At 44.8% G+C, this 113,564-nt stretch overlaps 3 protein-coding genes across 5 annotated transcripts; all 3 read left to right on the top strand.

The window, feature by feature from the left end:
- Positions 1–7,367: 7,367 nt before the first annotated feature.
- On the top strand, positions 7,368–108,009 carry LOC143956186 (uncharacterized). Of its 3 annotated transcripts, XM_077466340.1 has the most exons (7): positions 7,368–7,750; positions 8,852–8,980; positions 9,176–9,428; positions 98,540–98,637; positions 98,751–98,900; positions 99,027–99,156; positions 102,945–108,008. In XM_077466340.1, exons 2-7 carry the CDS (start codon positions 8,864–8,866, stop codon positions 105,008–105,010), a joined length of 2,814 nt encoding a protein of 937 aa, XP_077322466.1. In that variant the 5' UTR covers positions 7,368–7,750; positions 8,852–8,863; the 3' UTR covers positions 105,011–108,008. The 3 variants fall into 3 exon arrangements, with proteins under 3 accessions (XP_077322466.1, XP_077322468.1, XP_077322467.1); XM_077466342.1 differs by lacking the exons at positions 7,368–7,750; positions 8,852–8,980; positions 9,176–9,428; ... (1 more) ...; positions 98,751–98,900; positions 99,027–99,156 and adding exons at positions 74,051–74,512; positions 74,629–74,726; positions 74,842–74,991; positions 75,119–75,257; positions 80,458–81,597 and having other exon boundaries at positions 103,245–108,008; XM_077466341.1 differs by lacking the exons at positions 7,368–7,750; positions 8,852–8,980; positions 9,176–9,428 and adding exons at positions 97,705–97,806; positions 98,300–98,423 and having other exon boundaries at positions 102,945–108,009.
- On the top strand, positions 44,552–59,917 carry LOC143955409 (uncharacterized). The gene is made up of 4 exons (XM_077465461.1): positions 44,552–44,878; positions 59,233–59,367; positions 59,492–59,641; positions 59,768–59,917. The coding sequence occupies exons 1-4, from the start codon at positions 44,552–44,554 to the stop codon at positions 59,915–59,917; spliced, it is 762 nt and encodes a 253-aa protein (XP_077321587.1).
- LOC143956350 (uncharacterized) lies at positions 64,831–68,574 on the top strand. Its single transcript, XM_077466565.1, has one exon. The coding sequence runs from the start codon at positions 64,875–64,877 to the stop codon at positions 65,991–65,993; it is 1,119 nt and encodes a 372-aa protein (XP_077322691.1). The 5' UTR covers positions 64,831–64,874; the 3' UTR covers positions 65,994–68,574.
- Positions 108,010–113,564: the final 5,555 nt, after the last annotated feature.

The following is a 113,564-nucleotide window of genomic DNA, read 5'->3' as shown; positions in this document are numbered from 1 at the left end:
ATGATCTTAGAAATGGTGTTGAGGCTTGTAATTGGCCTACGGTTGTTTGGATCCTGAGGGTCCAGGTTTGGTTTCTTGAGTAGAGGTTTGACGATGCCTTGTTTGAGGATGCTGGGAACAATCCCTTCGTGGAATGATCGGTTTATGAGGTGGGTTATGGTTGGAGCCACGATGTCGGAGCATTCTTTCAGTAGTTTTGTGGGGATGATGTCAATAGGTGAGGTACTGTCACGCAGTTTATTAATGATGTTTTTTGCGGTGTCTACGGTAATTGGGGATAGTGAAAATTTTGGCGGTTGCGGTATGTTGGTGCGGACATCCTCTTTATGTATTTGCTGGCTGAGGTTGGATGTTTTCTTCTGACAAATTGTTTCCCTGATGGTTTTGACTTTATCGATGAAAAAATCCGACAGTTTGTCACAGTAATCCTGGGATTCGCTTTCTGGGGGTTCTAGGCACACCGGATTCATTGATTGATTAACCAGTTTAAACAATTCCCGTGGTTGGTTTGCGGCCGTTGAGATTGTATATGAGAAGTGGTCCTTTTTGGCTTTGAAGATTGCTTTCCGATAATTCTCTGTCAGACCTTTGTAGTTAAATAGGTTTTCCTCGGTGGGATTTCTTCTCCATGTTCTTTCCGGGATGGTGGGAGCCCCTCATAATAAGCAGCCCCAGGAGGATGTCAGCACAGCACAGGAATGGTGTGAGCCCCTCATAATAAGTAGCCCCAGTAGAAATATGACCAACCCCTGTATACCACCCCTGCGGAGGGCCTGCCTCTTCCTCTGCCTGTCATTTTTTAAATGACCCTGTGACAAAACTCTCAGTCCCTATACCGATGAAGGACTGCTGCAGTATAGGGCAGCGGTCAGCAGTAGTGCACCTCAACCCTATGTATTGTGGACCTATACCAGTCCTTATAGAATAGCAGACTGTACCTCACTCAACCCTATGTACTGTAGCACCCTAGACAGACCAAGTTACCAGTCCTGATAAAGAGCTTTGTGGAACAAGTGAGTTGTGAATGATTAGCAGACTGCAGCAGAAGGGCAGCAGTCAAGTATAATATTCTTTCTATATTTGGAAGAAAGAATATTATGCGTGTACAAGCCTATTACCATACCACTGATACCAGTCCTGAAAAGAACCTTTGTGGAACTAATAGTAACAGCTACTGTTTAAACTGACCCTCCCGACAGCAACACACACCACCCTGTCCCTTTCTCTAAACTGACAAAAGACACTCAGGCTGCTGCAACAATCACTAGCACTGCACTGCCTATCCTGAACTACACCTAACACCTATACCAGTCCTGAAAAGAACTTTTGTGTACCAAATAGCTAGCGATTTATCTCTCCCTACTCCACACAGCAACCTTTCCCTATAGCAGTGATGGCGAACCTTGGCACCCCAGATGTTTTGGAACTACATTTCCCATGATGCTCCACTACATTGGAGAGTGCCAGAGCATCATGGGAAATGTAGTTCCAAAACATCTGGGGTGCCAAGGTTCGCCATCACTGCCCTATAGTGACAGAAGAAAGAATGTAAAATGGCCGCCGGATCGGGTGTATTTATAAGTTAGGGGGAATGTCCAAGTGTCCATGTGCTGTAATGTCTCAATTGGCTGTCCTGTACCTCATGATGGATGTGTCATCAGGTCAAAGCTCTTTTACACAGTAAAAACACGGAAGTCCGCCAGGCGAAAGGCGCCAATAGTCCGCCGAACGGGCGGACCGCGAACAGCCGAAATTCGCAGCGAAACGACCGCCGGGCGAACTGTTCGGCCATCACTATTGGTAAGCAAGTTTTTCTGTTCTACTCTATTATGTTTTATTCTATTCTTTTATTTTCTATTCTGTTCTGTTTTAGTCTATTCTACAGTTTTATTTTATTCTGTTCTATTCTGTTTTATTATATTCGGTTCTATTATTTTCTTATTTATTCTATTCTAATCTGCTGTATTCTGTTTCCAGGTGAGTATTTACTGCATAGCACCGTTGTGAAAAAGTTGGCAGGGTTAGGGGATAGCCAACATCGGGATATCAATTTTCTGGCATAAGAACAAGGCGTGGGTGAGCAAAATTCTCTAACCCCGTTAGAAGATATGTAGAAGATGGCCAATCATCCGGGAGTATGCCCAGAAGAGCTCATTCGGGGTCAGGGGTTATTTGGATCAAGCAAAGACCTGAAAGTGTTTAAAAGACCGCTGTCCAGTATCAAAATAATTTGGGACATCTCTTATGTGCAATAAACTATTTTAACCCTTGTGTGTTGTGTTTTTTTTTTACATTTTTTTCACAGGTGAATGGGTAGGGGTACATTGTACCCCATACTCATTCACATAGGGTGGGGGGGCGGGATCCGGGGGACCCCTTATTAAAGGGGGCTCACAGATTCCGATAAGCCCCCCACCCGCAGACCCTGACAACCAACGGCCGGGTAGCGTGCTCGGATAAGGGTCTGATATGGACCTAGGGGGCGACCCCCAAGCCGTTTTCCATACCAGGTGACGGGGCCTCCTTCGCTGGTCCCGGCTACCTGGAGACATGCTCAAAATGAGCGGACTTTTCTCCGGGCGGGAAAAAGTCCGTTCATTTCAAAAGTACAGCGGACTGGCACACACACGGCTGTACTGTCTGCCGAAATGCGAGTCCAGTGGACAGATTGGTGTGCAAAACTCCAATCTTAGTCCACCGGACTTTTGGGTAAAAAAGGTCCGCCGGAGCCTACACACGGGCGGATTGTCCGGCGGACTCAAGTCTTTTCTACCGGTTTGTTTGATCATGTGTACGCGCCATTAGAGTTCCCGTAACCAGGGCTGCTGACCCTCCTGTACAGAACCCGGACCCATAAGTTCAACAGGGGGACCTCAGTAGCTGACCAGCAGGGTGATGGGGATCCTGGGTAGGTGGAAGGGGCTATAGGTGCTGTTGGGAGGGTTGGCATTTACTGGAACCAATTCCCTGTAGTTCTCCATTAAAGCAACTGAAAGCCAACTTCTCCTTCTCGCCCTCCATCAAGCTTTCACCTGCTCCAGGTGGGAATTGGTAATTTTCGGGTGAGCAAAATTTTCTGTGAAGAAGATGGCCAATCATCCGGGAGTATGCCCAGAAGAGCTTATTTGGGGTCAGGGGCTAATTGGATCAAGCAAAGATCAGAAAGAGTTTGAAAGACAACTGTCCAGTATGAAAATAATTTAGGACGTCTCCATAACCTATGCACTAGACTAACATTTGTATCTGTATTCAGATCTGTTGATAAGGGGGGTAACGCTGGCCTTGCTGTATGGGGCCCAGACCCCATCAGTTCTACAGGTGGACCTGGGCAGCTGACCAGCAGAGTGATTGGGATCCTGGGTAGGTGGAAGGGGATATAGGTGCGGTTGGGAGGGTTGGCAGTTACTGGAATTAATCCCCTGTAGATCTCGATTAAAGCAGCTGAAAGCCAACTTCTCCTCCGCGCCCTCTTGCAAGCTTTCAGCTGCTGCAGGTGGGAACTACAGGGAATCGGTTCCAGTAAATGTCACCATTGTGGAAAAGTTGGAAGTTAGGGAATAGTTTTCTGGGATAAGAAGAAGAACCGGGTGAGCAAAAGGGGATGGGGCTATAGGTACGATTGGGGAGGGGGTTACTGGAACCAATCCCCTGTAATTTTCCCCTGAAGCAGCTGAAAGCTAACGTCTCCTCCTTGCCCTCTTGCCAGCTTTCAGCTACAAATTTAAGACATCTCCATTATACGTGTACTAGAGTACTCATATTCAGGGCTGCTGCTGATAAGGGGGTACAGCCCCCCGTACGTGGCCCAGGCCCCATCAGTTTAACAGGGGGAACTAGGAAGCTGGCCAGCAGGGTAAAAGGGATCCTGGGTGTAAGAGAATGTATAAAACAATTCTTTCTAGATTTCCCTATGTTTTGTTTTATGTTATGCTAAATATGTATATATGAGTTTGTAGCAAGACCCATCTCTATTTTACATAGAATTAAGAGTTTGACTGTTTTTTTGTGGTTAAGCCACAGGCTACAGTATATCTTTATCTGTAGGCAAACATCTGTTTCTCACCTACAAGAGACTTTATCTTGTGGTTTTTGGTTTAAGACATAGCCTAAGAATAAGTTTCCTGTCCTAACTGTAAAATACGCTATTGAGAATATGTATTTTCAGAATGGAAGCAGATGTTTGCTAGAGATGACTTGTGTCTTATTCTAATAACATACAGGAAGTCCCTCCTGGCACCTACCTTTTTCCTTTTGTATCTGCATAAATACAGTGTATTTTGTGCTCAATAAACCAGACAACTGTTGAAACAATTAGCAACTGTTTACGTGTGTTTGGTGTCTCTCAGATCTGAATGGGTCATTGAAGGTTATCCTACATTACCTAAGAGTACACCTGGGTGGTTATATTACCTGTTCCCACTACACTGGGTAGGAAAAAGGGGCTATAAGTCCGATTGGGAACGGGGAGGGGGGAGTTACTGGAACCAATCCCCTGTAGTTCTTCATTGAAGCAGCTGAAAGACAACTTTTCCTCGTCACCCTCCTTGCCAGCTTTCAGCTGCTGCAGGTGGGAACTACAGGGGATCAGTTCCAGTAAATGCCCCCTCGCTGAACCAATCTCCCCCTATCCCTCTGCTGTCCAGGTATCGCAGTACTGATCACTCACTGTGTTCATTTATAACTGAAGCATAGTAAACTGTGTTTGCTATGTATCCGTTTGTGAATGAACGGGAAGCCTCTGTACAGAGGGCCTCCTGTTCATTCATCTGCAGATAAAGGATTCTGGATTTCAATTGCTTTCTCTATCTCAAAAGTTGGACATCGGGAGTCTGTTTTGACCCCTGAGAATTCACCATTTAATTATTAAACTTAACATTTGTACAGCCGCTACATCCCCACAGTGTAACATAGGCTGCCTACAAAGAGCATCAGTCACATAAAAAAAAATAAAAATAAATGCTGATCTGAGCTATACAGGCCATGATGCCCATGTGAATGGACCCCAAGACCTCATTCACACACACAGCTTTATTTATGAACTTTAAGCTTTTAGACCGAGCAGGAATTTTGTTGTCGTGTTGTGTTTGTGTCCGCTAATAATAATGATTTTAGTGTATTTTTTGTTAAAATAAATTTTTGGGGGATTGAGGCCCTGTCAGGTAAGCTGTACAGGACCCTGTGATTTCTGACAGCAGCCCTGCCCGTATTTTCAACACATCAGGGACAATTTGGCGGCATCAAGAGAATCGTTTTTGGGGAGTATAATGCACCCTATGGAAGATAAACAGTTTGGGTTCGTTTTTGAGAAGGAGAGAGGGATACATCTGTAGCGCCAGCTCCTGAAGAGCACGCGCTATGTGTTTTTCTCTATTTAAAGTTCCTAGAACCACAGTTTGGTTTTGGGTTTAATTATACTAAATTATGGTTTCAATACCAGTCTAACTGGATTGCACTGTGTTCTGCATGGCCACAGGTGGCGCTGTCATCACTGGCAAGTGTGAGAACGCAGTTCAGCTGGGCGCATTGAGTGGCACTTTTCTCGGAACCAGCCCAGTGGGAGTGTCGTCCTGCTGTGCACTCTGGGAGAGGGTACTTAAGGTACTGATATCACGTGCTTCTGGGTTCCGGTCCAGAAGATGTTTCTGTCTGTTTGGTCCTGTACTCCTGACCAGCCCCCATGGCCCTCATGGCCTGGGGTGCAGATCCATCCAATCCCGAGTCTCGGGGCTGGCTAGTCCGAGGCAAGGTAACTGGAGGGAGGATTCGGAGGTGTTCCAGTGCCATCTCATCTGTGGAGAGGCCCAGCAACTGAGGAAGCAACCAGGGGAGGAATCTTCAGGAGAGGGCCACGCTGAAGGTTGGCTTCTCAGAAAGAGCCTGGAGGCTTAGTTGAAAGACCCCAAGTGAATCTACACTCGTATGGTATCGCCAGACCGGCTGCAAGACTGGTACCATATGAGGGCTCTCTAAATGTATCTACATCCTTCAGTTTACTACAAGTGTTCTACAACAAGTCTGTGGCAGAGGCTTCGATCTGAACACTCTACCCGCTGCTAGGCCTAGTGAGAGGAGATCTACCCGGTAGCTGTGAGAATCCAGTTGTGAGTGGCTATGCTCTGGATTTCTATCGCCAGAGACTTCCTATTTTGAGTAGTTCTAATGCCGCCTACACACGGTCGAACTGTTTGACGTACTTAGTCCGTCATACAATCCGACAGACAATCCGGCGTACTTTCCACTGAACAGACTTGACCACACACGGATACACAAACAGTCCGACGAAAGCTTGCGCGATGACGTACAGCACGTACGACGGGACTAGAAATAGGAAGTCCAAGACACAGCAAAGCCCTGTAAATCCTTTCTGGGCATGCGCCATTCTTAGTCCGTCGAACTAGCATACTGACGACCGTATTGTCCGCTGAAACCAAAGTACGACGGACAGATTTTTGGAAAAACCGAAATTCTTAGTACTCCGGACTGCACGCTGAAAAAGTCCGCTGAAGCCCACACACGAGCGGATTGTCCGCTGAAATGTGTTTCAACGGACTAAGTACATCAAACAGTTCGACCGTGTGTACGCGGCATAAGAGTACCTGAGCTTTCTACCTAAACCCTCTAATCCTCATTAAGAGACTGTGTTTTGTCTACTGTTTTTTTGCAAATAAAAATTCCAAAAGTGTATCCAGTGACAGTTTCTACAATTCTTTGGGCCATCTACCTCAGGAAACCCCTAGACGTACACGAGGTCAAGAAGGTAACGGTAAGCCCAGCAATTCAGCCGCTCCTTCGGGGGTCAGTGCTACACATCAACCATTCCTTTGGTTTAATGTATAGAATAAATTAACGAACGCACCAACAAGTGGCTATAAGAGTATGAAAAAAAAAAAAAAACCCCAATGTATTCTGTCGTTTTTATATTCTCCACAAGGGGGCAATCTTACTTCTTGTCAGTGGAACGTAACAGACAGGAAGTGATAGGAGGGGTAAGCAGGTGTAGGAAGTGATGTCACATATAAACAGGAAGTTCCAGGTTAGAGGTGAGGCGGCCCTGCCCGTATTTCCAACACATCTGGGACAATTTGGCGGCACCAAGAGAATCGTTTTTGGGGAGTATAATGCACCCCATGGAAGATAAACAGTTTGGGTTTATTTTTGAGAAGGAAAGAGGGATACATCAACCATTCCTTTGGTTTAATGTATACAAGAAATTAACGAATGCACCAAGAAGTGGCTATAAGAGTATGAAAAAGATCCCCCATTGTATTCTGTAGTTTTTATATTCTCCACGAGGGGGCAATCTTACTTCTTGTCAGTGGAACGCAACAGACGGGAAGTGATAGGAGAGGTAAGCAGGTGTTCCTGTCAAATTAGGCGACCCGTCAAAACTTGTAATGGAAATGAGGTTCTGTCATGGCAAAACAGTGTCCCGGATTTCTAATTACTCTATTTCATGATTTAAGCTCAATTTAGTGGTAAAAATAAGTGTGAAATGCAAGATTTCGGTGGGTGTAAAAAGATGTCCACTTGGCGACTTCAGACTGCAGGCTTAGAGTGGGCAAGTGTGGGGTGTACCAAGATGGCTGTGACGGAACGTCACTTCTGTTGCAAAATCTGACGGGTCGCCTAGTCTGACAGAACACAGGAAGTAAAACAGGAAGTGATGTCACATATAAACAGGAAGTTCCGGGTTAGAGGTGAGTCGGGAGGAAGTAGAGAGGAGTTGTGACTGGAACTGGCAGTAGAGGAGGTAATAAGATATTATTTTATATTTACACCCAGTAATCCTCCCCGTCATGTCCGTCCTCTTCCTCCATAGTCACTTTGACATCTTTTATCTCCAACAGATGATGATACACACTTATTGTAAAACATTAATAAATAAAACAATTGTATTCCTGTATATAACTCTGACTGATACCGTAGTGCTGTACAGAGAACACTGAGCCAGTCACATCACTCTTATCTCTATTAATAAAACAAAGACCTGACCGGAGAGGTGAGAAGGATTCTGGGAGGTCACATGACATCACTCTTATCTCTATTAATAAAACACAGACCTGACCGGAGAGGTGAAGAGGATTCTGGGAGGTCACATGACATCACTCTTATCTCTATTAATAAAACACAGACCTGACCGGAGAGGTGAGGAGGATTCTGGGAGGTCACATGATGTCTTATCTCAATTCATAAATTATTATTATTATACATGATTTATATAGCGCCAACAGTTTACGCAGCACTTTACAATGTATAGGGGGGGGGGGGGAAACAATCACCCACCTACCTTTTTAAATATTAAACTATGTGTATTAGCCCATACCAGAAGGGGAACCGGTGTTAGAGCTCGGATATTAATAATTATACAATATTTGGCAGCACCTGGTTTTAGCTCCCCAATTCTGGGACATTATCCAGTAACAGACAAGGGATGTGTCTGGATGGTGACTGTATCATTGTGTGTGTCAGGTTCCTATAAGGTGTCAGGATATCACTGTCTATTTCTCCAAAGGTAATAACTGTGGGGGTGAGCCGATGGAGAAAATGAAAATACAGTTGTTAGGTGTGGGTAGGGTAGGCTTCTCTGAAGAGAAGCCTTGAAGCCGGAGACAATTCTGACAATTATCCTGATTAGCAAGTCAAAAAAAAAGGATGGTATTTATCATTCCTTGTCTGCAGGTCTAAAGCTAAACAAAACCAGTTCAGAAACTAAACAAACTCAAACAGAGAGAAGGGAATTTCAGAAGGCCAAAATGGTCCAGGAACCTGGAAAATGCAGCAAATTATAGTGTGATCTATTAGTTCTTAAATGTACAACAACCCTTCTAATGCATACTTTCTTTGGCCAAAGTTATCTGTCAAGATGGAGACCTGTATAGATCAAATAACGACACAAATGAAGATGGAGGAGGACCGGAGTAACATGACTGAGAAAATTCTAAACCTCACCCTGAAGATCATCTACCTGCTGACCGGAGAGGTGAGGAGGATTCTGGGAGGTCACATGACATCACTCTTATCTCTATTAATAAAACACAGACCTGACCGGAGAGGTGAGGAGGATTCTGGGAGGTCACATGACATCACTCTTATCTCTATTAATAAAACACAGACCTGACCAGAGAGGTGTGGAGGATTCTGGGAGGATCTCATAACATTACCCTTGTTCTTTCAGAGTTTTCCTCCTGTAAAGTCTGGTGACAAGGTGACCATCACTATCTCTCTATTTCACAACCTAAAACCTGAGAGACACAACATGCAGAAGATTCTAGAAGTCACCAAGAAGATGATGGAGCTGCTGACAGGAGATGTGAGCCATGCTGGGAATTCTGGGACATTATCCATGGAGGAGTGGGAGTATTTAGAAGAACACAAGGATCTCTACAAGGACGTCATAATGGACAATCAGCCGCCCCTCACATCACCGGGTAAGAGGAGACTTTATTGTAAAGGAGAGAGCAGTACGGAGGCTCCACCTAGATCCCCCATCATCTGATAAACACATAGAAACAATGTATTCAGTCAGTGTGTGTGTTTCCTACAGATGGGTCCAGTAATGGGAACCCACCAGAGAGATGTCCCCGTCCTCTGTATTCCCGGGATTCCACACAGGAAGATCACACCATCCCTCATCCTCATCAGGTAGGTGGGACTAAGAAACCTGCTAAAAAGGTATTCTAACTAAAAAAAAAGAAAAACATTCCTCAATGTAATCTCCTTTCACTTTTTCATACATGTTTGCTATTCACTTTGGGGTTTAGGGTGAAGAATTAAAAGACACAAAAGTTGAAGTTAAAGTAGAAGAGGACGAGACATTGATAAATGGAGATCAGCAGTCTATGGAGGAGGGAGGTCCTCTGTATTCCCGGGATTCCACACAGGAAAGTCACACCATCCCCCACCATCATCAGGTAGGTGGGACTGAGCAACTACAACTCAAAATGTTTCTAAACTATGATAGGATATTCTTCTATGTAATCTCTTGTTATTTGCAGTAATATTTCCAGATGTTATATTTTATCATCTTTGGGGTTTAGGGTGAAGAACTGAAAGACATCAAAGTTGAGACTAAAGAGGAAGAAGAAGAAGAAGAAGAAGAGAGGTTGGTGAGTGGAGATCAGCAGTCTATGGAGGAGGGGGAGATGATTATGGAAAGTAAACAGGAGGAATCTTCTCTACATATAGACACAAGTAAGTAATAAACACTAAATGCAGAGAGAATTCATATTTTCATTTTACTTTGTCATATAGTATATAACGTCATGTTCCCAACAAATGAGGAGGAGATACTGTACACCATATGAAAGGTCCATCTCCATTCCTCAATATAATGTCATGTTCCCAACAAATGAGGAGGAGATACTGTACACCATATGAAAGGTCCATCTCCATTCCTCAATATAACGTCATGTTCCCAACAAATGAGGAGAAGATACTGTACACCATATGAAAGGTCCATCTCCATTCCTCAATATAACGTCATGTTCCCAACAAATGAGGAGGAGATACTGTACACCATATGAAAGGTCCATCTCCATTCCTCAATATAACATCATGTTCCCAACAAATGAGGAGGAGATACTGTACACCATATGAAAGGTCCATCTCCATTCCTGTAACATCACATTGTCATGTTTACAATAAATGAGTTGCCGGAAGGTCCATTTCTTAATCCTACAGTACAGGACACGGGACTTTAGTTTTAACTGGGTTATATGCAGCTACCTTCAGGTAACAGGACACTGGGAGAAAAAAAAAAAACTTCTCCCAGCAAGCCTCAGTTTTTGCAAATGTCTTCAGGTGATGGCTGTCTTCTACTGAGTGAAACCTACATCTCTCTTTGGGTAAAGATGTTCTTAAAGTTTCTTCTATGAAGCTCTAGCTGCTCCATAGCCACTTTGGTTCCCTCCTGCACCTTCCAGGATTGATTGACTCCTCGGCTGAGGCTTGGTGGACTTTGCTCAGGCCCCACCCAGACGAAGCAAAATATATCAGTAAGCGGCCAAGTCAGGGCACCCCAGTGTACTGCAGTCCTAACGCTATAATTCTTCCATTCAGAAACCTGAATGAATTGGAGCACATATACACTATATTGCCAAAAGTATTGGGACACCTGCCTTAACACGCACATGAACTTTAATGGCATCCCAGTCTTAGTCTAAAGGTTCAGTACTGAGTTGGCCCACCCTTTGCAGCTATAACAGCTTCAACTCTTCTGGGAAGGCCGTCCACACGTTCTAGGAGTGTGTCTATGGGAATGTTTGACCATTCTTCCAGAAGTGCATTTGTGAGGTCAGGCACTGATGTTGGACGAAAAGGCTTGGCTCACAATGCTCTAATTCATCCCAAAGGTGTTCTATCAGGTTGAGGTCAAGACGCAGGCCAGTCAAGTTCCTCCACCTAAAATGGGCTCATCTATGTCTTTATGGACCTTGCTTTGTGCACTGTTGCGCAGTCATGTTGGAACAAGAAGGGACCATCCCCAAACTGTTCCCACAAAGCTGGGAGCATGAAATCCATAACATCCAAAATGTCTTGTGTGAGGGGTTAGCTCGGCAGCGGGTGTGTGTGACCCCCTGGATGGGTTCACAACACAAAATCAGGCACAGCAGACAGCGTTGTAGGTGCAAAAAAAACAAAAGATGCGGTTTATTTATGCTCCATGCAGTGAAACATATAACAGCCAAACAAAAATAAAACATGAAAATAAATCCTGGTCAGCTTGACCTCTAATTACACACTTAGATTCCCTATCTAACAACTGAGTGCAGCCTTGTGCTGCACCAGTCCCTGTCTCTGTTGTAGAGGTTTGCCACACAGGCGTTAACTCACCGCACAGAACAAGTGTCACACTCCCCAGTCTATACAAACACAAAACTGGTTCCAGGATGGAGCATCTCCCTAAGCATGCTGGGGTATTTTGTAGAGGTCTTAATGAGCCCACTTACTTCAGCTGGGCTCATTAACTCTTCCCCTCTAGTTGTACAAGTCTGCGTAAAGCCTGAATCTAGGGCACACATATTTCCCATCCTGGATACAACCAGGTGACTTTACCTGCGTGCTGCCACATACCCCCCCCTCTTGTTTCAACCTTGGGGTTGTAACAAAAGCAGTCAGACACGCATGTATCCGAGACAAAGCATCCACATTCCCCATTTTAACACCAGGGCGATGCTTAACTGTAAAGTTAAATTCCTGTAGGGCCAGGAACCACCTATTTACCCTTCTATTGGTCTCCTTGTTTTGAGCCATCCACTTTAAAGGAGCGTGATCAGTCACCAGGTCAAAGTGCCTACCTAGCAGATAGTACCGAAGGGAATCTAGAGCCCACTTCACTGCTAAACATTCCTTCTCAATCGTGGAGTAATTTACCTCATGGGACTTCAACTTCCTGCTGAGGTAAATGACTGGGTGCTCTTCCCCGTTCCAGACCTGGGATAACACTGCCCCTAACCCAACGTCTGATGCATCAGTTTGTACCACGAAGTCTTTAGAGAAGTCTGGTGAGTACAACACTGGCTGGCTACATAAGGCTGTTTTTAAGGACTGAAATGCTTCTTCAGCCTCTGGGGACCATTTAACCATGACCGACTCTTTCCCTTTCGTCAGGTTGGTGAGGGGCACAGCCTGAGAAGCAAAATGGGGAATGAATCGTCGATAATAGCCAGCGATTCCCAGAAAGGCTCGTACCTGTTTCTTGCTGTTGGGACGTGGCCAACTCTGTATGGCCTCGACTTTATTGACTTGGGGTTTTATCACCCCCCTCCCAATAGTGTACCCAAGATATTTGGCCTCCTCCTGTCCAATGGTACACTTCTTTGGATTGGCCGTAAACCCAGCTTCCCGGATAGAGTCTAGGACTGCTTGTACTTTTGGCAAATGTGAGACCCAGTCTGTGCTATGGATAATCACATCATCCAGGTAAGCTGCAGCATATTTCTGATGGGGCCTCAGAATCTTATCCATTTTCCGCTGGAATGTTGCCGGTGCATTCTGTAACCCAAACGGCATTCTCTTATATTGGAGTGCCCCATCTGGGGTTACAAACGCAGTTTTCTCCTTGGCCGACTCGGCTAGGGGAATTTGCCAATACCCTTTGGTGAGATCAAGAGTTGTCATATATATCGGGCTGTTCCCAGCCGATCAATCAACTCATCTATACGCGGCATGGGGTAGGTGTCAAATTTTGTAACTTTATTCAATTGTCGAAAATCGTTACAAAACCGCCAGCTCCCATCAGGTTTGGGCACTAGTACGATAGGACTGGACCAGTCACTCTGGGACTCCTCTATTACACCCAATTCCAGCATCCTTTGTACCTCCCCACGTATTGCCTCCCGTCGGGCCTCTGGTATTCTATAAGGTTTTAGTTTTACCCTTTCTCCTGGCGGGGTGATAATGTCATGCTCTACGTCAGATGTTTGTCCCGGAAGCTCAGAGAAAATCTCTTTGTTACGAAGTACAAACTCTTTAACCTCCTGTTGTTGGGGTTTCGATAAGGTGTCTGCTATTCCAACCTCAGGAACTAAGCAATCAGGCTGTACTTGTGACAAAGTCTCTGCGACTAGGGATTCCCTATCCCTCCAGGCTTTCAGCAGATTGACGTGATAGATCTGCTCCGGCTTTCGCCTTCCTGGCTGTCTAACCCTGTAGTTCACCTCACTAATTTTTTCAATTACTTCATATGGACCTTGCCATTTGGCCAGAAATTTGCTTTCAACCGTTGGGACTAGCACCAAGACCCTATCCCCCGGGGAAAAAGTACGGGTCTTGGTCCCACGGTTGTACACTCTCTGCTGTGCTAACTGCGCTTGGGTTAAATGTTCCTTTACAATTGGCATTACCTGTGCAATTCTATCTTGCATCAGGGCGACATGCTCAATCACGCTCCTGTGAGGAGAACTCTCATTTTCCCAAGTTTCCTTGGCGATATCCAGCAGCCCTCTTGGGTGTCTCCCATAGAGCAACTCGAAGGGTGAGAAACCCGTAGAGGATTGGGGTACCTCCCTAATGGCAAACATTAGATAGGGTATTAGACAGTCCCAATTCTTTCCATCTCTATCCACCACCTTCTTTAACATTTGTTTTAGGGTTTTGTTGAATCTTTCAACCAACCCATCTGTTTGGGGGTGATACACAGATGTACGCAATTGCGTCACTTTGTACAACTTGCATAATTCTTTCATAACCCGGGACATAAAGGGTGTACCTTGGTCCGTAAGCAGTTCCTTACAAATACCCACGCGGCTAAAAACAAGGGATAGCTCTTTGGCTATGGTTTTGGCCGAGTTATTTCGGAGAGGAATTGCTTCCGGATAACGGGTGGCATAGTCCAATATAACCAAAATGTACTGATGCCCCCTAGCAGACTTCATTATCGGACCTACCAAATCCATTGCGATCCTCTCAAAGGGGACCTCAATGATAGGAAGAGGTACCAGCGGGTTACGGAAATGTGGCATAGGTGCCGACTTCTGACACACAGGGCAGGAGGAACAATAATTTTCTGTTTCCTTCATGACCCCAGGCCAATAGAATCTCTGCAGTACCCTCTCTCTGGTTTTCTCGGTCCCCAGATGACCTCCCAGAATGTGCCCATGGGCCAATTCTAACACCAACTTCCTGTAAGGTTTGGGCACTACAAGTTGCTCAATGGTTTCTTCTGCCCTTTGAGCCACTCGATATAGCAGGTCCCTTTCCATAGTGAAGTACGTATAAGGGCAAGTCTTATCTGGGTTCACTAACTCGCCATCTATTTTCACCACATTTTCCCGTGCCTTTATTAGGGCGGGGTCTTTTAACTGTTCTGTGGCAAAATTTTCCCTGTGAACCTCAAGATCCGAAAACTCCACAGACGGCATGTTTTCATCTGAGGATATTGGCTCCTCCCCAGTTTCTCGAGTTCCCCCCGCCAATACCGACAAGGGAAATTCAGGAGAGTCCTCACCACTCCCAGAGGAATTCTGGTCATCTTCCTGGTTTATAGGGGCACCAGTGGGGGGCTCAGGACAATCCCAGAGTTCCCAGAATTTTGGAAAATCCCTTCCCACAATAGCATCATGTGGTAAGTGAGACACTAACCCCACCTGATGAGAGAGGTTACCTTTGGGGGTCTCAAAAAACACTGAAGTTACAGGATACTCTCGGGTGTCCCCATGCACACAAATAACAGCCACCCTGTTCTTCCCAGAGACCTCTGTAGTAACTAATTCAGCTTTTATCAATGTTACCAGGCTACCTGAATCCAGCAACAAATCAACATTTCTACCATTAATACACATTTTACATAAATGTTTCTCAGGTCCCTGAATGGCAGTGCATGCAACTGTCGCAAACAGCGACTGACGTCTCTCCCTTATAAAGTCACATTGCATAGGCTCATCCACAACGGGGCAATTGGCTGCAATATGTCCCTCTTGCCGGCAGCGGTAGCAAATAATCTTTTTCGCTGCCTCTTGCAGCATGGGCTTCCCGGGCTGCTCCCGCCAGACCTTAGGTAGAACTCCCACCCTCGCACTCTCTCCACCCTCACCCCTTGGAGTCATCTTACCCGCCACTGGGGATGATCTGGTCTTAGGGTGGAAAGTCTGTGAGTCCCTGGAAGAGGTGGTCAGGTTCTCTGTAGCCAAGTACCTCTCAACCAGATCCACAAGTTTATCTGCATTTTCTGGGTCTCCATGGCTTACCCATTTTTGGATGGCAGTAGGAAGAGCTCTCAGGAAACGATCCATAACAACACGTTCCACAATGTTTGGTGCGGTCAAAATCTCTGGCTGCAACCACTTCCTGCTCAGGTGAATGAGATCATACATTTGAGATCTGGGGGGTTTTCCAACCTGAAAAGTCCAATTATGCACACGCTGAGCCCGGACGGCCAGGGTAACACCCAGCCGTGCCAATATTTCTGTTTTTAGCACCACATAGTATTTTTCTTGGTCAGGCTCTAAGTCATAATAAGCTTTCTGCGATTCCCCAGTTAACAGAGGGGCCACCAGTCCAGCCCATTGCTCCTTAGGCCACTTTTCCCTTTCAGCAGTCCTTTCAAATGTGGTCAAAAACACCTCCGGATCATCCTCTCCAGTCATTTTTGTCAGTAAACGGCTCACACCAAAGGATGCGGTATTATTGTAACCACTTGCTTCATTGGTCTGCGGACGTTGCTGTATTAATGTCTCTATTTTCTGTTGAAAACTCTGCTCTTGCTTCTGCAACAGGTCTATGAAGCGGGCTTCAGATCGCTGCTGGGCTTGTTGCTGAGCTTCCAGACTCTGCAGGTGAGCTTTCTGCTGAGCTTCCAGACTCTGCAGGTGAGCTTTCTGCTGGGCTGCAAGGCTCTTTTGTAAAGCCGCATTTGTTTGCTGCTGATTTGCATTTGCTTGCTGCTGATTTGCATTTGCTAGAGCCAGCTGTCTCAGTATCTCCTCCATGCTGGCCTTTAAAAAAATTGAAAAAGAAACTGCCAAAATTCTCCACCAACTGTGAGGGGTTAGCTCGGCAGCGGGTGTGTGTGACCCCCTGGATGGGTTCACAACACAAAATCAGGCACAGCAGACAGCGTTGTAGGTGCAAAAAACAAAAGATGCGGTTTATTTATGCTACATATAACAGCCAAACAAAAATAAAACATGAAAATAAATCCTGGTCAGCTTGACCTCTAACTACACACTTAGATTCCCTGTCTAACAACTGAGTGCAGCCTTGTGCTGTACCAGTCCTTGCCTCTGTTGTAGAGGTTTGCCACACAGGCGTTAACTCACCGCACAGAACAGATATCCCCCCAGTCTATACAACACAAAACTGGTTCCAGGATGGAGCATCTCCCTATGCATGCTGGGGTTTTTTGTAGAGGTCTTAATGAGCCCACTTACTTCAGCTGGGCTCATTAACTCTTCCCCTCTAATTGTAAAAGTCTGCATAAAGCCTGAATCTAGGGCACACATATTTCCCATCCTGGATACAACCAGGTGACTTTACCTGAGTGCTGCCACAATATATATATATATATATATATATATATGTGATCTGGTGCACAGGTGCCACCCTGAAGTGCAGTTAAATAGCCTGCCTGGTGCGGATGTACACTCGTGCTTGTGCATGTGCGCACGCACCTGTTGCACAGCCATAAGCAGCGGTTCTTAGGCTTATGCACCTGTATGTATGCAACTGGCTTTCCTGACATTGGTACGATAGGAAAATAGGGCCTTTGACCTTGTCCGACCGTGTGTACGCTCCATCGAACATTTCTGTCGGAATTTCCGGCCACAAATGTTTGAGAGCAGGTTCTCAAATTTTCCTCCAACTTCACTTGTTGTCGGAAAGTCCGATTCCCGTGTACACAAGTCCGTGGCACAAAAGCTCACGCATGGTCGGAAGCAAGCAGAAGGAGCCGCTCCGGCTATTGATCTTCCTTTTTCTCGGCTCGTCGTGCATCTTGGATGTCACTGCGTTCCCACCTTCGGAATATCTGACAACCTTTGTGTGACCGTATGTATGCAAGGCAAGTTTGAGCCAACGTCCTTCAGAAAAGAAATCAACGTTTTTTGTTGTCGGAAATTCCGATCGTGTGTACGGGGCATTGGTGTTTGCTATAAACTGAGGCTTGTTGGGAGTTGGAGGGTTTTGTAGGGCTGTGGTTCTCAGCCTCAGTCCTCAAGTACCCCCAACAGGCCATGTTTGCAGGTTTTCCTTTATCTTGCACAAGTACAAGTCAATGGTTTGGTATTTTGGCAGCTATTTTGTCTTAGAGAAATCCCCAAAACAAGGCCTGTTGGGGGTACTTGAGGATGGAGGTTGAGGACCACTGATGTAGGGGATGTCTCGGCATCTCAAACCAACAAATGGGACTTTGAATTCAAAACATCAAGAAAATGTGAAACATTTTAATATTGTTTTCCACCACTTGGGGGCGATGTGTGGAAGACCTCTGATGGACATTTGATTTCCTCTCTCTACAGATCATAGTGCAGAAGATGATGACATCATGAAATGTTCTCCAGGAGGAAATCCTGTTACTCCAAATATACACCCCAGACCTTCCCAATTGGGGGGATCAATGGATCCCTCTAATCCTGAGGAATCTTCTGATGGACCACAAACTGTTACTCCAGATATAAATCTAAGATCTCAGAGTATGGAGAGATCAGCAGATCCATCTAATCCCATGGAATCTTTGTTTAGCAATGAAGGAGAGCATTCATCTTCATCGTGTGGGAAATCCTTCAATGAAAACAGAGAACTTCTTCCACATGAGAAACCCCATCCCTATTCATGTTCAGAGTGCGGGAAAGGTTTCATTCATAAAGGAAACTTTCTGAAACACCAGAGATGTCACACAGGTGAGCGTCCCTATTCATGTTCAGAGTGCAGGAAATGCTTCAGTCGGAAAGAGCACTTTCTAATGCACCAGAGAAGTCACACAGGAGAACGTCCTTATTCGTGTTCAGAGTGCGGGAAATGTTTCAGTCAGAAATCAAACCTTCATAAGCACAGGAGAATTCACACGGGTGAGCGACCCTGTTCATGTTCAGAGTGCGGGAAATGTTTTATTGAGAAACAAGGCCTTCTGAGACATCAGAGAATACACACCGGTGAACGTCCCTTTTCCTGTTCAGAGTGTGGGAAATGTTTTACTCAGAAAAAAGTACTTCTTACACACCAGAGAAGTCACACAGGTGAGCGTCCCTATTCATGTTCAGAGTGCGGGAAATGTTTCATTCAGAAAGGAGACCTTCTTAAACACCAGAGAAGTCACACAGGGGAGCATCCCTATGAATGTTCAGAGTGCGGGAAAAGTTTCATTCAGAAAGGAGAACTTCTTAAACACCAGAGAAGTCACACAGGGGAGCATCCCTATGAATGTTCAGAGTGCGGGAAATGTTTCATTCAGAAAGGAGACCTTCATACACACCAGAGATGTCACACAGGAGAGCATCCTTATTCGTGTTCAGAGTGCGGGAAATGTTTCAATCATAGAGCAAACCTTCATAAGCACAAGAGAATTCACACGGAGGAGCGTCCCTATTCATGTTCAGAGTGCGGGAAATGTTTTATCCTAAGAAGCAGACTTGTTACACACCAGAAAACTCACACAGGTGAACGTCCTTATTCCTGTTCAGAGTGCGGGAAATGTTTCCTTCTGAAAGGAGACCTTCATAGACACCAGAGAATTCACACAGGTGAGCGTCCTTATTCGTGTTCAGAGTGCGGGAAAAGTTTTGGGTACAAGAATTCACTTGTTGCTCACCAGAAAATTCACACGGGCTCATAACTGTTTTCATGTTCAGACTGATGTGTTGGGGGCGGGGCAAAAATATTTTATTCTATTTTATCTAATTCGGCTCCAGAGCAATTTTTTTATTTATTTTTTTCGCACACATGTAAAAATCTTAATTTTTGGCAATAAAATGACTTGAATCCCCACCAGAACATTATATATTTTCTGAAAGCAGAGGCCCTGTAGAATAAAAAGGTAATAATTGCAAATTTTGGTGTCATGTGATATTTGCGCAACTGCTTATTAAACTCAAATTTTCCAGAAAAAAGTATACATTTTAGTGCAAAACCACGTCCTATAATTCCCGTTTTTTGATTAAAATATAAAAGATGAGGTTGCACTCATAAAATAGATTAAAGGGGGCGTGGCTTCGGCATGAAGGAGTGAGGACGCACATTTTTAGAGCTCCCTGTCCGTGACCCCCTCCGCAGCAGTCTGGCTGCATATTTTGGCATTGCCGACATCGCTACGCACCAGCGGAACACAGCCAGCCCGGCGGGGATCGTTGTTACCGGCATGGACAAGTACCTGGTCCCGCTGCAGCCTCCGGCCTCCACGCCGGATCCAGCCAAGATGGCGCCCGCGGCCTCCGGCGCTTCCGGACTAGCAACGCCAAGGGAAGGTGAGCAGACCGCTGTACAGGGGCACGACATGCCCCCCGTTCTCCCCGCCTAGTGACTTGTCCCCATGTCTCCCCCGCTCGCTGTCCATGGCCTCGCTGGGCAGCCCAGACCATAGCGGCCTGCCACCCTGGTTCCCCCACAGCTCCCAACTATCCCAGAGGCCCTCCCGCGGTGTAACCCTCACCCCAGAGCCACACAGCCAGGCTGCATTTGCCTCGGGCACCCAGAGGGACCCACCACCACCAGCAACAGCGTTGTTGGGAGACAAGACCATATGGACTTTACTCCAAAACCTTCCTACTAAGGAAGACTTTAGCTGCATGGCGGCCAGGATTGAGACGACCCTCAGACATGAAATCGCAGGGGTCAAACGTGAAGTGTTGGCCACGAATGAATGGGTGGCTACCCTAGCATCGGATGTGACTTCCCTGACCACTGATGTTACGGTTTTAGTGGATGACCTTGAGAATCGCAACCGCAGACGCAATATAAGGATCAGAGATTTGCCCGAAGCCACCGGTCAGGCCGACCTCAAGGCCACAGTCACGGCCATATATAACGCCTGTCTGGACCGCGCTGCTGACACAGAATAGCCATTGATAGAGTCCACAGGACCCTGGGTCCCAGGAGCCCCACTGAGAACCGGCCACGTGACGTTTTATGCTGTCTCCACAATTACTCAGTGAAGGAGGACATCTTGCAAGCAACATGGTGCAAAGGTAGCATTGACTTTGACGGGGCCCAGGTCACCCTACTGCCAGATGTCTCCCGGAAGACCCTTCAAATGAGACGCTGTCTGCGGCCCCTTCTGGAACAACTAATCGAACGGAGGATCGCCTACAAGTGGGTTCACCCGTTTCACCTCATAGTGCGCAAAAATGGCAGGCCCCTTGCGCTACGACACCCTTCGGAGGTTCCGTACTTTTTGGAAGCCATGGGCCTACCCCCGGTTCAGGTCCCCGACTGGTTGGCTCTTGTTATCCCCCAGGGAGCTGTGGCCCCCGCGAACAACCCACCGACCAGGCCACAGAGAGTGAGGCGAAACTGTCGATCTCAACGTCAGAGGTTGCACGCCCCTTAAGATCACGAACCCTGAGAGAGAACAGTATTTTTTTGTTTTTTTTTTGTTTTACCAGCTTTGACAACTGGAGTATACAGCCTTTTGTTACTTGTTATGCCCAGGGCCATCGACCCCACCATCCCCGCCTCGGGGGAGAGAGGACATAGGGAGAGAAGGCTTGGACTTTGCACCCCCTGGAAAGGGCTCTGAGCTGCTGACAGTGCTATATGACCTGCTAATTACTGTTTATCTACAGGCGTCTTAGTAGACTCAATGCTATTTTTTTTTTTGTTTTTTGGACTGACTGGTTGTACTCCCCGAGTGCCCCCATGCGGCGTTCCTGCTCCCTCCCCCCTCTTTTTTTTGGGGGGGGAGGGGGGCGGGTGCCTGGGTAATATAAAGTTATATTTACTCTGTGTGGAAAGGTTTAATATGTTTTGTCTATTTTTACATTGTTATACTGTTGTTAACTGTCCGATACTGGCTGAAGTGATGTTTTATGCTGCGTTTGATGCCACAGCTGAGATGCCAAAGAAGTTCCGTGCACGCCCGGTTGAGGCGGCATGGACCATGGGCTGCTGGAGGGGTACTGCACTGGCGAGTTCCTCCCTCTGCAGTGCCCTACCTCTTCCCCCACTAGGCCCCTCTGCCCTAACCGGCAGGTTCTCTCCGATAGGAGCATTAGAAATTCCCCGACCCATCCTCACCCCTCCTGCCCTCCCCCTCCCAACTAGCCTGAGACCTTCTCCACTTCTTTACTACTTTTCTTTTCTTACCTGCCCTTCCTTTGTGCTTGGACTCTATTTTTACCCCTGACTCTGGTGGGGACCGTCAGACGGGTACGATGGCCGTCATGGCCCTGAAACTGGTTTCCTGGAATGTGAAAGGGCTGAATGTACCTGAAAAAAGGTCCAGCTGCCTAACAGAGTTGTGGCGGATGAGGTCCCAAATAGTTTTCCTCCAGGAGACCCATTTCAGGACAGATCAAATACCGCGGCTTTACAGTAAGCACTTCCCCCTGGCCTACCACAGCACATCCCCTACTTCCAAATCGAGAAGAGTGTGTATCCTTCTTGCTAAAAACTTGCTGTGGTGCCTGTTAGCTGTCCAAACCGATAGTGAAGGGAGATATCTCTTCCTTAAGGGAACTCTCCACTCGCAAACATTTACTCTTGCTAACTTATACATGCCGAATGTGGACCAGCTGCCGGCCCTAGAAGCATGCTTGGATGCCCTGGCTGCATTCTCGGAGGGTACCTTGATCGTTGGAGGGGACTTTAACCTCACCTTGGACCCCCGCAGAGACTCATCAGTGGGCACCTCCGCGGTATCTGCGAGAACACGTTCACACATAAGAGAACTGTTACACTCTCACCGATTGATAGACGTGTGGCGTACGCTTCACTCACAGGAAAGGGACTATACGTTCTTTTCCACCGCTCATGGTTCCTACTCACGTATAGACATGTTTTTAGTCGCCCATAATGCTATACTGGCGGTCACTGACGCTCAGATAGGACATATAGCCCTGTCCGACCATGCCCCGATTTCCTTTATACTGAAGCTACAACAGGAATCGCGTGGACAGTCCTGGTGGAGGCTGAATGAGTCTCTCCTGAAGGATCCTGAGACCCACTCAGACCTACTTAGGGAACTAGAAAGCTACTTTGATAACAACCGTGATTCGGTCTCCAACCCCCTCATGATATGGGCAGCTCATAAATGCTACATTAGGGGCATTCTTATTAAACATGGTCATAGACTCAAAGTTGCCAAAACTGAGACTCTCTCCCAACTTATCGCCAAATTACATGCGTGTGAACAACGACACAAATCCCAGCCGACTGATGCTCTGGAGGTGGAGGTGAGGGATCTTAGAGAGCAAATCAGAGATTTCTCTCTCTTTCAGGCAAAGAACAGACTTATGTGGGTTCGCAGAACATACTATGAATACGGGGACAAATGCAGTAGGTCTCTAGCGAACTCCCCACATAGCCAACGCAACGCGTCCTTTATTCCAACCATTACCTCCCCTTCGGGAGCCAAACTTCACCATTCGTGAGAGATAGCGGAGTGCTTCCGATCTTTCTATGAAGCCCTCTATAACTTGCACCCCCAGGACTCGGGAGACGCCCTCCAGGCCGGCTCAGCGGCCATCGACGCATATCTAGCTTCGGCAAACCTCCCTTCGCTGACATCGGAGGAGATTGAGCTGCTCTCGCAGCCAATCTCCCCGGAGGAATTGGCGGCGGCGTTAGTGGACTCACCCAAAGGCAAAGCACCTGGCCCAGATGGGTTTACAGTCCCTTACTATAAGGCCTTCCTCTCCCTGTTGTCCACGCCGTTTGTGTCGGCCTTCAACACCCTATTGGAGGGTCAGACCTTTCCGCCAGAGGTCTTACAGGCAAGCATTTCAGTCATACCCAAGCCGGAGAAGGACCCGCTTCTCTGTACTAGCTACAGGCCCATCTCCTTATTGAATTGCAACCTTAAACTCTTTACCAAAATACTGGCGGAACGGATGGCGCCCATTCTCCAATGCCTGATACCCTTGGATCAGGTGGGATTTATTCGTAGCAGGGAAGCCCGAGACAACACTACCAGGACAGTCGATGTCATAGAACGCGCTAGGCGCATTAAATTAACGATTATGTTGCTATCTGTAGACGCAGAAAAATCGTTTGACAGGGTGAGCTGGCCTTTTTTACTAGCCACCCTGCGACGCCTGGGAATACCCCCCCCCCCATGCTTTCATGGATTACAGCTCTTTATTCATCACCGACGGCGATGGTTAGGGTCAATGGGTTCGCCTCGTCACGTTTCACTATTGGCAATGGAACGAGGCAGGGATGCCCATTGTCCCCCCTTCTGTTTGTGCTATCGCTCGAACCCTTGCTACACCACATCAGACAGAACATAGACATTAAGGGGCTGGACACCCCCTCACACCACCACAAAGTCGCTGCCTTTGCAGATGACCTCTTGTTCTATGTCTCGGAGCCACACATTACGTTGCCGAATCTCTTAGCGGAAATAAGAGGTTATGGAATTCTATCAGATTTTAAAATTAACTTGCAGAAATCGGAGGCACTTAACGTCTCCCTGTCTACCAACGCTCAGAGGAGTCTGCGCACTAATTTTCCCTTTCGCTGGGCAACTAGTGCTATACAATATCTGGGAACCAAGATTCCCCCAGACCCGCATCTTGTTTTCCAACTGAATTTCCAGCCCCTCCTGAAAAACTTTACCGTGGATCTGGAAAGATGGTCAAAGTTTGCAACCTCTTGGTTTGGGCGATGCAATGTGCTCAAAATGAAGGTAATGCCAAGGCTCTTATACCTTTTGCAAGCCTTACCGATAAAAATCCCCCAATCGTTTTTTAAAGCCCTGCGCTCCGTCTTTATTTGAAATGTGTGGCAGGGCAAACCTTCCAGACTCAGCCGAGCCTTACTGCTCAGACCGAAGGACAGGGGGGGGATTGGCCTCCCAGACCCGGCATGGTACTATACAGCGGTACACATGAAAAGGGTAGTGGACTGGTGCAGGAACCTGGAGGATAAGCTGTGGGTATGTCTGGAACGTGAATCCATACCATTCCCACTTGAAGGTTTGCCCTGGAGTGGACCGGGCTGGTCAGGAGTAATACGGGCACACCCTCTCATTGAACCAACATTGCAAGAGCTAGACAGATATTTCACACTGATGGGCGTGCCCAGTTTCCCTTCGCCCATGACCCCTATTATTGGACACCCGCGCTTTGAACCTGGCATGACAGACAAGTCTTTTCGCCTTGATCCCGACCGGGACCTGGTGCGAGCCTCTTCTTTCCTTGGCCCAAGGACTTGGAAGACTGTCTCCACTATGTATGAGACGTTAGAAACCACGGCCCTGGGCAAGTGGAAGCTTACCCAACTCTCCCACTTCCTAAAATCTTTACCAAATAGTGGCAGACCTCTAACGTCGTTTGAAGAGTTGTGCTCAGGAGAGGGACCGACCCGGGGGTCTCTTTCCCTTTTCGTATCGCATCCTATTGGACCATCTATCCCAAGGTGATCTGTTGTTCATGGAAAAATGGGAGCGGGACCTGAACGTCAAGCTCTCGTCAAACCAGAAGAATCGCGCACTTCTTTTTGCACACAAGTCATCCTTATGTAGTAAATACCAGGAAATCGCTTATAAAATTTTGACCCGCTGGTACAGGATTCCCTTTTCGTATCGCATCCTATTGGACCATCTATCCCAAGGTGATCTGTTGTTCATGGAAAAATGGGAGCGGGACCTGAACGTCAAGCTCTCGTCAAACCAGAAGAATCGCGCACTTCTTTTTGCACACAAGTCATCCTTATGTAGTAAATACCAGGAAATCGCTTATAAAATTTTGACCCGCTGGTACAGGACTCCCACTGTCCTGGCAGCTATGTTTCCCGGTCACAGCCCATTGTGCTGGAGATGCGGTGAACAGACCGGTACGTTACTACATATCTTCTGGGAGTGCCCTCAACTGACCCATTTCTGGAGACAAGTTCTCAATATCATTTACGACCTCACAGCTATCGATCTTCGGAACAACCCGGCGGTGATCTTTCTCAATCTGACCCCGCTGTCGAGCAAGAAGTACCATAAATCTCTATTAAAACACCTTCTGAGTGCGGCCAGGGCATGTATACCTAGCATGTGGAAGCAGCAGGCCGCTCCGACAGTGTCTCACTGGTTTGCAAGAGTTTGCGACATCTACCACATGGAACAGCTCACATCGGCGTTGGGCGACAGGGAGGAGGAACACACTACTCGATGGTTGCCTTGGAGCCTATTCAGGTTTTCCGACGCATACAGAACCTATATGTAAGCTCTGGCAAGAGAGCGGAGAGAAGTACTCGGCCATAGGAAACCACCAGAGTCTTCTTCCTTTCTCTCCCTTCTCATGGACCGCTCTGGCCCACTCTCACCCCCTTGACCCCCTCCTGCCTCTTGGCACTGTTAACCCGCTCTTTCTTTCTTTCTTTCTACCCCTATCCCCTTCTCCTGCCCATTTGCTCCCCCCCTCTTTTTTCCTTTCCCCTAACCCCCAAGTATAATTAAAATAATTGGTGATTGCCAGGACTTTACCATTCTGTTCTCTCAGTTTCCCAGCCAGGGATTGGCGGCCCTTGAGGTGATCCCGGTTGGGCTCTATAATCTATAGAATGAAGGCGACCGATGATGGAGGCCCCCCAGATTGGGCCTGGAGGGGGATCGCCCCGGGGACTGCCCTGGCTAATAAGTGGTCACTGGAGAGACGGATCATTGACGTGAGATAATGTTGTGGCCTAGACATGTTTGGGGCCACTGCTGTCATAATGTAATGGGTTTCCACCGGTCCCCCACGAAGTACTAACTGTGTATTTTTGATATATTGGAAAACTGAGTGATTTGTGTCTTCTACAGTTTGTCTCTGTCTTACCTGCAATCCGTAAATAAAGAATAATAAAAAAAAAAAAATAGATTACAGACCTTTCATGCTTTAAAATTGCGTGCGCCGGCAATATCGCCTAAAACGATGTTGTCCAAAAAACCACCACGGGTGACGTTTTATAAAGCTTTTACAGCTCATCAATTTAGAGTTACAGTGCCTGGAAAAAGTATTCACACCCCTTGAAATGTTCCACATTTTGAGATGTTACAACAGGGCCAGACTGGCCTACCGGGATACCGGGTCATTTGCCGGTAGGCTGCCGGCCCAGGGGCCGCTTTGAGCTATGCCGTGGCTGCAGCGTAGCTCAAAGCAGAGTCCCACTGTGTCACGGAGCTCAGTGTGAAAGGTTCAGTCGCACTGTGACAAAAGTCCCGCCCTCCTCCTAGACCCGCTCGTGTGATGGGTGCAGTGTTCTGTCTATCACATGAGCTGGTTTAAGATGGAGGCGGGACTTTTGTCACAGCGCGACTGAACCTTTCACACTGAGCTCCGTGACACAGCGTGCGATGCACACTGTGCCTGTACATAATCCACTGGCACTAACTGGTAAGACAGCAATGATTGGCACGGTAAGACAGCAATGATGGGCACGGTAAGGCTGCAATGATTGGCATGGTAAGGCGGCAATGATTGGCATGGTGAGGCTACATTGATTGGCACGGTAAGGCGGCAATGATGGGCACAGTGAGGCTACATTGATTGGCACGGTGAGGCTACATTGATTGGCACGGTGAGGCGGCAATGATTGGCATGGTGAGGTGGCAATGATAGGCACAGTAAAGCTGCAATGATGGGCATGGTGAGGTGGCAATGATGGGCACAGTAAGGCTGCAATGATGGGCACAGTCGTGTGGCAATGATGGGCACAGTAAGGTTGCAATGGTTGGCATAGTGAGGCGGCAATGAGGGGCACAGTAAGGCTGCAATGATAGGCATGCTGAGGCAGCAATGATGGGCACAGTAAGGCTGCAGTGATGGGCATGCTGAGGCGGCAATGATGGGCACAGTAAGGCTGCAATGATGGGCACAGTAAGGACGCAATGATGGGCATAGCGAGGTGGCAATGATGGGCACAGTAAGGCTGCAATGATGGGCACGGTGATACTACATTGATTGGCACAGTGAGGCGGCAATGATTGGCAAAGTATGGCTTCAATGATGGGCACAGTGAGGCTACATTGATTGGCACGGTAAGGTGGCAATGATGAGCACAGTGAGGCTGCATTGATGGACACTGGTGAGGCTGCATTGATTTCTTTTACCATGTCTGCAGTCTCTGACCATCTCCTGTATCATGTCTGCATTCTCTCAGAATCTTTAGTATCATGTTCTCAGTCTCTAATCATCTCCTGTACTATGCCCTCAGCCTCCAACCATCTCTTGTATCACATCCGCAACCTCTGACCTTCTCTTGTCTTATATCATGTCTGTAGTCTCTGAAAGAGTCTGGACAGGAGCCAAGAGTGGGAGCACCGCCAGGATGGGGTTCATGGGATTAGTAAGATGTGTGTGAACTGTGGAGAGGGGACTATAGGAAAACCAGAGCCACCAAGCTGTAGCCGACTGACTGAGCCCTGCATGGTGCACCTGAGAGGAGGTCAGTGACAGCACCAGCAGGTCAGTCTGAGGGGGGTCACTGATGTAACAAGGGAGTGAATACAGTAATGTAAAGGGGCACTGATATAAAGGTTTCCCCCTTATATCAGTACCCCCTCTTACCTTACCTTAGTGTATTCTTTCTGTGGAAGGTCGTCTCTGGTCACCAGACTGGGGCGGAGGTTCACCTTCCAGCAGGACAACGACCATAAACATAATACAGCCAGAGCTACAATGGAATGGTTTAGGTCAAAGCATATTCATGTCTTAGAATGGCCCAGTCACAGTCCAGACCTAAATCGCATTGAGAATCTGTGGCAAGACTTAAAAATTGCTCTCCATCCTATCTGACAGAGCTTGGACAATTTTGCAGAGAAGAATGGGCAAAAATGTCACTCTCTAGATGCAAAGCTGGTAGAGACATCCCCCAAAAAGACTCGCAGCTGTAATTGCAGAGAAAGGCGGTTCTACAAAGTATTGACTCAGGGGGGCGCCATACACATGTACCCCAAACTTTTCAAATATTTATTTGTAAAAAATTTTGAAAACCATTTATCATTTTCCTTCCACTTCACAATTATGTGCCACTTTGTGTTGGTCTATCACATAAAATCCCAATAAAATACATTTATGTTTTTGGTTGTAACATGACAAAATGTGGAAAATGACTAGGGGTATGAATACTTTTTCAAGGCACTGTACCTAGGAGCCCTTGTGCTAGAATTATTGTTTCCACTCTGACATTTGCGGCGATATGTCACATGTATGGTGCGACCGCGGTTGACATACACGTGCGCACCCTGGGCTTGTGTGTGAGGAGCAATGGGGGTTTCGGCTATATTTCATTCTTATTATTTTTATATATATATATATTTATATACAGTATATATATATATATATATATATATATATATATATTTTTTTTTTTTTGCCATCACAAGGTGGTAATAAACCCCTATGTGATAGCATTGGGCAAGTGTCAGGTATGGAGACATTAGGGTCCAATTTCTTTCCTGCCCTTCACACCATCTAACCAAGCACAGAACCCTTATTCCAGCAAACCCTGTGATTTTATGCTAACGGGTTCCCTTATATGGATACTGTTCACATGTGATCCTGATGAAGATGTTTGACGACTCGAAACGCGCTGAGATGAATGTTGAAATGAAAAAAAAAAATCTGTAAACCCTACCTCAGAAATATTGGATATGGTGCTATTCATGTTTTGTTTTACATTTGTATAATAAACTTTATGATTTTATAAATCTATTTTTGTGTGGTGCTATTTACTATATGCCTCAAAAAAAATAAGTCCACTGCTACAAAAATTATTTTGTTCCATATGTACCATTCAGGATGTGGGCATATAGGACAGAGAACCTCTATCCAAGTTGTATGGAGACCATTATTATTAAAAAAAAAAAATGTTGACATCCAGTGTTGGTAAGCAAGTTTTTTCTGTTCTACTCTATTATGTTTTATTCTATTCTTTTATTTTCTATTCTGTTCTGTTTTAGTCTATTCTACAGTTTTATTTTATTCTGTTCTATTCTGTTTTATTATATTCGGTTCTATTATTTTCTTTTTTATTCTATTCTAATCTGCTGTATTCTGTTTCCAGGTGAGCATTTACTGCATAGCACCATTGTGCAAAAGTTGGCAGGGTTAGGGGATAGCCAACATCGGGATATCAATTTTATGGCATAAGAACAAGGCGTGGGTGAGCAAAATTCTCTAACCCCGTTAGAAGATATGTAGAAGATGGCCAATCATCCGGGAGTATGCCCAGAAGAGCTCATTCGGGGTCAGGGGTTATTTGGATCAAGCAAAGACCTGAAAGTGTTTAAAAGACCGCTGTCCAGTATCAAAATAATTTGGGACATCTCCATAATGTATGCATAATGCCGCGTACACACGTATCACACTATCCGGCTGACTTAGTCTGGCAGACAGTCCGTCGGACTTTCCGAACGAGCTACCTACCCACACACAGTACTTTTGCGGCAGACTAGGTACGGCGGCATAATTCAGCCGGACTATCCGCCGTACTTTTGAAATGAATGGACTCGCCCACACACGCGAAGGAAAGTCCGCTCATTTTGAGCGCGGCTCCAGGAAGCCGGGACCAGCGAAGGAAGCGTCGCTGGCCCCGTTAACTGGTATGGACTTAAAGGGGAATCCCTACGCCGAAAAAACGGCGTGGGGATCCCCCCCCCAGGTCCATATCAGACCCTTATCTGAGCACGCTACCCGGCCGGCCAGGAAAGGGGGTGGGGACGAGAGAGCCCCCCCCTTCTGAGCCATACCAGGCTGCGTGCCCTCAACATGGGGGGTGCCTTGGGGAAGGGGGGGCCGCGCGGCCCCCACACCCCAAAACACCTTGTCCCCATGTTGATGAGGACAAGGGCCTCTTCCCACAATCCTCTGGAACTGTGAAATCATAATGGGCGGGGACATCATCCGGTGATGTCCCTATATAAGTCGCCGCACGCCGCGTGTCCTGTCATTGTGACCAGAGACAGCGACGAGGCAACATCTCCAGAAGAGAAGAACGGAAGACGGCGACAGAAGACCGGGCCACCGCTTGTAAAAGAACTAGAAGAAGGCGCGGTGGCCCGGCAAGAAGAACCGAAGAGGGGGACAAGACCCCCGAAGTCGGAAGAAGAGGGCGGCGGCGAAGAAGAAAGCCGGGCTCCTCCGTTAGTAAAAGAGCTAGCAGAAGATAACGGAGGAGTCCGGCGAGAAGACCCCCGAAGACGGAAGAATACCCCCCGGTGCTGTGCAATAAACTATTTTAACCCTTGTGTGTTGTGTTTTTTAACATTTTTTTCACAGGTGAATAGGTAGCGGTACATTGTACCCCATACCCATTCACATAGGGTGGGGGGGCCGGGATCCGGGGGCCCCCTTATTAAAGGGGGCTCACGGATTCCGATAAGCCCCCCCGCCCGCAGACCCCGACAACCAACGGCCAGGGTTGTCGGGAAGAGGCCCTTGTCCTCATCAACATGGGGACAAGGTGCTTTGGGGTGGGGGGGCGCGGGGGCACGTTGAGGGCACGTGGCCTGGTACAGCTCAGGAGGGGGGCCGCTTGCTTGTCCCCACCCCCTTTCCTGGCTGGCCGGGTAGCGTGCTCGGATAAGGGTCTGATATGGCCCTGGGGGGGACCCCTACGAAGTTTTTTTGACGTAGGGATTCCTCTTTAATTTCATACCAGGTGACAGGGCCAGCGACGCCTCCTTCGCTGGTCCCGGCTACCTGGAGACGCGCTCAAAATGAGCGGACTTTTTTCCGGGCGGGAAGAGTCCGTTTATTTCAAAAGTACGGCGGACTGGCACACACACGGCCGTACTGTCCGCCGAAAATGCGAGTCCGGCGGACAGATTGGTGTGCAAAACTCCAATCTTAGTCCGCCGGACTTTTGGGTAAAAAAAGTCCGCCGGAGCCTACACACGGGCGGATTGTCCGCCGGACTTTTCCACCAGATTGTTTGTGTGTACGCGCCATTATAGTTCCCGTAATCAGGGCTGCTGACCCTCCTGTACAGAACCTGGACCCATAAGTTCAACAGGGGGACCTGAGTAGCTGACCAGCAGGGTGATGGGGATCCTAGGTAGGTGGAAGGGGCTATAGGTGCTGTTGGGAGGGTTGGTGTTTACTGGAACCAATTCCCTGTAGTTCTCCATTAAAACAACTGAAAGCCAACTTCTTCTCGCCCTCCATCAAGCTTCCACCTGTTCCAGGTGGGAACTACAAGGGGTCAGTTCCAGTAAATGCCACCATTGTGGAAAAGTTGGGGGTTAGGGGATAGTCAACGTTGGGAAGATCAATTTTCTGTGAAGAAGATGGCCAATCATCCAGGAGTATGCCCAGAAGAGCTTATTTGGGGTCAAGGGCTATTTGGATCGAGCAAAGATCAGAAAGAGTTTGAAAGACAACTGTCCAGTATGAAAATAATTTAGGACGTCTCCATAACCTATGCACTAGACTAACATTTGTATCCGTATTCAGATCTGTTGATAAGGGGGTAACGCTGGCCTTGCTGTATGGGGCCCAGACCCCATCAGTTCTACAGGTGGACCTGGGCAGCTGACCAGCAGAGTGATTGGGATCCTCGGTAGGTGGAAGGGGATATATGTGCGGTTGGGAGGGTTGGCAGTTACTGCAATTAATCCCCTGTAGATCTCAATTAAAGCAGCTGAAAGCCAACTTCTCCTCCCCGCCCTCTTGCAAGCTTTCAGCTGCTGCAGGTGGGAACTACAGGGGATCAGTTCCAGTAAATGGCACCATTGTGGAAAAGTTGGAGGTTAGGGGATAGTTTTCTGGGATAAGAAGAAGAACCGGGTGAGCAAAAAGGGAAGGGGCTATAGGTACGATTGGGGGGGGGGGGGAGTTACTGGAACCAATCCCCTGTAATTTTCCCCTGAAGTAGTCTCCTCCTCGCCCTCTTGCCAGCTTTCAGCTACAAATTTAAGACATCTCCATTACACGTGTACTAGAGTACTCATACTCAGGGCTGCTGCTGATAAGGGGGTACAGCTGGACTTCCCATACGTGGCCCAGGCCCCATCAGTTTAACAGGGGGACCTGGGAAGCTGGCCAGCAGGGTAAAAAGGGATCCTGGGTGTAAGAGAATGTATAAAACAATTCTTCCTAGATTTTCCTATGTTTTGTTTTATGTTATGCAAGACCCATCTCTATTTTACAATTAAGAGTTTAACTGTTTTTTGTGGTTAAGCCACAGGCTACAGTATATCTTTATCTGTAGGCAAACATCTGTTTCTCACCTACAAGAGACTTTATCTTGTGGTTTGTGGTTTAAGACATAGCCTAAGAATAAGTTTCCTGTCCTAACTGTAAAATACGCTGTTGAGAATATGTATTTTCAGAATGGAAGCAGATGTTTGCTAGAGATGAGTGGTGTCTTATTCTGATAACATACAGGAAGTCCCTCCTGGCACCTACCTTTTTCCTTTTGTATCTGCATAAATACCGTGTATTTTGTGCTCAATAAACCAGACAACTGTTGAAACAATTAGCAACTGTTTACGTGTGTTTTCAATGGGTGTCTCTCAGATCTGAATGGGTCATTGAAGGTTATCCTACATTACCTAAGAGTACACCTGGGTGGTTATATTACCTGTTCCCACTACACTGGGTAGCAGAAAGGGGCTATAAGTCCGGTTGGGAGGGGGGGGGGGGGGAGTTACTGGAACCAATCCCCGGTAGTTCTTCATTGAAGCAGCTGAAAGACAACTTTTTCTCCTCACCCTCCTTGCCAGCTTTCAGCTGCTGCAGGTGGGAACTACAGGGGATCAGTTCCAGTAAATGCCCCCTTGCTGAACCAATCTCCCCCTATCCCTCTGCTGTCCAGGTATCGCAGTACTGATCACTCACTGTGTTCATTTATAACTGAAGCATAGTAAACTATGTTCGCTGGGTATCCGTTTGTGAATGAACAGGAAGCCTCTGTACAGAGGGCCTCCTGTTCATTCATCTGCAGATAAAGGATTCTGGATCTCAAATGCTTTCTCTATCTCAAAAGTTGGACATCGGGAGTCTGTTTAGACCCCTGATAATTCACCAGTTAATTATTAAACTTAACATTTGTACAGCCGCTGCATCCCCACAGCTGTCTACAAAGAGCATCAGTCACATAAAAAAAAAATGCTGATCTGAGCTATACAGGCCATGATGCCCATGTGAATGGACCCCAAGACCTCATTCACACACACAGCTTTATTTATGAACTTTAAGCTTTTAGACCAAGCAGGAATTTTGTTGTTGTGTTTGTGTTCACTAATAATAATGATTTTAGTGTATTTTTTGTTAAAATACATTTTTGGGGATTGAGGCCCTGTCAGGTGAGCTGTACAGGACCCTGTGATTTCTGGCAGAAGCCCTGCCCGTATTTCCAACACATAGGGGACAATTTGGTGGCACCAAGAGAATCGTTTTTGGGGAGTATAATGCACCCTATGGAAGAGAAACAGTTTGGGTTTATTTTTGGAAGGAAAGAGGGACATATCAACCATTCCTTTGGTTTAATGTATACAAGAAATTAACGAACGCACCAAGAAGTGGCTATAAGAGTATGAAAAAGATCCCCCATTGTATTCTGTAGTTTTTATATTCTCCATGAGGGGGCAATGACGTTCTGTCACGGGCAAAACAGTGTCCCGGATTTCTAAATACTCTATTTCATGATTTAAGCTCAGGTTAGTGGTAAAAATAAGTGTGAAATGCAAGATTTCAGTGGGTGTAAAAATATGTCCACTTGGCGACTTCAAACTGCAGGCTTAGAGTGGGCAAGTGCGGGGTGTACCAAGATGGCTGTGACGGAACGTCACTTCTGTTACGAAATCTGATGGGTCACCTAGTCTCACGGAACACAGGAAGTAAAATAGGAAGTGATGTCACATATAAACAGGAAGTTCCGGGTTAGAGGTGAGTCGGGAGGAAGTAGAGAGGAAACATTACTGGGACTGGCAGCAGAGGAGGTGATAAGATATTATTATCTATTTACACCCAGTACCCCCCCCCCCCCCCCCGTCATCTTCCTCCATAGTCACTGTGATGTCTTTTATCTCCAGCAGATGATAATGCACACTTATTGTAAAACATTAATAAACAAAACAATTGTATTCCTGTATATAACTCTGACCGATACTGTAGTGTTGTACAGAGAACACTGAGCCAGTCACATCACTCTTATCTCTATTCATAAATCACCCACCTACTTTTTTAAATATTAAACTATGTGTATTAGCCCATATCCCAGAAGGGGAACCGGTGTTAGAGCTCGGATATTAATAATTATACGATATTTGGCAACACCAGGTTTTAGCTCCCCAATTCTGGGATATTATCCAGTAACAGACAAGGGATGTGTCTGGATGGTGACTGTATCATTGTGTGTGTCAGGTTCCTATAAGGTGTCAGGATGTCACTGTCTATTTCTCCATGGAGGAGTGGGAGTATTTAGAAGGACACAAGGATCTCTACAAGGACGTCATGATGGAGAATCAGCCGCCCCTCACATCACCGGGTAAGAGGAGACTTTATTGTAAAGGAGAGAGCAGTACGGAGGCTCCACCTAGATCCCCCATCATCTGATAAACACATAGAAACAATGTATTCAGTCAGTGTGTGTGTTTCCTACAGATGGATCCAGTAATGGGAACCCACCAGAGAGATGTCCCCGTCCTCTGTATTCCCGGGATTCCACACAGGAAGATCAGGAGATCCCCCACCATCATCAGGTAGGTGGGACTAAGAAACCTGGTAAAAAGGTATTCTAACTAAAAAAAAAAAAAAAATCCTCAATGTAATCTCCTTTCACTTTTTCATAAATGTTTGCTCTTCACTTTGGGGTTTAGGGTGAAGAATTGAAAGACATAAAAGTTGAAGTTAAAGTAGAAGAGGACAAGACATTGGTAAGTGTAGATCAGCAGTCTATGAAGGAGGGAGGTCCTCTGTATTCCCGGGATTCCACACAGGAAAGTCACACCATCCCCCACCATCATCAGGTAGGTGGGACTGAGCAACTAGAACTCAAAATGTTTCTAAACTATGATAGGATATTCTTCTATGTAATCTCTTGTTATTTGCAGTAATATTTCCAGATGTTATATTTTATCATCTTTGGGGTTTAGGATGAAGAACTGAAAGACATCAAAGTTGAGACTAAAGAAGAAGAAGAAGAGAGGTTGGTGAGTGGAGATCAGCAGTCTATGGAGGAGGGGGAGATGATTATGAAAAGTAAACAGGAGGAATCTTCTCTACATATGGACACAAGTAAGTAATAAACATTAAATGCAGAGAGTATTTATATTTTCACTTCTTCATATAGTATATAATGTCATGTTCCCAACAAATGAGGAGGAGATACTGTACACCATATGAAAGGTCCATCTCCATTCCTCAATATAACGTCATGTTCCCAACAAATGAGGAGGAGATACTGTACACCATATGAAAGGTCCATCTCCATTCCTCAATATAACGTCATGTTCCCAACAAATGAGGAGGAGATACTGTACACCATATGAAAGGTCCATCTCCATTCCTCAATATAATGTCATGTTCCCAACAAATGAGGAGGAGATACTGTACACCATATGAAAGGTCCATCTCCATTCCTCAATATAATATCATGTTCCCAACAAATGAGGAGGAGATACTGTACATCATATGAAAGGTCCATCTCCGTTCCTCAATATAACGTCATGTTCCCAACAAATGAGGAGGAGATACTGTACACCATATGAAAGGTCCATCTCCATTCCTCAATATAACGTCATGTTCCCAACAAATGAGGAGGAGATACTGTACACCATATGAAAGGTCCATCTCCATTCCTCAATATAACGTCATGTTCCCAACAAATGAGGAGGAGATACTGTACACCATATGAAAGGTTCATCTCCATTCCTGTAACATCACATTGTCATGTTTCCAATAAATGAGTTGCAGGAAGGTCCATTTCTTAATCTTACAGTACAGGACACGGGACTTAGTTTTATCCATGGGTTATATGCAGCTTCAGGTTACAGGATACTGGGAAAAAAAACCTTCTCATAGCAAGCCTCGGTTTTTGGAAATGTCTTCAGGTGATGGTTGTCTTCTACTGAGTGAAATCTTGGAGGTCCTTTTCCTCAATTTAGCTCCTAAGTCCCTAAAATCGTTCTTTAGGACACTCCATCTGTCTCTGACTTTGTCATTGGTGCCAACGTGCACCATGACAGCTGGGTCTTCCCCAGCCCCTCCCAGTAATCTGTCCACCAGATCCATGATGTGCCGAACCCGAGCGCCCGGTAGACAACATACAGTTTCGACACTTCAGGTCTTTCTTACAGATTTCCCTCTCTGTCCTTCTAAGAATTGAGTCCCCTACCACCAGAATCTGTCTTTCCTTTCCCTTCACTTCCCCCTCTTCTCACTGGAGGAGTTCTTCCCTCGGCAGCTAGGAGAGTCGCTCATCTCCAGCAGTGCTGGTCCCTGACTGGTTTCACCAATGTCACTCAATGCAGCGTACTTATTGGGATGCTCCAGCCCTGGATTGGCCTCCCTGGCACTTCCCCCTCAACCCTTCCTGACGGTCACCCATCTACTCTTTCCTAGTGCCTGCACCTCTTTGTCTCCACCCGCCTTTGTGCTGGCCCCTTCCGGCACCTTCCGCGTACGTTCCTGGCTCTCCTTTAGTATGGAGGGACTTCTCAGTGCTGACAGTTGCTTCCCCAGATTCAGATCCTGGGCTTCCAGGGAAACAATGTGCTTACATTTTACACAGCAGTATTCACTCTCGATCGGATGATCAAGGAACGCATACATGCCGCAAGATGTACAATGAGTCGCCTCGCAACACCCGCCGGGCATCGTACCTATTAAATTTAATGAGGATTGTGGATTACACCCTGTCCAAATGACCTAACAACTAGCTTCCTGACACATCTATGTCTTTATGGACCTTGCTTTGTGCACTGGTGCACAGTCATGTTGGAACAGGAAGGGGCCGTCCCCAAACTATTCCCACAAAGTTGGGAGCATGAAATGGTCCAAAAGGTCTTGGTATGCTGACGTCTTAAGAGTTCCCTTCACTGAAACTAAGGGGCCAAGCCCAACCCCTGAAAAACAACCCCCACACCATAATCCCCCCCCTCCCCCAAACTTTATACTTGGCACAATGCAGTCAGACAAGTGCCATTCTCCTGACAACTGCCAAAACCCAGACATGTCCATCGGATTGCCAGACGGAGAAGTGTGATTCGTCACTCCACAGAACACATCTCCACTGCTCTAGAGTCCAGTGGCGGTGTGCTTTACACCACTGCATCCGACTCTTTGCATTGTACTTGGTGATGTAAGGCTTGGGTGCAGCTGCTCCGCCATGGAAACCCATTCCATGTAGCTCTCTACACACGGATGTTGTGCTGATCTGAAGGCCACACAAAGATTGGAGGTCTGTAGCTATTGACTCGGCAGACAGTTGGCAATTTCTGCACACAGTGAGTTTCAGCAATGCGCTGACCCCGCTCTGTCATTTTACGTGGCCTACCACTTTCATGGCAGAGTCGCTGTTGTTCCCAGTTGCTTCTACTTTGTTATAACAGTTGACCATGGAATTTTTAGTAACCAGGAACTTTCACGGAGGGACTTAGGTGGCAACCTATCACGGTACCACGCTTGAATTCACTGAGTTCCTAAAAGCAGTTTGCATGTCTAGGTGCGTGATTTTATACACCCGTGGCCATGAAGGTGATTAGAATACCTGAACCCAATGATTTGGAGGGGCGTCCAATACCTTTGGCAATATAGTGTATATATATTTATATATATATGTGATCTGGTGCACAGGTGCCACCCTGTAGTGCAGTTAAATAGCCTGCCTGGTGCCGATGCACACTCGCGCTTGTGCATGTGCGCGCGCACCTGTTGCACAGCCATAAGCAGCGGTTCTTAGGCTTATGCATCCGCATGTGTCCAACCGGCTTTCCTGACATCGGTACAATTAGGAAAATAGGGCCTTTGACCTTCCAAGCTCTTTTCTTGGAGTACAGTACGGCACGCGGGTTCCCCTCGCTGTTCCTTACGCCGGGTACACGCGGTCGGAATTTCCGATGGGAAACATTCGATGTCAGCTTGTTATTGGAAAGTCCGACCGTGCGTACGCTCCATCGAACATTTGCTGTCGTAATTCCCAGCCACAAATGTTTGAGAGCAGGTTCTCAAATTTTCCACCAACTTCACTTGTTGTCGGAAAGTCCGATTCCCGTGTACACAAGTCCGTGGCACAAAAGCTCACGCATGCTCGGAAGCAAGCAGAAGGAGCCTCTCCGGCTATTAATCTTTCTTTTTCTCGGCTCGTCGTGCATCTTGGACGTCACTGCGTTCCCACGTTCGGAATATCCGACAACCTTTGTGTGACCGTGTGTATGCAAGGCAAGTTTGAGCCAACATCCTTCGGAAAAAAAATCAACGGTTTTTGTTGTCGGAAATTACGATTGTGTGTACGGGGCATTAGTGTTTGCTAAAAACTGAGGCTTGTTGGGAGTTGGAGGGTTTTGTACGGCTGTGATTCTCAACCTCAGTTCTCAAGAAAATGTGAAACATTTTAATATTGTTTTCCACCACTTGGGGGCGATGTGTGGAAGACCTCTGATGGACATTTGATTTCCTCTCTCTACAGATCATAGTGCAGAAGATGATGACATCATGAAATGTTCTCCAGGAGGAAATCCCGTTACTCCAAATATACACCCCAGACCTTCCCAATTGGGGGGATCAATGGATCCCTCTAATCCTGAGGAATCTTCTGATGGACCACAAACTGTTACTCCAGATATAAATCTAAGATCTCAGAGTATGGAGAGATCAGCGGATCCATCTAATCCCATGGAATCTTTGTTTAGTAATGAAGGAGAGCATTCATCTTCATCGTGTGGGAAATCCTTCAATGAAAACAGAGAACTTCTTCCACATGAGAAACCCCATCCCTATTCATGTTCAGAGTGCGGGAAAGGTTTCATTCATAAAGGAAACTTTCTGAAACACCAGAGATGTCACACAGGTGAGCGTCCCTATTCATGTTCAGAGTGCAGGAAATGCTTCAGTCGGAAAGAGCACTTTCTAATGCACCAGAGAAGTCACACAGGAGAACGTCCTTATTCGTGTTCAGAGTGCGGGAAATGTTTCAGTCAGAAATCAAACCTTCGTAAGCACAGGAGAATTCACACGGGTGAGCGTCCCTGTTCATGTTCAGAGTGCGGGAAATGTTTTATTGAGAAACAAGGCCTTCTGAGACATCAGAGAATACACACCGGTGAACGTCCTTTTTCCTGTTCAGAGTGTGGGAAATGTTTTACTCAGAAAAAAGTACTTCTTACACACCAGAGAAGTCACACAGGTGAGCGTCCCTATTCATGTTCAGAGTGCGGGAAATGTTTCATTCAGAAAGGAGACCTTCTTAAACACCAGAGAAGTCACACAGGGGAGCGTCCCTATGAATGTTCAGAGTGCAGGAAATGTTTCATTCAGAAAGGAGACCTTCATACACACCAGAGATGTCACACAGGAGAGAATCCTTATTCGTGTTCAGAGTGCGGGAAATGTTTCAATCATAGAGCAAACCTTCATAAGCACAAGAGAATTCACACGGGGGAGCGTCCCTATTTATGTTCAGAGTGCGGGAAATGTTTTATCCTAAGAAGTAGACTTGTTAGACACCAGAAAACTCACACAGGTGAACGTCCCTATTCCTGTTCAGAGTGCGGGAAATGTTTCCTTCAGAAAGGAGACCTTCATAGACACCAGAGAATTCACACAGGTGAGCGTTCTTATTCATGTTTAGAGTGCGGGAAATGTTTCCTTCAGAAAGGAGACCTTGTCAACCACGAAAGAAGTCACACGGGTGAGCATCCTTATTCGTGTTCAGAGTGCGGGAAAAGTTTTGGTTACAAGAATTCACTTGTTGCTCACCAGAAAATTCACACGGGCTCATAACTGTTATCATGTTGTGGATATGTGGTGTTGATGGGAGACCTGAATTTCTGTTTGAACCCTGAAATGGACAGTACGTCCCATGCACGGGGAGGGAGCAAGGTCCAATTGAAAAAGATTATTCAAGATTTGAATAAGAATCAACTAGTTGATGTTTGGAGAGCACAACATCCTAAAAAATTGGATTATACGTTCTTTTCTCCTGTGCATGGGACGTACTCCAGGATTGATTATATCCTGGTGGAACATCGAGTCCTTGAAACAGTTTTGGAAACAAGCATAGAAATAATAACACAATCAGACCACGCTCCAATAAAAATGAAGATACAGATCCCTGGGTATAGTAAACCAGCCACCAGGTGGCGGTTAAATGACGAATTAATCCGAGATAAAGAAGGTGGTGAAGTAGTAGGAAGAGAATTAGTAAAGTATTTTTCCATAAACGATACCGAGGGCATCTCAGGGCAAGTCCTCTGGGATGCCCACAAGGCTTATATCCGTGGGATCCTGATCGCTAGAGGCACACAGAAAAAAAAAGAACGGGCTGAAAGAACCAATAAACTAAGTGAGGAAATTCGCAAGATAGAACAACAACACAAACTCGGGATCGCGGATAAGAAGGTATACCAAAAATTACTAACTAAAAGGGAAGAACTACAAGGGCTAAGAGAACAAGAAACAAAAAAATACTTTAATCAACTAAGGCCGCGTACACACGGGCGGACTGTTCGCTTGTGTGTGGGCTTTCAGCGGACAGTTTCAGCGGACAGTTGGACGGACAAAGTCTTTCGGAAATTCCGAAAAACTGTCCGCTGAAACTGTGTTTGAGCGAACAGTCCGCCCGTGTGTGGGCCTGTCCGCTGTACTTTCGAAATGAGCGGACTGTTCCCGCTCGGAAAGTCCGCCCATTTCGAGCGCGTGTACAGGTAGGCGGGGCCCGCGAGGGAGACGTCGCGGGCTCCGCCGCCTGGAATGGGCTTAAAGGGGAACCCCAACGCCGAAAAAAATCGGCGTGGGGGTTCCCCCAAAGTCCACACCAGACCCTTGTCCGAGCACGCTACCCGGCCGGCCAGGAAAGGGGGGCGAGCGAGCGCGCCCCCCCTCCTGAGCCGTACCAGGCCGCGTGCCCTCAACATGGGGGGGTGCCTTGGGGAAGGGGGGGCCGCGCGGCCCCCCCACCCCAAAGCACCTTGTCCCCATGTTGATGAGGACAAGGGCCTCTTCCCGACAACCCTGGCCGTTGGTTGTCGGGGTCTGCGGGCGGGGGGCTTATCGGAATCCGGGAGCCCCCTTTAAGAAGGGGGCCCCCGGATACCGGCCCCCCACCCTATGTGAATGAGTATGGGGTACAATGTACCCCTACCCATTCACCTGTGAAATAAAGTACAAAAAAAAACACAACACAGGGGAAAAAATATTTTATTGCACAGCTCCGGGGGTCTTCCGTCTTCGGGGGTCTTCTCGCCGGACTCCTCCGCTATGTGTGTGTAGCTCTTTTACTAGCGGAGGAGTCCGGCTTTCTTCCTCCCCGCCGCCGGCCTCTTCTCCCGACTTCGGGGGTCTTGTCCCCCTCTTCGGTTCTTCTGCCGGGCCACCGCGCCTTCTTGTAGCTCTTTTACAGGCGGTGGCCCGGTCTTCTGTCGCCGCTGCCTTCCGTTCTTCTGTCGCCGCCTTCGGTTCTTCTGCCGGGCCACCGTGCCTTCTTGTAGCTCTTTTACAGGCGGTGGCCCGGTCTTCTGTCGCCGCTGTCGCTGTCGCCGCCTTCCGTTCTTGTTCTTCTTCTTGTTCTTCTTCTTCTTCTCCAGGCGATGTTGACACGTCGCTCCCTCCGGCCGGAATGCCAGAGCCGCGCTGTGCGGTCACTTATATAGTGACAATGGGGCGGGGTCACATGGTATATGTCACATGGGTTGGTCACATGGTGACCCCGCCCCCTTACGATGTCATAGTCCCCATGTGACATCAACCCATGTGACCAACCCATGTGACATATACCATGTGACCCCGCCCCATTGTCACTATATAAGTGACCGCACAGCGCGGCTCTGGCATTCCGGCCGGAGGGAGCGACGTGTCAACATCGCCTGGAGAAGAAGAAGAAGAACAAGAAGAAGAACAAGAACGGAAGGCGGCGACAGCGACAGCGGCGACAGAAGACCGGGCCACCGCCTGTAAAAGAGCTACAAGAAGGCGCGGTGGCCCGGCAGAAGAACCGAAGAGGGGGACAAGACCCCCGAAGTCGGGAGAAGAGGCCGGCGGCGGGGAGGAAGAAAGCCGGACTCCTCCGCTAGTAAAAGAGCTACACACACATAGCGGAGGAGTCCGGCGAGAAGACCCCCGAAGACGGAAGACCCCCGGAGCTGTGCAATAAAATATTTTTTCCCCTGTGTTGTGTTTTTTTTTGTACTTTATTTCACAGGTGAATGGGTAGGGGTACATTGTACCCCATACTCATTCACATAGGGTGGGGGGCCGGTATCCGGGGGCCCCCTTATTAAAGGGGGCTCCCGGATTCCGATAAGCCCCCCGCCCGCAGACCCCGACAACCAACGGCCAGGGTTGTCGGGAAGAGGCCCTTGTCCTCATCAACATGGGGACAAGGTGCTTTGGGGTGGGGGGGGCCGCGCGGCCCCCCTTCCCCAATCACCCCCCATGTTGAGGGCACGCGGCCTGGTACGGCTCAGGAGGGGGGGCGCGCTCGCTCGCCCCCCTTTCCTGGCCGGCCGGGTAGCGTGCTCGGACAAGGGTCTGGTGTGGACTTTGGGGGAACCCCCACGCCGATTTTTTTCGGCGTTGGGGTTCCCCTTTAAGCCCATTCCAGGCGGCGGAGCCCGCGACGTCTCCTTCGCGGGCCCCGCCTACCTGTACACGCGCTCGAAATGGGCGGATTTGCCTCCGCCTTACGTGGGCGAGTCCGTTCATTTCAAAAGTTGAGCGGACTGTTTGGCAAACAGTTCGTTGAAACAGTCCGCTCGTGTGTGGGCAAGTCCGCTCATGCAAATTTTGAGCGGACTGTTTGCCGAAACTGTTTGACGAACAAGGTTGGGCAAACAGTCCGCGCGTGTGTACGCGGCCTAAGGAAAATAAGTTACCAAGACGGGAACAAACCCACAAAATACCTGGCTAATAGACTCCAAAAGAAAAAAGCTATTAACTATATCGAGAAAATTCAAACAGAGCATGGGGACTTGGTGCATACGTCAAAGGAGGTCGGAGAAACATTCAAAAAATACTATGCGAGATTATACGCTATAAAAAATAAGAAGCCCGAAAAAGGGGGGGATATAAACAAAATAGACAGATACCTTAATAACGCGAGACTCCCCCAGATAGGGGAAATAGATCAAGAGAAGCTAGAAAGTCCCATAACGGTTTCTGAAATAAATAACGCACTGGCAGAGTCAGCATTAGGGAAGAGCCCAGGACCTGACGGATTAACAATCTACTATTATAAAAGGTTCAAGGAAATTCTGGTGCCGGAACTTTGTCGGTATATGAATGGAATTGGAGAAAAATATGATATAAGTAGAGAGGCATTGTTTGCTTCTATTACTGTCATATTAAAGGAAGGGAAAGACAAGACTAAGTGTGCCAGTTTTAGACCAATCTCACTCTTAAATGTAGATACTAAACTATTTGCAAAGGTACTAGCAAATAGAATGAAGACAGTAATGAACTTCCTGGTACACCCTGACCAGGTGGGGTTTGTGCCCGGCCGCGAGGGAAAAGATAATGGGGTTAGAACCTTATTATTGCTATCTCAAAGGGAGAAGACGGAACCCCCGGCTTTACTATTGTCAACAGATGCCCAAAAAGCTTTCGATAGGGTGGACTGGGGATTTATGTTTCAGACAATAGGAAAAATGGGTATTGGCCCAAGGATGTATCAACATCCCACTGCGACTGTAAACATCAATGGGTTGCCCTCCCCTCCCTTTGAGATGGAAAATGGAACTAGACAGGGCTGTCCGCTCTCGCCCCTTCTTTTCGTGCTCTCATTGGAACCTCTACTCTCGACGATCAGAAATAACCCAGAAATAACGGGAATTATGGCGGGACAGGAGGAGCACAAACTTGCTGCATATGCAGATGATGTGCTATTTTACATCAGCAACCCTCAAAGTTCATTAATAAAAGTTATAGAGGCCCTTGACGAATATGGTAAAATATCAAATTTTAAGATAAATCAAACAAAATCGGAAATCCTTAATATAAACGTTAGCAAACAGGAAGAACAAATAATTCAGGGAAAATGTAGATTTAAGTGGGCAAAAGAACTGAAATACTTAGGAATAAAACTAGCACGAACGCTGGATAAGATGTTCCACTTGAATTACATCCCATTATTAAATGAAATTAAAGCGGAACTTAGGAAGGTAGCTAATGGATCCATTTCCTGGCTTGGCCGAATAAATGTATTTAAAATGTTCATCCTCCCCAAAATATTATATAAATTTCAGATGTTGCCAATCAATATACCCTCCAGTTATTTTTTAAGATTAAATTGGCTAATGAGCAAATATATATGGAATAATAAAAAACCTAGGATCTCCCACAGGGTATTAAAACAGGAGAAAAGGAAAGGGGGGCTGGCAGTTCCGGATTTGTACCACTATTACCAAGCAATCTTATTGTCTAGAATAGTCGAATGGGTAAGGGGAAAAAGGTATGAAAAAAGGTGGGTGAATCTTGAATGTATATATAGCAAGGCACGACTCGGGGAGATAGTGTGGAGTCCCCCAAAATATAGGGCACTGGATATAGCTACAAATGAGTTGACACGGATGGCACTTAAGACGTGGGATGGGGCATATAAAAGATTAAATGGACACTATAACTCACCGATGATAGTTTTAAGGGAGAATGAGTATTTTCCCCCAGGTAAAAGAGAGATAGCGGGGAACTGGATAAAAAAAGAAGGGGCACTATTAAATGATATAATCAGAAACGGGAAATTAATTTCACTTGAAGAATTAGTACGCACCGGATTTATGGTGAATGATAGATGGCGATATCTCCAACTGGCTCACTTTATACAAAGATTGCCCCAGCCACCTAGAGTGGAAAATGAATTTACGGGGTTAGAGAAACTCTGTAAGGCAGCTCAGAGTAAAGGTATAATATCAAGGCTATACAAACTGTTGATATTGGCCAGCCAGAGGGAGATACCGCCTTACATAAAAAAATGGGAGCACGAATTAGGGTCACAAATAAATCAAGAGATGATAAATAAAATACTGAAAATAACACATAGCTCGGCAATAGACAACAAGACCGCCAAGATGAATTACAAACTCATCTCGCGGTGGTACAACACACCAGATAAAATGGTGAAATACCAACAAGGAAGAACGGCGGAGTGCTGGCGGGGGTGTAAAGCCATAGGAACAATGACACACATATGGTGGGGTTGCGCAAAAATTAAGACATATTGGGAGGAGATCCTTCAAAGGATAAAGGAAATAACCCAAACAACTATAAAACTGGACCCCTGGATAGTGCTTTTTCACGGGACTGAGGGGGGAGTTAAACAATATCGGGATACAATTATTCCACATCTTCTAAATGCCGCAAAAAAACTGATTCCCAGGAAATGGTATGAGGTCGAATGCCCAACGATATGGGAATGGGTAGACGCGGTGGAGGGAATATTTAATTGTGAAAGTATAGGCATGAATGATGAAGATGAAAGAATAGCATTTGCAAAAAAATGGAAAGGATGGAAAAAGTTTAAACAGAACTGGAGCTACGCAGTACAGCTAAGACCAAAAAGATAGGATTTAGAGGAGGATGCTTAGAAGAGGAATACTACTGACATCACGGGGCGGGAGGGGGAGGGGCGAGTTGGGTAGAGGGTAGATTATTAGAAAATAGGAGGGGTGACGTAATATATGTTATATTTTAAACGATAAAGAAATAAAGTTATAAAAGAGATTTATCCCAACTTACAAAAAAAAAAAAAAAAAAAAAAGTGGGAGTAAAGAAACCTGCTACAATGATGTGAAAATAAATAAGAGACAGCGATGAACGTAAAGTTGATTCTAGTCTCCTTGAGGATTCGCTGATGTGGCAAAAAAAAAAAAAAAAAAAAAAAAATAACTGTTATCATGTGTCAGACTGGTGTGTTGGGGGCGGGGCAAAAATATTTTATTCTATTTTATTTTATCCAATTCGGCTCCAGAGCAATTGTTTTTTTTTTTTTTTTCGCACACATGTAAAAATCTTAATTTTTGGCAATAAAATGACTTGAATCCCCCCAGAACATTATATATTTTCTGAAAGCAGAGGCCCTGTAGAATAAAAAGGTGATAATTGCAAATTTTGGTGTCATAGGATATTTGCGCAACTGTTTATTAAACGCAAATTTTCCAGAAAAAGGTATAAATTTTAGTGCAAAACCGCGTCCTATAATTCCCGTTTTTTGATTAAAATATAAAAGATGAGGTTGCACTCATTAAATAGATTACAGACCTTTCACACTTTAAAATTGCGTGCGCCGGCAATATCGCCAAAAACTATGGTGTCCAAAAAAACACCACGGGTGATGTTTTATAAAGCTTTTACAGCTCATCAATTTAGAGTTACAGTGCCTGGAAAAAGTATTCACACCCCTTGAAATGTTCCACATTTTGAGATGTTACAACAGGGCCAGACTGGCCTACCGGGATACCGGGTCCTTTGCCGGTAGGCTGCCGGCCCTGGGGCCGCTTTGAGCTACGCAGTGGCTGCAGCGTAGCTCAAAGCGGAGCCCCGCTGTGTCACGGAGCTCAGTGTGAAAGGTTCAGTCGCACTGTGAGAAAAGTCCCGCCCTCCTCCTAGACCAGCTCGTGTGATAGGTGCAGTGTTCTGTCTATCACATGAGCTGGTCTAAGATGGGGGGGCAGGACTTTTGTCACAACGCAACTGAACCTTTCACACAGCAATGAGGGGCACAGTAAGGCTGCAATGATGGGCATGGAGAGGTGGCAATGATGGGCACAGTAACGCTGCAATGATGGGAATGGTGAGGCAGCAATGATGGGCACAGTAAGGCTGCAATGATGGGCATGCTGAGGTGGCAATGCTGGGTACAGTAAGGCTGCAATGATAGGCATGCTGAGGCAGCAATGATGGGCACAGTAAGGCTGCAATGATGGGCATGGTGAGGTGAAATGATGGGCATGCTGAGGCGGCAATGATGGGCACAGTAAGGACTCAATGATGGGCATGGTGAGGTGGCAATGATGGGCACAGTAAGGCTGTAATGGTGGGCACGGTGATGCTACATTGATTGGCACAGTGAGGCGGCAATGATTGGCAAAGTACGGCTTCAATGATGGGCACAGTGAGGCTACATTGATTGGCACGGTAAGGTGGCAATGATGAGCACAGTGAGGCTGCATTGATTTCTTGTACCATGTCTGCAATCTCTGACCATCTCCTGTATCATGTCTGCATTCTCTTACCATCTTTAGTATCATGTCCTCAGTCTCTAATCATCTCCTGTACCATGCCCACAGCCTCTGACCATCTCCTGTACTATGCCCTCAGCCTCCAACCATCTCTTGTAGCATGTCCGCAACTTCTGACCTTCTCTTGTCTTATATCATGTCTGTAGTCTCTGAGGGAGCCTGGAGAGGAGCCAAGAGTGGGAGCACCGCCAGGATGGGGTTCATGGGATTAGTCAGATGTGTGTGAACTGTGGAGAGGGGACTATAGGAAAACCAGAGCCACCAAGCTGTAGCCGACTGACTGAGCCCTGCACAGTGCACCTGAGAGGAGGTCAGTGACAGCACCACCAAGCCAGTCTGAGGGGGGTCACTGATGTAAGGGGGGAGTGAATACAGTAATGTAAAGGGGCACTGATATAAAGGTTTCCCCCTTAGATCAGTACCCCCCTTACCTTAGTGTATTCTTTCTGCGGAAGGTCCTCTCTGGTCACCAGACTGGGGTGGAGGTTCACCTTCTAGCAGGACAACGACCCTAAACATAATACAGCCAGAGCTACAATGGAATGGTTTAGGTCAAAGCATATTCATGTGTTAGAATGGCCCAGTCACAGTCCAGACCTAAATCCAATTGAGAATCTGTGGCAAGACTTGAAAATTGCTGTTCACAGACGCTCTCCATCCAATCTGACAGAACTTGGACAATTTTGCAAAAAAATATTTCCCTCTCTAGATGTGCAAAGCTGGTAGAGACATCCCCAAAAAGATTTGCAGCTGTAATTGCAGAGAAAGGCGGTTCTACAAAGTATTGACTCGCCATACAAATGTACCCCCCACTTTTCACATATTTATTTGGAAAAAAATTGGAAAACCATTTATCATTTTCCTTCCACTTCACAATTATGTGCCACTTTGTGTTGGTCTATCACATAAAATCCCAATAAAATACATTTATGTTTTTGGTTGTAACATGACAAAATGTGGAAAATTTCTGGGGGTATGAATACTTATTCAAGGCACTGTACCTAGGAGCCCTTGTGCTAGAATTAGTTTGTGGCAATATGTCACATGTGTGGTGCGACCGCGGTTGACATACACGTGCGTACCCTGGGCTTGTGTGTGAGGGGTAACGGGGGTTTCGGCTATATTTTATATATATATATATATATATATATATATATATATATATATATATATATATATATATATATATAAAAAAATTTTTTTTTTTGTTTGCCATCACAAGGTGGTAATAAACCCCTATGTGATAGCATTGGGCAAGTGTCAGGCATGGAGACATTAGGGTCCAATTTCTTCCCTGCCCTTCATACCATCTAACCAAGCACAGAACCCTTATTCCAGCAAACCCTGTGATTTTATGCTAACAGGTTCCCTTATATGGATACTGTTCACATGTGATCCTGATGAAGATGTTTGACGACTCGAAACGCGCTGAGATGAATGTGGAAATGAAAAAAAAGATCTGCAAACCCTACCTCAGAAATATTGGATATGGTGCTATACATGTTTTGTTTTACATTTGTATAATAAACTTTATGATTTTATAAATCTATTTTTGTGTAGTGCTATTTACTATATGCCTCAAAAAAAAAAAAAGTCCACTGCTACAAAAATTATTTTGTTCCATATGTACCATTCAGGATGTGGGCATATAGGACAGAGAACCTCTATCCAAGTTGTATGGAGACCATTATTATTAAAAAAAAATGTTGACATCCAGTGTTGGTAAGCAAGTTTTTCTGTTATACTCTATTATGTTTTATTCTATTCTTTTATTTTCTATTCTGTTCTGTTTTAGTCTATTCTACAGTTTTATTTTATTCTGTTCTATTCTGTTTTTTTATATTCGGTTCTATTATTTTCTTATTTATTCTATTCTAATCTGCTGTATTCTGTTTGCAGGTGAGCATTTACTGCATAGCACCAACAAGGCGTGGGTGAGCAAAATTCTCTAACCCTGTTAGAAAATATGTAGAAGATGGCCAATCATCCGGGAGTATGCCCAGAAGAGCTCATTCGGGGTCAGGGGTTATTTGGATTAAGCAAAGACCTGAAAGTGTTTAAAAGACCGCTGTCCAGTATCAAAATAATTTGGGACATCTCCATAATGTATGCATAATGCCGCGTACACACGTATCACACTATCCGGCTGACTTAGTCTGGCGGACTATCCACCGTACTTTTGAAATGAATGGACTCACACGCGGAAGAAAGTCCGCTCATTTTGAGCGCGGCTCCAGGAAGCCGGGACCAGCGAAAGAAGCATCGCTGGCCCCGTCACCTGGTATGGACTTAAAGGGGAATCCCTACGTCGAAAAAATCCATATCAGACCCTTATCCAAGCACGCTACCCGGCCGGCCAGGAAAGGGGGTGGGGACAAGCGAGCGCCCCCCCCCCTTCTGAGCCATACATCCACATAGGGTGGGGGCCCGGGATCCGGGGGCCCCCTTATTAACAGGATCTCACGGATTCTGATAAGGGGGGCCGCGCGGCCCCCCTTCCCCAAGGCACCCCCCATGTTGAGGGCATGCGGCCTGGTACGGCTCAGGAGGGGGGGAGCTCGCTCGTCCCCACCCCCTTTTCTGGCCGGCTGGGTAGCGTGCTCGGATAAGGGTCTGATATGGACCTAGCGGGGGACCCCCACGCCATTTTTTCAGCGTAGGGATTCCTCTTTAATTCCATACCAGGTGACGGGGCCAGCGACGCCTCCTTCACTGGTCCCGGTTACCTGGAGACGCGCTCAAAATGAACGGACTTTTCTCCGGGCGGGAAAAGTCTGTTCATTTCAAAAGTACGGCGGACTGGCACACACACGGTCATACTGTCCACCGAAATGCGAGTCCGGCGGACAGATTGGTGTGCAAAACTCCAATCTTAGTCCACCAGACTTTTGGGTAAAAAAGGTCCGCCGGAGCCTACACACGGGCGGATTGTCCGACGGACTTTTCCACCGGATTGTTTGATCGTGTGTATGCGCCATTAGAGTTCCCGTAACCAGGGCTGCTGACCCTCCTGTACAGAACCCGGACCCATAAGTTCAACAGGGGGGCCTGAGTAGCTGACCAGCAGGGTGATGGGGATCCTGGGTAGGTGGAAGGAGCTATAGGTGCTGTTGGGAGGGTTGGCATTTACTGGAACCAATTCCCTGTAGTTCTCCATTAAAGCAACTGAAAGCCAACTTCTCCTTCTCGCCCTCCATCAAGCTTTCACCTGCTCCAGGTGGGAATTTTCGGGTGAGCAAAATTTTCTGTGAAGAAGATGGCCAATCATCCGGGAGTATGCCCGGAAGAGCTTATTTGGGGTCAAGGGCTAATTGGATCGAGCAAAGATCAGAAAGAGTTTGAAAGACAACTGTCCAGTATAAAAATAATTTAGGACGTCTTTATAACCTATGCACTAGACTAACCTTTGTATCCGTATTCAGATCTGTTGATAAGGGGGTAACGCTGGCCTTGCTGTATGGGGCCCAGAACCCATCAGTTCAACAGGTGGACCTGGGCAGCTGACCAGCAGAGTGATTGGGATCCCGGGTAGGTGGAAGGGGATATAAGTGCAGTTGGGAGGGTTGGCAGTTGCTGGAATTAATCCCCTGTAGATCTCGATTAAAGCAGCTGAAAGCCAACTTCTCCTCCACGCCCTCTTGCAAGCTTTCAGCTGCTGCAGGTGGGAACTACAGGGAATCGGTTCCAGTAAATGTCACCATTGTGGAAAAGTTGGAAGTTAGGGGATAGTTTTCTGGGATAAGAAGAACCGGGTGAGCAAAAAGGGATGGGGCTATAGGTACGATTGGGGGGGGGGGGGGGAGTTACTGGAACCAATCCCCTGTAATTTTCCCCTGAAGCAGCTGAAAGCTAACGTCTCCTCCTCGCCCTCTTGCCAGCTTTCAGCTACAAATTTAAGACATCTCCATTATACGTGTACTAGAGTACTCATATTCAGGGCTGCTGCTGATAAGGGGGTACAGCTGGACTTCCCGTACGTGGCCCAGGCCCCATCAGTTTAACAGGGGGACCTAGGAAGCTGGCCAGCAGGGTAAAAGGGATGCTGGGTGTAAGAGAATGTATAAAACAATTCTTTCTAGATTTCCCTATGTTTTGTTATGTTATGCTAAATATGTATATATGAGTTTGTAGCAAGACCCATCTCTATTTTACATAGAATTAAGAGTTTGACTGTTTTTTGTGGTTAAGCCACAGGCTACAGTATATCTTTATCTGTAGGCAAACATCTGTTTCTCTCCTACATGAGACTTTATCTTGTGGTTTGTGGTTTAAGACATAGCCTAAGAATAAGTTTCCTGTCCTAACTGTAAAATACGCTATTGAGAATATGTATTTTCAGAAAGGAAGCAGATGTTTGCTAGAGATGAGTGGTGTCTTATTCTGATAACATACAGGAAGTCCCTCCTGGCACCTACCTTTTTCCTTTTGTATCTGCATAAATACCGTGTATTTTGTGCTCAATAAACCAGACAACTGTTGAAACAATTAGCAATTGTTTACGTGTGTTTTCGATGGGTGTCTCTCAGATCTGAATGGGTCATTGAAGGTTATCCTACATTACCTAAGAGTACACCTGGGTGGTTATATTACCTGTTCCCACTATACTGGGTAGGAAAAAGGGGTTATAAGTCCAGTTGGGAAGGGGGAGGGGGGTTACTGGAACCAATTCCCTGTAGTTCTTCATTGAAGCAGCTGAAAGACAACTTTTCCTCGTCACCCTCCTTGCCAGCTTTCAGCTGCTGCAGGTGGGAACTACAGGGGATCAGTTCCAGTAAATGCCCCCTCGCTGAACCAATCTCCCCCTATCCCTCTGCTGTCCAGGTATCACAGTACCGATCACTTACTGTGTTAATGTTTAACTGAATCATAGTAAACTGTGTTTGCTATGTATCCGTTTGTGAATGAACGGGAAGCCTCTGTACAGAGCGCCTCCTGTTCATTGGCCACAGGTAGCGCTGTCATCACTGGCAAGTGGAAGAATGCAGTTCAGCTGAGCGCATTGAGTGGCACTTTTCTCGGAACCAGTCCAGTGGGAGTGTAGTCCTGCTGTGCACTCTGGGAGAGGGTACTTAAGGTACTGATATCACGTGTTTCTGGGTTCCGGTCCAGAAGATGTTTCTGTCTGTTTGGTCCTGGTCCTCCTGACCAGCCCCCATGGCTCTCATGGCCTGGGGTGTGCGGATGCATCCAATCCCGAGTCTCAGAGCTGGCTAGCCCGAGGCAAAGTAACTGGAGGGAGGATTCGGAGGTGGTCCAGTGCCATCTCATCTGTGGAGAGGCCCAGCAACTGAGGAAGCAACCAGGGGAGGACTCTTCGGGAGAGGGCCACGCTGAAGGTTGGCTTCTCAGAAAGAGCCTAGAGGCTTAGTTGAAAGACCCCAAGTGAATCTACACTCGTATGGTATCGCCAGACCAGCTGCAAGACTGGTACCATATGAGGGCTCTCTAAATGTATCTACATCCTTCAGTTTACTACAAGTGTTCTACAACAAGTCTGTGGCAGAGGCTTCGCTCTATCTGAACACTCTATCCGCTGCTAGGCCTAGTGAGAGGAGGTCTATCTGGTAGCTGTGAGAATCCACTTGTGAGTGGCTATGCTCTGGATTTCTATCGCCAGAGACTTCCTATTTTGAGTAGTTCTAAGAGTACCTGAGCTTTCTACCTAAACCCTCTAACCCTCATTAAGAGACTGTGTTTTGTCTACTGTTTTTTTGCAAATAAAAATCCCAAAAGCGTATCCAGTGACAGTTTCTACAATTCTTTGGGCCATCTACCTCAGGAAACCCCTAGACCAGGGATATGCAATTAGCGGACCTCCAGCTGTTCCAGAACTACAAGTCCCATGAGGCATAGCAAGACTCTGACAGTCACAGGCATGACACCCAGAGGCAGAGGCATGATGGGACTTGCAGTTTTGCAACAGCTGGAGGTCTGCTAATTGCATATCCCTGCCCTAGACGTACACGAGGTCAAGAAGGTAACGGTAAGCCCAGCAATTCAGCCGCTCCTTTGGGGGTCAGTGCTACACATCAACCATTCCTTTGGTTTAATGTATAGAAGAAATTAACGAACGCACCAACAAGTGGCTATAAGAGTATAAAAAAAAAACCCAATGTATTCTGTAGCTTTTATATTCTCCACAAGGGGGCGATCTTACTTCTTGTCAGTGGAACGTAACAGACAGGAAGTGATAGGAGGGGTAAGCAGGTGTAGGAAGTGATGTCACATGTAAACAGGAAGTTCTGGGTTAGAGGCGAGGTGGGAGAAAGTAGAGAGGAGTTGTTACTGGAACTGGCAGCAGAGGAGGTAATAAGATCTTATTTTATATTTACACCCAGTAACCCCCCCCCCCCCCGTCATGTCCGTCCTCTTCCTCCATAGTCACTGTGACGTCTTTTATCTCCAACAGATGATGATATACACTTATTGTAAAACATTAATAAATAAAACGATTGTATTCCTGTATATAACTCTGACCGATACTGTAGTGCTGTACAGAGAACACTGAGCCAGTCACATCACTCTTATCTCTATTAATAAAACACAGACCTGACAGGAGAGGTGAGGAGGATTCTGGGAGGTCACATGACATCACTCTTATCTCTATTAATAAAACAAAGACCTGACCGGAGAGGTGAAGAGGATTCTGGGAGTTCACATGGTGTCTTATCTCAATTCATAAATTATTATTATTATACATGATTTATATAGCGCCAACAGTTTACGCAGCACTTTACAATGTATGGGGGGGGGAACAATCACCCACCTACCTTTTTAAATATTAACCACTTCCCGACCGCCGCACGACGATGTACGTCGACAGAATGGCACGGGCAGGCATAAGGGCTTACATGTACGTCCTTGCCTGCCTGCGGGTCGGGGGCCCGATCGGGCCCCCGCCCGGTGCCTGCGGCAGTCGGTATTCGTTCGGGAGCGATCCCGGACGAGGGGACGGCCATTCATTCATGGCCACCCCCTCGCGATCGCTCCCGACGAATGAAAATCCTCCGTGACATCACTTCCTCTCCTGTAATGTAAACACAGGAGAGGAAGTGATGTAATCTCTCCTCCGTGTCGGTATTTTTCGTTCCGACACCGAGGAGAGAGGATCGGTGAGTTGCACCAACACGACACTACACAGTAGAACATGCCAGGCACACTCACACCCCCCCGATCACCCCCCCAATTACCCCTGCCCCCCAGTCACAGTGACACCAATGTCATTTTTTATTTTTTTTTGCATTGGTGTCATTTGTGACTGTAATAACTGTTAGGGCAGTTAGGGTTAGCCCCCTTTAGTTCTAATGTACCCCCCTAACCCCCCAATAAAGGTTTAACCCCGTGATCACCCCCCGTCGCCAGTGTCACTAAGGCTGGGTTCACATTGCAGCGGTTTATGAGAACGAATGTGATTCGCACTGCACTGCAGTGCAAATCACATCCGATCTCTGTGCGATTCGAGTTCAGCCATACAGATAGTATGGCTGAATTCGCATCGCACCCGCCGCAAATTCGCACGGGACCCTTTTTTTGGCCCGCAGCAGAATCGGATTGCATGGGTGTTCACACCATGCGATCCGAGTTTGCAGATCGCACTGCGATATGCGAACTGATCTGGGGGTGTCATTAACATTTCACTGACACTCCCAGCAGTTCGCATAGGGCAGTGTGAACTGCCGCCGGGAGGCATGCGATGCGGGAACCCGCCGCGGATTCGTGGCGTTCCCGCATCGCTCCAGTGTGAACCCAGCCTAATAAGCGATCGTTTTTCTGATCGCTGTATTAGTGTCACAGGTGACGCTAGTTAGGCAGGTAGGTATTTAGGTTCGCCGCAGCTTTTTATAGCGCCAGGGACCCCCATATACTACCGCATAAAGCCCCCTGATTGCCCCCTAGTTAACCCTTTCATCAGTGATCACCATATAACTGTTATAGGTGACGCTGGTTGGTTAGTTATTTTTTTATAGTTTCAGGGCACCCGCCATTTATTACCTAATAAAGGTTTAACCCCCTGATCACCCGGCGGGTGTCATTTGTGACTGTAATAACTGTTAGGGCAGTTAGGGTTAGCCCCCTTTAGTTCTAAGGTACCCCCCTAACCCCCCCAATAAAGGTTTAACCCCGTGATCACCCCCCGTCGCCAGTGTCACTAAGGCTGGGTTCACATTGCAGCGGTTTATGAGAACGGATGTGATTCGCACCGCACTGCAGTGCAAATCACATCCGATCTCTGTGCGATTCGAGTTCAGCCATACAGATAGTATGGCTGAATTCGCGTTGCACCCGCCGCACCCGCTGCAAACTCGCACAGGACCCTTTTTTTGGTCCGCAGCAGAATCGGATCGCATGGGTGTTCACACCATGCGATCCGAGTTTGCAGATCGCACTGCGATATGCGAACTGATCTGGGGGTGTCATTAACATTTCACTGACACTCCCAGCAGTTCGCATAGGGCAGTGTGAACTGCCGCCGGGAGGCATGCGATGCGGGAACCCGCCGCGGATTTGTGGTGTTCCCGCATCGCTCCAGTGTGAACCCAGCCTAATAAGCGGTCATTTTTCTGATCGCTGTATTAGTGTCACAGGTGACGCTAGTTAGGCAGGTAGGTATTTAGGTTCGCCGCAGCTTTTTATAGCGCCAGGGACCCCCATATACTACTGCATAAAGCCCCCTGATTGCCCCCTAGTTAACCCTTTCATCAGTGATCACCATATAACTGTTACAGGTGACGCTGGTTGGTTAGTTATTTTTTTATAGTTTCAGGGCACCCGCCATTTATTACCTAGTCTCACTAGTGTACCCCTAAATTTAGGGGTGTCTACTTTCCAAAATGGGGTCATTGGGGGGGGGGGTTGTGCCATCTTGGCATTTTATGGCCTTCAAAACTGTAACGCCCTTAGAAAGCCTGAAGGCGGTGCTTGGTTTTCGGGGCCCCGTACGCGGCTAGGCTCCCAAAAAGTCCCACATATGTGGTATCCCCGTACTCAGGAGAAGCAGCAGAATTTATTTTGGGGTGTCATTTCACATATGCCCATGGCATGCGTGAGCAATATATCATTTAGTGACAACTTTGTGAAAAAAAAAAAAAAAAAAAAGTTTGTAATTTTCCCGCAACTTGTGGCAAAATATAAAATATTCCATGGACTCAACATGCCTCTCAGCAAATAGCTTGGGGTGTCTACTTTCTAAAATGGGGTCATTTGTCGGGGTTTTGTGCCATCTTGGCATTTTATGGCCTTCAAAACTGTAATAGGTAGTGAGGAGTGAAGTCAAATATTTACGCCCTTAGAAAACCTGAAGGCGGTTCTTGGATTTCGGGGCCCCGTACGCGGCTAGGCTCCCAAAAAGTCCCACATATGTGGTATCCCCGTACTCAGGAGAAGCAGCAGAATTTATTTTGGGGTGTCATTTCACATACGCCCATAGCATGTGTGAGCAATATATCATTTAGTGACAACTTTGTGTAAAAAAAATATTTTTTTTTTGTCATTATTCAATCGCTTGAGGCAAAAAAATAAAATATTCAATGGGCTCAACATGCCACTTATCAATTTCCTTAGGGGGTCTACTTTCCAAAATGGGGTCATTTGGGGGGGTTTTGTACTGCCCTGCCATTTTAGCACCTCAAGAAATGAGATAGGCAGTCATAAACTAAAAGCTGCGTAAATTCCAGAAAACGTACCTTAGTTTGTAGATGTGACAACTTTTGCGCAAACCAATAAATATACAATGATTGACTTTTTTTTTACCAAAGACATGTGGCTGAATACATTTTGGCCTAAATGTATGACTAAAATTGAGTTTATTGGATTTTTCTAATAACAAAAAGTAGAAAATATCATTTTTTTTCAAAATTTTCGGTCTTTTTACGTTTATATCGCAAAAAATAAAAATCGCAGAGGCAATCAAATACCATCAAAAGAAAGCTCTATTTGTGGGAAGAAAAGGACGCAAATTTTGTTTGGGTACAACATTGCATGACCGCGCAATTACCAGTTAAAGCAGCGCAGTGCCAAATTGTAAAAAGACCTCTGGTCATTTACCAGCAAAATGGTCCGGTCTGAAAGTGGTTAAACTATGTGTTTTAGCCCATACCAGAAGGGGAACCGGTGTTAGAGCTCGGATATTAATAATTATACAATATTTGGCAGCACCTGGTTTTAGCTCCCCAATTCTGGGACATTATCCAGTAACAGACAAGGGATGTGTCTGGATGGTGACTGTATCATTGTGTGTGTCAGGTTCCTATAAGGTGTCAGGATATCACTGTCTATTTCTCCAAAGGTAATAACTGTGGGGGTGAGCCGATGGAGAAAATGAAAATACAGTTGTTAGGTGTGGGTAGGGTAGGCTTCTCTGAAGAGAAGCCTTGAAGCCGGAGACAATTCTGACAATTATCCTGATTAGCAAGTCAAAAAAAAGGATGGTATTTATAATTCCTTGTCTGCAGGTCTAAAGCTAAACAAAACCAGTTCAGAAACAAAACAAACTCAAACAGAGAGAAGGGAATTTCAGAAGGCCAAAATGGTCCAGGAACCTGGAAAATGCAGCAAATTATAGTGTGATCTATTAGTTCTTAAATGTACAACAACCCTTCTAATGCATACTTTCTTTGACCAAAGTTATCTGTCAAGATGGAGACCTGTATAGATCAAATAGCGACACAAATGAAGATGGAGGAGGACCGGAGTCACATGACTGAGAAAATTCTAAACTTCACCCTGAAGATCATCTACCTGCTGACTGGAGAGGTGAGGAGGATTCTGGGAGGTCACATGACATCACTCTTATCTCTATTAATAAAACACAGACCTGATCGGAGAGGTGAGGAGGATTCTGGGAGGTCACATGACATCACTCTTATCTCTATTAATAAAATACAGACCTGACCGGAGAGGTGTGGAGGATTCTGGGAGGATCTCATAACATTACCCTTGTTCTTTCAGAGTTTTCCTCCTGTAAAGTCTGGTGACAAGGTGACCATCACTATCTCTCTATTTCACAACCTAAAACCTGAGAGACACAACATGCAGAAGATTCTAGAAGTCACCAAGAAGATGATGAAGCTGCTGACAGAAGATGTGAGCCATACTGGGAATTCTGGGACATTATCCATGGAGGACTGGGAGTATATAGAAGGACACAAGGATCTCTACAAGGACGTCATGATGGACAATCAGCCGTCCCTCACATCACCGGGTAAGAGGAGACTTTATTGTAAAGGAGAGAGCAGTACGGAGGCTCCACCTAGATCCCCCATCATCTGATAAACACATAGAAACAATGTATTCAGTCAGTGTGTGTGTTTCCTACAGATGGGTCCAGTAATGGGAACCCACCAGAGAGATGTCCCCGTCCTCTGTATTCCCGGGATTCCACACAGGAAGGTCACACCATCCCCCACCATCATCAGGTAGGTGGGACTAAGAAACCTGCTAAAAAGGTATTCTAACTAAAAAAAAAAAAAAAAAAAACATTCCTCAATGTAATCTCCTTTCACTTTTTCATAAATGTTTGCTATTCACTTTGGGGTTTAGGGTGAAGAATTAAAAGACACAAAAGTTGAAGTTAAAGTAGAAGAGGACGAGACATTGATAAGTGGAGATCAGCAGTCTATGGAGGAGGGAGGTCATCTGTATTCCCGGGATTCCACACAGGAAAGTCACACCATCCCCCACCATCATCAGGTAGGTGGGACTGAGAAACTAGAACTCAAAATGTTTCTAAACTATGATAGGATATTCTTCTATGTAATCTCTTGTTATTTGCAGTAATATTTCCAGATGTTATATTTTATCATCTTTGGGGTTTAGGGTGAAGAACTGAAAGACATCAAAGTTGAGACTAAAGAGGATGAAGAAGAGATGTTGGTGAGTGGAGATCAGCAGTCTATGGAGGAGGGGAAGATGATTATGAAAAGTAAACAGGAGGAATCTTCCCTAGATAAGGACACAAGTAAGTAATGAACATTAAATGCAGAGAGAATTCATATTTTAATTTTACTTTGTCATATAGTATATAACGTCATGTTCCCAACAAATGAGGAGGAGATACTGTACACCATATGAAAGGTCCATCTCCATTCCTCAATATAATGTCATGTTCCCTACAAATGAGGAGGAGATACTGTACACCATATGAAAGGTCCATCTCCATTGCTCAATATAACGTCATGTTCCCAACAAATGAGGAGGAGATACTGTACACCATATGAAAGGTCCATCTCCATTCCTCAATATAACGTCATGTTCCCAACAAATGAGGAGGAGATACTGTACACCATATGAAAGGTCCATCTTCATTCCTCAATATAATGTCATGTTCCCAACAAATGAGGAGGAGATACTGTACACCATATGAAAGGTCCATCTCAATTCCTCAATATAACGTCATGTTCCCAACAAATGAGGAGGAGATACTGTACACCATATGAAAGGTCCATCTCCATTCCTCAATATAATGTCATGTTCCCAACAAATGGGGAGGAGATACTGTACACCATATGAAAGGTCCATCTCCATTCCTCAATATAACGTCATGTTCCCTACAAATGAGGAAGAGATACTGTACACCATATGAAAGGTCCATCTCCATTCCTGTAACATCACATTGTCATGTTTCCAATAAATGAGTTGCAGGAAGTTCCATTTCTTAACCCTACAGTACAGGACACGGGACTTAGTTTTAACTGGGTTATATGCAGCTACCTTCAGGTAACAGGACACTGGGAGAAAAAAAAACTTCTCCCAGCAAGCCTCAGTTTTTGCAAATGTCTTCAGGTGATGGTTGTCTTCTACTGATTGAAAGCTACATCTCTCTTTGGATAAAAATGTTCTTAAAGTTTTTTCTATGAAGCTCTAGCTGCTCCATAGCCACTTTGGTTCCCTCATGCACCTTCCAGGATTGATTGACTCCTCGGCTGAGGCTTGGTGGACTTTGCCCAGGCCCCACCCAGACGAAGATGATATAGCCAGCTTGTAACATTAAAAACAAATGGCAAACACCACAACTTATAATTGGCCTTTGCAGAAAGGAGCGCATGCAATTTGATGCATCTAAAAAAATCTAAGAAAAATTCCCAGCTCACTTGCCAGCCTGCAACAAACTGAATTGACCCAAACTATCCATGTTAAAAATAGGAGTTTAGTTTGCACAAGTTTGGAAATATATCAGTAAGCGGCCAAGTCAGGGCACCCCAGTGTACTGCAGTCCTAACGCTATAATTCTTCCATTCAGAAACCTGAATGAATTGGAGCACATATACACTATATTGCCAAAAGTATTGGGACACCTGCCTTAACACGCACATGAACTTTAATGGCATCCTAGTCTTAGTCTGTAAGGTTCAGTACTGAGTTGGCCCACCCTTTGCAGCTTTAACAGCTTCAACTCTTCTGGGAAGGCCGTCCACAAGTTCTAGGAGTGTGTCTATGGGAATGTTTGACCATTCTTCCAGAAGTGCATTTGTGAGGTCAGGCACTGATGTTGGACGAAAAGGCTTGGCTCACAATGCTCTAATTCATCTCAAAGGTGTTCTATCAGGTTGAGGTCAAGACGCAGGCCAGTCAAGTTCCTCCACCCAAAATGGGGCTCATCTATGTCTTTATGGACCTTGCTTTGTGCACTGTTGCGCAGTCATGTTGGAACAAGAAGGGACCATCCCCAAACTGTTCCCACAAAGCTGGGAGCATGAAATCCATAACATCCAAAATGTCTTGGTATGCTGTTCCCTTCACTGGAATGAAGGGGCCAACCCCTGAAAAACAACCCCACACCACAATCCCCCCTCCCCCTTTACACAATGCAGTCCGGCAAGTGACATTCTCCTGACAACTGTCAAACCCAGACATGTCCATCGGATTGCCAGACAGAGGACTGTGATTTGTCACTCCACAGAACTGCTCTATAGTCCAGTGGCGGCATGCTTTGCATTGCGCTTTGTGATTCAAGGCTTGGATGCAGTTGGTTGGCCATGGAAACTGTGAGGCAAATTCACCTGAGACCACACTCTGGATCAATTTAAGAAGTTTTCTTTATTTGACTCGTACGAGTAGACAAGTTACAACAAAAGGACAGATATTTACCCATTGGTTCTGCTCTCTATGACCCGTGCAATAGGGCAGCATACATAGAGTTCAGCCTTATGGGCTCTGAAGTAACTGATCAATTTAATCTATTAATATTATTATCAGTTATGTATTACTTTGTTTAGTCCCTATAGTTTAGCTAGTCTATCTATACGCCAAGCACATGCTATCGTTAATATCACAATACTACCACCATTGGCTATGAAATCAATACACGGTCTAAGATCAATTAAATCTCATTTATTTCCCAAGGAAATAAGAAAGCTTACATAAGGTATCAATAAAGGTTACAAGAATACATAGCATACAATCAGAATACAATATAAGCAATACTTATAAGACCTTCGCAGCTAAGCCTCATGATGGAAGTGTGAGGCCGAGCTCATTGTTGCAACCCTTTTTGTTAAACATACCTCAGCCATACCACACCCTACTGCCAGTCCCATTTGCTTTGGACCAATCAGTGTTCACATGACAGCCCTCCTAAAATTACTGACTGTCCTGCCATACTTGGCTTCTGTGGCCAGTATTGCAGTCGATGTGCCCTGGGCCGTCTTCGTCATCAATCTCTTTGAAGCTTTGTGCATACCAGGTGGGCTGAAGATAACTCCTTTGCTATGCAGATTCTGCCACATTCCTCTACACATTCTAAACATGTGGGACTGCAAACATTAATATGGCTGAGTTCAGTTGTACCAACAGATGTGTAGAACTTTAGATATATAACGTTACTTCTTGTTCACTTCCAACAGGCTCCTATCTGACTTGTCTGTCTAACAATTGTAAACCTTGCATTTATATACCCTTTTTACAAGCCTTATCTTGGCCATCTCTCCTAGATATGATTGGTTGCTAAGATCTACGTCAATGTAACTAACCATAAATCTGACACTTGTACACTTGTCATACAACCAGACAAACTTATTAATTCCCAGAATTCCTACATGTTTATTAAAATGATTTATAAATGTATTTGTCTATGGCTTTACCCATTAAAATACTTGTATAGAGACAATATGGAGACAATATGGCACCCAGTCATGTTAAATCAAACCCTCCTTGTCCTGATAAGACTTCACCAACTCAAAGATAACAGATTTACGACTTTGGAAGAATGAACTTTCAATAACCCCACCTTATGTGTTATATGTCTCGCTATATAATCCTATATGTATGTAAAAATAAATATATACATATATTGGTTCTACAAAAAGGCAGTATATTGTATATACACACACGCACACACTTACACACACAAGCCAACTACTTTATTCAATATTGTCTAATTATTAATATATACATACACATCAGTGTTTTCTTATTCAATGTATTTTAACAGTTTTAATGAGGGCACAAGTAGACCTTTGTTTGACCCTGTCAAACTTAATGTACTGTACATAACTTTCCCATATTCCACATAATTATTTCTAAACCACCTGTATAAGACATTCTATCTTATCAGGCTGTAGTTCCACTTCTCTCCAAAAGTTTATTTTCTCATTAGTGAACTAAAAATAAACTATCTTATCTCTGTGATTTATATGCATTTCAAGTACTCAAGGACAAATGTAAATTGAAACTATTCTACTTCTAAGAAATCTTTTGCAAGCATGCATAAATGATTATAAAATAAGCATCTAATTTCTCTAAAAGAAACCCATTCCATGTAGCTCTCTACACACGGATATTGTGCTGAACTGAAGGCCACACAAAGATTGGAAGTCTGTAGCTACTGACTGTGCAGACAGTTGGCGATTTCTGCACACTGATTTTCAGCAATGCGCTGACCCCGCTCTGTCATTTTACGTGGCCTACCACTTCGTGGCAGAGTTGCTGTTGCTCCCAGTTGCTTCCACTTTGTTATCACAATTGACTGTGGAATATTTAGTAACCAGGAAATTTCACGGATGGACATAGGTGGCAACCTATCACGGTACCACGCTTGAATTCACTTAGCTCCTAAAAGCGACCCATTCTTTCACAAATGTTTGTAGAAATGGTCTGCATGCCTAGGTGCGTGATTTTATACACCTGTGGCCATGAAGGTGATTGGAACACCTGAACCCAATAATTTGGAGGGCTGTCCAATACTTTTGGCAATATAGTGTGTGTGTGTGTGTATGTATATATAATATATATATATATATATATATATATACACACATACACATAATCTGGTGCACAGATGCTGCCCTGTAGTGCTACAGGGTGGACCTGAAGAAGTTAAATAGTCTGCCTGGTGCCAATGCGCACCTGCTTGTGCATGTGCACCCATTACACAGCCATGGGTAGCGGTTCTTATACTTATGCACCTACATGTATGCAACCAGCTTTCCTGACATCAGTGCGATTAGGAAAATAGGGCCTTTGACTTTCCAAGCCCCTTTTCTTGGAGTACAGTACGGCACGCGGGTTCCTCTCGCTGTTCCTTAGTGTTTGCTATAAACTGAGGCTTGTTGGGAGTTGGAGGGTTTTGTAGGGCTGTGGTTCTCAGCCTCAGTCCTCAAATACCCCCAACAGGCCATGTTTGCAGGTTTTCCTTTACTTGCACAAGTACAAGTCAATGATTTGGTATTTTGACAGCTATTTTGTCTTAGAGAAATCCCCAAAACAAGGCCTGTTGGGGGTACTTGAGGATGGAGGTTGAGGACCACTGATGTAGGGGATGTCTCTGCATCTCAAACCAACAAATAGGACTTTGAATTCAAAACATCAAGAAAATGTGAAACATTTTAATATTGTTCTCCACCACTTGGGGGCGATGTGTGGAAGACCTCTGATGGACATTTGATTTCCTCTCTCTATAGATCATAGTGCAGAAGATGATGACATCATGAAATGTTCTCCAGGAGGAAATCCCGTTACTCCAAATATACACCCCAGACCTTCCCAATTGGGGGGATCAATGGATCCCTCTAATCCTGAGGAATCTTCTGATGGACTACAAACTGTTACTCCAGATATAAATCTAAGATCTCAGAGTATGGAGAGATCAGCAGATCCATCTAATCCCATGGAATCTTTGTTTAGCAATGAAGGAGAGCATTCATCTTCATCGTGTGGGAAATCCTTCAATGAAAACAGGGAACTTTGTCTACACGAGAAACGCCATCTCTATTTATGCTCCGAGTGCGGGAAAGGTTTCATTCAGAAAGGAGACCTTCTGAAACACCAGAAATGTCACACGGTTGAGCGTCCCTATTCATGTTCAGAGTGCGGGAAATGTTTCACTGAGAAAGGCAAACTTCTTATACACCAGAGAACTCACACGGGTGAGCGTCCCTATGCATGTTCAGAGTGTGGTAAATGTTTTATCCTAAGAAGTACACTTGTTAGACATCAGAAAACTCACACAGGTGAACGTCCACATTCATGTTCAGAGTGTGGGAAATGTTTCACTGACAAAAAAGGCCTTCGGCAACATCAGAAAATACACACTGGTGAACGTCCCTTTTCCTGTTCAGAGTGTGGGAAATGTTTTACGCATAAATGTCAACTTGTTAGACACGAGAAAACTCACACAGGTGAACGTCCTTATTCATGCTCAGAGTGCGGGAAATGTTTCATTCAGAAAGGACACTTTCTTGTACATCAGAAAAGTCACACAGGCGATGGTCTTTATTCGTGTGCAGAGTGCGGGAAGTGTTTTACTGAGAAAGCAACATTTGTTAGACACCAGCGAATTCACACGGGTGAGCGTCCCTATTCGTGTTCAGAGTGCGGGAAATCTTTCACACGGAAAGGAGACCTTGTTAAACACCAGAGAATTCACACAGGTGCATGTCCTTATTCGTGTTCAGAGTGCGGGAGATCTTACAAAGAGAAAAGAGTCCTTGTTAGACACCAAATGACTCACACGGGTGAGTGTCCTTATTCGTGTTCAGAGTGCGGGAAAAGTTTTGGTTACAAGGCATCACTTGTTGCTCACCAGAAAATTCACATGGGCTCATAACTGTTTTCATGTTCAGACTGATGCGTTGGGGGCAGGGTAAAAATATTTTATTCTATTATTTATTTAAAAAAAAAATTATAATAAAATTTATTTTAGTGCAAAACCACGCCCTGTAATTCCCGTTTTTTTTTTTTTTTTGGGGTTAACATATAAAAGATGAGGTTGCACTCAGTAAATAGATACCAAACCTTTCATGTCTTAAAATTGCGATCGGGTTCCTTTCCTGTGCTGGGTATAAAGACGAGTGAAGCTAAGATGGCGCCCCCCACTCCTCTCTATACCATAGGAGGGCGGAAGCCACGTCAAAACGTCACTTCCGCCCATACCTCTTAAAGTGGTTGTAAACCCTCCCTCACAACTTTGTCCCATGTAAATCAGCATAAAAAACCCCCCCTAATGAACACTGCTTGTAGATATCTCCTTACTTGCTTAGTATTGTTGTAATGCTTGTTGTTCTGGAGAATGAAGTCACTGAGCATGCCCAGATCTCCCCTGATTTACGGCACACTCTCTATGTGCTTATCTATCTGTTATCAGGACTTCCTACAGCACAACACTGAACTCTGCTAATCACTCAAAGCTTCCTCCTACACACCATGTGACCTCACATACAGTCTAAACTTGGCCATTACTGCAGTCCTATCAGCTGAAGCTGATAAGTCTGACAAAGGGAAACATTAGACATCGGCACAGGTAAATACTATGAAATAAACAAGTAAGCTATGAACAGGGAAGCAGTGTTGCCATAGAAACGTTGGATTGAGAAAGAGGCTTGGTTAACAGTACAGGAAGTGCTCAATGTAAGGGCGGAAATACACTCCACTGTGGACTCAGAAAACAATACTTAAGATGGAGCTGCCTTACCCCTGGAAACAAGTTTTTTTTAAAGTTTCTTTAAACAGTAAGTAATATGTGATTTGGGCTGGATTACAGTGGCTTTAGTCTGATAATTACTTATTATAATGCACTAAATGAAAAGAAGCATCAGAGTGGGAGAGTTTACTTCCTCTTTAATCACTTAAGGACCGCCTCACGCCGATATACGTCGGCAGAATGGCACAGCTGGGCACAATCACGTAGTGGTACATGATTCTTTAAGTGCCCAGCTGTGGGTCGGGAGCGCGCACCCGACCCGGTCCTCTGCTCCGCGGACCAGCGGACTCGATCGCCGCTGGTGTCCCGCGATCGGGTCACAGAGCTGAAGAACGAGCAGAGGTCTGTGTAAACAAACCTCTCCCCGTGCTTCCCTGTGTGGCCGTCACCAATCGTTTCTTCCCTTTTATAGGGAAGGACAATCAGTGACGTCACATGCCAGGCCACACCCCCCTACAATAAAAAAAAAAAAAAAACACAACGTCATACATAACACTACACTGCCCCCGAGTGGTTAACTCCTTCACTGCCAGTGTCATTTACACAGGAATCAATGCATTTAAATAGCATTGATTTCTGTATAAATGACAATGGTCCCAAAAATGTGTCAAAAATATCCGATGTGTCCGCCATAATGTCGCAGTCACAATAAAAAAATAAAAAATAAAAAATCGCTGATTGCTGCCATTACTAGTAAAAAAAAATATTAACAAAAATGCTATAAAACTATCCCCTATTTTGTAATAACTTTTGCGCAAACCAATCAATAATCGCTAATTGCGATTTTTTTTTTTACCAAAAATATGTAGAATACATATCGGCCTAAACTGAGGGAAAAAAAAATGTTTTTTTATATATTTTTTGGGGATATTTATTATAGCAAAAAGTAAAAAATATTGAATTTTTTTCAAAATTGCCGCTCTATTTTTGTTTATAGCGCAAAAAATAAAAAACGCAGAGGTGATCAAATACCACCAAAAGAAAGCTCTATTTGTGGGGAAAAAAATGATGCCAATTTTATTTGGGAGCCACGTTGCACGACCGCACAATTGTCAGTTAAAACGACACAGTGCCGAATCGCAAAAAGGGGCCTGGTCCTTTGGCTGCAAATTGGTCCTGGGCTTAAGTGGTTAAAGGCACATTTTTTCAAATTACTTTTTTATTTTTTTTATTGCATTTAAGTCCAAATATGAGATCTGAGGACTTTTTGACCCCGGATCTCATATTTAAGAGGACCTGTCATGCTTTTTTCTATTACAAGGGATGTTTACATTCCTTGTAATAGGAATAAAAGTGATCCATTTTTTTTTTTTTTTTAAATGGTGTAAAAATAAATAAAATCAATTAAAATAAATAATAAAAAAATAAAAAAAGGGTTTTTAAAAACACCCCGTCCCAACGAGCTCACGCGCAGAAGCAAGCGCATACGTGAGTAGCGCCCGCATATGAAAATGGTAGTCAAACCACACATGTGAGGTATCGCCGCGATCGGTAGAGCGTGAGCAATAATTATAGCCCTAGACCTCCTCTGTAACGCAAAAAAATGCAACCTGTAGAATTTTTTTAAATGTCGCTTATGGAGATTTTTGAGGCTAAAAGTTTGACGCCATTCCACGAGCGGGCGCAATTTTTAAGCATGATATGTTGGGTATCAATTTACTCAGTGTAACATTATTTTTCACAGTATAAAAAAATTGGGCTAATTTTACTGTTGTCTTATTTTTTATTCAAAAAAAGTGCACTTGTAAGACCGCTGCTCAAATATGGTATGAAAAAAAGTATTGCAATGACCGCCATTTTATTCTCTAGAGTGTTAGAAAAAAAAAACAATATAAAATGTTTGGGGGTTCTAAGTAATTTTCTAGTAAACAAAACAGTTTTAAACATATTAACACCGAGTCTAAAAAAGAAGCCTGGTCCTTAAGTGGTTAAAGTCCACACATTTTTCATTGAGGTAGCGTGACTCAAAATGCGTGCTACCAAACAGTGGAGCAGAACGTTAAAGGGATAAATATGTCTGTTCTGTGAAGCCCTCAGAGGTTTGTTAGAGAACCTTGGTGAACAAACAGCACCATGAAGGCCAAGAAACACACCAGACAGGTCAGGGATAAAGTTGTGGAGAAGTTTAAAGCAGGGTTAGGTCATAAAAAAAATATCTCAAGCTTTGAACATCTCACGGAGCTCTGTTCAATCCATCATCCGAAAATGGAAAGCGCATGGCACAACTACAAACCTACCAAGACATGGCTGTCCACTTAAACTGACCGGCCGGGCAAGGAGAGCATTCATCAGAAGCAGCCAAGAGGCCCATGGTAACTCTGGAGGAGCTGCAGAGATCCACAGCTCAGGTAGGAGAATCTGTCCACAGGACAACTATTAGTCGAGCTCTCCACAAATCTGCCCTTTATGGAAGAGTGGCAAGAAGAAAGCCATTGTTGAAAAAAGGCAGAAGAAGTCTGTAACGTCACCCCTGAGTATGAAAGGGGTTAAAACCGTTTAGGACATTCCATTTCCGAACACTCTAATCAGTCGAACAAGAAACCCATAGTAATAATTCTTCCCCCCCAAGTACGAGACGAGGCTCTGTACGGAGGGTCAAACAGGAATCAGACTCTTTATTATTAGAACCAGAATACAGTCTTATATACAGTCGAAGAGGAGGTCCCCCTTCCTGCTCATATTACTCTAACAATACAACTGTATCCAGAAACAGAATTAACATGAACTAATTAACTAACCCCTTAATGGTATTTCTAGAATGAGCCACAGAAACCAGAGGGCTTATTCACAATTCCTCTCATATTGTATTTTAAATGATGTTTTCTTTTATAATATGTTTATAGTATATATGTATTAGTTATTCATTTATAAACCTGTCCACATATACTGTTCCTATGAAGAGTTTGTTCATGAAACTGTTATGTTTATCGTTTGAATAATGACTTCAGGTTCTAAGATTGTATTGGCATGAAAGTATTGGAAGCTGGACTTGTGAGGTTGTAATTCAAAGTATAACTTCACTTTAATGGCATTTACCAACACAACTAATTGTGTGGGTAAATTTTCTCATAGTCATATATTTTAAGAAGCTGCAGGATGGCTGGGGATAGTGACACTTGATTGTCAACCATTACACAATGAATGGTGTTTTACTAAGCCAAGGTCAGAAGGTCATGTCAATCACATTTAAGGTAATTTCTGTAACACTTCCCCCTAAAATGGCCACCCATCTATGGTTGCCATAGAAACATATAAACATCCTTGTCATTTGACAGTAATGACAGACATACACACCCATTTTTAGGGTGAGATAAAAGTAGCTACAGACTACAGATCTAGAGTCTGATGGGAAGGAAGAGCTGAAGAAATGTAGGGAGATTAGGAGTCCCTTTGGGGCTCATCATCATCGCCTAGCTGTAGCTTCTCAAGATGACAGACTTCTTAAAGCTCTGATAACGTATTCGGCTTTAAGGGGTCATGCAAAAAAGAAAAAGAATTAGATTACATGGAACACACAAAAGATGAGCTGGGAAATATTGTAGAGAGCAGAGGTTTAACAGCCCCATATCAATCTACAAAGAGGGATTTGGCTCATATGCTAGAAACAGATGATTGGCATAAATCAAAAGGCACATATGCAAAACTAGATCTCTCTGAACTTAAGGCTTTGGACATGCCTCCCCTTCTGCCCCTTTCACAGAGCAATATCTTGCAGTTTATGCTGTCAGAACCCAATTTGCAGTCCCAAGACCACAGCTATGGAACGCTCTACCCACAAACATCCGCTAGGAAGGAAACCATCGGGCCTTCAGGAAAAAACTCAAGACCCACCTCTTTTAAGAAGGAATTCAACGCAGGTCGGATCAAGTGCCTTGAGGTGATTCAGTTCGCATTTGCAGTGCTATACAAGTCATTCATTCAATTAGTGTTTGAAGGTATTGCTGTTGACAGTAAGTCTCAAATTAAATGGCATGTACCTTTTAGTCCCCAAGATATGAGAGCCATATTAGAGGGATTGGGAGATCCTAGAAAGAATCCAATTGGGTTTGCAAACAAACTTAGCGCTGCACAGGAAGCATATGAGGCTTTCCGCTACTGACATTCATCAGAATCAGTGGGAAGCAACATGTGTGCGGGGCAACAGGGGTTTTGGCTACTTTTTATTATTATTATTCTTAGATATTTTATGTATGTTTGTATTTTTTACTTTTTTCTTTTCTCTTTTTATTTATTTGCTATCACAAGGAGTTAATAAACCCCTATGTGATAGCATTGGGCAAGTGGCAGGTATGGAGACAATGGTGTCCAATGTCTTCCCTGCCCTTCACACCATCTAACCAAGCACAGATCTGCTGGGTTAGATGTGTCTCCTGACTGTACTGGCCAGGAAAGTGTGCGTATGAAACCGGAAGTGACACTGATGTGTTACTGGGACCAATCCCCTGTAGTTCATTGAAGCAGCTGAAAGCCAACTTTTCCTGCTCACCCTCCTTGCCAGTTTCAGCTGCTGGAGGTGGGAACTACAGGGGATCAGTTCCAGTAAATGCCTCCACGCTGAATCAATCTCCCCCAATCCCTCTGCTGTCCAGGTATCACAGTACCAATCGCTCACTGTGTTCATTTATAACTGAAGCATAGTAAATTGTGTTTGCTTTGTATTAGTTTGTGAATGAACAGGAAGCCTCTGTACAGAGCGCCTCCTGTTTATTCATCTGTAGATAAAGGATTCTGGATCTCAATTGCTTTCTCTGTCTCAAAAGTAGGACAGCGGGAGTCTGTTTAGACCCCTGATAATTCACCAGTTAATTATTAAACTTAACATTTGTACAGTCGCTGCATCCCCACAGTGTAACATAGACTTTCTACAAAGAGCATCAGTCACATCACATCACGTCAGTCAAAAATGCTGATCTGAGCTAGGCCTCATTCCCACGAGGCGGATCCGCTGCCTCGGAGTCTGCCTCTGTCCGCCATCTCAGCGGATGTTCCCTCCGTTGATCTCCACTGAGCCGGCGGATGACAGGTCCCTCTCTGCTCACAGAGTGGGGAGGGGCTTGTCGAGCGCTGCTGGTTTCTATGCAGAGATCGGATGCAAAACAGACAGCAGATCCGGTTTCATCAGATCTCATCCGATCTGCCAGCGACTGATCCTGACATAGGGCCATCCGTCTGCGGTTCCGTTTCGAATTAGCTGCTAATTCGTTTTTCGGAATTCGTGTCCGAAATTAAATTTGGATTCGCACGAAATACGAAGGTTCGTTAACTTTTTGTAACAGTTACAAATGTTCGTTATGATGAATTTAAAAAGCAAAAAATACCTTTCTGAATATGGCAGTCCTGGAGTCATTATGCTCATTATGAGGGGCTCCCAAGATCCCTGTGCTGCGCTGACTTCCTGGGGCTGTACCCCTGCTGTACTTATTATGAGGGACTCCCACCTTACCTGTGCTGTGCTCATTATGAGGGGCTCCCACCATCCCTGTGCTGCACTGACTTCCTCTTGGGGCTGTACCCCTGCTGTGCTCAATATGAAGGGCTCCCACCATCCCTGTGCTGCGCTGACTTCCTCTTGGGGCTTTACCCCTGCTGTGCTCATTATGAGGGGCTCCCTCCATCCCTGTGCTGCGCTGAATTCCTCTTGGGGCTGTACCTCTGCTGTGCTCATTATGAGGGGCTCCCACCATCCCTGTGCTGTGCTGACTTCCTCTTGGGGCTTTACCCCTGCTGTGCTCATTATGAGGGGCTCCCACCTTCCCTGTGCTGCGCTGACTTCCTGGGGCTGTACCCCTGTTGTGCTCATTATGAGGGGATCCCACCATCCCTGTGCAGTGCTGACTTCCTCTTGGGTTTGTACCGCTGCTGTGCTCATTATGAGGGGCTCCCACCATCCCTGTGCTGCGCTGACTTCCTCTTAAGGTTGGTACCCCTGCTGTGCTCATTATGAGGGGCTCCCACCATCCCTGTGCTGTGCTGACTTCCTGGATTCTTATCTTCATCATAACGAATGATTGTAATTATTATGAGAATAATAAAACGATATTAACGAGCATTCTTATTTTGTCCGATTCTGAATCTCCCGTCCATTACCAGTACCAGTCTCCCACTCCCATATTAAAAAGGGTCAGCAGCAGAAGAAAACCTCTGATTGGTCAACAAAACACCAGTCACGTTTCCGTTGTAACGGAACTTGGATCCGAAATCCGTCAACAAAATTTTGTATAAAATTGGGAAGCATAGCAATTTGTATTTTGGATGCTTGTGAATGTACGAATTTTTGATTCGTAGGAAAGGAATCGCACATGTCAAATCTGAGCTATGAGGTCTTGGGGTGAATGGACCCCAAGACCTCATTCACGCACACAGCTTTATTTATAAACTTTAAGGTTTTAGACTGCGCAGGAATTTTGCAAGTCATGTTGTGTTTATGTCCGCTAATAATAATGGTTTTAGTGTATTTTTTGTTAAAATTTATTTTGATAATTTTGGGGGATTGAGGCCCTGTCAGGTGAGCTGTATATGACCCTATGATTTCTCACAGCAGCCCTGCCCGTATTTCCAACACATAGGGGACAATTTGGCGGCACCAATAGAATCGTTTTTGGGGAGTATAATGCACCCTATGGAAGAGAAACAGTTTGGGTTTATTTTTGGAAGGAAAGAGGGATACATCAACCGTTCCTTTGGTTTAATGTATACAAGAAATTAACGAACGCACCAAGAAGTGGCTATAAGAGTATGAAAAAGATCCCCCATTGTATTCTGTAGTTTTTGTATTCTCCACGAGGGGGCAATGACGTTCTGTCACGGGCAAAACAGTGTCCCGGATTTCTAAATACTCTATATTTCATGATTTAAGCTCAGGTTAGTGGTAAAAATAAGTGAGAAATGCAAGATTTCGGTGGGTGTAAAAAGATGTCCACTTGGCGACTTCAAACTGCAGGCTTAGAGTGGGCGAGTGCTGGGTGTACCAAGATGGCTGTGACGGAATGTCACTTCTGTTACGAAATCTGACAGGTCACCTAGTCTGACGGAACACAGGAAGTAAAATAGGAAGTGATGTCACATATGAACAGGAAGTTCCGGGTTAGAGGTGATTTGGGAGGAAGTAGAGAGAAGACATTACTGGGACTGGCAGTAGAGGAGGTAATAAGATGTCATTTTATATTTACACCCGGTAACCCCCCCCCCCCCCCCCCCCGTCATGTCCGTCTTCTTCCTGAGCCAGTCACATCAGTTTTATCTCTATTAATAAAACACAGACCTGACCGGAGAGGTGAGGAGGATTCTGGGAGGTCACATGACATCACTCTTATCTCTATTCATAAATCACCCACCTACCTTTTTAAATATTAAACTATGTGTATTAGCCCATATCCCAGAAGGGGAACCGGTGTTAGAGCTCGGATATTAATAATTATACGATTTTTGGCAGCACCAGGTTTTAGCTCCCCAATTCTGGGACATTATCCAGTAACAGACAAGGGATGTGTCTGGATGGTGACTGTATCATTGTGTGTGTCAGGTTCCTATAAGGTGTCAGGATGTCACTGTCTATTTCTCCATGGAGGAGTGGGAGTATTTAGAAGGACACAAGGATCTCTACAAGGACGTCATGATGGAGAATCAGCCGCCCCTCACATCACCGGGTAAGAGGAGACTTTATTGTAAAGGAGAGAGCAGTACGGAGGCTCCACCTAGATCCCCCATCATCTGATAAACACATAGAAACAATGTATTCAGTCAGTGTGTGTGTTTCCTACAGATGGATCCAGTAAGGGGAACCCACCAGAGAGATGTTCCCGTCCTCTGTATTCCCGGGATTCCACACAGGAAAGTCACACCATCCCCCACCATCATCAGGTAGGTGGGAGTAAGAAACCTGGTAAAAAGGTATTCTAACTAAAAAAATAAAAAAAATTCCTCAATCTAATCTTTCACTTTTTCATAAATGTTTGCTATTCACTTTGGGGTTTAGGGTGAAGAATTAAAAGACACAAAAGTTGAAGTTAAAGTAGAAGAGGACGAGACATTGATAAATGGAGATCAGCAGTCTATGGAGGAGGGAGGTCCTCTGTATTCCCCATATTCCACACAGGAAAGTCACACCATCCCCCACCATCATCAGGTAGGTGGGACTGAGCAACTAGAACTCAAAATGATTCTAAACTATGATAGGATATTCTTCTATGTAATCTCTTGTTATTTGCAGTAATATTTCCAGATGTTACATTTTATCATCTTTGGGGGTTTAGGGTGAAGAACTGAAAGACATCAAAGTTGAGACTAAAGAAGAAGAAGAGAGGTTGGTGAGTGGAGATCAGCAGTCTATGGAGGAGGGGGAGAGGATTATGAAAAGTAAACAGGAGGAATCTCCTCTACATATGGACACAAGTAAGTAATGAACATTAAATGCAGAGAGAATTCATATTTTAATTTTATTTTGTCATATAGTATATAATGTCATGTTCCCTACAAATGAGGAGGAGATACTGTACACCATATGAAAGGTCCATCTCCATTCCTCAATATAACGTCATGTTCCCAACAAATGAGGAGGAGATACTGTACACCATATGAAAGGTCCATCTCCATTCCTCACTATGATGTCATGTTCCCAACAAATGAGGAGGAGATACTGTACTCCATATAAAAGGTCCATCTCCATTCCTCAATATAACGTCATGTTCCCAACAAATGAGGAGGAGATACTGTACACCATATGAAAGGTCCATCTCCATTCCTCAATATAACGTCATGTTCCCAACAAATGAGGAGGAGATACTGTACACCATATGAAAGGTCCATCTCCATTCCTCAATATAACGTCATGTTCCCAACAAATGAGGAGAAGATACTGTACACCATATGAAAGGATCATCTCCATTCCTCAATATAACGTCATGTTCCCAACAAATGAGGAGAAGATACTGTACACCATATGAAAGGTCCAACTCCATTCCTCAATATAACGTCATGTTCCCAACAAATGAGGAGGAGATACTGTACACCATATGAAAGGTCCATCTCCGTTCCTGTAACATCACATTGTCATGTTTCCAATAAATGAGTTGCAGGAAGGTCCATTTCTTAATCCTACAGAACAGGACACGGGACTTAGTTTTAACTGGGTTATATGCAGCTACCTTCAGGTAACAGGACACTGGGAGAAAAAAAAAAACTTCTCCCACCAAGCCTCAGTTTTTGCAAATGTCTTCAGGTGATGGTTGTCTTCTACTGAGTGAAACCTACATCTCTCTTTGGGTAAAGATGTTCTTAAAGTTTCTTCTATGAAGCTCTAGCTGCTCCATAGCCACTTTGGTTCCCTCCTGCACCTTCCAGGATTGATTGACTCCTCGGCTGAGGCTTGGTGGACTTTGCCCAGGCCCCACCCAGACGAAGATGATATAGCCAGCTTGTAGCATTAAAAACAAATGGCAAACACCCCAATTTATAATTGGCCTTTGCAGCAAGGAGCGCATGCAATTTGATGCATCTAAAAAAAAACTAAGAAAAATTCCCAGCTCACTTACTAGCCAGCCTGCAACAAACTGAATTGACCCAAACTATTCATGTTAAAAATAGGAGTTTAGTTTGCACACGTTTGCAAATATATCATTAAGCAGCCAAGTCAGGGCACCCCAGTGTATTGCAGTCCTAACTCTATAATTCTCCCATTCAGAAACCTGAATGAATTGGAGCACATATACACTATATTGCCAAAAGTATTGGGACACCTGCCTTTACACACACATGAACTTTAATGGCATCCCAGTCTTAGTCTGTAAGGTTCAGTACTGAGTTGGCCCACCCTTTGCAGCTATAACAGCTTCAACTCTTCTGGGAAGGCCGTCCACAAGTTCTAGGAGTGTGTCTATGGGAATGTTTGACCATTCTTCCAGAAGTGCATTTGTGAGGTCAGACACTGATGTTGGATAAGAAGGCTTGGCTCACAATGCTCTAATTCATCCCAAAGGTGTTCTATCAGGTTGAGGTCAGGACGCAGGCCAGTCAAGTTCCTCCATCCAAAATGGGCTCATCTATGTCTTTATGGACCTTGCTTTGTGCACTGTTGCGCAGTCATGTTGGAACAAGAAGGGACCATCCCCAAACTGTTCCCACAAAGCTGGGAGCATGAAATCCATAACATCCAAAATGTCTTGGTATGCTGTTCCCTTCACTGGAATGAAGGGGCTGTCAGGTACTCACCAGAGCCGAAGTGCTGAGAGCGGCTTCCCTTGCAGCTGGGTGCACAGTACCCCTGAGGATGGAACAGTGGGTACAGGGCACAGAGAGGCATGGGTTGCCAGCAGGTGACTTGTATGCAGAAGGTCTTCTGAAGGAAGAGATGCCCGTGCAGATGGTCTTGGAACGTGTTAGAAGGGAATGCCCAGCAGGGGTACTAACACCTGGAATGAGGGCCGAGGGTCAAACACAGGTATCAGTCCATGAGCCAGCAAGGCTAAGTGCAGAAGACAGAGGATATTCCAGAGGCAGGCCAAGGGTCAAACACAGGTTTCAGTCTGGGAGCCAGCAAGGCTAAGTGCAAAAGACAGAGGATATTCCAGAAGCAGGCCTAGGGTCAAACACAGGTATCAGTCCGGGAGCCAGCAAGGCTAAGTGCAGAAGACAGAGGATTTTCCAGAGGCAGGCCGAGGGTCAAACACAGGTATCAGTCCGGGAACCAGCAAGGCTAAGTGCAGAAGACAGAGGATATTCAGGAGGCAGGCCGAGGGTCAAACACAGGTATTAGTCCGCGAGCCAGCAAGGCTAAGAGCAGGACGTCCGTTAAACAAGCCAGGGGTCAGGTCAGGAGAGAATGATATTGCTATTGGAGTAGTCTTCAGGCAATCCGGATCACAACAGGAAGTGGTAAACAGGACCAGGAAACAGAGGAACACAGGTGAGCTGAGGAGACAAACCAGCAAAGACACAGAGCACATTGATGCCTTTTATAGGCCTGTCGGGCCAATCAGGTAAGGCCCATAGCCGTGTGCACAGGTGTGCACATGCGCGTACGACGGTGTATTGTATCACGCATATGCATGCGTTGTTGTGCCGCTCTTCCCCGCAGGCGCACGGGGAAGTGCCGACGTTGAAGTCTGGTGATTCTCTCTCTGACAGGGGCCAACCCCTGAAAAACAACCCCACACCACAATCCCCCTTTACACTTTGCACAATGCAGTCCGGCAAGTGACATTCTCCTGACAACTGTCAAACCCAGACATGTCCATCGGATTGCCAGACAGGGGAGTGTGATTTGTCACTCCACAGAACACATCTCCACTGCTCTATAGTCCAGTGGCGGCATGCTTTGCATTGTGCTTGGTTATGCAAGGCTTGGATGCAGCTGGTTGGCCATGGAAACTGTGAGGCAAATTCACCTGAGACCACACTCTGGATCAATTTAAGAAGTTTTCTTTATTTGACTCGTACGAGGAGACAAGTTACAACAAAAGGACAGATATTTACCCATTGGTTCTGCTCTCTATGACCCGTGCAATAGGGCAGCATACATAGAGTTCAGCCTTATGGGCTCCTATCTGACTTGTCTGTCTAACAATTGTAAACCTTGCATTTATATACCCTTTTTACAAGCCTTATCTTGGCCATCTCTCCTAGATATGATTGGTTGCTAAGATCTACGTCAATGTAACTAACCATAAATCTGACACTTGTACACTTGTCATACAACCAGACAAACGTATTCATTCCCAGAATTCCTACATGTTTATTAAAATGATTTATAAATGTATTTGTCCATGGCTTTACCCATTAAAATACTTGTATAGAGAAAATATGGCACCGAGTCATGTTAAATCAATCCCTCCTTGTCCTGATAAGACTTCACCAACTCAAAGATAACAGATTTACGACTTTGGGAGAATGAACTTTCAATAACCCCACCTTATGGCTTATATGTCTGTATAATCCTATATGTATGTATTCATATATTGGTTCTACAAAAAGGCAGTGTATTGTATGTATGTGTGTATATATTATTTATATATGGAGATAGATTATAGATATACTTACACACACAGAAGCCAACTACTTTATTCAATATTGTCTAATTATTAATATATACATACATATACATCAGTGTTTTCTTATTCAATGTATTTTAACAGTTTTAATGAGGGCACAAGTAGACCTTTGTTTGACCCTGTCAAACTTAATGTGCTGTACATAACTTTCCCATATTCCACATAATTATTTCTAAACCACCTGTATAAGATATTCTATCTTATCAGGCTGTAGTTCAACTGCTGTCAAAAGTTTATTTTCTCATTAGTGAACTAAAAATGAACTATCTTATGTGATTTATATGCATTTCAAGGACTCGAAACAACTCTGTGTAAATTGAAACTATTCTACTTCTGAGAAATCTTTTGCAAGCATGCATAAATGATTATAAAATAAGCATCTAATTTCTCTAAAAAAAAAACATTCCATGGAGCTCTCTACACATGGATATTGTGCTGATCTGAAGGCCACACAAAGATTGGAGGTCTGTAGCTACTGACTGGGCAGACAGTTGGCGATTTCTGCACACTGTGATTTTCAGCAATGCGCTGACCCCGCTCTGTCATTTTACGTGGCCTACCACTTCGTGGCAGAGTTGCTGTTGTTCCCAGTTGCTTCCACTTTGTTATAACAGTTGACTGTGGAATATTTAGTAACCAGGAAATTTCACGGATGGACATAGGTGGCAACCTATCACGGTACCACGCTTGAATTCACTTAGCTCCTAAAAGCGACCCATTCTTTCACAAATGTTTGTAGAAACGGTCTGCATGTCTAGGTGCGTGATTTTATACACCTGTGGCCATGAAGGTGATTGGAACACCTGAACCCAATGATTTGAAGGGCTGTCCAATACTTTTGGCAATATAGTGTGTATCTGTGTATATATATATATATATATATATATATATATATATATATATATATATATATATATATACACACACACATAATCTGGTTCTACAGGGTGGACCTGAAGCAGTTAAATAGTTCGCCTGGTGCCAATGTGCACCCGCTTGTGCATGCGCACCTGTAACACAGCCATGGGTATCCGTTCATAGGCATATGCACCTACATGTATGCAACCGGCTTTCCTGACATCAGTGCGATTAGGAAAATAGGGCCTTTGACTTTCCAAGCCCCTTTTCTTGGAGTACAGTACGGCACGCGGGTTCCTCTCGCTGTTCCTTAGTGTTTGCTATAAACTGAGGCTTGTTGGGAGTTGGAGGGTTTTGTAGGGCTGTGGTTCTCAGCCTCAGTCCTCAAGTACCCCCAACAGGCCATGTTTGCAGGTTTTCCTTTATCTTGCACAAGTAAAAGTCAATGGTTTGGTAATTTGGCAGCTATTTTGTCTTAGAGAAATCCCCAAAACAAGGCCTGTTGGGGGTATTTGAGGACAGAGGTTGAGGACCACTGATGTAGGGGATGTCTCTGCATCTCAAACCAACAAATAGGACTTTGAATTCAAAACATCAAGAAAATGTGAAACATTTTAATATTGTTTTCCACCACTTGGGGGCGATGTGTGGAAGACCTCTGATGGATATTTGATTTCCTCTCTCTACAGATCATAGTGCAGAAGATGATGACATCATGAAATGTTCTCCAGGAGGAAATCCCGTTACTCCAAATATACACCCCAGACCTTCCCAATTGGGGGGATCAATGGATCCCTCTAATCCTGAGGAATCTTCTGATGGACCACAAACTGTTACTCCAGATATAAATCTAAGATCTCAGAGTATGGAGAGATCAGCAGATCCATCTAATCCCATGGAATCTTTGTTTAGTAATGAAGGAGAGCATTCATCTTCATTGTGTGGGAAATCCTTCAATGAAAACAGGGAACTTTGTCTACACGAGAATTGCCATCTCTATTCATGCTCCGAGTGCGGGAAAGGTTTCATTCAGAAAGGAGACCTTCTGAAACACCAGAAAATTCACACAGGTGAACGTCCACATTCATGTTCAGAGTGCGGGAAATGTTTCACTGAGAAAAAAGGCCTTCAGCAACATCAGAAAATACACACCGGTGAACGTCCCTTTTCCTGTTCAGAGTGTGGGAAATGTTTTACGCATAAATGTCAACTTGTTGGACACAAGAAAACTCACACAGGTGAACGTCCTTATTCATGCTCAGAGTGCGGGAAATGTTTTATTCAGAAAGGACACTTTCTTGCACATCAGAAAAGTCACACAGGCGATAGTCTTTATTCCTGTGCAGAGTGCGGGAAGTGTTTTACTGAGAAAGCAGCATTTTTTAGACACCAGCGAACTCACACGGGTGAGCGTCCCTATTCGTGTTCAGAGTGCAGGAAATCTTACACACAGAAAGGAGACCTTGTTAAACACCAGAGAATTCACACAGGTGCATGTCCTTATTCGTGTTCAGAGTGCGAGAAATCTTTTACACTGAAAGGAGACCTTGTTAGACACCAAAGGAGTCACACGGGTGATCGTCCTTATTCGTGTTCAGAGTGCGGGAAATCTTTTGCAATGAAAGGAGACCTTGTTAAACACCAGAGAGTTCACACAGGTGAGCGTCCTTATTCGTGTTCAGAGTGTGAGAAATCTTTTGCACTGAAAGGAGACCTTGTTAGACACCAAAGGAGTCACACGGGTGAGCGTCCTTATTCATGTTCAGAGTGCGGGAAAAGTTTTGGTTACAAGACTTCACTTGTTGCTCACCAAATAATTCACACGGGCTCATAACTGTTTTCATGTTCAGACTGATGTGTTGGGGGCGGGGCAAAAATATTTTATTCTATTTTATATTTTATCCAGATCCGTTGCAGAGCAATTTTTTTTTCGTTTTTTCGCACACATGTAAAAATCGTAATTTTCGTCAATAAAATGACTTGAAACCCCCCCAGAAAATTATATATTTTCTGAAAGCAGAGGCCCTGTAGAATAAATAAAAAGGTGACAATTGCAAATTTTGGTGTCATATGATATTTGCGCAACTGTTTATTAAACGCAAATTTTCCAGAAAAAACAATTATAATAAAATTTATTTTAGTGCAAAACCACGCCCTATAATTCCCGTTTTTTTTTTTTTTGGTTAACATATAAAAGATGAGGTTGCACTCAGTAAATCGATACCAAACCTTTCATGTCTTAAAATTGCGTGCGCCGGCAATATCGCCAAAAACTATGGTGTCCAAAAAACCAACACGGGTGACGTTTTAAAAAGCTTTTACAGCTCATCAATTTAGAGTTACAGTGCCTGGAAAAAGTATTCACACCCCTTGACATGTTCCACATTTTGTCATGTTACAACCAAAAACGTAAATGTCGTTTATTGGGATTTTATGTGATGGACCAACACAAAGTGGCGCATAATTGTATTAGTTCATTTATAAACCTGTCCACATATACCGGTACTGCGAGTGTGGGTTCCTATGAAGAGTTTGTTCATGAAACTGTTATGTTTATCGTTTGAATAAAGACTTCAGGTTCTAAGATTGTATTGGCATGAAAGTATTGGAAGCTGGACTTGTGAGGTTGTAATTCAAAGTATAACTTCACTTTAATGGCATTTACCAACACAACTAATTGTGTGGGTACATTTTCTCATAGTCATATATATTTTTTTTTTTTTAATTAGTTTTTATTGAAGAAATTTTACATACAGAAATGAGTACAACAAATACCAGGATCACAAAAAGAAATTAGTGAGCTTCCAAACATTGTGACTAATGTCACCTTAGTATTAGGCATAAATGCGTATGGACAATAATACAATGTAAAGAAAGATATTGGTCTTACTCATATAAGTTGAAAGCCTAAAGAGTAGGCGGAGGATAGGAGAAAGGGAAGAAAAGAGAAGTAGTGAGAAGAACGGAAACAGTAATCTGGTGGATGGACACCGAGAGGAGAGAAGCTGACTATTGCCCTAGAACACAGCAAACAGTTGAAATAACATACTTATAATCGTAACCATTAACAAGTAAAGACATCTATTTACTCAGTGAGCTGATTTAGACCAGTCAACCCAGACCTTCCATTGGTCGTCAAAACCTGCTCTGTTCCCCCTCCTACCAGCCAGTAATGATTCGTAAACATAGTTTTGTTTGGTAATGCTAAGCACCTCTGACAGGTTGGGGGTTTTATTGAATTTCCAATTTCTGGTAATCGATAATCTAGCCGCTAGTAGAATGTGCGTGACGACAGAGCGGCAGCAAGGGGGGAAGTGTTCGATACCCAAATTCAAAACTGCCAACGCAGGATTCAGTGGGGTCAGAATCCCTGTAACACTGGAAATACATCGAAATACGCTGCCCCAGAAACTGGAGAGGTGCCTGCAGAACCAGAACATGTGTGAAATATTGCCTATTTCCCCACAGCCCCTCCAGCATAAGGGGGAATTGGCTGGTGAGAATTTTGCCAAGAGGTACGGCGTCGGGTACCACCTCAAGGCTATTTTTTGGGCAAGCTCCCAATGATTCACGCGTTTAGATGCTGTGTAAATCGTTTGAAATGCTTTCTGCCACTCACATGGAGCAAAGTTTTTATTGAAGTCCGATGACCATTTAGTGAAGGGCCGTGAGTTGGTGAACAGGAGTTTATTTTGGAAAGTGGAATAAAAAAGGGAAATACCTTTGGTAGAGGAGGGAATTTTCGTGTAGAATTGCCACAGATTGGTCGGTATGGAAATGTGAGGGTACCCTAGTGTTTTGAGGAGGTGTGAAGTTTGCAGAAACCGGTAGAGGTCTGTTGGGAGCAGATTGAATTCTTCTCTAAGTGATACAAATGACTTAAGGGAATTATCCCGATACAGGTCCTCGATGTTAGAAATGCCTTTTGCTTTCCAAGTCGAGTAATCTGTATCGGGGATCATGTGGGACAATAGCTCAATAGGGACAGGGAGTACTGTGACTTCAGAAGATGTATTATGAAATCTATGTAGATCTCGCCAAGCAAGTAATGAAGCCTGAAGGGTAGGAGCAAGCTGACACAGGGAGAAAGGTCTCCAAGTATCCAGCAGTAGGAGCATACGCAGATCAGTAGTTGGGCTAAGGGCCCTCTCTATGTCGCACCAGAGTATGTCAGGCGAAGGGGAGATCCAGTGTTTAAGCGCTGTGAGCATGGCTGCCCTACAATAGTCTTTAAGGTCAATCAAGCCCATTCCACCCACCGATCTGTGCTTAATTAGAAGGGGTCTAGAGCACCTAGGTCTCCTGCCCCCACAGATGTATTTTCTAAGAATACTGTTTAGCGCTTTGAGATGTGTATTTTTAAGAGGAATGGGTAGTGTACGGAACACATACAGAATCTGAGGGAGCAGGAGCATTTTAAAAGATGCCAGTCTACCAGACCATGTGAGTTCTGTCTTGGCCAATCTCTTTGCGTCATTTTCAATTTTGGCTATTAGGGGGTATAGTTGGCATCTGCTAAATTAAGTGGGTCCGGCGTTAGCTTTAAGCCAAGATAAGAAATACTTGACTCTGTCCATGCATAGGGGAAGCTGTTCTGGAGACTGGTTTGGAGTTGAGGAGGTAAGTTAAGGCCTAGTATAAGGGATTTTGAGAAGTTTACTTTGTAATAGGATATACGGCTAAAGTCCTGAAGGATAGAGTGTGCGTATAGGAGGGAAGTATGTGGGGAGGACAGGAAAAGGATAATATCATCCGCGAAAAGACTAATGGTGTGGGATTTGTCAAGAAACTTAAAACCATGGATGTCAGGGTGTGTTCTAATTTTCAGCAAGAGGTTCTATGAGAAGGTTGAAAATGGAGGGAGACAAAGGGCAGCCTTGCCTAGTTCCGTTAGAGATAGGGAAAGGAGTAGAGAGTATGTTGGAAGTATAGACCTGGGCACAGGGGGAGGAGTACAAAGCCAGGATTGCCGACAGGATAGGGCCCGAGAACCCAAATCTGCTAAGAGTCTGGGACATATATCCCCAATGTATCCTGTCGAATGCCTTCTCCGCGTCCAGGGACAATAGCAGAGAAGGCATCCGACAGGAGCGTGCGTAGTGTAAGATATTAACGACCCTTCTGGTAGCACCCGACGCCTGCCTTCCCCTCGTAAACCCGGTTTGTTCCGGCTTAATCAAAGATGGCAGGATCGGAAGAAGTCTATGGGACAAAATTTTAGCAAATAATTTCACATCAGTGTTTAAAAGGGAAATAGGCCTGAAATTAGCTGGAGTAGTGGGGTCTTTCCCAGGTTTTGGGATGGTGATTATAAATGCTTTAAGCATTTCAGGAGGGAACGAGGCAGAGGACACTGCAGCAGAGTAAACCTCCCCCAGAGCTGGGGAGAGAATTTGGGAGAAGGACTTATAGTAGCTATTCGGTAGGCCATCAGGTCCCGGGGATTTGCCGTTTGGGAGAGCTTTGATAACTCGTCGGATCTCAGGTTCCGTGAAGGGCGAATTTAGGATCTCTAATTGATCAGTTGTCAGGGAAGGAAGGGTAAGGTCAGTAAAAATTTTTTGGATGTCTTGATCAGTAGGTTGCGGAGTGGAAAGATCATCCCTTAAATTGTACAAAGAGGCGTAATAATCAGCAAAGGAATTTGCAATGTCGCTAGGGTCATATAATTTACCATTATCTGATTTACGAAATAAAAAGGGGATTTTGGCTTTAGCTTTACGATCTTTTAACCTCTGAGCCAGTAATTTGCCAGCCCGGTTACCAGATGAGTAATGGGATAATTTCAGCGAGTGGACGTGTTTGTCGTATTGCTCTAGCAATAGGAGCCTGAGATCCGAACGTAATGTATTCAATTTGTGCAGGACATCATAGTTCGTAGCGGTTGCGGTTTTATTCTGGGCTTCTAATTGTTTTATCTCCGAAAGCAAGGAGTCTAGCTTTTGTGTCCTCTGCCTCTTTGCCCTTGCACTCATTTGGATAAGGATACCTCTAATAAAAGCCTTATGGGCACACCACAAGGTAAACGGGCTAGTAACAGAGGCAGTGTTAAAAGAGAAAAATTCTTGTAGATGTTTAGTTAGAAGAGAGACCTGCTGCGGTTGTTGAAAGAGACAGGAATTAGCTCGCCATACGTTAGCAGGAGTCAGAGGACGCCCCCCGTCCACCGTGATGGACACGGGAGCGTGGTCCGACCATGTAATTTCATGTATGGACGAGTTTGCAATTCGTTGAAGAAGTAACTTATCAGTTAAAATCAGATCTATACGTGAGTACGAATTGTGCCTAAGAGAATGGAAAGAATAATCTCTTTCGGTGGAATGTTGGCAGCGCCATACATCATACAGTCCCTCAGTGTGGAGCAAAGGTTGTAAAGTAATTCTTGGGCGCTGCGTTTTAGAGGTTGTGTCCATTACTTGGTCAGGAATGACATTGAAATCTCTGCATACAATCAAGTCGCCCTTTTTTAGCAGGTCCACCTTACGGAGAAGTTTCCTCAAGAAGCGTATTTGATGGGTGTTGGGTGCGTAAACGTTAACTATAGTGTAGGGCTTATCATTAAAGCTGCCAAGTAGGACTAGGTATTGACTGTCAGGATCTGTAAAAGACTGCTGAAGAGAGAAAGAAACAGTGTCTTTGATAGCGATAAGAACTCCTTTCCTTTTGGCAGAAGCAGAGGCTCTAAAGACATGCGGAAATTTGTTGTGTTTGAAAATGGGTTCACTCAAAGAGGACCAGTGCGTTTCTTGTACACACAAGATATCATACCCCAACCTGAGAGCCTCTTTCCATAGCGAAGCGCGTTTGGCAGGGTGATTCAAGCCCCGCACATTAAAAGAGGTTACCTTGATAGACATGTTTCAGGTAGGGGAAAGATGCCAAAGAAGTACCTTGTTAAGTCCGGGTCTGCTCCAAAAGGGCCGTAGAAGCTGAGCTGGCGGTATGATTTTCGGATAGATCGTCTCCTTGTGCGTTCCTCCGTGTCCATCTCCAAAAGGTGGTAAAGAAAACAAAAGAAGTGAGTAGAAGAGCAGCAAAAGTCAAATAGGAACAAAAAAGTAAACTGGTAGAGAGCTAAAAAGGTGGATTCCATCCGGAATCTGTAGGCAGGTATACTGCTTAAACGCATAAGCGGGGGGTAAAACAAGGGCCATGAGCTCCAGAGCGCAAGGGATCTCGTCGGTCAGTTTGAAACAGTGAGACAAATTAACCGAGGCAGCTAAACAGCAGGTTTCTTGGTGTGCCTTTTGCGAGATACTACCTGCCAGTCGTCGCTAGTGTTCACCCCTGGTGGAGCTGTATTGGTGTCGGAAATTTGGGCTGGCAGGATATCCCAGGACCGAAGCAGATCCAGACCTTCATCCAAGGTAGAAATCACTGAGGTTTTGCCTTCTCGCGTGGCAATAATTTTGGTTGGGTACCCCCATCTGTATACAATGCTATGGTTCCGGAGAGCCTTGGTGATCGAGAGGAGGGACTTGCGTTGCTGCATAGTATGTTGCGAGAGATCCGCAAATAGTTGCAAAGTGGAGTATTGCTCCGGGGGATTGGGATTCTTTCGATAGGCCGTCATGAGTTGATCTTTTATATGATAGAAGTGGACCCTCATCAGGACATCTCGAGGGATGTTGTCCGAGAGGTGAGACGGCTTGGGCAGGCGATGAATCCTGTCAATGACCAGTTCGGCAGCCGGGACTGAGGGGAGAAGCGCCATCATAAGGTCTTTGGCATACTGCTGTAAGTGATTCGGCAAGACAGATTCCGGCACCCCTCGCAACTTAACATTATTTCTGCGCGACCGGTCTTCAAGGTCCGCGAGTTTATTTTTAAGCCAGGCTACTTCGTCTGCCTGGTCGTTATGAGAGTCAACCAGCGTATTATATGAATTTGCGTATTCCCCCATTTTTTTCTCGACATGATCCACTCTGGTCCCCAATTCAGTTACTTCGGATTTAAAATTCCTCATGCATTCCATGAGGTCAGAGTGTAGTGAGCCTCGCAGAGAGATCAACATGTCTTTGAGTGTTGTATCTGTGATAGGCTGGCTTGCAGTGGGGAAGGAGTTAATGGTGTCAGCAAGCTCCCTTGTATCATCCAGAGAGCTATGGCTTACACTAACCTTATCTCCTAAAGGTTCATTCATCAGGCGAGGTCTGGATTTAGCAGGGCTGCATGAGAGAGGAGTCGAAGCAGCCGGGGAGTGCCGCTGTGGTCCTCCGTCGGATCTCGGGCTCGGCGTTGCAGGTGGCGAGCCGTCAGCAGACAGTGAGGAGATGGCGCCGGCGCCATCTTGGTTCACGCGGCCCACAGTCGTGAAGAAATCTCTCAGTTTCTTCGGTTGTGCGGTGTTGGCACGCTTACGGGTCATCCTCCGGTGTTGGGGGTGATCTCAGCCCCAGTCCTGTATAAGTGTGGTCGAGAATCGCCGCCTCGGTAAGTGGAATGTCCCTTCGCTAGAGCGGAGCTCTTAGATCAGACGTCCATTCCGCTGCGCGCTAGCCACGCCCCCTCATAGTCATATATTTTAAGAAGCTCCAGGATGGCTGGGGATAGTGACACTTGATTGTCAACCATTACACAATCAATGGTGTTTTACTAAGCCAAGGTCAGAAGGTCATGTCAATCACATTTAAGGTAATTTCTGCAACACTGCCCCCTAGAGGGGAAAATGGTAAGAATCTAAAATGGCCACCCATCTATGGTTGCCATAGAAACATATAAACATCCTTGTCATTTGACAGTAATGACAGACATACACACCCATTTTAGGGTGAGATAAAAGTAGCTACAGACCACAGATCTAGAGTCTGATGGGAAGGAAGAGCTGAAGAAATTTAGGGAGATTAGAAGGAGTCCCTTTGGGACTCATCATCATCGCCTAGCTGTAGCTTCTCAAGATGACAGACTTCTTAAAGCTTTGGTAACATATTAGTTTGTTTATTATACCTTTTTGGTAATTGAATTGTTTTGACATATACAAAACAGAACCATTTATTATTGTGGCCTAGCATTTGGAGTTGTGTTATGTCTACCTGCAGCATGATATAATTATATTCCAAATATTTAAAGACATGTACAGTTTTATTTGTCTTTAAAGAGGAAGTAAACCCTGATGGGTTTACTTCCTCTTTTTTTCCCTGCAAAGGTAAAGCATAATGGACTACTATGCATCGCATAGTAGCTCGTTATGTGTCACTTACCTGACACAGGAGCCAGCGAAGTCGCCGCTGATCCCTGTAGTCCGCCGCGTCCATCTTGCTGGTGGCGTCTCGCAGCTCCGACCAATGACAGCGGCGCAACTGCGATGACGTCACTCCCGCGCATGCGCACGGGAGTCGCGCCTCGCAGCTCCGTTGCTGTCATACGGCGAAGCCGCGATGACGTCACTCCCGCGCATGCGCACGGGAGTCGACAAATTTGGCAAATCCATTCTTGGATTTGCCGCATTTAGTGCGCCTGCGCGCCGCTGTCTACGGCGCATGCGCCGTAGACAGCGGTGCCCATTTTCGGGCAAATATCTCCTAAACCATATAGGTTTAGGAGATATTGCTTGGACCTACAGGTAAGCCTTAATCTAGGCTTACCTATAGGTCCAAGTTGTTTGGAAGGGTTTACTTCCTCTTTAACCACCTCAATACAGTGCACTTACACCCCCTTCCTGACCAGACCAATTTTCAGCTTTCAGCGCTCTCACAGTTTGAATGACAATTACTCAGTCATCCAACACTGTACCCATATGAAACTTGCGTCCTTTTTTTCCACACAAATAGAGCTTTATTTTAGTGGAATTTAATCACTAGTGGGTTTTTTATTTTTTGTGCTATAAATAAAATAAAACGTAAATTTTTTGAAAAAAATGCCTTTTTCTTTGTTTCTGTCATAAATGTTTGCTAATTAGTAATTTTTCTTCATAAATTTTGGCCAAAATGTATACTGCTACCTATCTTTGGTAAAAATAACCCACATTAGTATATATTATTTGGTCTTTGTGAAAGTTATAGAGTCTAGAAAACTATGGTGCCAATCGCTGAAAATTGATCACATCTGATCAGGCCTTCTAACAAGTCAGGAAAGTACAAATACCCCCCAAATGACCCCTTTTTACAAAGTAGACATTCCAAGGTATTAAGTAAGTAGCATGGTGAGTTTTTTAAGATGTCATTTTTTTTCCCACAATTCTTTGCAAAATGAAGATTTTTTTTTTTATTATTTTTTTTACAAAATTGTAATATTATCAGGTTATTTCTCACACACAGCATATCCATACAACAAATTACACCCCAAAATACATTCTGCTCCTCCTCCTGAGTACGGCGATACCACATGTGTGAGACTTTTACACAGCCTGGCCACATACAGAGGCCCAACATTGATGTAGAACCTTCAGACGTTCTACGAGCAAAAATTACGCATCTCATTTCTCAACCACCTATTACACTTTTGAAGGCCCTGGAGTAACAGGACAATGGAATTTCCCCTAAAATTACCCAATTTTGGAAAGCAAACACCCCAACGTATAATCTGTGAGGCATAATGAGTCTTTTGAATGGTTAATTTTTTTCCAGAAGTTTTTGGAATATGTGGAAAAAAATTAAAACACATTTTTTTTTTTACGATATTTCTAACACATAGCATGTATATAGCAAAAATTACACCCCAAAATACATTCTGCTATTCTTCCCGAGTATGGCGATACCACATGTGTAGGACTTTTACACAGCCTGGCCACATAGAGAGACCGAACATTGAAGTAGTACGTTCAGGCTTTTTAGGAGCATAAATGACACATCTCATTTCATTCCTACCTATCACACTTTTGAAGGACCTGGACCACCAGGACAGTGAAATTACCCACAAAATGACCCCATTTTGGAAAGCAAACACCCCAACATATATTCGATGAGACATGGGCTGTGAATAGGTACTCGGGAACTCTGATGGGCTGGAGACAGGTACTCGGGTACTCTGATGGCCTGGTGACTGGTATTTGGGTACTCTGAAGGGCGGTGACAGGTACTCATATGGACTGTGACAGGTACTCGGGTACTGAGATGAACTGTGACAGGTACTCAGATAAACTGTGACAGGTACTCGGGTACTCAGATGGACTGGGACAGGTACTCAGGTACTCAGATGGACTGGGACAGGTACTTGGGTACTCAGATGGACTGGGACAGGTACTCGGGTACTCAGATGAACCGGGACAGGTACTCGGGAACTTTGATGGGCTGTGACAGGTAATCGGGTACTTTGATGGACCGTGACAGATACTCGGGTACCCTGATGGACCGTGACAGGTACTCGGGTACTCTGATGGACCGTGACAGGTACTCGGGTACCCTGATGGACCGTGACAGGTATTCGGGTACCCTGATGGACCGTGACAGGTACTCGGGTACCCTCATGGGCCGTGACAGGTACTCGGGTACCCTCATGGGCCGTGACAGGTACTCGGGTACCCTCATGGGCCGTGACAGGTACTCGGGTACCCTCATGGGCCGTGACAGGTATTCGGGTACCCTCATGGGCCATGGCAGGTACTCGGGTACTCTGATGGGCCGTGACAGGTACTCGAGTACTCTGATGGGCTGTGACAGGTACTCGGGTACTCTGATGGGCTGTGACAGGTACTCGGGTACTCTGATGGGCTGTAACAGGTACTCAGATACTCTGATGGACTGTGACAGGTACTCTGATGGACTGTGATTGACAGTGACTATGAGGGGTGGTGACAGGTCCTCTTTATTGGGGGGGCAATCAGTGTGCTTGATGTGTACTGTAGGCGGTAACGAGATGTTACCGCAATCTCCTCCTCACACACGATCGGTGTGTGAGGAGGAGAACCCGGTAACATCTCGTTACCGCGGTTTGTTAACATTTTAGTGATCGGCTGTGAAAGGATCACAGCCGATCACATGGGTAAACAGCCGGCCAATGGCTGTTTACCAGCGTCGGTGATGAGCAGTGTTCCCGGGGAACACGCCGCCACCGACGTGCACGCGCAGCGCGCTCACAATCGCGCGCATGCACCGTGCACAGTCGGGCTGTGACCATCTGTGATTGGCCTTGATGAAGTCACGGCCGATCACGTGGTAAACAGCCATAACCAATGGCTGTTCACCCCCTTCGGTGGCAAGCGGTGTCTCCGTGACACGCTGCCACCGAAGAAACAGGGATGCGTGCGCACGATCGCGCGCATTCCCTGTTTAAACGGGAGGCCGTCATATGACGGCCTCCCGCCACAATAGGTGTGCTGCCTGGCCGTCATTTGACAGCCGGCGGTTAGCAACTAGTTAAAAAGCTAAGACCAAAGTCTGCATAATGGTTTTGTCATGGTATGTGTTTAACAATGGATTCATTCTAAATTTAACAGAAGCCTTGATCAAATTATCAAGCTGTGTACAATATAAAATTTTGTTTGTGCACAATTAAGAGTGTATGTTTTAAGGTCTGTTGGTTTTGAGAAGTGATAACACCGTGTTAAAGGAAACAGATTGTTTACATAAGTCCGTGGAGTCACGGAAGCCATTCACAAGTTCCAAGTCTTAAATATACAAGGATCATTCAAGAATTAAAATGTGGTATTATGTTATAGAGCTTGTATAGAAATGTGAATAATATTATCTTTATCATCATCTATCTCTGATATAGAAGTACTGTATATCCATTTATTTGTTTTATTCACAAAATATACCTGATATTATTTTGCACTGTATTTTAGTTAATAAATATATATTTTTAAGCATTATCATTTGTATCACTTGTCTTCAAAATAGCACGGATAAACAAACTTAAATTTCTTGTTTGTATTGTTAGAGAATTGTAAATCTCCCAAATCAAAGATTTGCATATTTTCATAATTACAATACATTTTTAATATTTCAGTATAAAAATTCTGACAGGAGACAGAAGCTAAAGTAGCAAATCAAACTGTCTTGATGGAGATGTTTAATAAAAGTACTGCCCAAATTTACTACGTTTGGCCAGATGACTAGAGGAGGACCCCCCCCCCCCCCCCCCCCGCCTTAGGTGGCTGCCAGTTTGGCTTTAAGGTGTCCATGTACAAAAGCAAAAGAGTTAGATTACATGGAACACACAAAAGATGAACTGGGAAATATTGTAGAGAGCAGAGGTTTAACAGCCCCATATCAATCTACAAAGAGGGATTTGGCTCGTATGCTAGAAGCAGATGATTGGCATAAATCAAAAGGCACATATGCAAAACTAGATCTCTCTGAGCTTAAGGCTTTGGCCAGAGAAAGAGAGATAGAGTCTGAACTTCCGCAGCAAACCATAATTTCCAAATTGTGCCAGTAAGATGAAGAGACAAATAAGGGAGATGCCACCCCTTCTGCCCCTGGCACAGAGCAATATCTTGCAGTTTATCCTGTCAGAACCCAATTTGCAGTCCCAAGACCACGGCTATGGAACGCTCTACCCACGAAAATCCGCTTGGAAGGAAACCATCGGGCCTTCAGGAAAAAACTCAAGACCCACCTCTTTTAAGAAGGAATTCAACGCAGGTCGGATCAAGCGCCTTGAGGTGATTCAGTTCGCATTTGCAGTGCTATACAAGTCAAGGAAAAATTGCCCTAAATATATGGACAAACCATATTGTATGGCTCTGATGGAGGTAGAAAGGGCCTCTGTCCCACCAGCAAAAGATGAGCCTTTATCAGATCGTGACACACACTTATGCCCTGTACACACAGTCGGACTTTCTGACGGAAAATGTACAATCGGATCATGTCAGAAAATCCAACCGTGTGTGGGCTCCGTCGGATTTTCCGACGCACAAAGTTTGAGAGCAGGATCTAAAATTTTCCAACAAAAAAATCCGATCGCATAAATTCCAGTCGTGTAGTGGACAATTCCGATGGACAAAGTGCCACGCATGCTCAGAATAAACTAAGAGATGAAAGCTATTGGCTACTGGCCCGTTTATAGTCTCGACGTACGTATTTGACGTCGCCTCGTTCTGAACGATCGGATTTTCCGACAACTTTGTGCGACCGTGTGTATGCAAGACAAGTTTGGGCCAAATTTAGTTGGGAAAAATGTGCTCTGTAACCTTCACCTAACGCACAGACACATCTCTTCCAGAAGCTCTTTACTCCCCCCTCGCCTATCAAGGTTTTACTTTTGCAATTGTTCTATTCACTATCTTTTAAAAATATATTTCTCTTTGTTAGTTTTTAATAACGTCTCACACCACCCCTTTCTTATCTATGTATAAAATAACATGTAATAATACATTTTGACTTAAATTTAAATTTTAAATACAGCGATTGAGTCCTGTGAATCTGTTCCTGCAGCTGCAGTATTAACTTTGTTTTAGAGTCCCAATCAGAAATTAGTCATAACAGTCTATCACATAAAATCCCAATAAAATACATTTACGTTTTTGGTTGTAGCATGACAAAATGTGGAAAAGTTCAAGGGGTATGAATACTTTTTCAAGGCACTGTATCTAGGAGCTCTTGTTCTAGAATTATTGTTCCCACTCTGACGTTCGTGGCGATATGTCACATGTGTGGTGCGACCGCGGTTGACATACACGTGCGCACCCTGGGCTTGTGTGTGTAGGGCAACAGGGGGTTTACCTACTTTTTATTATTATTCTTTTTATATATTTTATGTATGTTTGTTTTTTGTTTTTGTTTTTTTTACTTTTTTCTTTTCTCTTTTTATTTAGTTGCTATCACAAGGAGTTAATAAACCCCTATGTGATAGCATTGGGCAAATGGCAGCTATGGAGACATTAGGGTCCAATGTCTTCCCTGCCCTTTACACCATCTAACCAAGCACAGATCTGCTGGGTTAGATGTGTCTCCTGGCTGTACTGGCCAGGAAAGAGTGACACTGGTGTGTTACTGGTTACTGGAACCAATCCCCTGTAGTTCATTGAAGCAGCTGAAAGCCAACGTTTCCTCCTCACCTTCCTTGCCAGCTTTCAGCTACTGGAGGTGGGAACTACAGGGGATCAGTTCCAGTAAATGCTCCCTCGTTGAACCAATCTCCCCCTAGCCCTCTGCTGTCCAGATATCACAGTACCAATCACTCACTGTGTTCATTTATAACTGAAGCATAGTAAACTGTGTTTGCTGTGTATTAGTTTGTGAATGATCAGGAAGCCTCTGTACAGAGCGCCTCCTGTTCATTCATCTGCAGATAAAGGATTCTGGATCTCAATTGCTTTCTCTGTCTCAAAAAGTAGGACATCTGGAGTCTGTTTAGACCCCTGATAATTCACCATTTAATTATTAAACTTAACATTTGTACAGACGCTGCATCCCCACAGTGTAACATAGACTTTCTACAAAGAGCATCAGTCACATAAAAAAATGTTGATCTGAGCTAGATCTTATTCCCACGATGCGGATCCGCTGCCTCGGAGTCCGCCTCTGTCCGCCAGCTCAGCGGGAGTTCTCTCCATTGATCTCCGCTGAGCCGGCGGATGACAGGTCCCTCTCTGCTCACTGAGCGGGGAGGGGTTTGTCGAGCGTCTCTGGTTTCTATAGAGAGATCGGATGAAAACGGACAGCATCCGATCTCACCCGATCGGATCCGGGCATAGGGCCATCCTGTCACCACTGACATCCGTCTTTCTGTAGACTAGCATGGAGCGCCAGTTCAGGTCCGCCGTCAAAACTGACAGGTCCAACAGTGTGAAAGGGGCCGTGGACATGTGCGCCATCAATAAATTTGTTTTGTTTCGTTCCGTTTCGTATCAGCCGTTAATTCATACATTTCGTGTCCGAAATTCAATTTGGATTCGCACGAAGTATGAAGGTTCGTTAACTTTTCGTAACAGTTACAAATGTTCATTATGGTGAATTTAAAAAGCAAAAAATACCTTTCTGAATATGGCAGTCGTAGAGTCATTATGCTCATTATGAGAGGCTCCCAACATCCCTGTGCTGCGCTGACTTCCTGTGGCTGTACCCCTGCTGTGCTCATTATGAGGGGCTCCCACCATCCCTGTGCTGTGCTAACTTCCTGGGGCTGTACCCTTGCTGTGCTCATTATGAGGGACTCCCACTATCCCTGTGCTGCGCTGACTTCCTGGATCTGTAACCCTGCTGTGCTCATTATGAGGGGATCCCACCATCCCTGTGGTGCGCTGACTTCCTGGGGCTGTACCCCTGCTGTGCTCATTATGAGGGGCTCCCACCATCCCTGTGCTGCGCTGACTTCCTGGGGCTGTACCCCTGCTGTGCTCATTATGAGGGACTCCCACCATCCCTGTGCTGCGCTGACTTCCTGGGTCTGTACCCCTGCTGTGCTCATTATGAGGGGCTCCCACCATCCCTGTGCTGCGCTGACTTCCTGGGGCTGTACCCCTGCTGTGCTCATTATGAGGGGCTCCCACCATCCCTGTGTTGCGCTGACTTCCTCTTGGGGCTGTACCCCTGCTGTGCTCATTATGAGGGGCTCCCACCATCCCTGTGCTGTGCTGACTTCCTCTTGGGGCTGTACCCCTGCTGTGCTCATTATGAGGGGTTCCCAACATCCCTGTGCAGTGCTGACTTCCTCTTGGGTTTGTACCGCTGCTGTGCTCATTATGAGGGGCTCCCACCATCCCTGTGCTGCGCTGACTTCCTGGGGCTGTACCCCTACTGTGCTCATTATGAGGGGCTCCCACCATCCCTGTGTTGCGCTGACTTCCTCTTGGGGCTGTACCCCTGCTGTGCTCATTATGAGGGGTTCCCACCATCCCTGTGCAGTGCTGACTTCCTCTTGGGTTTGTACCGCTGCTGTGCTCATTATGAGGGGCTCCCACCATCCCTGTGCTGCGCTGATTTCCTCTTAAGGTTGGTACCCCAGCTGTGGTCATTATGAGGGGCTCCCACCATCCCTGTGCTGTGCTGACTTCCTGGATTCTTAACTTCATCATAACGAATGATTGTAATTATTATGACAATAATAAAGCGATATTAACGAGCATTCTTATTTTGTCCGATTCTGAATCTCCCATCCATTACCAGTACCAGTCTCCCACTCCCATATTAAAAAAGGTCAGCAGCAGCAGAAAACCTCTGATTGGTCAACAAAACACCAGTCACGTTTCCGTTGTAACGGAATTTGGATCCGAAATCCGTCAACGGAATTTCGTATAAAATTCTGAAGCATGGCAATTTGTATTTCGGATGCTTGCGAATGTACGAATTTTTGATTCGTACGAAAGGAATCGCACATGTCTAATCTGAGCTATGAGATCTTGGGGTGAGTGAACCCCGAGACCTCATTCACGCACACAGCTTTATTTATAAACTTTAGGGTTTTAGACTGCGCAGGAATTTTGTAAGTCATGTTGTGTTTGTGTCCGCTAATAATAATGATTTAATGTATTTTTTGTTAAAATTAATTTTGATAATTTTGGGGGATTGAGGCCCTGTCAGGTGAGCTGTACAGGACCCTGTGATTTCTGACAGCAGCCCTGCCCGTATTTCCAACACATCGGGGACAATTTGGCGGCACTAAGAGAATCGTTATTGGGGAGTATAATGCACCCTATGGAAGATAAACAGTTTGGGTTTATTTTTGGAAGGAAAGAGGGATATATCAACCATTCCTTTGGTTTGATGTATACAAGAAATTAAGGAACGCACCAAGAAGTGGCTATAAGAGTATGAAAAAAATCCCCCATTGTATTCTGTAGTTTTTATATTCTCCACGAGGGGGCAATGACGTTCTGTCACGGGCAAAACAGTGTCCCGGATTTCTAAATACTCTATTTCATGATTTAAGCTCAGGTTAGTGGTAAAAATAAGTGTGAAATGCAAGATTTCGGTGGGTGTAAAAAGATGTCCACTTGGCGACTTCAAACTGCAGGCTTAGAGTGGGCGAGTGCTGGGTGTACCAAGATGGCTGTGACGGAACGTCACTTCTGTTACGAAATCTGACAGGTCACCTAGTCTGACGGAACACAGGAAGTAAAATAGGAAGTGATGTCACATATAAACAGGAAGTTCCGGGTTAGAGGTGAGTCGGGAGGAAGTAGAGAGAAGACATTACTGGGACTGGCAGCAGAGGAGGTGATAAGATATTATTATCTATTTACACCCAGTAACCCCCCCGTCATGTCCGTCCTCTTCCTCCATAGTCACTGTGATGTCTTTTATCTCCAGCAGATGATGATACACACTTATTGTAAAACATTAATAAATAAAATGATTGTATTCCTGTATATAACTCTGACCGATACCGTAGTGCTGTACAGAGAACACCGAGCCAGTCACATCACTTATCTCTATTAATAAAACACAGACCTGACCGGAGAGATGAGGAGGATTCTGGGAGGTCACATGACATCACTCTTATCTCTATTCATAAATCACCCACCTACCTTTTTAAATACTAAACTATGTGTATTAGCCCATACCAGAAGGGGAACCGATGTTAGAGCTCGGATATTAATAATTATACGATATTTGGCAGCACCAGGTTTTAGCTCCCCAATTCTGGGATATTATCCAGTAACAGACAAGGGATGTGTCTGGATGGTGACTGTATCATTGTGTGTGTCAGGTTCCTATAAGGTGTCAGGATGTCACTGTCTATTTCTCCATGGAGGAGTGGGAGTATTTAGAAGGACACAAGGATCTCTCCAAGGACGTCATGATGGACAATCAGCCGCCCCTCACATCACCGGGTAAGAGGAGACTTTATTGTAAAGGAGAGAGCAGTACGGAGGCTCCACCTAGATCCCCCATCATCTGATAAACACATAGAAACAATGTATTCAGTCAGTGTGTGTGTTTCCTACAGATGGATCCAGTAATGGGAACCCACCAGAGAGATGTCCCCGTCCTCTGTATTCCCGGGATTCCACACAGGAAGATCTCACCATCCCCCACCATCATCAGGTAGGTGGGACTAAGAAACCTGGTAAAAAGGTATTCTAACTAAAAAATACCATTCCTCAATGTAATCTCCTTTCACTTTTTCATACATGTTTGCTATTCACTTTGGGGTTTAGGGTGAAGAATTAAAAGACACAAAAGATGAAGTTAAAGTAGAAGAGGACAAGACATTGATAAGTGGAGATCAGCAGTCTATGGAGGAGGGAGGTCCTCTGTATTCCCCAGATTCCACACAGGAAAGTCACACCATCCCCCACCATCATCAGGTAGGTGGGACTGAGCAACTACAACTCAAAATGATTCTAAACTATGATCGGATATTATTCTATGTAATCTCTTGTTATTTGCAGTAATATTTCCAGATGTTATATTTTATCATCTTTGGGGTTTAGGGTGAAGAAGACATCAAAGTTGAGACTAAAGAAGAAGAGAGGTTGGTGAGTGGAGATCAGCAGTCTATGGAGGAGGGGGAGATGATTATGGAAAGTAAACAGGAGGAATTTTCTCTACATATAGACACAAGTAAGTAATGAACATTAAATGCAGAGAGAATTTATATTTTAATTTTACTTCTTCATATAGTATATAAAGAGGAAGTAAACCCTGATGGGTTTACTTCCTCTTTTTTTCCCTGCAAAGGTAAAGCATAATGGACTACTATGCATCGCATAGTAGCTCATTATGTGTCACTTACCTGACACAGGAGCCAGCGAAGTCGCCGCTGTCACCTGTAGTCCGCCGCATCCATCTTGGTTGTGGCGTCTCTCGCAGCTCCGACGAATGACAGCGGAGAAGCCGCGATGACGTTACTCCCGCGCATGCGCACGGGAGTCGCGTCTCGGAGCTCCGACGCTGCCATTCGGCGGAGCCGCAATGACGTCACTCCCGCGCATGCGCACGGGAGTCGACAAATTAGGCAAATCCATTCTTGGACTTGCCGCATTTAGTGCGCCTGCGCGCCGCTGTCTACGGCGCATGCGCCGTAGACAGCGGTGCCCATTTTCGGGCAAATATCTCCTAAACCATATAGGTTTAGGAGATATTACTTGGACCTACAGGTAAGCCTTAATCTAGGCTTACCTGTAGGTCAAAGTTGTTTGGAAGGGTTTACTTCCATTTAACGTCATGTTCTCAACAAATGAGGAGGAGATACTGTACACCATATGAAAGGTCCATCTCCATTCCTCAATATAACGTCATGTTCCCAACAAATGAGGAGGAGATACTGTACACCATATGAAAGGTCCATCTCCATTCCTGTAACATCACATTGTCATGTTTCCAATAAATGAGTTGCAGGAAGGTCCATTTCTTAATCCTACAGTACAGGACACGGGACTTAGTTTTATCCATGGGTTATATGCAGCTACCTTCAGGTAACAGGACACTGGGAGAAAAAAAACTTCTCTCAGCAAGCCTCAGTTTTTGCAAATGTCTTCAGGTGATGGCTGTCTTCTACTGATTGAAACCTACATCTCTCTTTGGGTAAAGATGTTCTTAAAGTTTCTTCTATGAAGCTCTAGCTGCTCCATAGCCACTTTGGTTCCCTCCTGCACCTTCCAGGATTGATTGACTCCTCGGCTGAGGCTTGGTGGACTTTGCCCAGGCCCCACCCAGACGAAGATGATATAGCCAGCTTGTAATAGGGCAGCATACATAGAGTTCAGCCTTATGGGCTCCTATCTGACTTGTCTGTCTAACAATTGTAAACCTTGCATTTATATACCCTTTTTACAAGCCTTATCTTGGCCATCTCTCCTAGATATGATTGGTTGCTAAGATCTACGTCAATGTAACTAACCATAAATCTGACACTTGTACACTTGTCATACAACCAGACAAACTTATTCATTCCCAGAATTCCTACATGTTTATTAAAATGATTTATAAATGTATTTGTCCATGGCTTTACCCATTAAAATACTTGTATAGAGACAATATGGCACCCAGTCATGTTAAATCAAACCCTCCTTGTCCTGATAAGACTTCACCAACTCAAAGATAACAGATTCATGACTTTGGGAGAATGAACTTTCAATAACCCCACCTTATGGGTTATATGTCTCGCTATATAATCCTATATGTATTTATTCATATATTGGTTCTACAAAAAGGCAGTGTATTGTATGTATGTGTATATATAATATTTATATATATATATATATATATATATATATATATATGGAGATAGATTATAGATATACTTACACACACAAGCCAACTACTTTATTCAATATCGATATCTAATTATTAATATATACATACCTACACATCAGTGTTTTCTTATTCAATGTATTTTAACAGTTTTAATGAGGGCACAAGTAGACCTTTGTTTGACCCTGTCAAACTTAAAGCGGGGCTCCACTGCCTAAATCATTTTGTTTTTTTGATTAAATTAATCATAATTAGTACTCACTTGTCCCATTTTATAAGTCTTTAAGATATCGATTTTAGCTATATAAATGAAGTTATATAGCAAATGTTCTGTGGTTTTCATCTTGCCTGTGGGCATGTGAAGCCCACAGGCTTCCTCTTCCGGGATAAAGTGTCACTTTAGTCCCAGCATGCACTGTGCGCTGTTCTTCCGATCTCGCGCATGCGCAGTCACGTCAATTCGGAGCGCAGACAACAGCTCAGGCCACCGCACTGACTCCTGGGAACTATGACACAAGCTCCCAGGAGACAGTGCAGATAGGGCATATTGCGAAATAGCCGCAATATCCCCGCCCATATCCGCAATCACATACCCAGGAAGTCAGCAAGTCAGCAGAAAAAAAAACTACCGTTTTGGATAACTGAAAGTCAGTATATGCATTTTAGGATATATGTTTAAATCGGGTGGAGCTCCGCTTTATTGTACTGTACATAACTTTCCCATATTCCACATAATTATTTCTAAACCACCTGTATAAGATATTCTATCTTATCAGGCTGTAGTTCAACTGCTGTCAAAAGTTTATTTTCTCATTAGTGAACTAAAAATGAACTATCTTATCTCTGTGATTTATATGTATTTCAAGGACTCGAAACAACTCTGTGTAAATTGAAACTATTCTACTTCTGAGAAATCTTTTGCAAGCATGCATAAATGATTATAAAATAAGCATCTAATTTCTCTAAAAGAAACCCATTCCATGTAGCTCTCTACACACGGATATTGTACTGATCTGAAGGCCACACACAGTTTGGAGGTCTGTAGCTACTGACTGGGCAGACAGTTGGCGATTTCTACACACTGTGATTTTCAGCAATGCGCTGACCCCGCTCTGTCATTTTGCGTGGCCTACCACTTCGTGGCAGAGTTGCTGTTGTTCCCAGTTGCTTCCACTTTGTTATAACAGTTGACCGTGGAATATTTAGTAACCAGGAAATTTCACGGATGGACATAGGTGGCAACCTATCACGGTACCACGCTTGAATTCACTTAGCTCCTAAAAGTGACCCATTCTTTCACAAATGTTTGTAGAAACGGTCTGCATGCCTAGGTGCGTGATTTTATACACCTGTGTCCATGAAGGTGATTGGAACACCTGAACCCAATGATTTGAAGGGCTGTCCAATACTTTTGGCAATATAGTGTGTATGTGTGTATATATATATATATATATATATATATATATATATATATATATATATATATATATATATATATATATATATATATATATATATATATATATATATACACACACATAATCTGGTGCTACAGGGTGGACCTGAAGCAGTTAAATAGTTCGCCTGGTGCCAATGTGCACCCGCTTGTGCATGTGCACCCGTTACACAGCCATGGGTAGCAGTTCTTAGGCTTATGCACCTACATGTATGCAACCAGCTTTCCTGACATCAGTGCGATTAGGAAAATAGGGCCTTTGACTTTCCAAGCCCGTTTTCTTGGAGTACAGTACGGCACGCGGGTTCCTCTCGCTGTTCCTTAGTATTTACTATAAACTGAGGCTTGTTGGGAGTTGGAGGGTTTTGTAGGGCTGTGGTTCTCAGCCTCAGTCCTCAAGTACCCCCAACAGGCCATGTTTGCAGGTTTTCCTTTATCTTGCACAAGTACAAGTCAATGGTTTGGTATTTTGGCAGCTATTTTGTCTTAGAGAAATTCCCAAAACAAGGCCTTTTGTGGGTATTTGAGGACAGAGGTTGAGGACCACTGATGTAGGGGATGTCTCGGCATCTCAAACCAACAAATAGGACTTTAAATTCAAAACATCAAGAAAATGTGAAACATTTTAATATTGTTTTCCACCACTTGGGGGCGATGTGTGGAAGACCTCTGATGGACATTTGATTTCCTCTCTCTACAGATCATAGTGCAGAAGATGATGACATCATGAAATGTTCTCCAGGAGGAAATCCCGTTACTCCAAATATACACCCCAGACCTTCCCAATTGGGGGGATCAATGGATCCCTCTAATCCTGAGGAATCTTCTGATGGACTACAAACTGTTACTCCAGATATAAATCTAAGATCTCAGAGTATGGAGAGATCAGCAGATCCATCTAATCCCATGGAATCTTTGTTTAGCAATGAAGGAGAGCATTCATCTTCATTGTGTGGGAAATCCTTTAATGAAAACAGAGAACTTCTTCCACATGAGAAACATCATCCCTATTCATGCCCCGAGTGCGGGAAAGGTTTCATTCAGAAAGGAGACCTTCTGAAACACCAGAAATGTCACACAGTTGAGCGTCCCTATTCATGTTCAGAGTGCGGGAAATGCTTTAGTCAGAAAGGGCACGTTCTAACGCACCAGAGAAGTCACACGGGTGAGCGTCCTTTCTCATGTTCAGAGTGCGGGAAATGTTTCATTGAGAAAGGAAAACTTGTTATACACCAGAGAAGTCACACGGGTGAGCGTCCCTATGCATGTTCAGAGTGTGGTAAATGTTTTATCCTAAGAAGTAGACTTGTTAGACATCAGAAAACTCACACAGGTGAACGTCCGTATTCATGTTCAGAGTGCGGGAAACGTTTCAGTCAGAAAGCGAACCTTTGTAAGCACAGGATAATTCACACAGGTGAGCATCCCTATTCATGTTCAGAGTGCGGGAAATGTTTCATTGAGAAACGAGGCCTTCTGAAACATCAGAGATTACACACCGGTGAATGTCCCTTTTCCTGTTCAGTGTGCGGGAAATGTTTTACTCAGAAAAAAGTACTTCTTACACACCAGAGAAGTCACACAGGTGAGCGCCCCTACTCCTGTTCACAGTGTGGGAAATGTTTCAATCAGAGAGGAGACCTTCTTAAACACCAGAGAAGTCACACAGTTGAGCGTCCCTATTCATGTTCAGAGTGCGGGAAATGTTTCATTCAGAAAGGAGTCCTTCTTAAACACCAGATAAGTCACACAGGAGAGCGTCCTTATTCGTGTTCAGAGTGTGGGAAATGTTTCAATCAGAAAGTAAACCTTCGTAAGCACCAGAGAATTCACACGGGTGAGCCCTATTCATGTGCAGAGTGCGGAAAATGTTTTAGCCTAAGAAGTACACTTGTTAGACATGAGAAAATTCACACAGGTGAACGTCCACATTCATGTTCAGAGTGCGGGAAATGTTTCACTGAGAAACAAGGCCTTCGGAAACATCAGAAAATACACACCGGTGAACGTCCCTTTTCCTGTTCAGAGTGTGGGAAATGTTTTACGCAGAAATGTCAACTTGTTAGACACGGGAAAACTCACACAGGTGATCGTCCTTATTCATGCTCAGAGTGCGGGAAATGTTTCATTCAGAAAGGACACTTTCTTGCACATCAGAAAAGTCACACAGGCGATAGTCTTTATTCATGTGCAGAGTGCGGGAAGTGTTTTACTGAGAAAGCAGCATTTCTTATACACCAGCGAACTCACACGGGTGAGCGTCCCTATTCGTGTTCAGAGTGCGGGAAATCTTTCACACAGAAAGGAGACCTTGTTAAACACCAGAGAATTCACACAGGTGCACGTCCTTATTCGTGTTCAGAGTGCGGGAGATCTTACACACAGAAAGGAGACCTTGTTAGACACCAAAGGAGTCACACGGGTGAGCGTCCTTATTCGTGTTCAGAGTGCGGGAAATCTTTTGCAATGAAAGGAGACCTTGTTAAACACCAGAGAATTCACACAGGCGAGGGTACTTATTCGTGTTCAGAGTGCGGGAAATCTTTCACACAGAAAGGACTCCTTGTTAAACACCAGAGAGTTCACACAGGTGAGCGTCCTTATTCGTGTTCAGAGTGCGGGAAATCTTTTGCACTGAAAGGAGACCTTGTTAGACACCAAAGGAGTCACACGGGTGAGCGTCCTTATTCGTGTTCAGAGTGCGGGAAAAGTTTTGGTTACAAGAATTCACTTGTTGCTCATCAGAAAATTCACACGGGCTCATAACTGTTATCATGTGTCAGACTGGTGTGTTGGGGGTGGGGCAAAAATATTTTATTCTATTTTATTTTATCCAATTCGGTTCCAGAGCAATTTTTTTTTTATTTCGTTTTTTCGCACACATGTAAAAATCGTAATTTTCGGCAATAAAATGACTTGAAACCCCCCCAGAAAATTATATATTTTCTGAAAGCAGAGGCCCTGTAGAATAAAAAAGGTGATAATTGCAAAATTTGGTGTCATGTGATATTTGCGCAACTGTTTATTAAACGCAAATTTTCCAGAAAAAAATATATTGTAATAAAATTAATTTTAGTGCAAAACCACGCCCTGTAATTCCCCTTTTTTGGTTAAAATATAAAAGATCCAGCTGTGTGTAATTTTAATCTCAGTATAACCACTGAAGCTGATAAGACTGACATAGGCATACACTAGATAATCGGTACAAGTAAATACTATGAAATAAACAAGTAAGCTATTAACATGGAAGCTGGGTAGCCATAGAAACGTTGGATTGAGAAGGAGGCTTGGTTAACAGTACAGGAAGTGCTCAATGTAAGGGCGGAAATACACTCCACTGTGGACTCAGAAAACAATACTTAAGATGGAGCTGCCTAACCCCTGGAAACAAGTTTTTTTTTAAAGTTTTTTTAAACAGTAAGTAATATGTGATTTGGGCTGGATTACAGTGGCTATAGTCTGATAATTATTATAATGGACTAAATGAAAAGAAGCATCAGAGTGGGAGAGTTTACTTCCTCTTTAAAGGCACATTTTTTCAATGTAATTATTATTTTTTTATTGCATTTAAAGTGGGGTGCCCCCTAAAAAAAAAAAAAAAAAAAAAAAAAAAGGCAGCAGCTACAAATACTGCAGCTGCTGACTTATAATAATCGGACACTTACCTGTCCCAGGGTCCAGCGATGTGGGGAAACGAAGCCTCCCCTCGTTCCCCGCGCTGCTCACGGCGCCATAATTCGTACTGTGGGCACCCAGCTGTGGCTTCACAGCTGGGCACCCACTGAGCATGCGCGAGCGGCACAGGGTGCCGTGATACGCCGCAGAGTCACCTGGGACACGTGACAGGTCCCAGGTGACTGTGCAGCACGAGGGGAAGTGATGTCACCAGCCTGGGCAAAGAAGAAGGCAGACTACGAGGGACCCCCTAGCAACAGGTATTTAGAGGTGAGTGAAAAACATTTTTTTTCCAATTATTTATTTTTTTTTAAGAATTTTAAACAATTTTTAATTTTTTGGTGGCAACACCACTTTAAGTCCAAATATGAGATCTGAGGACTTTTTGACCCCAGATCTCATATTTAAGAGGACCTGTCATGCTTTTTTCTATTACAAGGGATGTTTACATTCCTTGTAATAGGAATAAAAGTGATCCATTTTTTTTTTTAAATGGTGTAAAAATAAATTATATCAATTAAAATAAATAATAAAAAATAAAAAAATGTTGTTTAAAAACACCCCATCCCGACGAGCTCACGTGCAGAAGCGAGCGCATACTTGAGTAGTGCCCGCATATGAAAATGGTAGTCAAACCACACATGTGAGGTATCGCCGCGATCCGTAGAGCGAGAGCAATAATTCTAGCCCTAGACATCCTCTGTAATGCAAAAAAATGCAACCTGTAGAATTTTTTAAATGTCGCTTATGGAGATTTTTGAGGCTAAAAGTTTGACGCCATTCCACAAGCGGGCGCAATTTTGAAGCGTAAAATGTTGGGTATCAATTTACTTGGCATAACATTATCTTTCACAATATAAAAAAAATGGGCTAATTTTACTGTTTTCTTACTTTTTTATTCAAAAAAGTTAATTTTTTCCAAAAAAAGTGCACTTGTAAGACCGCTGCTCATATATGGTGTAAAAAAAAGTATTGCAATGACCGCCATTTTATTCTCTAGGGTGTTAGAAAAAAAAACAATATAAAATGTTTGGGGGTTCTAAGTAATTTTCTAGCAAAAAAAACAGTTTTAAACATGTAAACACTGAGTCTGAAAAAGAAGCCTGGTCCTTAAGTGGTTAAAGTCCACACCTTTTTCATTGCGGTAGCATGACTCAAAATGTGCGCTACCAAATGGTGGAGCAGAACGTTAAAGGGATAAATACGGCTGTTCTGTGAAGCCCTCAGAGGTTTGTTAGAGAACCTTGGTGAACAAACAGCACCATGAAGGCCAAGAAACACACCAGACAGGTCAGGGATAAAGTTGTGGAGAAGTTTAAAGCAGGGTTAGGTTATTAAAAATATATCTCAAGCTTTGAACATCTCACGGAGCGCTGTTCAATCCATCATCCAAAAATGGAAAGAGGATGGCACAACTGCAAACCTACCAAGACATGGCCGTCCACTTAAACTGACCAGCCGGGCAAGGAGAGCATTCATCAGAGATGCAGCCAAGAGGTCCATGGTAACTCTGGAGGAGCTGCAGAGATCCACAGCTCAGGTGGGAGAATCTGTCCACAGGACAACTATTAGTCGTGCTCTCCACAAATCTGCCCTTTATGGAAGAGTGGCAAGAAGAAAGCCATTGTTGAAAGAAATCCAGAAGAAGTCTGTAAGGTCACCCCTAAGTATGAAAGGGGTTAAAACCGTTTAGGACATTCCATTTCCGAACACTCCAATCAGTCAAACAAGAAACCCATAGGAATAATTCTTCCCCCCCAAGTACGAGACGAGGCTCTGTATGGAGGGTCAAATAGGAATCAGACTCTTTATTATTAGAACCAGAATACAGTCTTATATACAGTCGAAGAGGACGTCCCCCCTCCTGCTCATATTACTCTAACAATACAACTGTATCCAGAAACAGAATTAACATGAACTAATTAACTAACCCCTTAATGGTATTTCTAGAATGAGCCACAGAAACCAGAGGGCTTATTCACAATTCCTCTCATATTGTATTTTAAATGATGTTTTCTTTTATAATATGTTTATAGTATATATATGTATTAGTTATTCATTTATAAACCTGTCCACATATACTGCAAGTGTGGGTTCCTATGAAGAGTTTGTTCATGAAACTGTTATGTTTATCGTTTGAATAATGACTTCAGGTTCTAAGTCCTTGTACACACGGTCAGAGAATCGGTCGGAATGTGTCCTATCGGACCGTGTCGTCGGATAATCCGACTGTGTGTGGTATGCATCGGACTGATTCCATCCGAATCTCCGTCGGACCCAATTTTCCAACATGTTGGAAATATTTCCCGACCAACTGGTTCGATCGGACATACTCCGATCATGTGTAGCGATTTTTGATCGGACCAAGTGCCACGCATGCTCAGATCAAATTCCTACATCAAAGCTATTGGCTACTAGCCTGAATGTAGTCCCATCGTAAAGAAATTACGTCATCACGTTCTGAAAGATCGGATTTTTCACCAGCTTTGTCCGACCGTGTGTATGCAACCGTTTCGGACAAGATCCGACAGACAAAATCCGACGGATTTGGTTGTGGAAATCTCCGACCATGTGTACAGGGGCTAAGATTGTATTGGCATGAAAGTATTGGAAGCTGGACTTGTGAGGTTGTAATTCAAAGTATAACTTCACTTTAATGGCATTTACCAACACAACTAATTGTGTGGGTACATTTTCTCATAGTCATATATTTTAAGAAGCTCCAGGATGGCTGGGGATAGTGACACTTAATTGTCAACCATTACACAATCAATGGTGTTTTGCTAAGCCAAGGTCAGAAGGTCATGTCAATCACATTTAAGGTAATTTCTGTAACACTTCCCCCTAAAATGGCCACCCATCTATGGTTGCCATAGAAACATATAAACATCCTTGTCATTTGACAGTAATGACAGACATACACACCCATTTTTAAGGTGAGATAAAAGTAGCTACAGACCACAGATCTAGAGTCTGATGGGAAGGAAGAGCTGAAGAAATGTAGGGAGATTAGAAGGAGTCTCCTTGGGACTCATCATCATCGCCTAGCTGTAGCTTCTCAAGATGACAGACTTCTTAAAGCTCTGGTAATGTATTTTCGGCTTTAAGGGGTCCATGCTTAAAAGAAAAAGAATTAGATTACATGGAACACACAAAAGATGAGCTGGGAAATATTGTAGAGAGCAGAGGTTTAAGAGCCCCATATCAATCTACAAAGAGGGATTTGGCTCATATGCTAGAAACAGATGATTGGCATAAATCAAAAGGCACATATGCAAAACTAGATCTCTCTGAACTTAAGGTTTTGGACATGCCTCCCCTTCTGCCCCTTTCACAGAGCAATATCTTGCAGTTTATCCTGTCAGAACCCAATTTGCAGTCCCAAGACCACGGCTATGGAACGCTCTACCCACAAACATCCGCTTGGAAGGAAACCATCGGGCCTTCAGGAAAAAACTCAAGACCCACCTCTTTTAACCACCTCGCGCCCGCCCTATAGCCGATTTACGGCCTTAGAGCAGGCGCTTTCCTGCAATTGGCCGTCCCTGGACGGCCTGTTTACTTCCGCAATGGGCGCCGCCGCGGGCGCGCATCGCGGAAGTTCTGTGTTCGCCGTGTCCCCCGGGGACAGGCAAACACAGATCGCTGTAAACGGCCAATCACAGCGGCCGTTTACAGCGTGATTGGCGTGTCCAATGGGAGATGATCTCATATGTAAACATATGAGATCATCTCTCAGCGCCGCTCTCCCTCCTCACACAGACAGCGTGTGAGAGGGGAGAGATGAACGGCTGCAGCAGCCACCAGTGCACAGAGAAAAAAAAAGTGTAAAAAAAAAGTGTAAAAAAAAAAAGTGTAAAAAAAAAGTGCCATCCTCCCCCAGTGCCATCCTGCCCCAGTGCCATCCTGCCCCAGTGCCATCCTGCCCCAGTGCCATCCGCCCCAGTGCCATATGCCCCAGTGCCATCCACCCCAGTGCCATCCACCCCAGTGCAATCCACCCCACCCCAGTGCCACCTGCCCGCAGTGCTATCTGTCCCCAGTGCCATTTGTCCCCAGTGCCATCTGTCATCAGTGCCACGTATAAGTGGCATCTGTCATCAGTGCCACGTGTCATTAGTGCCACATAGTGCCATCTATCATCAGTGCCACGTATTAGTGCCATCTGTCATCAGTGCCACGTATCAGTGCCATTTGTAGTGTCACGTGCCATCTGTTGTCAGTGTCACGTGTCATCAATGCCACTTATCAGTGCCATCTGTCATCAGTGTCACGCGTCATCGGTGCCACGTATTAGTGCCATCTGTCATCGGTGGCACGTATTAGTGCCACGTATTAGTGCCACGTGTCATCAGTGCCACGTATTAGTGCCACGTGTCATCAGTGCCACGTATTAGTGCCACGTGTCATCAGTGCCACGTATTAGTGCCACGTGTCATCAGTGCCACGTATTAGTGCCACGTGTCATCAGTGCCACATATTAGTGTCATCTGTCATCAGTGCCACATATTAGTGCCATCTGTCATCAGTGCCACGTGTCATCAGTGCCACGTATAAGTGTCATTATTGCCACGTATCAGTGCCATCTGTCATCAGTGTCACGTGTCATTGTCCTGGTATTTCAAAAGTGTAATAAGTAGTCAACAAGTTAGATGTGTAATTTATGCTCCTAGAACACGTGATGGCGCTCCCTGCATGTTGGGCCTCTCTATGTGGCCAGGCTGTGAAAAAGTCACACACATGTGGTATTGTAATACTCAGGAGGAGTAGCAGAATTTTTTTGGGGGTGTCATTTGTGGTATACACATGCCATGTGAGAGAAATAACCTATTACAATGACAATTTTGTGGAGAAAAATAAAAAAAATGAAAAATCTTAATTTTGCAAAGAATTGTGGGAAAAAATGACAACCTCAAAAAGCTCACCATGCCTCTTACTAAATACCTTGGAATGTCTACTTTCCAAAAAGGGGTCATTTGGGGGGTATTTGTACTTTCCTGACTTGTTCGGGTCACAAGAAGCGAGATAGTCCACCAGTACATCAGATGTGATCAATTTTGTGCGATTCGCACCACAGCTTGTAGACTCTCTAACTTTCACAAAGACCAAATAATATCCACTAATTTGGGTTATTTTTTACCAAAGATATGTAGCAGTATAAATTGTGCCCAAAATTTATGAAGAAAAATTAATAATTTGCATAATTCTGTCACTGAAACAAAGAAATATGCGTTTTTTTTCAAAATTTTCAGTCTTTTTTCATTTATAGCGCAAAGAATAAAAACCCCAGAGGTGATCAAATATCACCAAAAGAAAGCTCTATTTGTGGGAAAAAAAGGACACAAAATTCATTTGGGTACAGTATTGCATGACTGAGTAATTGTCATTCAAAGTGTGAGAGCACCAAAAGCTGAAAATTGGTCTGGTCAGGAAGGGTGTTTAAGTGCCCAGTAAGCAAGTGGTTAAGAAGGAAGTCAACGCATGTCGGATCAAGCGCCTTGAGGTGATTCAGTTTGCATTTGTAGTGCTATACAAGTCATTCATTCAATTAGTGTTTGAAGGTAATGCTGTTGACAGTAAGTCTCAAATTAAATGGCATGTACCTTTTAGTCCCCAAGATATGAGAGCCATATTAGAGGGATTGGGAGATTCTAGAAAGAATCCAATTGGGTTTGCAAACAAACTTAGCGCTGCACAGGAAGCATATGAGGCTTCTGCTACTGACATTCATCAGAATCAGTGGGAAGCAACATGTGTGCGGGGCAACAGGGGTTTTGGCTACTTTTTATTATTATTATTTTTAGATATTTTATGTATGTTTGTTTTTTTACCTTTTCCTTTTCTCTTTTTATTTATTTGCTATCACAAGGAGTTAATAAACCCCTATGTGATAGCATTGGGCAAATGGCAGCTATGGAGACATTAGGGTCCAATGTCTTCCCTGGCCTTTACACCATCTAACCAAGCACAGATCTGCTGGGTTAGATGTGTCTCCTGGCTGTACTGGCCAGGAAAGTGTGCGTAAGAAACCGGACGTGACACTGGTGTGTTACTGGTTACTGTAACCAATCCCCTGTAGTTCATTGAAGCAGCTGAAAGCCAACTTTTCCTGCTCACCCTCCTTGCCAGCTTTCAGCTGCTGGAGGTGGAAACTACAGGGGATCAGTTCCATTAAATGCTCCCTCGCTGAACCAAACTCACTATGTTCATTTATAACTGAAGCATAGTAAACTGTGTTTGCTTTGTATTAGTTTGTGAATGAACAGGAAGCTTCTGTACAGAGCGCCTCCTGTTCATTCATCTGTAGATAAAGGATTCTGGATCTCAATTGCTTTCTCTGTCTCAAAAGTAGGACATCCGGAGTCTGTTTAGACCCCTGATAATTCACCAGTTAATTATTAACCACTTCAGGACCGCCGTATTGCCAATGTACGTCAACACAATGGCACAGGCAGGCACAATCACGTAGATGTACGTGATTGCCTTCCAGCGGGTGGGGGGTCCGATCGGACCCCCTCCCGCTGGTTACGGCGGTCCGGTTCGCTCCAGGAGCGCTCCGTGATGAGGGGATGGCCGTTCGTTTTCGGCCACCCCCTCTGGATCGCTCCTGGCCAATGAGAAGCTTCCTCCCACTGTGTATTGTTTACACAGGAAGGAGGAAGTGATGTCATTCTCCTCAGGGCGGTCTTTTTGACCGGACTACGAGGAGAAGACTAATAGTAAGTGTGCACCAACACTACACTGACATGTAGGTACACACAGGCACACAAACCCCCCCCCCGATCGCCCCCCGATCCCCCCCGCCCCCCCTCCCCCCCCAGTCACAGTGTCACTGATTGCATTGATCATTTCTTTACTGATCAATGCATTCAGTGTCAGTTGTGACAGTAAAAACTGTCAGGACAGTTAGTGTTAGGTCCAGGGTAGCCCCCTATCACCCCCCAATAAAGATTTAACCCCCTGATTGCCCCTAGAGTTAACCCTTTCACCCCCTTGCCAGTGTCACTAAGCGATCATTTTTCTGATCGCTGCATGTGTCGCTAGGTAGCTAGTTATTTTTTTAGGTTCACCGCCAGGTTTTTATAGCGCTAGGTACCCCGATATACTACCCAATAATGGTTTTAACCCCCTGATTGCCGCTAGTTAACCCTTTCACCCCCTTTTGCCAGTGTCACTAAGCGATCGTTTTTCTGATCGCTGCATTAGTGTCGCTACAGTCGCTAGGTAGCTAGTTATTTTTTTAGGTTCACCGCCAGATTTTTATAGCGCTAGGTACCCCGATATACTACCCAATAATGGTTTTAACCCCCTGATTGCCGCTAGTTAACCCTTTCACCCCCTTTTGCCAGTGTCACTAAGCGATCATTTTTCTGATCGCTGCATGTGTCGCTAGGTAGCTAGTTATTTTTTTAGGTTCACCGCCAGGTTTTTATATCGCTAGGTACCCCGATATACTACCCAATAATGGTTTTAACCCCCTGATTGCCGCTAGTTAACCCTTTCACCCCCTTTTGCCAGTGTCACTAAGCGATCGTTTTTCTGATCGCTGCATTAGTGTCGCTACAGTCGCTAGGTAGCTAGTTCTTTTTTTAGGTTCACCGCCAGGTTTTTATAGCGCTAGGTACCCCGATATACTACCCAATAA

The sequence above is a fragment of the Lithobates pipiens genome, unplaced genomic scaffold (assembly GCF_037356315.1).
Source record: "Lithobates pipiens isolate NorthernLeopardFrog02 unplaced genomic scaffold, aLitPip1_a1.2 Scaffold_35, whole genome shotgun sequence".
NCBI classification, from domain to species: Eukaryota; Metazoa; Chordata; class Amphibia; order Anura; family Ranidae; genus Lithobates; species Lithobates pipiens.
This window is presented reverse-complemented; position numbering and strand designations above follow the sequence as displayed.

Excerpts from the sequence above, each read along its gene's own strand:
- LOC143955409 (XM_077465461.1), top strand. The coding sequence starts at position 44,552 with ATGGCGGGACAGGAGGAGCACAAACTTGCTGCATATGCAGATGATGTG. Across the intron at positions 44,879-59,232 it reads TTAAAGCGGAACTTAGGAAG|AAACAATGTATTCAGTCAGT; the intron begins GTAGCTAATGGA and ends ATAAACACATAG. Across the intron at positions 59,642-59,767 it reads CCATCCCCCACCATCATCAG|GGTGAAGAACTGAAAGACAT; the intron begins GTAGGTGGGACT and ends TTTGGGGTTTAG.
- LOC143956350 (XM_077466565.1), top strand. The coding sequence starts at position 64,875 with ATGAAATGTTCTCCAGGAGGAAATCCCGTTACTCCAAATATACACCCC.
- LOC143956186 (XM_077466342.1), top strand. The coding sequence starts at position 74,428 with ATGGAGGAGTGGGAGTATTTAGAAGGACACAAGGATCTCTACAAGGAC. Across the intron at positions 74,513-74,628 it reads GCCGCCCCTCACATCACCGG|ATGGATCCAGTAAGGGGAAC; the intron begins GTAAGAGGAGAC and ends TGTTTCCTACAG. Across the intron at positions 81,598-103,244 it reads CCAAATAATTCACACGGGCT|ATCATCCCTATTCATGCCCC; the intron begins CATAACTGTTTT and ends CACATGAGAAAC.